Consider the following 144179-nt stretch of genomic DNA (forward strand, 5'->3'; position numbering starts at 1 on the left):
TCACAGCCGAAGGAATAAACATTCCGGAGAATATTCAAGGGCTACCGTGTCGAAGCGAAGCCGATTCCAGGTAGGCAGCAATAATTTGACCACATGGCAAAACTAACCACGGCTCCCTGCAATTCAGATTAAGACGCGACCGCAAGATAGGAAACCTGTGTTCACAAGTACAGCAATCACGAATTTCAATAATCGAGATAGAGTACATGCAACAGATTCCCCTAAAAGGGTAAGAAAAACTAAAGACGCGAAATTAAATGCGTGCAAAGTACAATGGATCCAATGTTTCAGGGTTTTAATGCGCAGCGGCAGACCACGATCCAAGAGCCAAACGGAACACTTCAGGTTGAGCTGCAACGGCCAGAGAAGAACGGCGTGGACAACAATCAACTGGCGCTGGACGACAAACCGTACGTTTCGACAGCGGTGGGCACGTGACGCGATCGGCAACCAAGTGCTTGAGGAAAGGTTTGAACGTCGTCGACAAACGTATCGGACACGCATGAGTTCGAGGATCCGCGCTAGTAAGCTGACGCCTTTGGCTGTCATGACGTCATCAAGTGTTCTACGGAGGAATTGCTGAATGAATGGCTCTGCTAGACGAGTCAGTTCCTGCTCCGTGCAGTCTGGGGTGATGTGTGAAAGCAGTAATCATTGGGGTAGGCCAAGTGCTTACCTTACCGTGAGTAGAACGATTTTTTTGTAAGATGACGATGTGTGATAATGTAGGAAAATGATAGTCAGGTTAAATGAAATGTGTAGAGCTGGATAGCGAAAGAAGTGATTTAGGATTAGAGAAAGAAAGTGAGGAGGCGGAAAAGTAGATTGGAGTACATGCTCGAAAATATATAAGCAATATGAAACGATACACAAAATGATTTTATTTGGGCTAGTTGGCTTTCCGTCGCCTCAGGAAAAAAATTCCCTATTTTACAGACTTACTTTACAAAATTTACCCTGTACAAACATGGGTAGAACCAAAGACATCATATTAATTAGATATCCAGATCTCACATTACCCGAACCATTCACTAGAAACATCCTTTTTTAGAGAGCATGGCATCCTCAGTCGAGTCCGCATCGAATATTGTGCATACAAGTTAGAGAGACAAATGTCAAATTCGTGCGCACTAAAATAGCAAAACTGCGCAGCCATACAATTGACATGATATGTTCAATGAAATGTCGTGCGATGGTCTGAATATACTCAAGTAAACACGATGTGCAGACAGCACACAGTACAAAAGCGAGTATTCAGTGAGCAAATGAATGTAACGTTCAGTTTTGTTATCCTCTGTTATCGATCACAGTCAGACGTTGACTGAGCACAAATATTTTTTTTTTGCATAAATATCTGTTTATTAATCTTATTTTTGTGTATTACATCAACATTTTACAGTACAAGTGTTTTGACCCTTTGGCCTTTCATCTTTGTTGTTCATACGATTCGTTATTAATATTAGGTGTTTTAGTTACTCTTGTTTTACATACTAATGTTTAATCATAATATTTATTTTAATTATTTATAAAATATCTACCTACTTATAAATATCCCCAACCTAATACGTACAAGTTTTGAATTATTTGTATTTCAGAGATTGAGCACCTTTCTTCAAATTTCGTGCAGTATTGTTCGAATTTTTGTTCTAGTATATCCAGGGAGGCCATCTCATGTACTTCACTAGTCCTTGTCCAAGGGGGTAGATTTAGAATCATCTTTAAGATCTTACTTTGAATGCGCTGAAGCCTAAGTTTGTGTGTTCGTGCACAGCCCCGCCAAACAGGGACTGCGTATTCAATTGTGGGGTAGATGATTTGTTTATAGACAGCCATCGGATTCTTCAGGCACAGTTTAGATGTTCTACAAATCAGCGGATACAGAGACCTAATGAGTATGCTGCATTTTTGAACGATTTTGTCAACATGTGACCTGAATATCAGATGTCTGTCGAAGGTGAGTCCTAGATAGATAACTTCATAGGACCATTGAATGACCTCATCACCGAATCGTATTCTGCATTCGTCTGATGGAACAAGTTTTGGAGATCTTGAATGTGGAAACAAGATGACCTGAGTTTTTGCTGCATTGATCACAATTTTCCAGCTTGTAAGATATGCAGCTAGAGCGAGACTCCAGACCTGTCTGTAGTTTATTCTTCAGAGCATTAATGACACGACCTTTGTAAAGAATGGCAGTTTCATCAGCAAATTGTGACAGAACACCACCACCCGGGAGAGGTGGGATGTCTGATGTAAAAATGTTGTATAGAATGGGACCTAGGATACTTCCTTGGGGTACACCAGCAGGAATAGTAAATCTTTCTGAAAGTGCATTATTCAGAGAAACCTGGAATGCTCTATCTGCAAGATAATTTTTGATAATTTTAATAAGATACATGGGAAAATTATACCGATGCAGTTTAACACGTTGACTGCCAACCTACGAGATAACTCGTATATTCCGTTCGGAAACGAATGGTCGTGGCAGTCAACGTGTTAAACACCAGGCCATCGTGCCACAGATTATCGAATGCCTTTTCAATATCCAATATTGCCATGGCAGTCGTTTTGGACACTGATTTGTTTTGCTGGATGACGTTGTTAACCCTTGTGAGTTGGTGGATGGTGGGTCTTCCTTTCCGGAACCCAAACTGTTCTTCCAGTAATATATCCTGTTCATCTGCGAAAGCAAGAATTCGCCTTTGTATTGACTTTTCAAACAGCTTGGATAGGGCAGAGAGTAAGCTGATGGGCTAATAGTTCTTGGAAAAGGAAGGATCTTTCCCCGGTTTCAAAACTGGGCTAACTTTAGCTAACTTCCACTTTGAAGGGAAGTAACCAAGCTCCCAGCACCTGTTAAAAATTTTAGCTAAGAAGACAAATGAGCGAATACTCAAATGTTTCAGCTCAATGTTGAATGTGTTGTCGAAACCGGGGGCCTTCATATTTTTGGATTTTTTCACAATAGCCATCAGCTCATTCGCAGTGACTCTACTTTCCTCAGGAACCAAGCTGTCTGATTGGTCAACCTCAGCTACGCCATCAGCAACAGCTCTTTCATGTGGACTAACAATGTTAAGTCCTAAATTGTGGACCAGGAGGGCTTTGAATGTGGGAGAATTTCTCGAAGCTTTTGCTGGAAGTTCCTGTTGCGAAGCTCACATATCCTTTCCTGGATTATCCTAGTTATGTTGTTATAAGAAGTCTTCCTATCTAGGATACCAGTTCGTTGATACTGCCTCCGGTAGATATTTCGAAGTCGGATGATTTTCTTGGTGACACTGTCAATTTGAAGAGAGGAACTCGGCATATGTTGTACTGAAACCGTCCTTTCACGAGCGACTGTGATAGCATGCTGGAAGGAAGATAGGGCTGCATCGATTTTCATCGGGGAATCAAGTGGCAAATCGATATTAATAAGTTGGTCGGCGATTTGTTGAAATTGGACCCAATCGGTGCGATAATAGTTCCTCCGAGGTTGAATAGGCACTGTTTCTGGTGAAGATCCCAACGTCAATATTACTGGAAAGTGGTCAGAAGAGAGCTCGTTGAAGACAACCGGAGAGCTGTCTATGGCGATGTTGCTGATGAATATATCCAAAATGGAATGAACTCCCGATCTGGAAAGTCGCGTTGGTTGAATTAACGGTCTTAAGGTAGAAGTAGTACCCCACCCCACTCTGAACCAGACCCAAGGGAAGATATACGACCCTGACACAACGAATTGGGACATCGAAACCTTATTGGAACTACTCCGGCCCCAAGGCGTGTGCGCTGTTAGGCGTATCACCAGCCGAAGAGACGGGATAGTCTCCAACACCCCCCTCTTGGTCCTTTCGTTTTCCGGTTCCGTTCGACCGCAGTACATATACCTCGGGTTGATTCGCACAGCGGTCGAACCATTCTATCCACTGCCCATGCTCTGCTACCAGTGTGGCAGATTCGGGCATGGCAGTAAATTCTGCCCAAATCCGAAGATTTGTATCTCCTGCAGCACTCAACACGAGGTCATCGAGGGCACACAATGCCCGAATCCGCCCAGATGTACAAACTGTGGCGGGGGCACTCCGCGCGCGACAGAGGATGCGACCGATACAAAGAAGAGGAAGCCATCGTTCGACTTAAGGTCGATAGAGGTCTCTCTTTTCCCGAAGCCCGGAAGATGTTCAAAGCCAGCACCCCCAACAAAACTTTCTCCACCCAGCTGAAAGCCCGTCTTTCAGCTGATAATGATGGAAAGGACCGGACCATAGCACTGTTGCGGGAGGAAATAAAGTCCCTCCGCACCGAACGAGCTGGAAGCAGCAACAACTCTGACATCAACACCAAGAAAGGGAACAAGGATGAACAGCAAAAAGAAATCGCACATCTGAAGTCCGCTCTCGCAAACGCCTTGCAAGAAATCGGAAGGATGAGTGAGCAAATCCGCCTCCTACCGACGGGAGAAGCTAACCAAGAGCGGACCAGAACCAGAACTAAAACCCCCTTGAAACGAGCTGGTAGCGACGGCCCCACTCCCGCAAAGGTGCAGGCCTTACCAGCTGAAAAATCTTCGAATCCGGTAGCCTCCCCCGAGCGTTCCCGAAAGGACAAATCGAATAAAACAACCAAGTGCGCGGAGAACCCAACCACCGCCAACACTGGTGGCGGCCAGGGCAAGGGTAAGAACCGGAAAACGAAGGTACAAAGCACCCCCGTAGAGAAATCCACTAAAGAACAGACCAGCAACCAACAGGCACCATCTCGATCTTCCTCCACCTCGATGTCTATCGACTCTATCTCGAGCGCTGACGCACCTGAGAAATCGCCGTTAGACATAGACATTGAAGTCTCCGATTAAACCCCTCTCTATCTAGGGACAACGCAACACCCTACCATCCTCTTCAACCCCCATTTAACCTCACCCAGCGGGCAGGCTCCCGAGAGTTCAGCGCGGGATTCTCCCGCGTTGCTCACGATTCCTGCCTACCAACCATCTCTCAATTATGAAATTCCACCACGCGTCCCTTACATCAATATACCCCATAACCATACTCAAAACAGTGATGACAACCAACCACCGGGCGACCAGTGGCCTTCCCGCGGACCTGCTCCGACAGTTTCCGGAGAAGAGAGTGCGGTCCGCTCGCCAAACGCCCAACCACAAGATCTAAACCACCTTCGAACTAACTGTAGCATAGTGGACTTTAACCGGCTCCCCGCGCCTGCCCCCCACCAGTTTCGGTGGGCTCTTGGGTCCAGGACAGGGAGTCGCCACCGTTAGCTACTAAATATTCGAATTCCAGTGCGGGCTGCTTCAGCCCCATCCCCGGATGCTCTTGGCACCAGACGGCCTGCTGTCGCAGGCACATCACAGTAACATCCAGCTCGAACGATGCGCAGATGCATCGTCCCGACTTGCTCCCACCTGGCGGGCCGCACAACACCACTCGGTCTCCCAAAACCCTTCCATGGGACCCCCACTCCACCACTCAAACGGATAAAGGCGCCAACCCACCACCCTCCCACCATTCCGGGGGACAGGCAGATGGGTTTGACATCTCATCCCTAAGCCTAAGTGTCAGTTCGTCCTCTTCTGATACCGTCAACCTGTCCACCCAGGCCACGCTAGCCATTCAGTGGAATGTAAATGGTTTGCGTCAGTCACTTGGCGATCTTCAGCATCTCGTAGCCCTTCACAACCCCGTCGTGATCGCGCTGCAGGAGACGCACGTTGCCGAACACAGGGATATTTCCCCGTGGCTCGGCCACCGCTACTCCTGGAGCGCAACCACTGGTAACAATATTTACCATACTATAGGTCTGGCAGTCAGAGACGATGTTCCGTCGCAACTCTGTCTCATTGACACCGACCTGTTAGCTGTGGCAATCACGATAAAACTCCCGATCCCCTGCACCGTGGCGTCTGTTTACATCCCGAATAAGGTTAAAGGGGTAGGCCGGAAACTGGAGGATTTCCTCCAGAAATTCCGATCCCCCTTTCTCGTTCTGGGTGACTTCAACGCTCACCACGTTTCATGGGGATCGGCGAGGAGTAATAAGCGTGGGGAAGAAATCATGCGTGCGGTCGAGAGGTGTGATGCCGCGGTGTTAAACGACGGCAGTCCAACGTTGCAGGTCAGCCATTGACCTCTCTATAGCGTCACGTTCATTGATCAACACTTGCGGTTGGTACACATGGACGGACACTGGAGGGAGTGATCATTTACCTATCTGCATCACGTTGGACCGTCGTCCACCCCGCACATCTCGCCGCCGTAGATGGATTCCCCACAGAGCGGATTGGAAAGGCTACGAGAATTCCATCGAGGACCAAATCCCTCGAGGCTGGTACCCTTCGATGGATGAACTGGAGAATATCATCGTCATAGCAGCTGAAAAAAACATTCCACGCACCAGTGGAACCCCGCCAAAGCGGGCAGCACACTGGTGGTCTCCGGAAGTGGCAGCAGTGGTAAAATCCCGTAAAAAGGCCCTTAGAGCCTTACGCAAAACTCCTATCGACCATCCGTCGAGAGATTCCAAGGCGCAAGAATTTCGTCGCCAAAGAAATCTCGCACGAGAAACCATCGCTAAGGCAAAAGCCGATAGCTGGAATAGGTTTCTCAGCGGAATCTCGGCAGACACCCCCACCAAAGAACTTTGGAGAAGGCTCAATGCTCTACGGGAAAGGCGTAGAATTAAAGGATTCGCCCTCGAAATAAACGGTCGGTATTCCTCCGATCCGACCGACATTGCCAACCACTTGGGAAAATACTTCGAGTCCCTGTCGGCAGACACGGCGCTACCAGAAGCCTTCCTCAATCTACTTCGGAAGGCTCAACGCCCCCCAGTGTCATTCCCACTCGGACAACCCGAACTATATAATAGGCCTTTTTCCGCGGAAGAGTTGAATTTCTCACTCAACTCCGCAAAATCTACGGTAAATCTACGGGCCCGGACAATATTAGCTACGATATGCTCCGGCATCTTCCGCCCGCAGGCCGTTCAGCCCTCCTGTACCTTTTTAACGAAATATGGTCTTCTGGTTCGATTCCAGTTAGCTGGAAAACTGCCCACATCGTTCCAATCCCCAAAGGTCGCACGGGCTCTTTCACAGCCCAAAACTTCCGGCCTATAAGCCTTCTCTCGTGCACGGGCAAAATCCTAGAGAGGCTAGTAAACAGACGCCTCGTCACTCTTCTCGAAGAGCGCCGTTTACTAGATCATAGGCAATTCGGCTTTCGCCAAGGGAAAGGAACGGAGCCCACTTGACGGCACTGTGCGATACCATCCACAGTTCAATCAATGAAGGGCTACACGTTGATGCGCTATGCATAGACAGCCAAAGCCTACAACACAGTCAACCGGGAAGGGGTCCTTCAACAAATGATTGACTGGGGCATCAACGGGCGAATGGGCGCCTTCCTGTTAGACTTCCTTAACCACAGGAACTTCCAAGTAAACATAGGCGGATCCCTCTCCCTACCATTCGCAGAAAAAAATGGCGTCCCCCAAGGTTCGGTACTCGCCGTAACCTTATTTCTAGTGGGGATGAACTCCGTTTTTAAATTTCTTCCCAAAAACGTGCGTATTTTCGTATACGCAGATGATATTGTTATCATCGTAACCGGCAAATCGAGGAAAATAATCCGAAGAACTACCCAACAGGCGGCGAACGCTATTCGCAAATGGGCGGATGGTGTGGGCTTCAACATCGCCCCTGAGAAATGTACTCTCTCATTTCTGTCTGGCTTCTCATCTCTATAGCGAATCTCCGGTCCGTATAGGAACTATCCAAGTTCCGTTTGTGAAATTTCCCAGAATACTCGGCGTTATCTTCGACCGAACCCTGAGTTTCACAAATCACTTCAGCCAAGTCAAAAAGGATTACGAATCCCGACTTAGGCTGATACGGACCATAAGGCGATTAACATTGCCCAATCACTGATATGGAGTCGCATTTTTTACGAGATTGAGGCAACGTCTGTGAGTCGGGACAATCTGATAAAGGTCCTTGCCCCCACTTACAACAGGTCCGTTAGGAACGCCTCCAATCTTCTCCCAAGTACCCCAGCCGCGGCAGCCTGCGTTGAATCGGGATTCCTCCCATTCCGCTGGTTTTCTGCCTGGATCATACTCCGCAGATCCCTGGGTTATTTGGAGAGAACAGCCGAAGGAGATTGCCTGCTATTACAAATAGCCAAACAGGTGCATAAAAGTTTCACAGGAAAAAACCTCCCGAAACTGGCTCTCCTACATCGAGGTTGGAAGAAACCCTGGTACCAGGAAAACCTTCCCAAACTTGAAACTTCAATGGCACAATCCACCGGAGCCAAACCCCTCCCAGCAGCTTTCCTTCCTTCAGCTAACCTTGGACAGATTTAAAGATATACCAGCTTACTACACCGACGGATCACGCACCGACGCGGGCACGGGTATCGGAGTGTGGGGCCCAAACGTCTCAATCTTTCGTAGCCTCCCCCCGCAGTGCTCCGTGTTCTCTGCGGAAGCTGCAGCGATATATGCATGCATTGAAAGGATACCCCCGGGATCCGAGGCTGTGATCTTCTCGGACTCCTTGGCGGTTATAACCGCTTTGGAGACGGGAAAATCCAGACACCCCTTTGTCCAGGCAATCGAAACATATTGTGGCGACAAAATCACAATATGCTGGGTTCATGCACATAGCGTGATCCCGGGCAACGAAGAAGCAGACCTCCTTGCGGCTACGGGCAGGAAAGCCCCAAGATTCGCCAATCTAGCTCCAGCTGCTGACATCATAACACTATTCCGAGTTAAACTCGTCGAGCACTTCACGCGACACTGGAGGGCCGCAACGGGGGTTCTGCCCAAGATCAAGGGCGATCTGGCCAAATGGTCGGACCGCAGAGAACAGCGGGCACTGTCCCGGTTGAGAACCGGCCACACGAGACTCACGCATGAACACTGCATCTCTCGACAACAGCCGAGACGCCTCACTGCGCCGTGGGCCATCCGCGGGGGAGGAGCCCCCCGGGATGTTGACCGCGGTCCCTCAACCACAACCACTTGGAAGGAACATCGGAAGGACTTCATCCACGACACACCCAGCAAACGGCCATAAAATCCTTTGGAAATAAAATCAACAATCAAATCTAATGTAATTTCACTCGATGTTAAAATATTCCTCTCCCAAATATTTTAATTTATATTAATAATAATTTATATTATTAATTTCATCCTTCTGTGGAACATTCTTGCGCGTTGATTGTTTGCGGGACGCCTGTTGTCGAATTTTTGTGAACTCAGCACGTTTGGGACACGATTTGCTAGTAGATGGATGGTCGCCATCACAGTTCACACATTTTACAGCGATGTCATCTAGTAAGCAATCGTTGGTATTGTGTGGTTCGGCACATTTCCCGCACCGACTTTTCATGTGGCAATTCCTCGCTCCATGGCCGTAGTTCAAACAGTTCGTGCACTGTGTGACATCCCGATGTACCGGTTTATACTTTTGCCATTCGATGATTATGTGAAATAACGATTTAATCGTTTTCAGTTGACTCATGGTGATGGAGCCCTTCTCCAGATGAACCAAGTAGAGTTGATCTCGATACTTTTTGTCCGTGTTATGTCGCTTCATTTTAAACACCATCATAGGCTTTAGTCCAGTCTCCGACAGTGCCTGCTTTAGTTCGGCCTCTATCATGTCGGGTAGTCCTCGAAGTACAACCTTCATAGGTTTGTTGGCGGCTATATCGTGTGTGAAGTATTCCGCTTTTGTCTGCTTCAGATAACATTCCACTCCTTTGTAGTGGTTCAAAGCCGGAACAGTAATTTTGTAACCTTCAGTACATAAACTGATTGTTGCCTGTAGTCCTTTGCTGATCAGTGTGTTGAAATCCGAGCGTAGAGTTGGTGGGAAGCCCTTCAGGTAGAAAGGCGGCATTTTTTCTTGCTTCTGAAGTTCCTCTTCGACATCAACTGGCAGATCAGCATATTGGTTTTTACTCAGCAAACGGTCGTTTACCTGTACATCACTTGGCTTCAGACGCTTAGCATCCTCTGGATCCTTTTCGGATCTATGGCGCGTTTCACCCATAGCTTGGGTAGGTAGAAAACTGCGAATAAAAGATAAAACAAAATCGAAATTAGTCGTAGTAGGTTATTCGTCTATCCACATCGAGTGTTAGATTACTAATACTGAGCACAAATGTTTCGGAGCATATATTTATAGATTCCGTTTTGTGCGATAGTTCATTCAGATCTAATCGGTCGAGAGGATGACATCATTGTTGCAAATTGTGATTGGTTAGTTAAAACATAGGCCAATTTATACCGATTATTCAATGGTATACTATTGAAATACTTGAACGAAGTTGCCTAATATGTTTAAGTTCAATGTTCCGAATCGATTAGTAGTTAAATGATGTAAATCCACCAACAATTGACTACGTTATAAGCGTTCAAAATTATGACAGAAAAAAGTTACGCAGCTAGATTTGTATTTTTTAATTGACACCGGCCAGTGTAGTGAAAAATAGAAATGCAAAAAAAATGTTTTTTTTTTTGTATTTCAAAGAGCTCTCTTTTGCGCTTCTCTAACGTATTATGTTTTTCGTTATCAAGCATTATCGTGTTTCCTACAAGTCGGAAATAAAACTGTTCACTTGGGGCAAATCGATGATCAAAACATTTATTTTCGTGACAGATAGAACGTTGTCGAAGACAATTGTTCAATCACAGGTAAAGTTTTTTTCATCATCACTTGGACTCAATCGGCGTCTATACCTACAAATCGGTATCATCAATTGTTGGAACATTGGTTTCATAAATATTTGTTAATGTAAACGGCATCATCATGATATTTTAAGAAATACCCCCCTTTGTCCCCTAGTTTTATATCGTTCTTAACAATTACTTAACGTGAGTTAAAGCCGGGTATAAACAAAGGATGTAAATAAATGAATGACTTTATGTTTTCGAAATACGTTGAAATAGATGGTGTTATCACTGAAGCGGGTGTTTCGTTGCCTAGCCATGTCCACATCGATAGAGTTCGCCTTCCTGTTCGGTTTTTCATACTAAATGTTATGAATTGCACAAACTGCAAAAAAATCGGCCACACAGCTACTTACTACAGACTCTCGTAGTAACAGACCGGCGAATACTTCTTTGGGAGCCGGACGAACCGTCAAATTCCTATGCTAGAGCATGGGAGTGTGACGGTTCGTTTGGCTCCCTAATACCCCTAACAGACATGTGATTTCCTTACAATGATTTCTGTACAACGCTGTACGCGTACAATGATGAGGTGACAGACATGTTTTGCGCACAGAATGAAAATACAGTGAAACGAAACAACTCAAAACTTAGCTTGATTTCCTTGCTCCGATGATCGATAATATAGAAACCAAAAAATTTCACGGTTTGGAGTGTATTCCCAGTAGCTGGTTTATGACTGATATAATCAATGCCTCTCTTAATTAATAAACTAGTTATGTGTGTGAGTGTTCATCGGATGACTGTTTCGCTCATATCAGATTTGTAGTTTTAAGGAACATTTATGACACATTTTTCTGGGATACAGAATTTTTTCCTTCATTGTTTAAATGTTATTAACATTAGGGAAAATTTGATGTTCTACCGTAACATTTACTGACAAAAAACGAAGGAAATATGATTGACACTAGCACTTTTTTTATGCAAAGAATCTGATTTCTACCCAAATAGGTGATGAATTGCGAAATTTTGTTTGTAAATCATGCCGACTTTGGCAAAATCCGCATAAATTTCAATTTTCACCAGCATAATCACGATAAAATTAAAACCCCTAAACTTTCAACATTGAGCCTCAAAAAAGTAAATAAATCTAAGATGTTCTTAGTATGCAACCATCAAAAACGGCATGGCACACACACATTCCAGAAAAATGCTATCAATACGAAATTTTCATAAAAAGGATTATGTTTATCATTAACCAGATTTCAAAACCTTCTTGAATTATTCATACCGAAAATAAGACTCTCTTTCTAAACAATTTAAAAACAAGTTTCCTTTCTATCCAACGGCATTCAACCTGATGATATAAGACAAAGTAATTATTAGATTTAGAATTTCCAGAAGTGAATATAGGGGATCAATGTGATAAATGGAATTCAATATAGGTCATCAATAAACAGAATGATCAATCAATTGGTTTATGTTTGCTATTGGATATTAATCCTTTATTATTACCACATGTGCATTCAAAATATGAATCATTATGTTTTTTAATCCATTTCAACAATAAATTTACTTATTTGTATTTCAAACACATTTCTTTGTTGACTGCATTTTGAAAATATGCTACAACGTTGATAAAGTATAAATGTTTTATGCTGCTTGTTAGCATTTAATCGAGATTTTGTTTTTTAAATAAAACGATGGTTGTTTATTATTTGATGCTTAAAAGAAGGAAATATTGTTTCATGAGTTCACCATTGCTCGCCAATGGCGCTGGTAACAGTAAACAGTGATGTGATTTTGTACAGTACAACGATCATTGACCGTAGTACGGAAATCACCGTTGTATCATGATGCTCGCGTGATACCACCGTGATTCAGGGTGACAGACATGTGATTTCATGGTGTACAGTGATTCCGAAATCACATGTCTGTCATAAGCATAAGAGGTATTCGCCAGTCTGTTATTATGAGAGTATGTACTACTTACTGTAGTACTAAGCCGAAATGTATTAAGTGTGAAGAGTCCTATTTAGATAATGGTTGCAGGAAATAAATTGAGAAATGTTTTTATTGTGGAGAGACTTTCCATGATCTTTCAATTTGCGCTGCATATGCAGAAATACTTAAAACTGTCATTTCTGTTCCTCCTCTGGAAACAGAAAATACTTTTTTCCAATCTAACATCAGAGGATTCTGACTCTGATGAAAATAGTGAAGGTACATCGTTTGTCATCCCTCAAGGGTCTGTTTAGAAAAAGAAGTCATTTTTCAAATTACCCAAAAAGGAACCTAAAAGTTCACCTTAAGAAAAAATCCACGAGTAAAACCAAAAAAGTCTATTCGAAAACCAAAGACTGTGCCTCCTGGTTTAGCAAATTCACAAAGCAGTAATTAGTACAAAAACCTGTTTTAATCCACCTAGTGGTGTAATGATGCCTTTCTCATATCAATCATACTATCATATATAATACAAGTGACCGAAATCGGTTTGTTTGGCCGTCTACTGACAAAAACTATGAATTGGAGAAGATTTGAGGTCGATTAGAAAATTTTTCTTTTCAGTGATGATATAAAATTTTTAACAAACTTAACATATATTTCTGGATCCGAATGAAATTCAGTAATTTCGTATGGGACCACAGAACCTTAATTTTGAACTTAAGTTTGCGAAAATCGGTCTCGCCATCTATGAGAAAAGTAAGAACATATTTTCATTTTCTTGCACATTCTACCCCATAACTCCGAAACCGGAAGTCAGATCCAAATGAAATTCAGGAATTCAGTATGGGACTTATAGAGCTTTCATTTGAATCTTCAAATCGGTTTAGACATCTCCGAAAAAAGTTGGTGCACCTATTTTCACATTTTTTGCACATTCTACCCCATAACTCCGGAACCGGAAGTCGGATCCAAATAATATTAAGGAATTTTATATGGAACCACAAGACCTTTCATTTGAATCTAAGTTTGTGAAAATCGGTTCAGCCATCTCCGTTAAAGTTAGTGCAAAAAACGTTACATACATACACACACACACACACACATTTTGCGTACTCGACGAACTGACTCGTCGGTCGTTGAAAGTCGGTTTTCACAGTGATTGCATACCCGATCAACAAATCGTGTCTAAATTATTTCTCTTTTTGATACTTGTTAGAAAATTTTGATATTCCGATTCCGGATACTAGTAAGATCTTAAATACTCCAAGGGCTAATCGAAAGAGAGAGTGATTAAAGAGAAACTGTCACTTGCTTATACGCCGTTTTGAAAAATTAACCGAGAATTTTTATTCAATATGTCGTTCAGGCACTTTTGTTACAGTTAAGTTAGTAACTTAAGGTTCATGAGGGGTTTGTGTTAAGCGTGTACGAAACACTCTGCATTAAAACAGAGACAATAGTAAATTACTCGCAATTTGCGCGGTGGACGTGTCGTTCGGGCACAGACCCGGCGGTGAGTAAATGGAAGGAGAGACCGCGTGGGACCCTTCGTCACCCGTCACCCGGAGAAATCCGTGTTCGTGTGTCGCACGTTTGCGAAACGGAACGAAGTGCTCGAGGTGGAGATTTCGGGAGGCGAATCAATTCCACGGAAGCACGACAACACGGCGGAAGAGTCACGAGTGGAGTGGTCCATCGCCCTTAGCCTGTGTGATACTTCGGGCGGAACTTCGCGAATCTCCAGGAGGAGTCCTTTATTCATTGGGGAAGACGACGGTAGTTGAAGGAGAGAGCAGACGGTCAGGCTGGAGTAAAACTACATCGCCAGTCAGTGGGATCAAATCCTCACAGAAAGGAACAATTGAACAATAAGGAAAGGTGGATTGGTGACTCCCAAGAGGTCCTCCGGCCTGCTGCGCGGCGATCTCGGAACAACTTTGGCATTGTGACGACGAACCACCGTTGATGGACTGCTTACGTGCTCCACATTTGCCGAGGCGGAGATCATCGAGGCAACCAAAAAGCAACCCGGATTGGTGACTCGCAAGAACGGCGATCTGCTGGAAAAGGTGAGTGCACGGCTTGTTTTACTTTTACCTCTCTTTTAAATGAACCGTCTTTATTATTGATTGGTGGGTTATTATCGCTTTGGGCTGAGAGACTAATGTCCTCTCTCCACGTCGACAAATGTTTTTATAACACTGGACATCTCCGAAAAAAGTTGGTGCACTTATTTTCACATTTTTTGCACATTCTACCCCATAACTCCGGAACCGGAAGTCGGATCCAAATAATATTGGGGAATTTTATATGGAACTACAAGACTAATGTCCTCTCTCCACGTCGACAAATGTTTTTATAACACTGGACATCTCCGAAAAAAGTTGGTGCACTAATTTTCACATTTTTTGCACATTCTACCCCATAACTCCGGAACCGGAAGTCGGATCCAAATAATATTAAGGAATTTTATATGGAACCACAAGACCTTTCATTTGAATCTAAGTTTGTGAAAATCGGTTCAGCCATCTCCGTTAAAGTTAGTGCAAAAAACGTTACATACATACACACACACAGCCAGTGTTATAAAAACATTTGTCGACGTGGAGAGAGGACATTAGTCTCTCAGCCCAAAGCGATAATAACCCACCAATCAATAATAAACGGTTCATTTAAAAGAGAGGTAATAACAAAGAAAAAGGCAGTGCACTCACCATTCGGGTTGTCGTCACGTTGCCAAAAATCACATCTTTCTCGGCGGTCTCGCCGTCCGTTCTGTTTCCCATGAAGTTCAGATTTGCCGCAGCAGAGAAAATTCCTCAGGCAGCTTTCCCGGTTGATCTTCGTGCGAGGTGGGAGTCGCTTCCGTCCTGTTTCTTCTTCTGGTTCTGCCTGTCGCCTCCAGCGCCAAACCACGGAATCGGTTCTCCGGATACCCTCGTGCCACCCACGATAACGTGACGATTGCACTTCCAGAGGAAACGCCGACCCCTCGCTGATTCTTCGCCACTTCGGTTTTCACCGCCTCCGCACAGGAATCCGATTCACAACGGCCCTGCCGTACTCTCCAAAATTGCTTGCTATACCGCTGCAGTGCGCTCACACAGCGACGCCAGTGTTATAACAACATCGGTCAATATAGAGAAGACATTAGTCTCTCTGCCCAAAGCGAGAATTACCCACCAATCAATAATCAACGGTTCATATAAAAGAGGCAATAGTGAGAAAAAGCGGTGCACTCACCATTTATGTTGTCGTCAGGTTGCCAAAATTCGCTGCCATCCTGGCCGTCTTGAATTCCTCCGGGGCGACGCGCGAAACCAGACCGGCTGTGAGTTGCACGTTGAACCGGTTGCTCAAACCGAAAACTGTTATGTTGCCTGCTCCCCGTATGACAATTGGATCTGGCACCAACTGCACATGAGCCTCTTCCCCTTCCTCCGAAAGAGACTCCGCCCGATGGCGAGCATTCACACCCGCACTCAAATAGTCTAAATGATACTTGACACTATCATTACAGTAACAACCTTCAATTTCATTAAAGCTCGCTAAACATTCTTTGGCACTAGTAACGCAACTGTCCTGAGCACTCTGGTGAACCCAACCGAACACATTGCCATCAACTTGTTTGTGGCTTAGCTGACCCGATTTGTGTGAAGCATTTTGCCACAAAGTTGGTCCAGGGTTAGCGTTATTGTTTCTACACTTGGCACTGTAATTAGGTGAAAGCACGTTGTCCCGTTCCTGACAGTCCGATGAATCGTAGTTGCTTACATCCTCTCGCATTTTCGGCCAGTGAAAATGGACTTGAATCTTCTGCAGCGTACTTCGAAATCCTAGATGCGCTGCGGTGGGGGTATCGTGATATCTTCGCATCAGTTCCTGTCGTTCATCAACAGGCACCACCTTATTCCATCGGTGAATTGCGTTGCCGCCTTCGTCTTTGCTCAAACAGTTTTTGTACAGCTCTCCGTTTACGAATCTGAAGTCCGGGAAGCGATTTCCTTTCTTCTGTACGCGTTCTACGAGCTGATTGAACCAGTCGTCTTTGGATTTTGATCCGGTAAAGTTGACTGATGCGACGATCCGTGAAAGCGCGTCTGGTACAACGTTTATGCTTCCTTTTCTATACTTGATTTCGAAATCGAACGCATTTAACCGTAAGAGCCAACGACTCATGAGTGTCGTGGGGTTTTTCATTGAACGCAAGTAGCTAAGTGCTGCGTGGTCGCAATAAACTGTAAATTTTATTCCTTCAATGTATCCTCGGAATTTCTCGATCGCCCGTATGACCGCTAAACATTCTCGCTCCGTGACCGAGTACTTTCGTTCCGATGACGAGAGCTTCTGCGAGAAATAGCAGATTGGATGTTCTTCTCCTTCGATCTCCTGCGTTAGCACTGCTCCGATCGCCACATCGCTTGCGTCGCAAGCTATTGCGAATGGCTTCGAATAATCCGGCATGGCCAGTACTGGAGCTGATACTAAAGCGGCTTTTAGCTTGAGAAAGGCCTCGTCTGCTTGCGCGTTCCATCGAAACTTGTTCTTCGTCTTTGTGAGTTCCGTTAATGGTACGGCTAGACGTGAAAAATCCGAAATGAAACGTCGGTACCAATTGCACAAACCTAGAAACCGTTGTACCTCTTTTCTGCTTGTTGGGATGGGAAACTTCACGACACTGCTTATTTTCTCTTCGTCGACCTTCCAACCGTTTTCGTTTAGTATGTAGCCTAGATATGGTATCTCTCGACGACAGAATTTCGATTTCTCTGATGATATTGTCAAGTTTGCCTGACACAGTCGCTTCGCCACTTCTTCCAATAACTGAATGTGTTCCTCAAACGATCTTGAGCAAATAACAATGTCGTCTAAGTAATGGAATACGTACGGCTCCATGTCCGCGAATAAATGCGTCATCAACCGCGCTAACGCTTGACTTGCTGTGCAAAGTCCGAACGGCACAACCTTGAACTGGAAATGTCCTCGAGATGGAACCGTGAACGCTGTTACTGGCCTCGATTTCTCTACTAAGGGTAACTGCCAGAATGCGTCTTTTAGATCGATCGATGAAATGTATGCACAGCCTCCTAGGTTGTTGATAATCGAGGATATTTGCGGAATCGGATATCCCTCGTTCACCATCACAGAGTTCAGATGACGTGCGTCCAAACAAACTCGATATTTTCCCGTTTTCTTTTTCACGGCTACGAGTGGGTTGTTCCATGGGGAGAAGCGCGCTTCTTCGATGACGTCTAATGATAGCATCCTGTCAATCTCGCGGTTTACCTCCTCCAGCACATATGGTGACATTGGGTAATGGCGTTGCTTGCGTGGTGGTGCGTCTCCTACTTCAATACGGTGTTCATACAGTGTTGTTCTTCCCAGTTTTCCTTCCTCTGCCAACGGAAACTTCGCAATTGTTGTTTGAAGACGTCTTTGTTGGTCTCTGCTGAGAGTTTTCATGGACTCATTCTCTTTCGCTTTCGCTTCATTTGTCTCTGCTTCAATGGTGCAACACGTTGCCTTGATTCCGAATTTGTTCCAAAAGTTCATGCCCAAAATTACGCAATCCGGTATCGTCGGAACTAACAACAATTGGATGGTTTCATTGCGACCGTTGAAAACTATGGGAACACGAATGAAATGTGAGATTTTGTGTTGCGTTCCATCCGCCGTTTTGATGCCACCTTCTACTATACCTTTGCGCAAATTCAGTTGTTCGGCGATTTCTACGTTTGCTATTGTCAACAGGGACCAATGTTTTTATAACACTGGCGCCCAACTAAAAATCCCACACGAAATTTTGATTTGTGTATTTGAGCCAAAATTTGTTAGTTTAACGTTCAAGTAAGATTTGTGATATTTTAAGATTTGGTTTGGTTCCGTGATACTTAAAATATATAAGGAAAATGGATTTCACTCATTTGAATGATGAGGAAATCAACTATGAAATGGCATTACGCCACATGGTTAATCTGGGTGCAATGACCCATAGAGTAAAAGTACAACTATTGAATTCAACCGTACATGAAGGATACCAAGAGAATACCAAGCCTTCACAGGCCTGCCGTTTGGTCAGATCGGGAGAAACTGACAGTCGATTAAACAGCTATGAGTTACACCAGCTACAAAGTTTCACGAAAACACGAGATCGGAAGAAACTACCCATTCCTGGATTGGTGTCGACGTCATGCAAGATCCAGAGCAGTCAAGATTCGTAAATCGGATCGGTTAGACAGTTGTAATAGGGGTCGTTATGACAATCCGTACAAAAGTAACGCGATTCTGGGCGCGGTAAAACTCTTGCATTGGGCTCATAACGATCGAGGGACTAAATACCCCTTTTCCTCTACGACAGTCAACCATTTGTTACAAACCAAAAAGCTATCACAAATACATTGTTTAGTTATATCTTCATTGTTAATTCAAACCTATTTAGCACTAAAATAGGTTAAGAGTTTATTGAATGTTCTGCCGTTACAATAGGACTTTCGTGTTTGGTGTATAAGGACTTACCCGGAGACTGATAGCCATAAGTTAGTTGGCGGTAATCGCGAATTAGCCAGAATTCGCTGGCGTTATTGTTTAGATTTGTGGATTTGTGTCATTTAGTTTTGTGAAGCTTGTTCCGTACAGGAACATGTTACGAGCGTTGATTGTCTTAAGCATCACGTTCATAATGCGATGTATAGTCTCCGGGGGACTTCTTTGTGGTGTTGGCTCATAAATTTCTCATGATTCGAGCTTTCGCCGATTCATGAGAAATTTTTCTGTAACGGCAATGTTGTGTTACAGTTAAGTTAGTAACTTAAGGTTCATGAGGGGTTTGTGTTAAGCGTGTACGAAACACTCTGCATTAAAACAGAGACAATAGTAAATTACTCGCTTGAAGAGCGAAACGGTACAGATGATTATTTTGAGTACACCGGCCGGACGGAGGGAAAAAATGACAAGTCAGTTTTTGAGTGAACACGCGAGCGAGAGGACGTGCAAAAAGAAGGCCGGGAAAGAGTGAAGCAAGCGACTGAAAAAACCGTGACCGCGTGTCTCGGGAGTCTCGAGTGAATGATGTCCTGTTCAGCGATCCTCATCGGTGGTTTCGATAAAATCAACGGACTTGGATGTTGACCCGTTCACAGCAAAAAATTGGGAGTGATCACCACGCCAACATCCAGAATTCCCGTGTCAAGCGTTTCCCGAGTGGTTCCGGCGTCGCTGTGTGAGCGCACTGCAGCGGTATAGCAAGCAATTTTGGAGAGTACGGCAGGGCCGTTGTGAATCGGATTCCTGTGCGGAGGCGGTGAAAACCGAAGTGGCGAAGAATCAGCGAGGGGTCGGCGTTTCCTCTGGAAGTGCAATCGTCACGTTATCGTGGGTGGCACGAGGGTATCCGGAGAACCGATTCCGTGGTTTGGCGCTGGAGGCGACAGGCAGAACCAGAAGAAGAAACAGGACGGAAGCGACTCCCACCTCGCACGAAGATCAACCGGGAAAGCTGCCTGAGGAATTTTCTCTGCTGCGGCAAATCTGAACTTCATGGGAAACAGAACGGACGGCGAGACCGCCGAGAAAGATGTGATTTTTGGCAACGTGACGACAACCCGAATGGTGAGTGCACTGCCTTTTTCTTTGTTATTACCTCTCTTTTAAATGAACCGTTTATTATTGATTGGTGGGTTATTATCGCTTTGGGCTGAGAGACTAATGTCCTCTCTCCACGTCGACAAATGTTTTTATAACACTTTGCTCAAGAAAAACGGTTCATTTTTGCCAGAAGCGTTTGAGCGAATGGCTTCAATTGCACTCTATCTGTGAAGAGAAAATAATGGTTTGGAGATAATGTGACGATTACACTCAAACTATAATGAACTGCTGCTAACTTTGCTATATAAACAGTTGCAGGTTCTTGAAGCCTAAATGAAGCCGAAACATTATTGTTGAAAATACCAAACCCAGTAGCCTCTTCAATTCGTAATTCGTCCGTGTAAAATGTTTTCTCAGAGTGAATATGCCTGAACTTACTTGTAAATATTTCTGGGATATCCATCGAGCGTAGGTGTTCCGAGATTCCACGCACTTCGCGCTGCATGGATGTGTCGAAAGATAAAGTTGAGTCAGGGACATTTAGGAGGCTGTCACGGATAGATTTCCTGTGACATATGGTTAAAATATACTGTCTTGAATCTTGTTTGAGATTGCAGCTCAACTAGCCTTTCGAAGTTATTAATAACCAGGAGATTCACATCTTATTAGCAGTCGCGATGAAAGCTCCCAAAAACGATATTTCTATGGAAAAACTCCCGCCAGAACTTCAAGACTCATTGTATGTGTCGAGTGCATGCAGCCTAAAGCAATTCGCAAACAACGATACTGAATTCGCTCAAGTTTGATAATACGAGAGCTTGCAGCGGAACGAAAGCAAACGCATCCATATTCCATCACTGAAAGTATCGTTGTCTGATACAATTTTATTAGATCTTCCGGATGAGCACCCCACCTGTTATTGTTAAATTTACTCTTTGTTGGCATTTTGTTATCAGATACCTAATGTGTCCTCCTACACGCAGAGAAAAAAATTGTAAAACTGATCAAATCAGGGTTTACAACAACGAATTATTTTGTTGATATAGTGACAAAAGAAAATCTGGGTAGATTCAACAAATATTGTTGACTGAAACTACAAACAATAATATTTATTTAAATTTGTTTGGTCTAGTTATTTTTACTAAAATATTGTTTAAAATCAAAAATGTTTTGCTGTCATTTTTATTACCAAACAATTTTTCAATAAATTCAACTATTCAATTCAGTTCGGGGAAAACAAATTGAGGATAAAATCAACTTAGACTTCTAGTGAATATTAATAAATAACTGGTTCGAGACAATCACATTATCAATAATAAATAAATCAGTTCATTTCACTGAACATTTTGTTGAATTAAATTGATGGATACGGTATTCGAAGTACATTTTTTTTTAAACAAAACACTTCATTCATTTTATTAAAGAAACAATACATTCGATGATTTATTTTAAATAAACAAAATTTAGTTGAATCAATTAATAAACTAGTTAGAATTAAAAAAATCGTTTATTTGGAATAACTATTTATTTTTTGTTCTAAACCAAAGGTTTTTTTTTTCGTTAAAGAGAAAATGGATTTCTTTAAATAAATCTCAACTTTTGTTTTAAGTTATATTTTTATTCAAAAATTAGGATGGGTATACTAGTACCTTTGGAAATACAAAAAATCCTCGATCTTAAAATAATAATTCAAATTTGATGATTTCATGGTTCACCTTTTTTCAATTTAACGGTGATTACAAATGCACGACTAAATAACAATATTATCTCGCAGACCTCGAACACACTAAATGTGACTAACCACTTAAATTATTTTCTTACTACTATGAACTACTATGAATTTGTAGACCCTCAATATTACTGTTGTCTTAAATATAAGGATTGATGTACAGTATGCAAATTAATTGGCTTTGATGAATACCGTAGATTCCGATGGAAACAGTTTACTAAGCTCCGCTGCCGGTCTTCAAGCTGCTTGTGAGTCAATTTTCCAAAGCGGTCTTTGTACTCGTCGATGACTATTTGCGTAATGTTTCTCCTGTCTGTTTTACTCAATAATTTCGTCTCTTCGTACACTTTCAGGATCCGTTGACCTCCGGCTGAATTATTCAATAAGAAAGAGGCAGTACAGTTCTCGCTTTTCATTGGACTTCGGTGGGTGCTACTAACATTCTCACTTGACTTCAAAGGTGAACTTATTGGAGGCAGGTTCTACAATGATATAAAATCATTAAATTGTTATGAAAAAAGATGTTTTCATTATCTAGTGAACTAATGATGATACCTGTGAGATTCTCCAGGAGTTTAAACCAGATATGATTCTTGTTCGATCTGCAAGGTACGGCTCGCAAACAAGGGTTTCAATTTCTTTTCTTTGTATAACTTTGAGTAATTCGATATCCATTATCTATTTGAAAAAAAAAATACAATCTAATGAACATATTTCACTTGAAAAAACACCATTTATACCAATGAATTTTTTAATGACATTTTTGCATACTCCTAATGAACGGAGTAATTTCACAATATCAAGAGATTCCCAATCGATTTCTTCATAAATATCCTCTAAAGAATCACCAGGATTGAAAGACACTTGCGCAATATAATTGATTATCCCATCAGGTGACGATTGCTTCGATGTACAATCGAAGGATGAAAATATATTTTTATTCTCCTCCGACATAACCTACATTCGCGAGATATAAGTTAGATATTTACTAGAACTAGACAATTTGCGTAGTATGGTAATAATTCTTAAATTGATTTATTCATTAAATTTGGATAGTTTCTTAACTATAGAAAACTAGGGACTGAACATGAATGTAATCATAAATCGATACTTATTAATCAATCGGGCACAGCTGTGTCAGTGATTATAAAAAAATGAAATTTATGAGATAAAAGCCAGAGAACCAGATGCTAAAATAATTATGGTTATATGTAGTATGAAATGGTGTATATTATTCCGGTTCGAGCAGGGAATTGGAATATATAATAAATTTGATTAGAATTCGTTTTCTCATGAAGAGAACGGCTAATGCTCGCATATAAATACCGTAGACAGTATAATGGCAATATGTTTCGTTGGCTAAATCGTGGAGTATCGAAAACAGTTTGGGAGAATGATAAATTGTCATACTTACGGAGTAAAACTACTGTCACAGAAATATCCAAAAATAGAACTTTAATAAAATTTGAGCGCTTTCTTTTGTTTATTACTGATCCACGGATAATGGCACTTTTTTTCTCCGCAGCAGGGATGCCAGGTCATTTTCAGAAATCTGTGAAAATCTGTCCCATTTTTAAAATCTGTGCAGAAAGTTGAAAATCTGTGAAACACAGATTAATCTGTGAACCTGGCATCCCTGCTCCGCAGTTGAACTTATCAAGGTACACGTTAAAATTATGTTGAAGCCATTCATTCGTTATTCTAACGAATGTTTGCACTGATCGAAAACAAATTAAATTTAGTTGATTAATTTAAATAACAAATTTGGTTGTTTCACATTGCAAAACACATCCTGTTAGAAACAAACAAATATTTTTTTAATGTAAAGGTGAAGCTGAGTTCAATCAACTTTATTATTATTCATTGTTTTGAATTAGGTTTTGTTTACCTGCAATAAACATTCTGATTGATCTTAACCGTATAGAATATTCGATTAATTTGCTGTTGTTGTTTATTTTTACCATAATTTTATTTTAAATTGAAACTGATATCATTGTTGTTGTTAAATACAAAAATATTTCAAAACAATCACACTGTAGTTTTAAATAAACAGTCTTTGAGTTTAAAAATCTACTAACACTTTTGTTATTTTAAACAAGCCCAATTTTTCTGCGTGTAACATGCATTTGGAATCAAACCACACCCCGAGGTATTTGAAAGTCAAAACCTGTCGGATGATTCTTCCCATCATATGAAGCTGAAGCTGCGCAGGATCATGCTTTCTTGAAAAGACGACCAGCTCTGTTTTCTCCGCAGAGAATTCGATACCCAGATGAACAGCCCAAACGGACAAGTTATCTAAGGTATCTTGGAATGGTTTTTGCAGATCAATAGCTTTGGGTCCAGTAACTGAAACCACGCCATCATCTGCCAATTGTCTTAGCGTACATGGGGTTACTAGACAGCTGTCAAAGTCATTCACGTAAAAGTTATAGAGGAGCGGACTGAGGCATGAGCCTTACGGGAGACCCATGTAGCTAATTCTGAATGTTGCTGAATCGCCATCCCGAGTAGCAAATGTAACTTACTGAACTTTCAAGATGTTTTACAATTGATTTAGATATGTTATTTATGTTAGATATGTTTAGAAATATATATTTAAATTGGTTGTGCAACTTATCACTGTTAAGTTTCATAATACTACCGAAAAAATCACTGTAGAACAACTTTAAGTGCAACAAAGGCTAAACCGAATTGATCACGTTGCTGTAAAAAATATATTTCTGCAGAGTCCGCATTGTTTTGGCTGCCTCATGAATGTTTAGATCAGTGTGCGCAGTTTTCTTCAGTTTTATAAAAACATTGATATAAAACTCAAAACTTGCAAAAAAATTGTGCAAGATGTTTGAATTGAACGTAAAACTGGCAGACATGAGATTATTATCATAAAAGTTGCAGGAATACAGCGTTATATACGCAATGAAAACAAAAATCAATCAGATAATTTGTATTCGGTTATCATCTCGCGAAAAAAAATAAGCAGATCTGACATCACTTTTCAAAGATATTGAACGAAAAGTTAGTTTCATCATAGTTACTCCCACAGTTATATATTACCGCTTGTGCAACTTGTTTTTGCAACTCCAGAACACGGACTTGCCAAAATAATACCTACAGTGCGTATCTCAAAAGTCGGGCCCTCTAAGATAAATGACTATACTGTATTATTGTTTAATTCAACTAGAAGATTAAAACTGATAAAAAACAAAACGCAGAGAATTTCTTTTCGAAATATTAACATGTTAATGTTTTCCGTTATTTAGATAATATATGCCATTACGTTGGGTGAACCATTTTCTATTCAACTCGCTGTTACAATCGATGCCATATTGGAAAATATTCAAGAAAAAATCATTTCGAGATTTTTCAGGTTTAATTACACATTAGTTTAATCAAAATCGTTTGAGAATTTTAAAGAATGTTCGAATATACATATTTTAAACACTATCCCGATCATTCTCATTAAAAATAATAATATTTTCACAGAAATTTTTGTACAATTATCAAAACACGTTAATTTAAAGGCGCTTGAAAATTTCGGGCGTACGAATACATGTTTCACCTTAAAAATGCAGTTCGTTGTCGATTTTTCATTTACAAAAACACAAAAGATTAATTCTTCAATATGTGCATTCACGCAGAAAAATTTATTTTAAATTTTATTATATTACTCTTTGAATCCAAAGAAATTTTATTTTTAATCAGCACTTATTTTGATTTTCCTTTGGTTCAAATACATTTGATATTTACTTCAAAGCAAATTATTTTTACGGGCACAGAAAAAACTAAAATAAACATTAGATTCAAATATATTGTGCTTTGAATTCAAATATATTTCATTTCCACCTGAATTCCATTTCACTTGGAATCAAATGCAATTGTTATTTGATACGAAGTAAATGAGTTTACTTTCTAAAATCAAGTTTTCGTGCGACTGTTTGTAGATTCAATGATGGATTTTTTTTAAATTCAATGAATTGTTATTTAGTAAGAATTTTTGAATAATTATTGTTAATTAAATTGTTATTTATTATTGAATGCATTTTGTGCACTCAGCTGAGTACGGCTGCGGTATTAACTCCTCTACTTCATTTCGCATAATAATTTCCAAAAGTTCTACTGTGAACCGTTATCTGGAATGAATACAAATGTATGTTCGCTTTACATACATAATTCATAACCTACCTATCCTATGATAGCACTCACTATAGTATCGCACAATTCGAACGATTTCAATAGTGCAGATAGTTAAAATTCGAAAGTTATTACTTAGTCGAACGACATTTTCCGTTCGAATGATGTAACAAAATGAAATCTTAGCAAAATGTGTGTTAAATATCACAAAATCAACTAGTACCAATGTTTGATTCAATGAAAATGTTTTAGAATCAATAATCCAGCACCATATTTGATTCAAATACATTTAATGTACTGTAACAAACATTAGAATCAAATAAACTTTTGATTTGTTTCAATAAAATTTTGAAATTTGCCACACTAAATTTGATTCGAAAAGATTTTTTTTGATTCAAATTTTTATTCAAAAATAGTTTTATTTGATTCAAACAATTGTTTGAAGTTGACTTAAAGACTCAATATATTAGAATCTAATGTGTTCTATTTTTCTGCATGTTATCATTTTTCATGTGTAGATTATTTTACAAGATCCATGTTTGTGTTGAGAGCAGTTGTATTTACAATCAAATGTGAAACTGATTTATTAGAAATTATGTTTGTTACCTCAAACGTCGTTTTATGACATCTTCTCATAAAACCTATTCCGAAAACACCCATATTGTAATGGCATTTTAGGATTATAAATAAACCGAAGGCGCCATCTTGGAGAACCACTTCAAACATTCCGAAATCTACTCATCATACTCGTTCCAAAAATACCCATCTTCTAAGGGTTCTTAAAGAATATCAATAAACCGAAAATTGCCATCTTGAATTCCCAAAAATGCCTTACTTACTCTTACTCTTTCAGTCGTAGACCATGCGGGTCTCTGCTGTACACAGGAGGCGTCTCCATTCAACTCGGTTCATGGCTGTTCGCCGCCAGTCTCGGTAGCTACGAAGGGTCTGCAGGTCGTCCTCAATTTGATCGATCCATCTTGCCCGCTGCGCGCCTCTTCTTCTTATACCGGTCGGATCATTATCGAGTATCATTTTAACCGGGTTGTTCTCCGAAATTCTAACAACATGCCCGGCCCACCGTAACCGCCCAACCTTGGCCGTTTGGACGAGGGTTGGTCCTCCCAGCAACTGGTGCAGTTCATGGTTCATTTGCCTTCTCCACGTACCGTCTTCCATCCGCACTCCGCCGAAGATGGTTCGCAACACCTTCCGTTCAAAAACACCTTGTGCGCGTTGATCCTCCGCAAGCATTGTCCAGGACTCGTGACCGTAGAGGATAACCGGTCTAATCAGCATTTTGTAGATAGTTAACTTCGTACAACGGCGAATTTTGCTCGATCGAAGCGTCCTGCGCAGTCCAAAGTAAGCACGATTTCCTGATAGTATGCGTCTCTGAATTTCTCTGCTGGTGTCATTATCGGCAGTCACCAGTGAGCCCAAGTACACGAACTCGTCGACCATTTCGATTTCATCACCACCAATCTGAACTCGTAATGGGTGGCTGACGTTATCTTCTCTCGAGCCCCTGCCCTTCATGTACTTTGTCTTTGACACATTGATGTCTAGTCCGATCCGCTTGGCCTCAGCTTTTAGTCCGATGTACGTATCTTCCATCTTCTCAAAGTTGCGTGCTATAATATCAATATCATCAGCGAAACCAAGTAACTGGACGGACTTTCTGAAAATCGTGCCACTCGTGTCTATCCTCGCTCTTCTTATCACACCCTCCAAAGCAATGTTGAATAGCAGACACGAAAGGCCATCACCTTGCCGTAGCCCTCTGCGAGTTTCGAAGAGACTCGAGTTTATCCCCGATACTCGAACAACGCACATAACTCGATCCATCGTAGCCTTGACCAATCGTATCAGTTTGTCCGGAAATCCGTAGTCGTGCATGATTTTCCATAGCTGTTCTCGATCGATTGTGTCGTAGACTGATTTCACTAGTGCATTACCACCGTGTTTTAGTAGCTCGCTTGGTAGTTAGTCAACGCCAGCGGCCTAATTATTTTTCAACCGGCTTACCACCTCCTCCACTTCTTGGAGGTCTGGGACCGGCAGTCTATCGTCCTCCGCACGCGTTCCCAAGTTCGTTACCGCGCCGCCACTTTCGTATTCCGCCACATCGCCATTGAGGTGCTCGTCGAAATACTGCCGCCACCTCTCGATCACCTCACAGTCGTTCGTGGGAAGATCCCCGTTGGTGTCCTTGCACATATCGGCCTGTGACACATGGCCTCTGCGCGAACGGTTCACCTTCTCGTAGAACTTCCTTGTGTCATTAGCACGGAACAACTGTTCCATCGCGATCTCGGTCTTCCTGCGCTTTTTTTCTACGGGATACCGAGCTTAGTCTGTTCCGCGCCTGTCTGTATCGCTCCTCGTTTGCTCTCGTCCGGTGTTGCAGCTGGCTCGCCCAAGCTGCATTCTTCTCGGCCACTAACTGTTCACATTCGTCGTCGAACCAATCGTTCCTTACGTTCGGAGCCGCCGTACCTAGTGTTGCTGATGCAGTGCTACCTATGGCAGAACGGATGTCTCTCCAGCCATCTTCAAGAGTAGCTGCACCAAGCTGCTCTTCCGTTGGTAGTGCCACTGCCAACTGCTGCGCGTAATCTTGGGCTACTCCAGCATCCCGGAGCCGCGCGACGTTCGGTTTCGACGTTGGGTAGCCACCGTCGAATGTTTTGAGCGCATGCATACAGCAACCAAGTAGTGGTCCGAATCTATATTCGCACTGTGGTAGGTGCGAACATTGTTGATGTCCGAGAAAAATTTTCCGTCGATCAAAACGTGGTCGATTTGGTTTTCGGTCTGTTGATCAGGTGATCTCCAGGTAGCTTTGTGGACATTCTTGCGGGGAAAGAAGGTGCTTCTGACTACCATTCCTCGGGAGGCCGCAAAGTTGACACACCGTTGGCCGTTGTTATTCGATGCGGCATGCAGGCTGTTCGGCCCGATTACCGGTCGGTACATTGCCGATGACAATTTTTACGTCACTGCGTGGGCAGCAGTCATAGGCTTGTTCCATCTGCACGTAGAACACTTCTTTCTCGTCATCGGGTCTCCCTTCATGTGGGCAGTGCACGTTGATGATGCTGTAATTGAAAAAACGGCCTTTAATTCTCAACTTACACATCCTAGCATTGATCGGCTGCCACCCAATCACTCGCTGACGCATCTTGCCCAGCACTATAAAGCCAGTTCCCAGCTCGTTCGTTGTGCCACAGCTTTGGTAGAAGGTAGCCGCTCGATGACCGCTTTTCCACACCTTCTGTCCCATCCAACAAAGCTCCTACAGCGCTACGACGTCGAAGCTGCGAGGATTTAGTTCGTCGTATATTATTCTGTCGCAGCCTGCGAAACCTAGCGACTTGCAATTCCATGTTCCAAGTTTCCAATCGTAGTCCTTATTTCGTCGCGCCTATTGTTCCGGGTCGTATTCTCTCCTGTATTATTCGTAATAAATGTTTTACGGGCGGCTTATCAGGCCTACGCCAACCCCCTGTCTCGCCGGAGGATCATGGTGCTTGCTCTGTTTAACGTCCCAACTAGCACTAGGACGATCCCGTTGGTGGGGTTGCCACCTTGGATTTAACTGGACGGGATGCAGCATTCCATACTCAGCCGCTGGATACCAGAACAGACGCTGTTTGAAGCCGCTCCTAACATGGAGTACAGACGCTCCGACATCCTCTAAAGAGGACCCCCTTCCCTGTCAGCATACGACCAAGGTCCCACCGGGGTTGGTTACCCGATCTTTCCTATGGTTGCTCGTACCCCAGCCGGCACCGCGGGGAGGTAGAGATAGGAGTTACTGGACAAGAGGCTAAGAACCACATTGGGGCCTGAATTGCGCATTGTCCAGTCGTTTTCTAACCAATTAACCAAAAATACCTTAAAACATCATTTTCCGGAATGTACTCTTTAAACTCGTTTCAATAATACCCATATTGTAGTAGTTACGATGGAATATAAATGAGCTGGAAATCTTTTCATTGTATGTAAAAACCTCTTTACAAAGTAGGTTCGTAAAAAAAGTTTACGTTATTTGAGATTTATTTTGTAAAAACTTATAGAAGGTAATGTTAGAGACATAACCGCGGGATTGACGTAGGACTGCTGTCGATATAGGATCGATCACTTTAAAAATTCACATTTATTTTGGTATATTGTTGTACTAATAAATTATCCGTTTCAAATAAAATCTCATTAGACCTTTGTAGATTGCTTTGGATTCTGAAAAGAGCCGAAGGTTACCATTTCTTCAACTTTCAAAATAGTTGACAATTATTTCCTCGAACAAAATTCCGAACAAATCGGTTGCCTCTCGTTTGGCGAACGGCATACAAAGTAAACCTACTACATGCTTGTGTGCCATTCCCTACAGCGCTAACATTCCGCATCTAGTCACAGACTAACAGACAGGACTCTCAAATTAAATTCTTTAATCATTCAACGGTCATTTCGAATATTCCTTTAGTTGGGACAGTACTCTCATATGTCATGATGGCGCAACGTTAGAGCAAATTCAGCAGTTAAAAGTTCTATATGGAAGCAGTTAAAAGTTCTATATGGAAGAACAGAAACCGGAACAAACGGGTCCCCAGCAAGCCGTTCTAGTTTTATTTATTCGACCAGTTCTTCTTTCAAATTTAAAATTGGTCTACGATGCCCTTCTAATTTTTGTATATTTGAAACACGAGTAAACCACTGCTGGGGCTGCCAGTTTTTCTTGCTATAAAATCCAGATTTAAATTTTGTAACTGAAATAAATTATGCATCTGGAACTAGAACACTAGTGAACATGCCCTTACCCTACCAAAAACAATCAGTCTGTCATCTAGACTGTGTTTATTTTTTAAATTTACCAACAGAATTGCCATTCATATAGAACTATCTGTAATGTACACTGAAAATCATTTCTACCTATTTTTTTTAGGAGAAATCACTCATTGTCGAGCTCTTCTATAAGCTACTCAAAATTAGGTTGAGTCTTTTCGGTTTTTTTTTGGGTCGATAAAATGTATTTTTCTGTTACTTGCACGCAAATCACCAGCAGCTGAATGATGTAATCGCGCGATTCATTTCTGGCTTTTAGAAGGTGGAATATTCTACGATATTGATATACCGTAAGCTGCATCATTTGCATTCGTTCCGCACAGCGAAAAGTGCACAACCTATCAAATTATTCTAAATTTGCACTAAACAGATGATTTGCAAAGAAAGTAACCTTCATAGTTCTCTAGATAACATTTAGAGCCATTAGAACGGCTGATTTTGATATCCATTGTTATCCACTATTCGTTTTCTTTTCCTTCAATGTAAACGACCAGAAGCTGGATGATGCAGTCACTTTTGTTTGAAACGAAACTTACACTGCGAATGCCCAACAGCAGATATGCTCACAGAAGAACTAGTTGTTGTTTTTCTCCGTAAATGCTTGAGGAACGGAACCCCATATTCGTCATTAACTGAAGCACCAGTTGAATAATGCCGGATGTAGTTACATTATCTTGACGTAGATGGAAATCTGCGCACTCGATGTGTCTCCGTCAGGGCTTCCAATTTGAAGCAACGTATATTAACAAATGAGTTTAACCCTTGTGCTATTCACACACATTCGTATGTTAGGTAGAATTCACAGCGCAACGCAAGCTGCTTCGTTCGTTCATTAGTTTAGAAGATGTGCGCCAGCTGATGAGTATTCTTCATGAGGTTAGCATTTGATGAACGGTTCTTATATTGAAGATGCCAATGAGAAAACTAGATTCATAACTTTTAGTTCCGATCAATATTAATTGAATAAACATTGCTTTTTGTAGTTCTAGGATATACATGCAGTATATACTTACAAGAAACAAATTGATCATTCTGAAAACGCGCTCAAATGCAAAATGTAAACTATACAATGTTTGAAATATTATTTAAAAGAGATCAAATTGGGTCTTGGAGTATAAACGTTATGTTCAAAAATGATTTCTGTAAACCTACACTAAAAAAACACCGTGAATGTTGCCTGTATGACCTTGGTTCGCATTTTGTAGAACGCCGTGAGGCAAAGCTCTTCATTCTCGTACAGTACTAACGAGAATGAACCCTTCATTTCATTGCATTGCCATGGATTGCTTAGTTCATGTGTTAACTGACATTAAGAGCACAGGAAGTTTACCAAGTAAGGGAACTGGTCTCCTCAGTAGCATATACTCTCACGCATCCAGTTTCTCTCTAATATAGGTCTCTCATTACGTTATGTCAAGCAAAGTTTTCACAGCGGGTGTTTTTTTTTTGTTTGAGGATTCACAATACAAGCCCTGGTCTCCGTTCATGGATTATCACAGACTGAAGCTAGCAAACGTGCAACAGGGTCTAGTTATAGATTCGGTTGATTTTCATGTTTTGTGTTTGGACCTATTTTTACACTATTTAAAAAATGTTTTCGTAATAACGTGGTATTATCAAAGAAATTAGAAAACATACTCAGGAAAAAATTATAAAGAAAACCATTCTGGAGTTATTCCGTGTTGTGTAATTTTGATGTGGAACACATCTTTATTAGGGGTGCAAATTAGAAACTCAAGAAAAACTACACGTAGAAATGTGGTCAGGTTTTAAACACTTACAGCTCAGTCTGTTTTGTATCAATTATTAATATTATTTCATCATTTGATAGGAAATATTTCTACGTATTGATTTGAATGTTCATAGCCATGTATTTTGAATTGTATATCATTGAAATGTTGATTAATAGCTAGCAGTGTCCTATATTGTCTGCAAAAAAATCTCCAGCATACCGGATTTCCCTGCCATAGTCGACGGTTTTGAAGGAGTAAGCGATGTATCAAAGAGAGAGCATCGCTCTGATTGGTCAATCGATGCAAAAGCGAAGCTGTAGGAAGCACGCGAATCTATAAATAGAAGCGAAATTAAAGCTAACATTTCAGTCATATTCCTAGCATGCTAGAGGTAGGTTGTCGCTAGACAGCAAGACAAAAACGTGCCATAAAACGATTTGAAGCTTTAAGGGCTGATGCCATTTGTTAGCGTAAAACCGTGTCGCTCGCTGTGAGTATTACACTTCTTCATGCTCTCTCGCAAATGTGTAAAATGACTCTCGATGTGGCCGGGTGGCCAAGAAAGTTTTAATATTTTCGGTTACAAGTTTGACTACATCACATAAAATCCAATAAAGCTACCGCTTGTTTGGCAGCCTTGAAGAGCCGATTTTATTTCTCTTTCATGTTTCATTACGTTACCAGGATACAAGAGCAGAAATAATGGTGCCGCCATAGAAACGTACTTACCATTACAAAAATAACATTCACTTAATTTTTATCGCGACAACATATGTTTTTATGCACTAATCGCATCTAAACTAAATTATCTAGACATTGTCAGGATAGAATTTTGATCCATGCTTTTGAAGGCGAGATATTCAATGAACAAGTTGAAAGTTGCCGTTTTCAGCTATGCAACTTCAGAAAAAAGACTTTCCCGACCGCTAAAGTCAATCATTCTGAAATTTTCACAGAATAATCTAAACTAATTTTCTAAGAGATTGTCTGTTGGGTTTTTTGATATTCGTCACCGTTTCTGAGAAAATCAGATTTGAAGCGTGAAAATAGCCCTTTAAAACGTCCTAAAACACACTAGCCTCAGCCCTTAATTGGTATATTCTGATCTTGTGTCATGCAAGCTCGGAATTCCATGTCGTTTCCCCATGAGAAATTGACAACTACCTCTGGATAAATTTTGAGTGCTTAAGGTTAATTTCTAATTTATATTAGATGAACTCGATGGATAATGAGAAATAGTTTATCGTTTCAACCGAAATCGCAGAATGGTAGAGAAACTTAACGCTGAAAAACTGCTTGCATAAAAAACTTGAACACAAGCTTGGCGAAGAGAAGCTTAATTATCGAAATCGCAAGTATGTACAAAGATATAATTGCATATATTTGGGATAATGGTGTAATTTCGTCGGTCATAAAACAAATGCAAATCAAGACAAATGATGTTCGGTGTTGGTTCGGATTGATTGAACTTTTTGATTGTAGATCATTAGAAATTTTGGTTGCCTTGTTCCACATCAACGGCTCGAACAACCCCATGGGGCTGATCCTTGTAGTTTTTTAAATGCACCAAGGTGAACATAGTAAAGAAGGACGTAGTCCTATGTCCAACAATTTTGTACGTCAACGGTAACGATAATGGTAACGTAAAAAAGTGTTGGTAAACAGAGGTTTGGATGTACTGCTGTTATAGCAACGCGAAAACTCGAAACGAATGCATCTATTTTCATCTACCGAACAGAGGCAACAGATTTCACTCCAACCAAAGGTTATCGTATTAGAGATGACTACTGAAGCTGATATGAATGAGACTACCGTTACCCTATAACAATTCATATAATGTAAATATAAGCATGAAAATGAGATCCGTCAATTGAAGAATCCAACCAACTCTTCTGCGATCGATGCGCTGCCCGAGTGGCGAGCTTTGAACTAAGCGATGGTGATAATTTTCAGATTTTGCTTGAAGATTCGAACAAAATGCAGGGTTTTTATTTTTTTTCTTATGAATCGAATACTAACATACAAAAACGTGTGAAAATTTGGTAAAAAAAATTGATCATAAATGATTCAGTAACTTTCCGTGGTATGTTTGATTGATATTTATGGAGAAATCGTAACATGAAATACCAAATGACAACACGTGAATAATCGTTTTTCTTACCCATATTTGTAAGGTTTTGCCATCTGCATTCTTTCAAACTCAAGTAAATTGAAAAATTCGTCGATAATTTTTCTAAATACATGGGATATGTCAAAACAATCACCATAACGCTATCTCGTGGTGACCACGCTGATTGGATTGTTCAATTATCTTGGACAATTTCGGATATAAAATAGGCTGCGTTTGGTAATTCACAGTTTATTGGCATTTGTTCATCTCCCTGTCAATTCCTCTGACCAAAAACTAAACGTTCAAATTAATTAAAAATAGTTACACAGTAAATGCTCAATTCGTTGACATGTTTGGAATGTATATAAAGTAGAAAAATACAAAAAATCGTTGAACATATATTTCAGCACCTTATTGTAAGTAATAGGGTCCTTCATAAAAATGAAAGTATGACTTTTCGATGCATTGGCGCACATTATTCTGATTTTTCGTAATTCGTATTGCAATTATGTAGCACATTATGTTTTCATTGTATAATGTGAATATCCTTTATTGCATACATTGATTTCCACTTAAGATATTATGTTGATAAACTGTATCTATCAAGTATAAAAGAGGTTAAAATGCGTTCTTTATTCTTGTAATGCTTCATTGTTCTTAAAAATAGGTATTTGATTTTTTCGTTTCTTGATACGCTGCTACATAATTGAATGACAGTAAAAATAAGTCATGCATTTGGCACTGTTTTGTATAAAGGAAGGAATGAAAAAAAAACTCCAAATCATTCGTTTGTGCGTATTTTTACAGTACATTACTTCAATGAGTAGATCTTGTATTGGTTATAAGTGATCGTAATTGTGGAATCATGGCAGCACAGCAATATAAAAAATTTAACGTAAATAGTACTTACAATTAAACACAAACATAACAAATTAGTAATACTTCGTCATCCCAATGCATAAAGAACCGCATCTAAACAAAAGATAATTTATAAATTATACATTACAATCAGACTTTTTTACGGTTCTTCAAGAAGATGATATAGTATAAGTAGTATAAAATCACCCTACTGCAAAACGAGTTTCTACGGCAGTCTGTTCAATTGAGTTTAAAAGATTAACACACTGCCTCTGGTGCAGTGTACCGCAAGTTGAGTGTACAATTATATATATATATATATATATATATATATATATATATATATATATATATATATATATATATATATATATATATATATATATATATATATATATATATATATATATATATATATATATATATATATATATATATATATATATATAAATCTTATCATGGCTATTAAAAAGTCTATGAATACGATTAATGTGGAGAATTGCTATCAGTACCTAATTTTGTATGTGAAGATACAGTTCGCTATATTACACATCTACAGAATCGTCTTTGAAGTAATTTGACTCGCGATGAATGCTGGTTTTCCTTGAAGATTTCTGGAGGCCTTCAACTAACGTCTCCTATAAAAAAGGTTTCATCAACATCTCACTGGTATTGGATATGTGAATATATATTTTTGTAAAGTTATGAACATTCCGATAACATGTATCTAACCTCAAACAAGGCAGTAATTTTTTTACCAGCCACGATGCGTCTTACAGGACTAATGATTTCTTTGGTTTCGTCGACTTGAAGGTGTGGTTCACTTGACTCTGATTGCTTGGTCATGCTGGTTATTTTACAATCAAAAACAGTATTGGGTACAACCGCAATGTCTTCGCAAAAACTGGAAACATCATTAGTTTTACTGCAAGCGCTACTACCTTTGCGAATCACTCGTGGCGTTGGTATGGGCTGTTTATCAAGTGAACTCCTATCCGTGTCTAGTATAGATATTTCATAAAAAATATTCAATCCGACATGCAAATCGAAATAAAGGGTAACAAAAAATCACTACATCTATCATGCACAAATAATGCTTCATTATACTCACCACCTATTTTGTTCAGACTGGCTGCCATATCTCTAACCGACTTCTTTTCCATAGCTGCCCCTATGAATAATAATTATACATTATATATGGACAAGTTATTTAAGAATAGTTTTACCTGGAGTGATACCCACAATACTCCCACCACTGATAGCACCAGGTGTAATACCGACTATCGAACCACCTGGAGTTTGACCAGATATTAACACTAAATCCATGTCATCATCTATTGCATCGGGTGTTGTCTTGGTTGATTCGTTTGAATTAAATTCATTTTTCGATTCATGCCCAAGAACTGACCATGGGCGAGGCTTTGGGGCAATTATGGGTGTTTTCATAATACCATTACCAGGTCGATGTTGTTCGGAATGTTGACTTTTCATCGACTCATTGCTGGGAGATTTTTCTTTAGTTGTGTTACTTTCAGATGTTTTACATGAGCTTGTTCGAATCTTTTCAGTTTCGTTAGTATCTTTTATCAGCGGTGATTTTCTATTAACTGAAGGTGAAACTTTTTCTAAATTGTCTATTGATCGAGATCGTAATGTCCAATTAGCACTCTTCATCAGAGGTGATGCATGATCTAGCTTGATTGGCCTTCTTTCTTCCAATATTGGAGTAGTTTCACCTGAAGTCACATTACTGAATCTACCACCATCGTCGCGACTGAGGGTGGGACTATCGACAAATGATAACGAACTGCACTCTTCTGACGTTGGAGAAACTAACGGAGTAAGTGTTGAGGGTGTTGCAGAACCTGGTCTGAAGAATGCTTCAATGCCATCACTGACCGTTGGTGCAGTAGTATCAGTTGAAATAACGGGTTTTTTAGGCGCCCGAGTTTTTGCGCGTTTGGGTCTACCTAATAAAAAAAACTTTGAAATTATTGGTCCTATCCGAAAACACATCTTAAGTCAGGATGTTTTTGAGATGATTTTTTCCACAACCCTCCCACATTTAAAATATTCACTTTTGGCGCTTAGATGTTCAGCAAATGACGAATACAATTTTTGAATAAATTACTTGAAATGACAATTTTCATACTCAAAATGATGTATTAAGTAAATTATTATTAGTGCATAAGTGGTTGTGATTTTACTAGTTTTTAGTTCTAGTTCATTAATGCATTATAACTCAATGATTATCAAATATAAACCAGCTCAGTTATCGAATTCATCAGGAAACGCCAAATAACAATTAGAAATCTTTCCCAAACGAAATTGTCCTACACACACACACACACACACATATATATATATATATATATATATATATATATATATATATATATATATATATATATATATATATATATATATATATATATATATATATATATATATATATATATATATATATAACATTGCGTCAATACAGTAGCAAAAACAATTATAAAAGATATGTCTATATTTTGAGAAAGGCAATTTCTTATTTGTTGAAACTATATTTGCTTCAATTTCATTCAAATAGTAAGCACCACTGAAGCACTATCAGAGATGTAGGCACAATATAAAGAGAAATACTTGGTACGTTTCGTCCAAAATGTACACCTTCGTTTCGGTTTTTTAACGGATTGTTATTCATAACATAATTAATATATACATTCAAGCTTAGCATTTATTTCCATTTCATAATTTTTCGAAAAAAAAATCATTTCCCAGAATATTTGTGCGATTTTTCGGGATACATTATATGCTAATTATAAATAAACTCAAATAAACTGTTTCACATATATTTTTGAGATTTCGTAACAGAACTAATCTCGGGCAATGGTTTGCCAAAAGTATAACCAATTACCTATGGTTTAAAAAATAAGATTCTCAAAAATATGTTGCTTACTTTTCCTCGGCCATTTGTGTGAACTATACATGGTAAAATAAATAAAGTGTTGAAACTTGAGAGTACTTAGCGTTTTAGTAAGGCAATTAGATATTAAATTTCTATAGTAAGAAGACGCAACTGTTATCTAATTCCAGTATTGAGAGATAGACAGTTTTGCGTATGATAGGATAAATGCGGGTGAGATGCCTCGCATTTAAAAAAAACCAATATTTCTTCAAAAATATTCACTGAATAGGAACTTAACTTATTGTTATAAAATATTGAAAGATCCTACAACATTAGAATGAGAATGATTTGCGTTAAAAAAATAAAATTTTGATATTTATAGTTGAATAAAAATGCAAATCAAGCTTTTTACATTTTTTATTTATTTTCTGAATGATCAATGTTCTTATACAAAAAGGTTATTATTTAATGTTGTGCTACAACTCAAAAGCAAAAATAATCATTGAGCAATCAAAAGACGAATTTCCATGTTCCATTCCATATCCAAGACATTTTACATGAATTAATTTTTACAGTGACAAATTACAAACTTACTCTATTTTTAGTGTTTTAGTGTTTCTGAATTTAACTGAAAATGATCAAATTGACAGTTAGATTCTTTCAGAACAATTGATTCTACTCTATTTTGATGTCTTCCACAAATGTTTACATTTTTAATTTTTTGAAAAATATCATTTAAATGTAAGTCAATTATGATACAAGGAAGAAAATATGTGACACAGTCCGCAGAACATATTTTGTTACTTTCATTGATGTATTGATGCATATTAAGGAATCAATGCATACGCAACGAAGTTCATTAATTTCGTTCATATTGTAACTTGATATAATTAATACAAGAACGAACATTGTCATAGTTTCAACACATGTAGTGGTAAGACGATTGTTGTTTTGATGCAAATAATAATTTAACTGAAACTGGTGGTCACCCGAGTCATAAATCAAATAAACATAGATTTCCGACTGTACGGTGACACTAACAGCACAGACTAACAGACAGGACACTCAAATTAGATTCTTTAACCATATAAACGGTCATTTCGAATATTCCTTTAGTTGGGACAGTACTCGCATATGTCATGATAGCGCCACGTTACCCTATCAAATACATCCTGTCTGTCATCTAGACTGTGTTTATTTTTTTCATTTACCAACCGAGTTGCCATTCATACAGAATTACCTGTAATATATTGATTTGTATACCTCCATGTGAATTTCATGCAGGATACAGATTAATTACATATTGCCAAAACTATATATAGAATTGTTCCTACTTCTCATCCTACAACGCAATACAAAATCGAACCCGTTTTGTTACAATATTTACTTGCTTCTGGTCTGCCGTCACTTAATTTCGAGTGAAAATTACCAACACAATTCAAAATATTCTAGATGAACAACGTTGAGTAAAATAAATGTTTACCTTCAAACATCACTAAAAAAGTTAAATATATTATCAACGTAATCCAATAATTTATTGTGACGATTCATTATCAAATATTATGATGAAATCAGCCAACCCTGCAAGCAGCTGATCGGTGTTGACAAACGAGGGGAAACCAACTAGTAAAAAAACTTTTACGTAACACAAGGGGTGTACCGATAGTAAATAGTTCGCGCAGTACAATATAGGTGGAACTAGTGCATCACGAAAAATGATTTTTATAAGAATTTACTCATACTGTCATGTCTGTTAGTCTGTGCTAACAGCACCTCTAGTGAGAAACGGGAGTACTTTTTTCCATTAGCTACTGTGGTTTTTTTAAATGCGCAGGCAACTTTATGCATGCATTTAAGGAGCATTTACGCACCCATTCTCCACCAGACGGTGCTTTTGCTGTCACTGCTCAACTACATTAGTATTACACTGGGAAATCTATGTTTATTTGATTTATGCCCGAGTTTAGTGAGGATTCAAAGTAAAGTCACATTAGCTTATCTTGAGTTTATCTGCGATACTACATTTTATTGCGGCTGATAATTCTATATATGTGAGTCTGTGTCGAATCTTTTGAAGCGTTTCCTGGTGGGACAACAACTTGTTCAAATTGATACTGCATAACGATTTGCATTGCATTGGATTGTTTTTGTTACACTTAGTCTGGATCCCTTCTATGAGATTCTTGGAAGCAATATTAGACCAAAATATTATGCTTTATAAGACTAAATCAATTCCTAATTATTCAATTAGGTTACACGATTATTGTTTGGTTCAAAAATAGGGTCTGAGGGATTATACTGAGAGATAGTTCATTGTGTTTAGTCACATTTAATGAAAATGAAGTATCTATGATTATCATCATAACACAACTTTATACTGAATTTATTTGCGCGCCACCGTGTTGTTCGTATGTAAATGGAGATTTCAGTATGCACACGACCCGTTGACAAATTAAAACATTCTTTAACTTTTTCGAGTCAAGTTGAATAAGGCAAATCCATCAATCAGTTCGCTTTCACATCTCATCCAAGTCAGTCGATAAAACAAAACCGCTTACGTTCGGGACAGAAGAAACCAAATACAGTATTGTGTAGTGAACAATAGAACGACCTCGAAATGAGTGAACTAAACGAACAAAAGCTACCGTCGACATGAAAGAATACAATTGTTGTTGACTTCAGGCAGTGCAAAATTCGACCTTCAATACGAGAGCTTGAAATGCAATAAGACGAATAATGTTGTTTACATCCAGTTCTATAAAGAGTTGGATGCAATTCAATTCGCAAAAGACAATAACAATGTGCTCTATGTGGAGCACGAGAACATTAAGTACAACATTCCAGTATATATGGAAGATATAGCAGTGCGTGTGCATGATCTTCCCTCAAGCGTCACCGATTAATTTATTCACAAAACTATGTCCCAATACGGAGAGATTCTCTCTATCGAAAAAGAAAAGTGGAAGATTTTTCCCCGGTATTCTAAATGGCGTACGTTTATTACGCATACACTTGAAGAAGGCTATACCTTCTTATGTGATTTTCGGTCGATATAAGAATTCCGTGCAAATCACTTGTTACCTATGACAATCAGATGGCCACAAGTCAATATTACCAAAAAGCTGTTCACTACGGTAAGCCATGTGATAAACTGGACAAGGAGACAACTACACCAAAGGACAACGGTGCTTCCTTCACACCAACCCCAAGCAACCCCAGTACACCTATGACAGCCACCAACAACAATGAAGCATCCCCTTCAACGAATCCATCATCATCCCCTATAGAACAAAGTGCACCAGCTGCAGTTAACAACATACCCTCCAACCAACCAGCAATTGCAACCAATGTACAACAAGGTGCATCTACAGCAACTTGTTACCTCCAAGTTCGGTAACACTTGATAAAATATGCACAATGTGATTAATATTTGTAAATGAATACTTTATTAAAAATAGCTCCTGAATTTAACAAATATATTATCCATATAATCTTAAATTTTTTAATAATAATGTTTTTTTATAATTCTTATTATTATTGTTCATTTATTATTACTACCATTTTCTTAAATTGAATTCCTCATTATAAATTTAGATCACCTTTGCATTAATTTTAAATTATTTTGTGAAAGATTTACTATAAATTATCTTTAATATTCAATTTTACATCCTTGTCCATATACGGTGTCAGATTTTCCCTAAACCAATGAACACAAATTTAATGTGAAACAAACACCCTGTTATATTATCCAAAATTTGAATTTAAAATTTGCTATAAAAACTTCCCGAACTCCCTGGCACCATAAAATTCCTATCATTTGGCATTACCCGCTACCAACCAAAAATGAAATGTCATTCTGCCCGTTCGACTTCTCTTTCAGGACGCCGCCGGGTATATAAACACCAGCGAATGATCATTCGCTCTCTTTTCTGGTAACAAAAGTCTAGCAATATAAAGTGGCGTTATTAATAAGCACGCATTATTCTTCCAGTAACGAAAGTGTTGACCTTCGGTCTAAAAATAAGTGATTGTGAATAACCCTGCACCGGGTGGAACCTAGTGTCCGATGAAGGTCCCCCGATATTCACCACAGGAAAAGTGTCGAGTCCGACGGATGTAATCCGCCTAGATATAGTGTGAGGTTTTGTACGTGCCAGCTAAACGGTGGTGAAACGGTAGCCATTGTTTCTTTCTACCGCGGCTACAATTCCGCCTGGTGGACATTCAAAGCATCGCAGAGTCGGCCGCTGGAGATCGTCGCTAGAAGACAACGCATCACAAACCGTAAGCGGATGCCACGTTATCCTTTTTCTTTATATTCCCAATACTAAAACTTTATAAAATGAAAGACTTAAATAAACCGTTCGTTCTCATTGTGCATATAAATTAGGTTTTTTTTTTAATGTTAAAATATTGTTTCCTTTTCGATATTCTTTTTTATTTTTTAAATAAAAACAAGGGAAGTAAGTTCGCATTTCTACCGGGTAATCGACCCGAGCCGAGCAGGTTAGAAAAAAGGTAAGAAAGTGAAGCCTAATCTAACCTAAATAAAAGAAGCAAAGTGACACGCGCGTGCTTTACAAAAGTCACAAACTAGCAACGAAAAAATGACGGAAATCGACAACAATACCATCGATGCGGCAATGGAAGACGAGACGAACCACGAACGAAGTACCCTTCAATCCTCGCAGGAGGGAAATGAAAACTGCTCTTCCCCTAAAAAAGGGTGACAACGAGATCCAACTCAAAAAAAAATATTTGAAAAATCGGTTCAATCGGCCACGTAAAGTTTGTACGCAAATAGGCCTGAATAAAAATATCTTTTAAATAAAAAATCCATCAATAAATCACCGAGAAACAAGGGCTTCAAATTAAGTTCGAAAAATTTATCACCGTTTAAGTTTTCGAATCGTTTAAGTTTTCGAATCGATTGGTAGTTAAATTATATAAATCCATCAACAAATGACTGAGTAATAAGCGTTCAAAATTATGATAGAAAAAGATTACGCGATTAGTTTTGCATTTTTTAAATTGACACCCAGCATCGTATTGTGAATTGTAAGCAAAAGCGACAATCCAGCGAGCGAACGCATTTAAAATCCACTCATCACCTCACTGGACGAGCTACTTGTTTCATTCACAGTCAAGCATCAACTAGGCAAAGAAATGTTTTGCAGCATATATTTATAGATTCATCTTCATACTACGCAGAACGATGCGGTGTTCTTATGCATAACGCGAAGCCTCCTATGCTGAACAAGAAAATGACATCACTTTGGATAACTGGGATTGGTGGATGAATGGTCGATTCTAACCATTTTTTTTTCAATAGTATGCTATTGAAATACTGAAACGACGTTGTCATACATGTTTAAGTTAAAAAGAATAAGTAAGGTATTTTTAATACCAATAAGGAAAAACATTGTTTATGTATTATACAGAATTTTCGCCTGAAAGCCTACTTTTGGCCCAAAGTTCCGAATTACATATACCGTTCGATTCAGCTCGACGAACTAAGCAAATGTCTGTGTATATGAATGTGTGTGACAAATATTGTCACTCAATTTACCCGGAAATACTAGGGGAACGTGCCACTTGAGCCATTTATTTCTGGTTCCTGATTCCCCTACAAAGTTTATTTGGATCTGAGTAACGGTTGCGAAATTATAAGGCAATATGCAAAGAAGTGAAAATAATATCATTCAATATTCTCGGTGATGGCCTATCCGATTTTGACAAACTTATATTCAAATGAGAGGTCTTGTGGTCCTAACCTAATTCACGATGATCGTTCGTGTTGTTTTTAAAACAAGCAAATTAAGACGTTTTCCTCTGTATTAGTACCATAGTCTTATGTGTATGTGATGAACCATATCCCAACACCTCACGAGATATGACGAATTTATTAGATGAAGAATGCTTCGCGAAGTATGGAATCCAACAATCATCGCAGTGACGCTATTCGAACCAATTCGAATCACTTCGAAGAGTAAAGTAAATGAACGAATTTACTTTTTTTTTACGATTTGTCTTAGACTCGTCAGTGCAGAGCAGTTCAAATTGAACTGCTTATTGCAAACTTAAACAGTTCAACTTGAACCGCTAAGCAGACGTAAAGTTAATGCTACTTGCAAAACACTTATTCATTTGGTACCGAAGTACCACGTCTTTCCTGACGTGCCGAACGAAAACGTTGTTTTCGGCATATACTGGCCGATTCAGGTATGGTCATTTAGGGATTAGCCTATGTTTGTGCTTAGGGCACATAACCGTTTTTACTTTTCTTAACGTTTCGTCTTAGACTCGTCAGTCACGATATTTTAGTTAACGTGGTGCTATTGAGGGTGAAATTTATGAGCGACCGATTGCGTTCACCGAATTCTATAGCGCATCTCGCCAAAGAAAACTTGCCAGCTGGTAAGCTTCTTGGGATAGAGATGATATGGGTCGGTGGATGCACTCAATTATTCCTAAAATATCGACAAAGGCATGGTTCAGGGGGCTGGATTTGAGTAGGGACTTCATTCGTGTGATGTCCAGACTCATGTCTAATCACTACACGTTAGATGCACATCTCCTTCAAATTGGACTTTTCGAGACTAATCATTGTGCTTGTGGCGAAGGTTACCGCGATATTGATCATGTCGTTTGGAAATGCGTGGAGTATCGTCAGATTTTCACTAAAAAATTCCTTGCGTACTCAAGGTAGACTATTCTTGCTTGACGTTACCTTCCTTACATGAAAATTCTTTATCATTTCATTAAGACCATTGGCGTTCCAATTTAATTTTGATTTTATGTTGGACTTCTTCCTCTTCCATGAGTTCAACCCATAGCCAGCTATTATATATTGAATAAAAGTGATGAAATGATACAAACAAACTTGAAATAGTTATAAGATCAAATACAAAATAAAGGATTTTTTATTTAATGGAATTTAAAATAGCAAATCGCTTGATAAAAACAGTGTTTAGATTAACTAATGAATTCCGACATACTAGTATGATATTCGAAATGTATTAGTTTTAAAGTACTATGTAATGTGTATGCTACGGCGAAGAAAAACTTATTTATATTGCCTATGAAATAAACGTAAAAAATAGGTAAATCAAGTGGAGTGATATGTGAGTGAAGTGAATTTAGAAATGGAAGTGAGAACGGTAGTAAGGGAATCTGTCGAGAGGAGAGAGCAACTGATGACAAATATGTAACGCATTAGTGTAATGAATGTGCAGAATTCGCAAAGTTTGTACATGTACTACAAATTTTGGGTGCGTTCTGAAAGCTCAACAGAAAGAAATTTGGTGGCTGGAATTCGTCCGGTTGTCGAAGCGATTGATCACGTTTCTTTATCATCATATGATAAAGTACGAAAAACTTTCTGTAATTTTACTTATATTGATGGAAAAACTCGATTTTCCTAAAAATCGTATTTATTATTATTATTAAAAGTATTAAAAGTATTTTTTGCAAAATCCATATGAAACTCAGTAAAAATACTTGAAAATCAGCAGAATATTAAAAATTCGTATAACTTGTAACCCTTACTTTTCGTAACACAGTTGGGATGGGATTAATCCAGACCCTGTCGGCTTGGAGCGAAATCAATCTTCAGTTCATCAACGCCATCACTCTGCATTACATTCAACATATCATGTCAATTGTACGGGTGCGCAGTGCGGCCATTTCTCTCCCCTACTTTTATGTACGAGATTCGATGCGGACTCGCCTGAGGGCGCCATGCAAAAAAGTATGTTGCCAATAATTTGTTCGGGAAATGTGACAGCTGGATATCTTGTTAATAGGATGTCTTTGGTTATTCTGATGAAATTCAAGAAGTTCATTTTTTATTATGCAAAATATAGGCCGAAAAAACAAAAATCATCCCGCCAATTCAAATGGAATTGATATCCATAAGGTTGAGAGTCTTAGAGTTGATTTTTTTAAAAGTTTTTTTTTCGTGTTGACAATAGCAGTGGCGTCTCGTGACAAAATTGACTAGTTGAGCAGTGCTTATGCGGTATGATAGCAGATGTAACAGTTCGTTGCAAGTGAAAACTAAAGATTGAGGAATGAAGATTCGCTTGTGGTTTTCAATACAAGGAGATAACGATATACTTTGGATGGGATTTTTTATTAAACAAATAAATCTCAGAGCTGAGCTGAGTAATTCTTTCTCTTCTTGAATCTATGCAGTAACTCATGTGCACGGAAAAGACACTAACACAGCGACTACAGATACTTGAAATTTTATGTCTGATGTATATGAGATGCGTGTAAATACACGCTATTTTAGTGCGATACGACCTGCTTTCATCGAATAAATAAAGATTCAAAAAAAAAATAATTGAATTTGGATGGGGTTGGGGACGCAGCTCATTCCTTCAATTCGACCGGTTGTGCAGTGCACGAGGTGCACATGAGGACGAGACGCCACTGGACAATAGATCTCGACGTTTCATGCAATTCTAAGACATTTAGCATCAAACAAATTTCGATTTCAGAAATTTCAGTAATGTTATGAAGATACTTTGTTCAATTGGTGTATTATTCTTTTAGATTGGGCTCTAATGCTCAGTACCAACAAGAAATATAATTACATCTTGTACTGATCCACAAAGATGGATTGTACAAAGCACTCATTAGTGATCATCATATTATATGAATGGGCTATTTTTGTAACTGCTTCGAAAATTTCGTACTTTTTATTTGAACGTTAGACATTTTCATTTTTTACTATCTGGGAAGTCGGATTCGGATAATGAGAAAATTATTTGAATTAAAGTTCGACCGCGGCTCAGTCACGGTTAGTTTGTTTGGTTATAAGCTAATAAGACCTGCATGTGCTAGAAGAATTCACTAGCTTTAAGGAATTTGTTCCATTCCCAATAACCACTGACAATAAATTCAATGTAAATATTTTTTCATTCTGAATATTGATTTTAGAGACAAAGTTCTTGTTTGAATTCCAGTTGTTTGACTACCGAAACATGGAATTATTTTTTAATCCGTTGCATTTGTGATTGGATTTTTAATCAATTTTGGTCACACGAATTTATTATAAATTATATTATTTACAGCTTTCATTGGTATTATATAAAATATCAATATTATTTACAGTTATAAATATTATATACAGTTTTCATTGATATCACTACACCGCCGGTACGATGATACTGTACTACCGGCTGTAAAAGTTTTATATACATCGCAAAGCTTACTGTTCCGATGCAAACATCTTTTCAAATAAATTCAAATCTGTTGAAATTCTTTCTTTCTTTCGGGCGCACATCTCGTAAGGTAGCTCTGATTTGTATCTACCTCAGCACCGTGTTCAACAGAAATCACACACCGGTAAAAGACATTCGTGCCTTTACCGTGATTCTGTTTTCTTCAAAACAGTTTAAAACTCTGGTTAAAGTGTGCTCGGTACCGATGGACTCGCTTGTGTTTTCAAAATCGAACTTCGGTGCTGGTTTTTTTTTCACCGCCGGGAACTGCTATAGCCGGAATGGGTAAATTTGGCCTTCAACTAACGAGACCTATCGATTGGAGCTGGTTTGCGTTCCCAGTAAATCCATTTTTCCGTGCTTTGCATCGCTGCTATATGTAACTGCTTGAAATGTTTAACAATCTTTATCCTATAATTCCGGAACCGGAAGTTATATGGATGAAATTCAGAAGTTTTGTGTAGAACTATAAGACCATTTATTTGAAATTAAGTTTGTAAAAATCGGTCACGCCATCTCTGAGAAAAGTAAGTAATTTGAAATTTTTACACTAATCACTTTGTAGTTTCGGAACCGGAAGTCGGACAAAGAAGAAAATCATAAATGTTCCAAAAGAATACAATATTTGTTGAAAAAAATTTCGGATTATAAATGAAAACGTTTTTTGAATGTTATACATTTATAAGCAATTTATTTTTGTATAATGTTAGATGGCAATGTCAGGATAAAAAAATCATTTTTTAAACCAATTCGAATAGCGTTGCAATCACTTTTCTAACTGTCCGCTGCTATTTATTTGTTTATTTGTTGTCCAATGCTCACTGCTCTTGACTTGCACCCGCATTCATAAATTTTCAAGCATTTTCAAGAAATATTCCTATAATATTCAAGAAATATTCCTGAATAAGCTCCAAATACAAATTTTTGTAGAGGACTGTGACACTCATCCATTTGATGCTGTCTGAGATGTCTGTCTGATTAGTTGTTCTTGAATGAAATAGTGCGTTCGTTAATAGGGCACTTATAAATTTGGATGAAAACGAATTGGCTTCATATATTCCACTACATTTTCACATTGGAAATTTATTTAAATTTATTTATTTCACAATATTTCTTACTCGACCTGTTTTGGCTAAAGTAACCGTCAAGTGCAAGAAGCGACGAAAGAAAATTGTTTAAGTCGCATGTAAATCTCAATCGGTCAATACGTAAAATACAGTTGATATACAGAAAAACACATTCGGTTCATTTTAAAGTTTATGCCAAACGAAAATTTTATTGCAAAAAAACTTAATATTGATACACGAATGAATATTCAAAAATTTATATTACATTAAATGGAAAATTATATCAGAAATAGGTTTCCGCTTTCAATGTTTAAGTAAATTTTGAAATTCCGTTTTGATTCATTTTCAAAAATTTCTACTGTGTAAGTTTATGAATATCGGTTCAGCCATCTCCGAGAAAAGTTTGTGCACTTATTTTCATTTTTTGCACAGTTTACCACATAATTTCGGAACCGAAAGTCGCATCTTAGCCATACCTTTCATTTGAATCTAAATGAGTGAAAATCGGTCCACCCATCTCCATACACATATAAACAGACATTTTCCGTACTCGAAAAACTGAGTGGAATGGTATATGACACTCGGTCCTCCGAGCCTTGGTTCAAAAGTTGGGTTTCACATCGGATCGATCGAGTGGTTCAGTTATAAATTTATCAATAACATATTTATTAAAGAAAATTGAAAAAACCTGTTTTGATCCACCTAGTGGTGTAATGATGCCTTGTTTCGCCGGTTTAAGTGACGGTGTACAATATTGAACACACTTTACCCTATAACTCCGGAACCGGAAGTCGGATCCGGATGAAATTCAGGAATTCCGTATGGGACCGGGAGACCTTTCATATGAATCTAAGTTTGTGGAAATCGGTCAAACCATCGCTGAGAAAAGTGAGTGAGATCTATTTTGGTATATATGACCACTATGTCCGGTACTTCCGGAACCGGATACCGGGAACCAGGATAGCCGGAATTGGTTTGTTTAGTTGCCTACTGATAATGTCTATCGATTTGTGTAGTTTTGAGACCAGTTTAGGAAATTTTTTACGTTTTTTGTTTCGCCGGTTTAAGTGACGGTGTACAATATTGAACACACTTTACCCTATAACTCCGGAACCGGAAGTCGGATCAGGATGAAATTCAGGAAGTTCGTATGGGACCGGGAGACCTTTCATTTGAATCTAAGTTTGTGGAAATCGGTCAAACCATCGCTGAGAAAAGTGAGTGAGATCCATTTTGGTATATATGACTACTATTTCCGGTACTTCCGGAACCGGATACCGGGAACCAGGATAGCCGGAATCGGTTTGTTTAGTTGCCTACTGATAATGTCTATCGATTTGTGTAGTTGTAGACCAGTTTAGGAAATTTTTTACGTGTTTTGTTTCGCCGGTTTAAGTGACGGTTACAATATTGAACACACTTTACCCTATAACTCCGGAACCGGAAGTCGGATCCGGATGAAATTCAGGAATTCCGTATGGGACCGGGAGACCTTTCATATGAATCTAAGTTTGAGAAAATCGGTCAAACCATCGCTGAGAAAAGTTAGTGAGATCTATTTTGGTATATATGACCACTATTTCCGGTACTTCTGGAACCGGATACCGGGAACCAGGATAGCCGGAATTGGTTTGTTTAGTTGCCTACTGATAATGTCTATCAATTTGTGTAGTTTTGAGACCAGTTTAGGAAATTTTTTACATTTTTTGTTTCGCCGGTTTAAGTGACGGTGTACAATATTGAACACACTTTACCCTATAACTCCGGAACCGGAAGTCGGATCCGGATGGAATTCAGGAATTCCGTATGGGACCACGAGACCTTTCATTTGAATCTAAGTTTGTCAAAATCGGTTCAGCCATCTCCGAGAAAACCTAGTGAGATTATTTGACACATACACACACACATACATACACACACACAGACATTGCTCAGCTCGACGAACTGAGTCGAATGGTATATGACACATGGCCCTCCGGGTCAATTTTCACTACTCCGTTTTTCAAGTGATTGCATAACCTTTCTATATGAGAAAGGCAAAAACACGTAAATTACGAAAACTTAAAATTTCCAAAAAACAAAAAAAAACAACATCGTTAATTTTTTGATATGTTATATAAAAATGTTTCAGCTAAATATATAAAAAAAATATAATGAATAACATATATAGTGCCCATTGGTCGCACTCGCAAACCATGAAAACCGTTAAAAAGTTATGTAATTTACCTTTTCAAACAAAAAACTTCGACTTTCCACTATTCGCATATTTTTCCAAAAACTAGAGGCATTTATTGGCAACATCTCAAAAAAATTAGCCAAATCGGCCGAGTGACTCGAAAGTAATGATTTAAAAAATAAAATTAATTTTTTTAAGTAAATCGAAAATAAATACGAGTCTAACATTTTTCGATGGAGAACGATTCTTCTAAATGTTACGACATTTTAGAGAGCGATAGAGGATATATATATATATATATATATATATATATATATATATATATATATATATATATATATATATATATATATATATATACAAAACTTACTTTTTACTAAATGTTGTAGCGTTAATGATTGACTAGGAAGCTCAGTAATTGAATCACAGCATTCATCCTCACGTTGTTCAGGCAATAGTTTCTGTCTGCTGTTGGATAAATGTCTTACGGGAGATGGAATCTCCAGTAGATCTGGAATGTGACTAAGGCTTAGGTTTTCTATGCCAAGTCCAACTACAGACTGTGGTCGAACTTTTCTTGTAACTGAACGACGTTTCGTTTGTAATTGTGGAGTTGCCTGTTATAAGAAATGTTTTTTGATTTAGTATTAAAAATCTTAAAGTGGATAAAAGCAGTACTTACAAGATTCAAATATTCCAGTTTCTGAAGATGTATGAGAGCGTACAAATGAAAAAGATGTGTAAAAAATTCATATGCTACAGATGATAGTGATCTTTACATATTCAATATACATATTTACTGATAAAAAATGAAGGAATGGAATGATGAAATGAGTGGAGATGGAATGAAACAACATTAGCTGTATACATAGAACAACTTACTGTGGGTGAATCCAAGCCCAACTTCGGAAGATCTAGTCCACGGGATTCAAAATGAACGACCTCCCCAGAACCCTAAAGTTTTGATATGCGATTATCATGGATTTTAATTCTAGGTGCATTGTACCTGACTGGACCGACTTCTCGCTATATCTGGTGTTTGAGCGTCTTCTATGAAACTATGCGGAGAATCAGTGATTTCCAATCCTCGTTTGTAACGACTTAAAGCATCCAAAACCTCATCGGTGGCGCGATCGGAAATTAGACTAGCCAGTGACTGTTCCACTTCACTACAATATTGAGTTCATTGTTGAACTATTATGTTTCTAGACTCAAACATACATACCTTATTCGATTAATTATTTCGCTGCCAGCACTATTCACCAAGCTGTTTTGTAAGAATTCTTCAGATATTACTAATCTTTCTTCACAGCCTTTCCGAAGCTCCGCTATTATAGATTGGTTACCTAGGGTTTTGGGACATTGCTCGATACCTGTTCGAAGCATGGCTTCCATTGTTTCCTGCACATTCGAGATTTACGAGATATATAATCAAATGTTATCAACTGCAGTAATATTTTACCTCAAGATATACTTTGACTGCAGTAGTTAGTTCTGTTTTCATTTTGCCTAATCGTACCTCTACTGGATGAGGATCACGCCTTACGGATTCTTGCAATCTTGGAAGAAGCTGTTTGCAGTTTTCGGCGTCTTCAAGCAACCTTATTAAATTTCCTTCCAGAGAACCTTGTCGCATGGACATAGTTTCTTGTGTTTCTGCTACAAGTTTGTCCAGAATTTGATGCGTTGATGACAATAGAAATCCATGTTGCAATCTATCGAGCCAAATTGCAGATAATATACGACGACTTATGATAGGAAGGAAATCGCTTACCTGAATCCCTGCCCATTACTACTGCGTAAACCATTACCATTGCGAAAAAGAAGCTCCTGCATTCTTCGCATAAGAGCATCCGCGCGCTCAGGATGTTGTTTTAAGCAAGGGGCTACATCAAATACAGGAAAAGGAATATTTCTCATAGAGAAATTGTTTTCTAAGGCATAAACAATATCAGCGTATCCTTGTAATGTTATATTATTACGATCCATCGAGATAGTTTTCAAACGATTGTTAATTTGCAACGCTTTTGCTAGTAATCTTGCGCCTATATCGCCCATTAAATTTCCTGTAATATCTAACACCTGTAATGTTTGATTGCTGCCTAGGGCATTTATGAAATTGTGTAGATCATTCTTCAGTTTATTTTCCGAAAGAACCAATTCTTGCAATTGAAAATCATCTTTTTGAATTAAGTTGACTAATGCATCCATAACTGTTGCAATGTGTTTCAATTTCATTCCTGTAAAACACTTGTTCATGTGTAGCATTCTGATCGAAGGGTTCTTCCCTATAGCATTAAGCACTGAAGCCATCTCAGAGTCGAGATTGTTGTCACTTATATCTAAACTTGATAATACACGAACACCGTGAATACATGACTCGAGTACATGAGCGCCTTGCGATCCAAGTGAGTTACCGCTAAGATCCAAATACAGACCAGCTGTAGATTCGTTGCACGCGAGTCCCAATAATAGATGCTTAAGTGCCTCCAGCGGCAATTTGCAATTAGCAATATTTAAATGTTTCAAACATAGACTACTTGTGAAAAACTGTTTGAAAGAGGGTGGGATTTCTTTACCCTTCTTCGTTCCAAAAAGATTGTGCGACACGTTCAAATGAAGAAGATGCGTTGAACAACCGCGAAGTAAAGCACCAAAAAGCTGTAATAAACGATTTACTCAGTCGCTCAGTTGACTAAAACTATCTAATAACGTACACTTTCCAGGGTCGTGTCCGTTCTGGAAATATCCAAATATTCTATAACATTCGGTTGGGCTAAAAAGTTATATAAATTCTACAAATACAAAATCAAAAATTTGAAGTTGATCAAAAATATAAAAAAAATTGTTTTGTGAATTATATTTCATCATGAGCATTCACATGCTGTTGAGCTTACAAATACTTACATTAACATCGTCTTTTAAATTATTTCCACTCAAGTCGAGATACGTCAATGAATTAGAAATGTTTTGATTCAACGACATAGAGTGAGTTATTTGATTTACTCCCTTCGATGTCAACCCACAGTGGGAGAGAGCTAACCTGGACACGCCTTTGGATATTTTAGCAATTGGACCTGCTAGGTGGCCAGCACCTGGAATCAATAAATAACATTTACTGAGTAAATTGCTCACTGCAAAACAAATTCTTATAAAATGATTTAAACTAGTTGCAACATCAAGCCACATTTTACAGCTAGAATTAAATTGCTATGAAATAATAGATATAAAAGAATATCAAAACATTAAATGTTATGCAAATGTGCCAATTTTCGATCACATTATTAACTGCTATAGTAATCTGTAATCCTACAAACAATGGAAATTATGTTTACAGTTAAGAAACATATTTAGAGTACACTATTCTATACTCATCATACAAATTTTGATACAAAGAACTAAGTTTTAGCCGACAAGAAAATAACACATGCACCATAACCGTTTCACAAAACTAACGATTTGAACGTTTTAAATTTGTACTCAGCAACGGAAAAGGAAACTGAAGACACTTTTCCGGGAAAACTCAATTTTTTCGACATATCTCATAAGCGGATATCAAACTACAAGATACTTTGGGTCCGCATAATGGTACGTTTACGTTTCGGATTTTATAAAAATCATTTATGTTGTATTAATCGCACTTATTATGAAATGTTGTAGAATCGACGATAAACACGGTTTTTGTTCAACTGCTAAGTATTGTACACAGATGTCACGAATTGTTGTTGCAATAAAGTATATGGTAAATATAAATTTAGCTTTAGGAAAAATTGTAACATTGTTCATTCTGCTTTGGAAACTAGTATTGATGATGTTGCCAAGGCTAAATACATAAGTAACGACCTACGTAGAAACTCCCTTTGAAATGATAAATTACTTAAAACATCACATTCTTGCGTTTACCTTATAAATCAATTGATCTTTGTTTATCACAATTAAATTCTAATATATTCACGTCACTACACTTTCGCGAAAATGTAATACCACAGATAACAGAACGAACAAAAATTTTCAAAAACCTGTGTAAATTTTAAAGTATACGTTAGAAACAAGGAGTTCGGCATTGCCACCAACTCGATTATTCGCATCGATCTTTCAAAACGTTCCACTTCGTTCCGGAACGATAACAAAGTTCTTCTGGCTCCATATTCAATGCCAACAAACAGAGCATGCTTCAGTTACTAGAAAAGAGTGAAGAAACTATTTATTTGCGTTATTTTAGATGGTTTTCGAACTTTTTACTGCTGGAAATAGTGAATGAGACGATAATTTGCCCGTAGATTTGTCTTAGTCGCGGAAACCAGCCAATTTCACGAAAAATGCGCGAGGGTGTAACTTCATTATTTACACAGGGAGCATACAAGAAAGCAAATTAAAAAAGGGTTAAACTCTTTTTATGTTGATTCATTCAGTGTATAAAGAACAAAAGTGAAAAAATTGTACACTTTTCAAAGATAAACCAACAATTCATCGACTTGATCTGAGTATATATATAATATTTTCTAAGGCTGTGAACGCGCGTAATGGTTCACAGCCTACATATGAGTTGGAACCAAAGTCGAAACATTCATCAGTGTTTTTCTTCATTTGCTGTCAATGTTAGTTTCGCCCTTATTTGAAAAACAGATCACTTGTGATTTTACCCTTTTAAAAAAACTTTCAACGGTGGTCTTTCGTTGGTGAAATACGTTGTATCGTTAGTCCAGTCAACGTCCAATTAATCGTTCAACGGAAAGCCAACACGGAACCTTCGTTTGCCGATTTTGAAACAGACCATGGAACCGAGCGCCATTTTTTTCGTTCAATAAATCTGACAGACAGTGGTCTATTGTTGAGCCATTTTCAATATGAGAAGTTGAGGTCTGGTTAAACTAGTTTTACTGGAGAATTTTGGAAGTTTTTGTCCACTTATTTTCTTAAATGAACACTACATACCTGTAGAATACTTCTACTTCATGTAGATTAACAACAAATTTTCTTTATATATAAAGATATCGTCCAATTTCCACACTATTTTTGTATGAGTAAAAACAACAACAAACCGTTCCTGCAAACTGAACGATTATTTCGTGCAGTATGCCTTGCAACAAACGCTCAACGACCAACAAATATAATATAATCGCTTGCTGAGTGGGTAACCAACCGCAAAACACCCTCTCAGCAGGCCGTTCAATTTTGTTGATTTTTGAGCGCTTGTTGAACGACATATTGCACGAAATATTCGTTTAATTTGCTGGAACGGTTTGTTGTTGTTTTTTCTCTTGCAAAAATAGTGTGAAAATTAAGTGTTACCTTTACATAGAAAGAAAATTTGTTGTTATTCTACGTGAAGTAGAAGTATTGTGCAGGTATGTATTGTTAGTTTAAACAAATAAGTGGAGAAAACTTTAGAAATTCTGCAGTAAAACTAGTCCAACGGGGCTCCAACTCCTCATGTTAAAAATGGCTCAACAATGGACCTCTGTCTGCCGGGTTTGTTGAACGAAAAAAATGGCATTCGGTTCAACGGTCTGTTTCAAAATCGGCAAACGAAGGACCCGTGTTGGCCTCCCGTTGAACGATTGATTGGACTTTCATTGGACCAATGATTCAACGTATTGGACCAATGAAGGATCACCGTTGAACGTTTTTTTCTAAGTGGGCAACAATCTACCGAGAAGTGAATGTAGCACCCAAACTATTTTCTCATGTGTAAGCGGCAACAAAATAACACATCGATCGCGGTGACATCTGCAATTATTCGCAGTATTCAGTAGAGCAAAGCTTACACACAGTTCATAACCGAGCCTATATATTTGTTTTCTGTGGTAATACTTATAATACCAACAAACTCGGATACAACGATGAAGACAACGATAAGTTGTTCGGAATAGTTGGTATCCGTATTGTAATTATTACACCTAAGTGAAAATATAGTAACGTAACAGTGGACAGTAGAATTCAAGTAACAAAGAAAGAGAAATTGGTTCTTAACAATTACCAGACACAACGATTGCATGTAGACTGCTATCAATGTTTAGAAGTATTTTTATATTATATCCGAAAGACAAAATTGCACCGATCAGAAAGCTAAGCAATGATTTATACAGTCGTGATAAATGCGTTGAAGCTGAAGTACATGTTTCACTAATTTGTTCAGTGTGACATCAATATGAAATAGAATATATGGGGACGGGTGTAGCGTGATGGGTAAGTGGATGCCTTTCACGTAACCCGCCTGGGTTCGTTTCTTAACCCCGCACAGAATACCTATCCGTTTTTTACATTTGGTGCTTGCTAAAAAGAACAAATGCATTTTACATGCTTGCTAAAAAGAACAAATCAAAATCGACTAAAACGACTATTTTGCTTGACTATTTGCTTTCATTATTATCATCAAAAAGTAGTTTTGAAAAAAGTGATAGTCTGACTTTATTTATGTTTCATACACTTCTTGCAACTCCATTATGTGTTCGCCATATTCAAGCCAACAAATTCTAGGTTTCGAAAACCAACCGATAGCTATCTGAATCAATGCAGAAATGTATGTTATAATCTTGTAATATCTATGGTACTGCTATATCATTTCACAGTAACGATTTACATATACGCTTACATGTTTATAATGGTTTCGCAACGGAAAATAAATCTGTTTTTTACTAGTAGCTAAACGCATAACTGTGATTAAAAATATGTTAGAATTAAGTAACGATATCTTTGAAATGATAGTTAGTTCAATGTTTGTGTTATAAATAAACACTTCTGTCACCACCAGTGTAACATAAGAAACATGTTCGTGTACTTGTTGCAAGATAGTTGGGTTAATTGATATCAGAACTAGTTACAAGTTGCTACTATTGAAGTCAAATAAACTTATTTTCAACTAGTAGCTACAAGCATAGTTGTGATTAAAGATATGTTTGGATTAAGTAGCGATAGCTTGCACATTATAATTAATTCAATATGATGTGGTGATTGGAAACCTCAATAAATATTGTCTATTCTCGTATCTAGTTATGTTATGAAGAAACATTGCTGTCACCTTGTTTTAACCAGTATAACATAGATAACATGTTCGTGCTCTTGTTGCAACATAGTTTGGATAAGAACTAGATGCGGATTGCTGGCGATCGGCAGTGGTCGATGAATTGAATATTGCATGAGTCTTCCAGATGGTGTTGGTAAATATCTATGCTGGCCGCATCCTTCGGTCTGTGTGGGTCCGCATGCTGGTCATCGACTGGAGCGATCTTCCGTGGGCGGTGATGATGATGTTACGGAAGAGAATGAAAAAAAAAGAAATATTGTGGAAACAGGGTAAAAATGGAATGTGGGAACAAAATGTCTGAAAACGACAGAGATCTAATTAGTTGCAATCGAGATGGTGAAGAGACAGGGAAGGGGGAACGAAAAAGTTAGTGAAAAAAAAGATAGTGTTAGTTCCAATGAAGATGATGGACAGGGACGGGGATCGAGAGAATCGGGCGGATGTTAGTGTCGAACCTGTAGGTAGAGATTATACTTTCTGAGCGAGATATAACAGATTACACTTGTATATTAATGTGTTTGTGGTAATGGTATATAAGAAGCATATATAAACTATCCCGACTCGCCAACACATCCCGATCCGGAACCTCAGGCGGTCTACCTGGGGCCATAAGGGATTCCAGTAGCTTAGACCTGGCGTCGCGATACTCTACGCACGACCACACGCCGGAGATGTGCGTTGAAAGCGTAATGATTTGACATGAGCCGCGACATAACACGAATGAAATCGCGACTCACGTTCATCCCCCTCAATCAAGGTTTGGTCGATACCCTAGGGATAATGGAATGTAGCCATCGTCCCAGTTCGCCATTGCTCCATGAAGTTTGCCAACTTTCGAGAGTTTTCTGACGATACTAAAAAATCATTGAAGTAGATTGGTCTTTCATAAATATCACCTTCTAATGCACACACCTTAGCCAATGAGTCTGCCTTTTCATTTCCCGGAATGGAGCAATGCGAAGGGACCCAGACTAATGATATTGAATAAGACCGTTCACATAAAGTTCTCAAGTGTTCCCGTATTTTCCCCAGAAAATATGGGGGATACTTTCCTGGCTTCATTACCCGTAGAGCTTCTGTTGAGCTTAAACTGTCCGTGACGTGAAGTAATGGTCTTTGGGCAAGGTTTCAATAATCTCGAGGGTGTACTGAATAGCAGCCAATTCTGCGACGTAAACTGAAGCCGGATCACTGAGTTTGTACGAAGCGGTGATGTTCTGATTGAAGATGCCAAAGCCTGTGGACATGTTCGATCCGTCAGTGTAAAACACCTTTTCACAGTTGACTGTTCTAAATTTATTATAAAAGATATTAGGGGCCGCTCGAGGTCGTACGTGATCCGGAATTCCGCGAAACTCTTCTATCATGAATATGTCGAAAAACACAGTAGAAACAGAAGTATCCAAGAAGTGCTCAAGTGGTTGGAAAGAAACGAAGAAGGATTAATATTCTGATCCATGTAATCAAAATACAAGGACATAAAACGGGTCTGAGTATTGAGATCGACAAGCCTTTCGAAGTTTTCAATTACCATCGGATTCAAAATATCGCATCGGATAAGCAATCGATATGAGAGATCCCAGAATCGATATTTCAATGGTAAGACGCCCGCGATCACTTCGAGACTCATCGTATGAGTCGAATGCATGCAACCTAAGGCAGTACGCAAACAACGATACTGAATACTTTCCAGTTTAATGAAATGGGTGTTCGCGGCGGATCGGAAGCAGAAGCATCCATATTCCATTACGGACAATATCGTCGTTTGGTACAGCCTGATCAGGTCTCCTGGGTGGGCACCACACGAAGTTCCGGTTATTGTACGGAAAAAATTGATTCTCTGTTGGCATTTTTATTTCAGATACAAGTTGCCGAGGGTATCTTGCAAATGGTCCTTGGAGATCGGCAGCTTTGGGTCCCTTAATAGACACAACGCTGTCGTCGGCAAGTTGTCTTAGCGTGCAAGATGTGTTGATACATTCATCAATCAGGCTACGCGCATAATCGATTGTTCCGGAACAGAGTTAGGGCATATTTTTTTTTAGAGAAATCCAATATCCAGCGGTTAGGATATTCCTCGCTTTCGTTCGTGGTGTTTTTGTTACGCATTCGTCGGGCTGTGTTCCAAAAGTGCTCATTGATGTTTCTCTCGATAATCCGTCTATGAATCGACGCCAATAACCGCTTTTCTTCGCTTTTCATTTTAGCGTCTAATGCCGCGTAGTTTCTAAAATTATCAGGTGTCCCGTTTTTCCTAAATTCGATAAATTATGAAGCTCTCTCCGCGTTCAATTCTGAGCACTCTTGGACCCGCCACGGATTGGGAGAACGTTTCGTCTGATCTCGAGTCGCGGTGTCGAGAATCAAGCCAGCCAAAAACGGGTACTCTTCCTCCGGAGGAAGTTCTTGTGTTGTTTCTAGTTTTTCAGATATCGGATTTGCGTAGCATTTTCGATCAATGTTTCGTGTGAGGTAATACGAAACATTGATTGTTTCCGATGGTCTTAATTCGTAGGCGATTGGAATCACGATAGGTAGATGATCGCTACCGTGGGGATCCACGTGCAGTCCAACCGTAGCGGTCGAGTAAAGGGATAAGTCCAGCGCACTTGGTCTTACTGGTGGTGAAGGAATTCGATGCCCAACCGAGGCTCTTGAGGGAATGTAGATGGAAGCAATGCAAAGGTCCTTGCATTTGATTGTAACATGACATGCGACAATTTCAATACCTGGTATCGAAGGGAGGCTAATGCGATAGAAAGAATAGCACTCCTCCATAGGGATCATCTCGATCCAGACAAATAATGTTAAAATCGTGGAAGTTTAAGGGTATTTCAGAAGTTAGCCAAGTTTCGCACAATGCAAATGCGTCACATTCCAGATTATTTACTAGAAATTTGAAAGGATCTATTCTTGGGATGATGCTTCTACGATTCCACTGAATATCAGTGATTGTAAAGGTGACCACGGTGGGTGACTTAGCCATCGAAAGATACCATCGCTGAAAGAAGGGTCCATTTTGCAGTCAACTGCTCCAAGAATGTTTTACCTGTAGGAATAAAAGCCATTATCAGGCTTTTATTAGGTTCAGAAATATTTTGAAAATAGACATGATCCAGTCCACAATATCATAGAATTTAACAAACTCAGTATCTGGTAAATTTTCTGACTGATCTTTAGGGACTTTCAGGGGTTTGGAAGTCCCAGGAAGTGATGGAAATTCTTGCTCGGAATTTAATTTTCTAAGGCCTGGAGCTTTTTTCTCCGGTTTTTTGCCATCACTACCAATTGTAATTTTTTGAGACCCATCAGAGGACACCTTCGAACCCTTACTAGGGAGCTTTTGAGAAGATTTATTCCTTCTCTTTCTGTATGATGAGCTAAGAGGGACAGCCGAAGATGTACATTCGATGGGCTCATCAGCAGCGCTCTCGTCAGTTGACAAACAAGCGTATAGGTTTACTAGAGGCGTAGCACTCCTCAACATTTCAACAAAAGAACGCTTTGAATGTTGCTTAAGTGAACGCCTCAGCTTATCCTTGCCCAATTTGTATGCGGGGCATACCGAGACATAAGGCGGTCCCTCCTTACAGTAGAAACACTTTTCAATGTCTCCGCCGCAGGAGTTATCCACATGACTTCCTCCACATTTGATACAACGGGATTTATTGCAACATTGAGATGCTGTATGTCCCAATTGTTTGCAGTTCATGACCCGCGGCACAAAAAGGCGAACAAGTAAATGAACTCGGAAGATGTAATTAGGCAAAGCCGAGCCAGCGAAAGTCACCCGATACGAGTCTGATGGGATAAAGACTGTCCCAGAAAGTATGGACGTACTTTGATTTCGCTGTAAATAATTCACAAGTGTTAGATATTCAAATTTTATTCGATATACTGATAATATTAGACTACAACACCTTCTTGCAGAGGGGGACGGGTATAGCGTGATGGGTATGATGGGCCCCACCTGGGTTCGATTCCCAACCCCGTACATAGGGTCAGAAGGTTTTTCTGGCCCGAAGAGGTGAATGACCTCAAGGTTAAAACCTCTATAATCGAAACAAAAAAAAAAGAAACCTTCTTGCAAACGTTCCTCATTAAATTCCGTACAGACTTCTTGGTGACAGTTTTGACACTTTTTCCAATATTTTTCGAACTGTTGAATGGTTTCGGCTGCCGAGACATGTTTCCTAAGATGTGTCTTCGTTAATGCCCAAAATTCCTCAATAGGTCGAAGTTGTGTGCAATTTGGTGGATTCATGTCTTTTGGGACGAAAGTGACATTTTTGGTAGTATACCATTTCACCGTTGATTTCGAGTAGTGGCAAGAAGCAAGATCTGGCCAGAAGACAACAGGATCCTTGTGACTTCGAATGATGGGTAGAAGTCGTTTTTGTAAACATTCCTTGATGTATATTTCGCTGTTCATTGAACCAGTGGTGATGAAGGGTTTCGAAATCTTACCGCAGCTACAAATTGCTTGCCATGCCATAGCTTCTTACCAAATTTTTCGACTTCAATCGATGTCTCGGACTGGTTTAACACTTGCCCTTCTAGCACCGTATAATATTGTGGTCCCGGCAAGGATTTGTAATCGAGTTTCACGCATGTTTCGTCGTCCATGATTATGCAGTTCAAATTTCCAGCAAGAATCGTATTGTACAGCTTCTGAACCCTCGGCCTGATCGATGCTTCTTGTTTCGGACTACGTTTAGGTTGTTTCTGCTTCTTATAGATTCGAAGATTCAAACGTTCTTTAGCACGAAGAACATTTGACTTCGAAGTGCCCACTTTTTTTGCCACAATCCGAACTGAAACCTACTTCTTTTGCTCGAACTCCTTCAGTATACGTTTATCCAACTGAGAGTTAGCATGACCTTTTTTTTCGACCCGTTTTCGGTTTATCCTCAAAGTGTTATCCTCACCGAACTTTCTGATTGCATTTCGCACGGCTTTTTCACTTACTCCTTCCATTTTTGCTATCTTTCTCAGTGACAGTCCGCGTTCTGTGCACCATTTGTACACAATTTTTCGACGTAATTCTGCTGAAAGTCCACGCATTTCGAAACAAACTAATGAAAACGAATAAACAACTGCACAAGTGGTTAGAGGAGACAACAGGACGCAGCCATAAAAATTGACAGATTCTGAACCATTGTGAATTGGCAGCGGGGTTTGGTTGCATCCATACTTTCTGGGACAGTCTTTATAGGACTTAGTCCCATCCTCAGCGGTCGATACTGAGAGTAATTGCTTGCAATTGTATCTTAACATTCTTGAGTAGGGGTTTTTTAAAAGCACCTGCCCCATGCTCAAGAACGTATTGGAACAGTATTGCTATTTTTATTTTGAATGAAACGCAAAATTTTTGAAATAATTACAAAATATCTGATTGCCGAAAAATTCGAAGAGCTAAGGGAAAATTATTGTTTATCTGCCGGAATATAACGCGACTGTATGTAAGCTCAGTATAACTATGAAACAACTAAGCGAATCGCCAAGTTTGACACATGTGCCGAAGGTGTGAATCGATACTTTTTGACGAGCATAAATACTTTCTACACTACTCAGAGGTAGTAATAATGGTAATCATGGCGGAGAGCTGTAGTAAGTTTACTAAGAAAAGGGGAAGTCAATGTAAAATTTATTCGACGAGAAACAATATTTCTTAACTAATACAGATATTCCTTTCACACCAAAGGAGTTTATAAGGGTATTTTAAGGCAGAGGGAGCGTAGCAAGTATCCCGAACATGCGAAGTGTAAAGAAAATTGATCGGAATCGTAATCACTAGCGAAGATGATCGCTTGTGACCTTTTCCAATAAAGATCACACCAGATCTAATCATTTTAAGATCAGTTGATAAGTGATCTTTGAATCACATTGTTCAAAATCAATACTGATCTTCCGTCACACAAAATCGGTAGTGATTTTGAGCAACTATTATCAGTAATTCCTGTAAGTTGAAATTACTATGGACGATTCGATCAGCTTTGAGCATTGTGGAAGAAAATATGAGCAAGATCAGACAATAGTAATCATACAGGAACTTGTAACTAAGGATAACGCGTGTCAATAAGACTTTTAAAATTGTGGAAAATTGCCAATTTTGTATCTTTGGGAAGCTAATTGATTAGGAATTTTATGGGAGCATGTAGATCAATGATTTTTGTCAATTGATATAAGCATGTAGGTGCTCAAATTGGGGACAATTGTCAATTTGTAACTTTCAGGAATGCTCCTTTAACAGTCTATCACTAGAGTTGGGAAAAAAACTACAAGGATCGACCCTATGGGGTTGTTCGAGCCATTGATGTGGAACAAGGCTACCAAAATTTCTAATGATCTACAATCAACCAGTTCAATCAAACGTCACCCTTTTTAATCCGCAATTGCACGAGTCTGTTTAGATTGATCTTGATTAGGAATCAACACCAAACATTGTTTGTTTTATAGCCGACGAAATTATACCAATATCCCAAATGTATGCAATTATATCTTAGTACATACTTGCGGTACGGATTTCAATATTTAAGCTTCTCTTCGCCAAGCTTGTGTTAAAGTTTTGTATGCAAGCAGTTATTTTTATAGCGTTGAGTTTCTTTACCATTCTGCGATTTCGGTTGAAGCGATAAACTTTTTATCATTATCAATCGAGTTCATCTTATATTAATTAGAAATAATCTTAAGCACATAACATGGAATTTCATCCGAACATCCATGACACAAGATCAGAGCATATAAATTAAAGCTTCAAATCTTTTTGTCGTGCTGTCTAGCAACAACCTACCTCTAGCATGCAACGCGTAGGACTGAAACATTAGCTATAATTTCGCTTCTATTTACAGATTCGCGTGCTTCCAACAGCTTCGCTTTTGCTTCGATTGACCAATCAGAACGATGCTTTCCCTTTGATATATCGCTTACTCATTCAAAACCGTCGTCTATGGCAGGGAAATCTTGTATGCCGGAGATTTTTAGCAGACAAAAAAGAGCACTGCTCGCTACTAATCAAAATTTCAATAATTTATTATTGAAAATACGTGGCTTGATACATTCAAATCGAATATTAGAAATATTTCCAATCGAATGATGAAATAATATTAATAATTGATACAAAATAGACTGAGCTGTAAGTGTTTAAAACCTGACCACATTGCTACGTGTATTTATCCTTGAGTTTCTGATTTGCACCTCTATATAGAAAATAAAGATGTGTTGCACATCAAAATTGGTTTGTTCACGGCACGGTTAACGAAGTTTCAACACATGTTTTCGTTAGTTCCAAACCGTGTTTGATTTCGCAACCTGTTGTTGAGTTCGCAATAAAATGAACACTAGATGAAGGGAATGCTAGACTTTGAATGTTGGAAATAATCAGTTTGGATCGTAATCACATTGATAATGTAAATTTAACAGTTTTCACTGTGCAATAGCAATACACAATGCAACATTAGTAAAAAACATACGACAAAAGATCTTGTTTTATTTCCTGCTGGTTGATGCTGATGATAATGTTCATGCACTATTTAGATTAAACCCAATAAAACCCCATTTTTACATGAATTTGATTTATAGAAGTAACAGGAGCGCAGCGTTCGAATGGTGCGTAGCAAAATCCTGCATTACTGTTACTTCTGTGTATGATATTCAAGTTGAATAGGGTAATATTATTCAGCTGCATAGCATGCTTTGTGATTGGGCATGTTTTTCTTATCAATTTAATTATTATTCATAGCAGCATGTATATTTATATTATTAGCTGTTTTCATTGATGATATTACTCCACCACGACGATATTGGTATTTCAAATACACCACGAAGCATAGAACTGTGTGACGATACGACACTATTGAAACAATCAATCACCATTGTACAATCATAAAAATAAAAAAGCAACATGAAATTTTATAGATCGTTCAGTAATCCAAACGCTCTTTTCTGAGGTTTGTTAAAATAATACACTGATGTCTCGGTAAAGCGCAGCTTGTAGTCGAAGTTCAGAATGATAATTCGATGAACTAGTCTGTAAATAACAATATACTGGGATCAGCAAATGCGTTTGTCGAGATTTCGAAAAGTGTGTTATCTTCTACTGAAATTCAGCGGAGCACTTATCAACTAATGTCATTTGTCGCTTTTCGCATCGTCGCCGCTTCACGTCGCCAGTTCAAGAGCTTGGAAAATATACAAATTGTTTGAAAGAAAAACTTCTGTGAAACTCATCGGTGCCATGCAAGGATGGCTTTTATCGTATCAAAGAACGCTCACTGGCAACTCTTCACACGATTGAATCAGTGCCATCAAAGAGAGACGGATATCATCGCAACAACAAAAACACGGCATGACTCATTTAACATAGAATAGTACGCTGCTGTGGGGATCCTCTCTGAAGCAACAAACTGTCGCTTATTCTCGTTTCGTGATCCGATTCAATACAGGCAGTTGATAATTGCGATAGAATCATTTTACTATTCCGCTTATTCTAACTATGTGCATATAACCTTTGTATAAGTTGTGTCTATGAAAATGTCTGTGAATGCTCCACACAAGGGTTTTGGAATATTACAACCTAGTATGAGAATCATCAAGTTGAATCATCGATTCGATTTTCTGCGATAATTGTCAACTTGCGATTCTCTTTTGGGAAATTCCACTCAGCAACGATCATTATCAGACTGTAAATTTTTTAAGGGCCGTGAAATACTCAGAGTATGAAGTGGAGCGAAGAAATGTAGAAAAATTCTTTCGCGGTTCATGCATTGAGCGACTCGAGTTCTTGTAGCATCTTCTACCGGATTGAAAATGTTGTATACAATATAGATAGCAATATAACAGCTTCTGTCAAATTTTCGGCAATCACCAACACTGGCCATGTAACCCTTTTCACTCCTTTAATACAGTGTCTACCTGATGGACTCGTAATGAAAGGACAGACGTTAACAATAAAACATTTGTTTTATTACTATAGATGATGGCACCATACGCACATAACACGTTTTCCTTCTTAATTTGAAATGAATAATTAAAAAAAAAGTTTTAAGCGAATGTTCAGATAAAGTGACTCAGATTCCATCTCTGAAGTCATACACTCAGTAGGGGAGTAAGACTTCATTTTATTTGGCACACTGTACGTAAAGATATATGTCTGTTGATGTATGCATTCGTACATTGATTATTAAATATGAATAATATCAGAAATCAATCATAAAGTACACAACTATTATTTCACAATAAGCTTCTAGTAGATATTAATGTGACTGTTTTAAATGCATTTCTTCATTAAGAAGAATATAAACACTTTAGAAAGTATGTTTCAATCAACATGAGAACCATTGCATTTAATCCTACCCGAAATAAACGTAAACAATGATAACAAAAATTTCACATTTGTATTAATATATGCAAACCTCTTTGTAAATGCCTCACGAGGGCAGAAAAATAAGTTGCGCCTATAATACAAAAATATCGAATATCATTTTGGCACACAATAAAATCGTTTAACAACGTAGGATCTCAACTCACCTTTGTCCTCTATAACATTATGACTCAGATCAATTGAACGTAGAGCCGGATTTGAATTTGATATCACAGCAACAGCAAGTTTATGAATAAAATCGTATCTACGAGAGCAATACTTTAATAACTCTTTTGTCTGTTCTGATATATGCTATTAAAATTCTTACCTCAAACCAAGGGCTTCGAGATGCAATTCTTCCAGCCACATTGAGCGCTTTAAAACATGCAAAATTCTTTCAAATGTCTCTGTAGAAAGACGCGTATTGGTAATTTTCAGTCCACGGAAGAAAGTGTTATATTCCAAAGCCGAAATGATTGCCATTAGATCCTTTTGCTCAAGATGATCAAAATCTCGTAAATTAAGTACACGGTTATCATGCGATAAATAAATAGTATCAATATCCCAAGCGACCTCTTCTCTATATTGTACTGCATGAAAGTCACACATGCATGCATACTGCATGCTGAATCCGCCGCATGGGCCCACATTGCGCGGATCGGATGGACGTAGTTCATCAGAAAATATTGTTGCTCGTTCAGTTGGGTTCACATCAATCTAAAATAAAAAATGTAACGAATCATAATAGGTAATATAATTGCATACGCGTAACAACCTTACTTTTCGTATAATATATTTCAGTGGTACTGTGGGAAATATTTGTTTTACAGCAGAGGACAAATCAGTCAATATTACATCTGCATTCTGAAAATATTTAACCCATTCAATTTCCGATATGCATTTGTTGCTAATCTTATCGCACTTACAGAGCTAAAATTTCCAGCATCTCCAATAGTTGAAAATGTATAGGTTTTGTCATTGGTCGTAATTGAAAAATGGGTAGGTTTTTTACTCTCAATCGACTGTATATCAAGATAATGAAAATGACAATCAATCTGAAATAAAATATGTGTCTATAAACATTTCCTGTAAGTTTGTTCAAGATTCAGGATTGAAATGTGGCTCATTGTTTACTTACTCTAGTAGGTACTTTTGCTGTCAACAGGTAGACACGAACTGGAGTAAACACCTATAAATTGAAGCGATCGATTTTAACACATATCATGAATACTAATTAGCAAATTCTTACCAATACTCTATTTTCAGTTTTATCACTTTTCGTTTCCAATTTTACCATGTACTTCACCAAAATTTTGGTGTGTCGTCCTAGCAGAATTTTTACACTATCTGAAAAAATAAGCATATAATTGTAGCAAAAATAAATAAACGAACGTATACCAGTAATGTTTTTATTGTTTCCAAGATGCATCAGTATCAAAACTTGAGATAAATATTTTCCTGCGTATTCAAGACTGAATCCAGCCCGATCACTTTTTCCGCGTAACATTTTTATCCTGAATGCAGTTTATATAAAGCCAAAGTTCGTATAAAGCACTTATTGTAGTGTGGATTTTTAAAGCAGCCAGCAATAGTATCAAATGTTATCAGCAGAAGCGAGCTGATAAGGTGTACAAGTAAACAGACACTTGATATACAGGTAGTATCGAAATCGACTGTATGACGCTTATAATGATATCATTTCTGTCTTCTGAGAAAGTTGCAAATTACGATTTCGGTTATTTCGTATTATGTGCCCAAGAAAATACGAAATCGAGCTTCTCAGAGATATCCGATTTAATGTTTTTAAGTTATAGGTTGATAACTACATAAATTGTTTGAATAATTTTCTCACACGAATGATACATTTGGCTGCTCGGCCATCCATCTAAGTTGACCATCAATGTCAACTTCCCTCTCTGAGCAGCCTAGATAGCCGTGTAGTGTCGGTAGTGGTTTCCCAACTGGCTAAGAATAACACTACGGTCCACCTGTACCGTTGGTATAAGTCCACCAAACAGGTAAGCCGTGTGGCATCAGGCGGAATTGTTTTTTATCAAGAATTGATCCACTGGTTTCCTGTTCCATGTTGTAAATGGCCACAAAAATAGGAACTCCTAGGTCAAGGTGTATTTCCGTGCCGATGACTGAATGACTGCAGGAGGTTAAATAATGCAGTCGTGAATGGAATATCTTGGGGTTTTCCCTTACTGTGTTAAGCGAAGCTCTGGCACAGTGGACGACTTCTTCCTTCGCAACTCGTGGGATTTAAATGATTAAAACATTTAAAAAATCCTTACGTGAAATGCCTCGAGCATGCATACTTGCAAATAGTGCTCTCGATGTTTCTTTCATATCGGAGCTCACAACTCGGGATATTTGTGCTGTCACAGTTGGTATGACTATTGATGGCATAGACAGGAAATATGCCTATTGTTCGGCATATTTACCGCATAACCAACCTTCGCCAAGCGATGACTTCAAAAAGGTTGTATCATACTGCTGCACGAGTGATTTACCGCTTGTAATCGGCAGTGACATAAATGCTCACCATATCATTTGGGGCAGCACAGATATAAACTGAACTTGCTAGACTAAGGAAACTATGCAGAAGAGCTTGGAACCACCGACGCAGAGATGGGTCGGGGGAATACGTGTCGGGTCGAAGGGCTTACAAAAATGCTCTTCGGTCGTCTGAGCGAAGTGGTTGGAAAAGCCTCTGCACAAATGTCTCTAGTCTCAACGAGGCTAGCAGATTAAATAAATTACTTTCGAAGTCTAAGAACTTTAATGTCAGTTTCTTGAGAACTTCAGATGGTGAACACTTGTCTGATGAAGGTGATGTACTTCACTATCTTTTTAACACTCACTTTCCAGGATGTATGGATCCATCACCGACAGCTCTTGCCGAGACTTTTTCAGGTAGTTACGATTCTTGGGCCCTTGCTCGAAGCGTTGTGACGATTGAATCGGTCAAATGGACAGTTGAGAGTTTTGCTCCGTACAAGTCTCCTGGAAAGGATGGAGTTTTCCCAGTGCTACTGCAGAAAGGGTATGAACATTTCAAACATGTTTTGAAGAAAATACGATGTCCAGCCAGCGACTGGCACCATTAAATAAGGTGACAAGCGATTATAAATACACTCTCCTACTCAATGCTTGATCGAAGAAATAGGTATAAAGCGAGAAGACTAGTGTTTGATGGACAGAGAAGATGTTTGGATATAAGGTATCGGTCGGGTGACGGCCAGGATGTAGACCGTGTTCGATGTACGCGCTATTGTGTCTGTTTGGCGTTTTAGAGTGACTAAAACAAGATTCAGAGTGGCGAAATGGTAGCGCGTATGCACGGAATGCATAAGAACGCAGGTTCGAGTCCTGTCTCTGAGCGTATCTTTTTCCAAAAGTTCATCTTTTCTGTTAGTTTTTCATTCATTTGGCTTCTCTAATATATGTTTCCGCTCAGTCATTGCGGCTTTACATCAAACAACTAAAATTTAATAAATCGTTAGGAAATAATTGTCAAATTTATTCCCAAAGGCGGTCGCGACACTTACGAGGAAGCGAAGAGTTTCAAGCCTATCAGTCTTAGCTCATTTCTTCTTAAAACAGTGGAACGCATGATCGATCACTATATCAGGAATGTTAGTCTGGGCATGCATCCGCTACATGGAATGCAACATGATTACCAGCGTGGAAAGTCCACTACAACCCTGTTACATGATGTTGTGTACAACATTGAAAAAGCTTTCTCACAATAGCAATCTTGCTTGGGAGTTTTCCTAGATATTGAAGGTGCCTTTGATAACGTGTCTTTCAATTCAATTCTGGAAGCAGCCCGTGGTCATGGTATACCTTCAAGTATCACAAATTGGATACACGCAATGCTTAGTAATCGACTTCTTTGTTCATCGCTTCGGCAAGCAGAGATTAAAAAGCTAAGTGTCTGTGGGTGTCCTCAAGGTGGTGTACTATCCCCACTTTTATGGAACCTAGTCGCTGATGGTTTGTTAAGGAAACTTAATAACCTTGGATTTCCGACTTATGGTTTTGCCGACGATTATCATATATTGATAAGCATTAACACTCTCTTTGATTTAATGCAGCAAGCCCTGCGATCTGTTGAATGGTGCTTTTCACTCATCGTAGGATAATCACAGGAGCTCGTCCGTTACAGTTCTTCGGTTCAGAGGTCACTGGTCGATCAAGTTAAATACGTCGGAGTTATTCTTGATTCAAAACTGAATTGGTCTGCTCACATTGACTTCAGGATTAAACGAGCTTGCATGGCTTTCGGCCAATGCAGACGAGCTTTTGGAAAATCATGGGGACTCAAACCCAGATACATTCATTGGATCTACACAACTATTGTTAGACCAATTTTAGCATATGGATGTCTTGTATGGTGGCAGAAAGGAGAAGTCGCGACAGTTAAGTCAAAGCTAAATCATCCAAAGGATGGTCCAAATGACGATGACAGGATCATTTACGAAAACTCCTACTGCAGCTCTAGAGGCGCTACTGTGCATTAAACCACTACATGTGTTCCTAAAACAAGAAGCAACTCTCACATGCAGTTTTCCTTTCAAAACATCCAATGTGAGCTATCCTCTTTATGAGGAATGGTTGTCTGGTTGTCTGGAACGACAACTTGATAAACACATAGTTTGTTATACGGACGGTTCTCTGTTGAATGGTCGTGCTGGTGCTGGTGTCTACTGTCGTAAAATGAGGCTGGAGCAGTCTCATTCACTTGGTCGATACTGTACTGTGTTCCAAGCAGAAATCTACGCGATTCTGTGTGGAGTACAATCGGCACTTCAGCAGAGGATCTTATTTTTGTTCCGACAGTCAGGCAGCCTTAAAAACACTCAGTTCGAATGACTCACGGTCGAATCTAGTGATCGCATGTCCAACTCAAATTGAAGACCTCAGCATTTCAAATGCTGTTTACTTCTTATGGGTACCCGGCCATTCTGGTATTACTGAAAATGAATGGGCTGATGAGTTGGCTAGAGCTGGTGCAACGAATTATTTCGTTGGTCCTGAACCAGCTTTACCACTTTCAACTAGTTGGATAAAGCACAAGATTCGTTCTTGGGCTACATCCAAACATGCCAGCTACTGGCGCAGCTTGCAAACTTGCGCTCAGACAAAACAATTTCTACCAGATTTAAATCTGAAAATGTCAAAGTGTCTACTGAATTTCTCCAAGCATCATTGCAGTATACTGGTCAGAGCTCTGACTGGACATTGCAAATTCAATTATCACATGGCTACTATTCAACGTGCTGAGTATTATTCGTGTGATTTGTGTGAATGCGATTATGGTACTTCATATCATCTGATATGTAACTGTCCCGCATTGACGCAACTACGTATCCGAGTTTTTGGTTCTCCATACATGGTTGAGTCTGTGTATGCGGAGCTAAAATTAAAGGATATTTTCTTGTTTCTCACCCAAGTGGTAAGGAGCTGTAGTCAGAAGGGTTCATCGTTCTTCCTGGAGTGAATGAATCCTTTTTGTATTCACCTTAAATAGGGTTTAGCAGATTGTTTGGCATCCTTTAGGGGGTACCGAATTTACTTCTGCTCTTACATACTGCGAATCGTTCTGCATTCTTCCGGGAGTGCAGAATGGTGTCGCTTTTGTAAGATCTCTAAATCCTCTCGGAGGTTGGAGGTTTTATTAACAGCAGACTGTTCGGGACCTCGTAGAGGTTCAGAATTTACTTCTGCTTCCACTAAATGTGATCCCCAGCAGATTGTTCAGCATCCCTTAGGGGTGCAGAATTTACTTCTGCTTTTATGTGTTTTTGTGTCGTCAATTTTTCCCATCCTCCTAATCCAACCCTTACCATTTCCTTTCAATCCTTCCCTCTTATATATAGGGAAAATGATGCTAAAAACAAATTGATGGCAAGGCACAAATCTCCAAATATCAAAGGGAACGTGCCATTTGAGCCAATTTGTTCTGATTCCTGATACACGAATGATACCAACAGTACAAACAAATGAAAAGAACAGATTGATCAAAACCAACGACGCCAATCAATACGTAACTGGCAAATAAAATTCATGCATGGACCAAACAATTGATAGATTATAGTCTACCGAACATTGCGAGGTAGCGAATAAGACTCTTCCTTTACAAAATTTACTCACGCATTGAAACTGAGCCTAGATACCCCTGATATCATCTTTTGGTATTGTTTCAGAAGTGTGCTACCTTGATCGTATGATAAAGTATCTCGATGAACACTAGAAAAGGTCCCAAGTGCAAATGACAGTTTCTTTTTGTTTGCTTACTCTTTCAATTATTACGGTATATTCCTGTATTTTCCAAGTTTCTTAACTACAGTTCGAAAATCGATAGGTTTAGTCGTTATTCTAGGTAAAAAGTTAGAGAGAGAGGGATTACCGATAAAACCGTAGTAATCGAAAGAGAAAGTAAACAAAGAGAAACTCTCATTTGCACTTAGGACCTTTTTTCGTGTTTGTCTTTATATACTCAAATAGTCCGTCAAGACGGATCTATCCTACTATGACATGATACTCCCTAGCGACGGATGCTCCGTCGTAGCCGACAGTTTCCCAGTTCTCACATTTGGGTTATCTGACCATGTTCCGCTGTGAGTAACTATTTGGTAACTCCTGACACGTTGGTCGTGGACATGTGCGCTGGGATCATCATTTGCTACAGCAGCCAGCCGTTGAGAAAAGCTCCAATTTCGTTTTTAGTATAACCTCGATTTGAGATGCCCCTGTAGACACTGGAACCTATTTATCTACGCACCGGTACATTATCTGGACAACTAGGGCAGAGGTATAACCTTGGAGTTTCAGCGGGTGCTCCGTTCTCCACGCCTGTCGTAACACTGTGCGGTTCCCTTGACGAGAAGACTGATGGGCATCAAGACCGTGATTACGCATGCTTATGTCGAGCAATTTCACCACCGTCATCTGCTCCTCGTTCGTCATCCTCTCCAACTAACGATGTTACCGGCCAGGGGGGTAATGCAAGAACAGAGCTGTTCAGGAGTTGCTGGGCGCCTTTAGTTACCCCAGAGGTTGGAGTTGGCACTTAGGTAAAGACTGTCGAAGCAGGCTCATTTATTTACAATCAATAGACACAATTTAGACCTAATGATAATTCCTAATAATATTCAGAAAATTTGTACGTAGTCTGCCTCGTGATACATTAAAATCATACCCAGATGAAACACAGTTGAACGATCTATGTAAACCAAAAACAGAACCGTTGGAACCTTAGTTGGTACGTCGTATAAGAAGCATTGCTGAGGAGAGCTCTGTGTCCCACATTAATATTAACTTCAATGAGCAAAACGGGACAGTCAATCCCACCGTTGAATATGTCTGCTATTATCAAAGCGCGTGATAATCCCCGTCGCACTTGTAATGTGCCGAGACCGAGCTTTCACAAATAGGTAGCTGATGAGGATCGGTCCACGGTAATCGGCGAAGATCGAAGCGATCAAATCTGCGTTGTATCCCCTCGACTCTATGAGAACTGTTCAGGTTGCAGTGGTTCCAAACTCCCGAGCAATATTCGAGAATTGATTGAACAAGCGAGCAGTAAAGTGATTTTAGACAGTGTACATCGGTGAAGTGCTATTGTGATGCTTCAATGTACCTTGTTCATTGAGAGGGACGCCAAGATCCTTAACGCTAGTCGATCTTCCAATCAAGGATCCACCCAGAAAGTGTTCGACATGGAGTAGCACTTTTTTCCTCGTGAACGTTATGGCCGAGCACTTGTCGAGATTCACAATCATACGATTAACTTTAGACCACTTTGCGAAGATTAACAATTGCCGCTGGAGAAAGGCTGCGTCTTCTAAATTGCGGATGATGTGGTAGATCTTGACATCATAAGCAAAGGATAATCGAGGACTTTCCAAAGCAAAATTGACATCGTTGAAGTACAGTAAAAATATGAATGGTCCGAGATGACTTACCTGTGGTATTCCGGATGATGCGAGGAGCTCTTCGAAAGTGTGATCGTAAATTTTAACTGCTAAACAACGATTCCTGAGCTATGTAGCCAACGAATAATGTTCGAACTGAATCCAAGTCTGTCCAATTTAGCAATCGCGATGACGTGGTTGATTAAATCGAAAGCGGAGGAAATAGATAACGTCCGTTTTAAACCGTTAGACATTGCATCAGTCACATAAGACAAAACGGATAGTAAATTTGTGGTTTTAGAGCGATTAATCATGAAACGGTGTTTACTATCGACGATATATTGCTTGCAATGATTAAAAATTGGTGTCAGTATAACCTTTGGCGGAGCGTTGAGGGAAATAATACCGCGGTAGTTCCTTACATTCCTTTATCGCTATTCTTCTGGAACACACAGCTTTCCATAAATTCAGGAAAACTTCTGTAACGAATGACATTCGAAGTAATTTGCAGAGAAGAGCGATTGCTCCACGCGAGCTTTTTTTTTTAAATAGATACCGGTATTCCGTTAGGGTTGAGAGAAGTTGACGTCTTCTTTTCTACAATTGCCGTCCGTATTGAGTCTTCGTCAATATTAATGCAGTTCAATGAGTTATTAGATAAAGGAACGTTAGGTGCTGCGGCTGCTATTTACTGCTGAGTCAAAATTTCATTTAAAAAAACCCTAGAGAACTTTTCCTCAAACATATGGCAGATTTACTGTATGCACACACCATCACGATCTCCAAGTTTCATTGACGAGGGTAACCCGAATTCTTTCCTCTGCTCATTCGCATGTTTCCAAAAATACCTTGGATTTGATTTCAGTTTCTGTTGCACGTTGTTCAAGTAGTTGGCATGCCAGCGCTTAACGATTTTCTTGTATAGCTGATTTATCTGCACGTAATGATTACCCAGGGAAAATCCTCCATGTTTAGAGTATCTCTTTAGAGCGGATCTTTTGGTCGATTTCAAATGTCTCGCTTTGGCGGTCTGCCATGGTTGATGCCGGGTCTGCCGACTCGATCAATTCGGTATAAAGTAGTCGATTGCGTAACTCATTACATTAGAGAACGTCTGCATAGCAGCATTGACATCATCGTTGTCTACAACTTCATCCCAGTTGATTTGCGTCAAGAAGTTCATGTTAGTGTAGTCGGTTCTATTAAAATTATAGCATGTCCGTTGGAATGCAGGCGATTCGAATCGAGCACAATGGAGGATGATAAAGAACAGAATTTACCAGAGGGAACGGTGAACCACTACTCTTTGGTGCAACATCTTGTCCAGTGTTGGTGATTGCCGAAAATTTCACAGAAGCTGCTATATTGCTATCTATATTGTATACAACATTTTCAATCCGGTAGAAGATGCTACAAGAACTCGAGTCTCTCAATGCATGAACCGCGAGAGAATTTTTCTACATTCCTTCGCTCCACTTCATACTCTGAGTATTTCTCGGCCCTTAAAAAAAATTGCAGTCTGATAATGATCGCCGCTGTGTGGAATTTACCAAGAGAGAATCGCAAGTTGACAATTATCGCAGAAAATCGAATCGATGATTCGACTGGATGATTCTCATACTAGGTTGCAATATTTCAAAACCCTTGTGTGGAGTATTCACATACATTTTCATAGACACAACTTATACAAAGATTATATGCACATAGTTAGAATAAGCGGCAATAGTAAAATGATTCTATCGCAATTATTAACTGCCTGTATAGAATCGGATCGCGAAACGAGAATAAGCAACCGTTTGTTGCTTCAGAGAGGATCCCCACAGCAGCGTGCTAACCTCTGATTCTCAGAAATGTCATCGAGAGAAATTCGCTCTCGCACTGGTGTCGATTCTATGTTAAATGAGCCATGCCGGGTTTTTTGTTGTTGCGATGATTTCCAACTCTCTTTGATGGCACTGATTCAATCGGTGAAGAGTTGCCAGCGAACGTTCTTTGATACGATAAAAGCCATCCTTGATCTTGTCTACTTGAAAAGCAAAGATCCAACATCCGATTATTTTCATTAACGACAGGATCCAATTGTTGAAGAAGGTTGAGGTTGTAGCCGTCGAACATAGTTGAAATGGTGAACGTATCAGGAGCTTCCATGGTGCGAACAACGGTGCATTCCAGTATCTGATCCAGAACGAGTAGATGAGAGACCAGCACTTGGAAACGACGGAACATGTATATAATTGCCGAGATGTGACATTTGGAAGACTCTTTCACCACACCCACGTATACCTGGAGGACGCTTGTTGCAATGGTTCGACTGTGACGAGGGTTTCGAGAGCTTCCAAAATATCAACTTCAGTGCTTCCCGGTGTAGTTTCATTGAGCATTCATAACGTTTTCCGGGGCGATGTTCTCATCAAAAGGAACGGGCCGAGTGTTGCTTTGTCCACATTCGTAATGGCCATTCATCGGAAGTTGGGGGAGAAATATTGATTGGAGGATACCAGATGGTTTGTTTTCTGTTGTCCTCGAACTCACGAAACAAAACACCTTGAGGCCAGGTGTCGGGATAAAGAGCCACTTTCAGAAATTTAGGCTGTATCCCAACTTTGAAAGAAACAAAGTTCAAGCTATTGACGTCACCTGTTTTCACTACAGCTATCCACTGATTCCCGGCAACCTTCCAAGTTTTACTTAGCTCAAAACTATCTTTCCGATGACACTTTGCATCCATCGGGTTTGCAGGACAGCGGTAACGAAACAGGCACTTTGTGCGAGAGACGAGATATTTGCTGGCATGTTTGCCTTTCTCATATAGAAAGGTTATGCAATCACTTGAAAAACCGACTAGTGAAAATTGGCCCGGAGGTCCAAGTGTCATATACCGTTCGACTCAGTTCATCAAGCTGAGCAATGTCTGTGTGTGTATGTATGTGTGTGTATGTGTCAAATAATCTCACTAGGTTTTCTCGGAGATGGCTGAACCGATTTTGACAAACTAGGATTCAAATGAAAGGTCTTCCGGTCCCATACGGAATTCCTGAATTTCATCCGGATCCGACTTTCGGTTCCGGAATTATACGGTAAAGTGTGTTCAATATTGTACACCGTCACTTAAAATATTTTCGGATGCAACAAACATGTTATGCATAAACTATCTCTTGGTTTCTTTCAAAAATCGAAGAGAAAAATTTAGAATAGAATACCACAATATTATATGTACATGAGAAAGGCATCATTACACCACTAGGTGGATTAAAACAGGTTTTATTTTTGCGATAGTTGATTCAACTAATTTCTTTTTGATTCAACCAATATTGTTTTCGATTTGCATATATTCAAGTAGTTGAAAAATTAGTTGATTTGAATGCTGTCAAATGCCGGAGACAGCTGAAGGCAAAACAATAATCGCAATGCACGATCAACAATTTATTTAGTTGAAATCTGTTCGCGTCGCTTCAAAATGTCAATGAAAACAACATCGATGGTTAAAGCGTTTGAGAAAATTGTGTTTATTCGATTTGAAGAAATTTATGATTCCATAACAAGTGTTTATCGAACTGAGGTGTTGTGATAAAGTTTACCTTGTTTAAGATTAAAATAAGTTGGTGACAAATTGGAAAACGTTTACTGATTTGGTGTTACAAAAATCAAACAACTCACAAACATTTGTACTCCTGTTCAGAGATATTGAAATTAAAAAGATTGCTAATAACGAAATGTCCTCAATCAAATGTATATGCGTTCGTCTATACTTAATCGTTTTCGTTAAATCCATGTTAATGAATGATCATCATCACGATCTCCAAGTTTCATTGACGAGGGTAACCCGAATTCTTTCCTCTGCTCATTCGCATGTTTCCAAAAATACCTTGGATTTGATTTCAGTTTCTGTTGCACGTTGTTCAAGTAGTTGGCATGCCAGCGCTTAACGATTTTCTTGTATAGCTGATTTATCTGCACGTAATGATTACCCAGGGAAAATCCTCCATGTTTAGAGTATCTCTTTAGAGCGGATCTTTTGGTCGATTTCAAATGTCTCGCTTTGGCGGTCTGCCATGGTTGATGCCGGGTCTGCCGACTCGATCAATTCGGTATAAAGTAGTCGATTGCGTAACTCATTACATTAGAGAACGTCTGCATAGCAGCATTGACATCATCGTTGTCTACAACTTCATCCCAGTTGATTTGCGTCAAGAAGTTCATGTTAGTGTAGTCGGTTCTATTAAAATTATAGCATGTCCGTTGGAATGCAGGCGATTCGAATCGAGCACAATGGAGGATGATAAAGAACAGAATTTACCAGAGGAAACGGTGAACCACTACTCTTTGGTGCAACATCTTGTCCAGTGTTGGTGATTGCCGAAAATTTCACAGAAGCTGCTATATTGCTATCTATATTGTATACAACATTTTCAATCCGGTAGAAGATGCTACAAGAACTCGAGTCTCTCAATGCATGAACCGCGAGAGAATTTTTCTACATTCCTTCGCTCCACTTCATACTCTGAGTATTTCTCGGCCCTTAAAAAAAATTGCAGTCTGATAATGATCGCCGCTGTGTGGAATTTACCAAGAGAGAATCGCAAGTTGACAATTATCGCAGAAAATCGAATCGATGATTCGACTGGATGATTCTCATACTAGGTTGCAATATTTCAAAACCCTTGTGTGGAGTATTCACATACATTTTCATAGACACAACTTATACAAAGATTATATGCACATAGTTAGAATAAGCGGCAATAGTAAAATGATTCTATCGCAATTATTAACTGCCTGTATAGAATCGGATCGCGAAACGAGAATAAGCAACCGTTTGTTGCTTCAGAGAGGATCCCCACAGCAGCGTGCTAACCTTTGATTCTCAGAAATGTCATCGAGAGAAATTCGCTCTCGCACTGGTGTCGATTCTATGTTAAATGAGCCATGCCGGGTTTTTTGTTGTTGCGATGATTTCCAACTCTCTTTGATGGCACTGATTCAATCGGTGAAGAGTTGCCAGCGAACGTTCTTTGATACGATAAAAGCCATCCTTGATCTTGTCTACTTGAAAAGCAAAGATCCAACATCCGATTATTTTCATTAACGACAGGATCCAATTGTTGAAGAAGGTTGAGGTTGTAGCCGTCGAACATAGTTGAAATGGTGAACGTATCAGGAGCTTCCATGGTGCGAACAACGGTGCATTCCAGTATCTGATCCAGAACGAGTAGATGAGAGACCAGCACTTGGAAACGACGGAACATGTATATAATTGCCGAGATGTGACATTTGGAAGACTCTTTCACCACACCCACGTATACCTGGAGGACGCTTGTTGCAATGGTTCGACTGTGACGAGGGTTTCGAGAGCTTCCAAAATATCAACTTCAGTGCTTCCCGGTGTAGTTTCATTGAGCATTCATAACGTTTTCCGGGGCGATGTTCTCATCAAAAGGAACGGGCCGAGTGTTGCTTTGTCCACATTCGTAATGGCCATTCATCGGAAGTTGGGGGAGAAATATTGATTGGAGGATACCAGATGGTTTGTTTTCTGTTGTCCTCGAACTCACGAAACAAAACACCTTGAGGCCAGGTGTCGGGATAAAGAGCCACTTTCAGAAATTTAGGCTGTATCCCAACTTTGAAAGAAACAAAGTTCAAGCTATTGACGTCACCTATTTTCACTACAGCTATCCACTGATTCCCGGCAACCTTCCAAGTTTTACTTAGCTCAAAACTATCTTTCCGATGACACTTTGCATCCATCGGGTTTGCAGGACAGCGGTAACGAAACAGGCACTTTGTGCGAGAGACGAGATATTTGCTGGCATGTTTGCCTTTCTCATATAGAAAGGTAATGCAATCACTTGAAAAACCGACTAGTGAAAATTGGCCCGGAGGTCCAAGTGTCATATACCGTTCGACTCAGTTCATCAAGCTGAGCAATGTCTGTGTGTGTATGTATGTGTGTGTATGTGTCAAATAATCTCACTAGGTTTTCTCGGAGATGGCTGAACCGATTTTGACAAACTAGGATTCAAATGAAAGGTCTTCCGGTCCCATACGGAATTCCTGAATTTCATCCGGATCCGACTTTCGGTTCCGGAATTATACGGTAAAGTGTGTTCAATATTGTACACCGTCACTTAAAATATTTTCGGATGCAACAAACATGTTATGCATGAACTATCTCTTGGTTTCTTTCAAAAATCGAAGAGAAAAATTTAGAATAGAATACCACAATATTATATGTATGTTGTTTCGGCGCAAACAGAGCAGAAGATATTTCCAAATTTTTAATATTTATTCGATGGTTGAAATGAAAAGGTATTAAAAATTTCCTGAAACATACTAATTTGTACATAATTCATTGAAGGGATTACATTCGTCTCACGTTTAGTTTTCTCCTGTCCGTTCACTTGTCTTCAGTGGAATAACACACTATCCGAGATAGAGAACCTAACTGGTTTACCGCCGATATATATAAATTTTTCAATGCAGTTTCAATACGGTTGAAACGTTTTGCCTAACTAATTATATTGAGGTTAATTCAGTGCAAATGTGTAATATGTAAAATATAATCAATCATACCAATTTATCAATACTTGAACGGCACCTAACTTGAGCCTATCTCAAATTCTTAACGTGCTTATAATTCCTGAGTTTTGATAACTATAACCAATAAATTTAATAATTAATACTGCCTGCCAACGAACCTCACCATCACAACTCACTTTTATCATATCCTGTTCATAAGAATGACACTTCTGATCACTTCCTTCGAATCATGTGAAAGATCCATAGGTTTTAGAGTGGAGGTTGTCTCAGTACGGTGCGTCGACCGAAGGTGCGTTAACACTCCTCCCCCGTATGCCGTTTGCATCAATTCGGCTTACCTATAATTCGCACCTAACGTCTAAAACAGCTATCTTAACTGCTGGTCGTTCATAAATACCACGCGCGGTCTGAACTGCCGCTGAGCGGATTTCTCCATCTTTGCTTTTATTTACAGCAATCACGCGCCCTTTGGGCCAGCAGTTTCGTGGCATGCTTTGGTCTACAATTACCACGATATCTCCTATGGATATTGGCTTAACGTCCTTAAACCATTTTGTTCTTCTAGAAATGTCTGGCAAGTAGTCCCGAATCCAACGCTTCCAAAATAAGTTTGCTTCTATTTGAGAAATACGCCAACATTGTTTTAAAGCTGAGAACCTGTCGTCCATTTGTGTCGCAGGTTTAAACCCGCTAGATGATCCCAAAAGGAAATGATTCGGAGTAAGAACCGGTGCTTCTGGGTCGTCTAAAGGTACGTGTGTAAGAGGTCTGGAATTTACCACGTTTTCAATTTCAATCAGAAGATTACAAAGGACCTCGTCTGTTAGATTACGCTCTGGCTTAATACGTTCAAGGTTCATTTTAACTGTTTGTACCAATCGTTCCCACGATCCGCCCATGTGCGGTGAAGCGGGTGGAATGAAACACCATTCTGTTTGGGGACTAACAATTTCTCTCATTACTTTATCTTGGTCCAAGTTCTCAAGCATAGCCTTTAGCTCCTTGCTAGCTGCTTGAAAATTAGTGCCGCGGTCACTGAAGATTTGAATTGGTACTCCTCGTCTTGCCATAAAATTTCTTAACGCCATCACACACGAATCGGCGTTTAAGGAATGTGCTATTTCTAAGTGTATCGCTCTTACTGTTAAACATGTTATAAGTACTCCCCAGCGCTTTTCCTTCCGTCGTCCTACAACAACATGTATTGGACCGAAGAAGTCTACTCCAACGAATGAAAAGGGTTTTGCGTAGGCTGCTAATCGAGCTGGGGGTAGGTCAGCCATCGGAGGGGCCGTCGGAATTGCATCGTGAATTTTGCATAGCTGGCATTGATTTCTTACTCTCCGATACACTACTCTTAGTTTAGGGATGTAAAATCGTTGCCGTACTTCGTTGACAACGGTTTCGTGATTTCTATGATGATAGCGTTCATGATAATCTTGAACAATTAGAATAGTGATATGATGAAATTTTGGCAGAATGATAGGATTTCTCGCATCTGTAGTTGTGTATGCGCACAGTGTAGTTCTACCACGGCGCCTAATTAGGCCTTGTTCGTCTAGATAAGGGTTTTCACGATAAATTACACTTGAGTTTTTAATAACATGCTTATCAGTTTTCTCTTTAGATAGTATGCTTTTTTCAACGGCGAACACGTCTTGCTGCACTAGCTTCAATAAATAAACTTCTGCTTGATTCAGCTCGCTCTTATTTAGAGGACCAGTTGCACGTAAGATTTTATTTTTGCATCGCATATTACTTATGAATCTCCACACCGTCGCTGTAACTCGAAGAAGATGCTTCCATCTGGAGAATTTTTTAACTTCAATAGCCGGTTGGATTTCGGTTGTATGAAAATAAATGTTCGAACGAAGCTCCTCATCTGTGGGTCGGATGTTTGGTGTTTCTGAAGGCCAATACTCCGGTACCTCCCAAAGAAATCTTGGAGCCGAAAACCACCGGCTGCTACCGTCCATGCTAGGCCTGTTTTGCCACTTTGTTGCCTCATCGGCTACATTTTCTTTAGAAGGAACCCATCGCCAGTTTTCTATGCTAGTGGTTTCGAGAACTTCGCTTACACGAAACGCGACGAACTGGGTATATCGTCTGTGATCCGACCGGATCCAGTATAACACATCCTTTGAATCAGTCCAAAATATGTGTTCGTCTATTTTCAACGAGAGTGCCTTGGTGATGGAATTTGATAACCTCGATCCAATTACTGCTGCTTGCAGCTCTAGTCGTGGTATTGAGGTGTACTTTAACGGCGCAACACGAGATTTGGCTCCAACTATCGAGCACTCAATATTATCCTGGGTTTGAAATCGGAGATAAACTACGCAAGCGTATCCGGTCTCACTAGCGTCCACAAAGGTGTGAAGTTGAACGGTGTTTCCCAGGTTTATGGAGGTTACGAAACGATAACAGCGTGGAATTCGAAGATTCTGTACATTTGGAAGTACCGTAATCCATTGTTCCCACCTCTGATGAAACTTCTCAGGTATCACATCGTCCCATCCAATAGCCGAGCGCCAAATTTCTTGGAGAAGCACCTTTAGCAAGATCAGAATATTTGATATAAGACCCAACGGGTCGAAAATAGACATTAGCATACGTAGAACCTCTCTCTTCGTTGGTTTTCGTTTTCCTAGTAGCAACTCGTCGTTTTGTTTACTCGAAAGTTTATAAGTAAATGTATCTGTGGTTGTGCACCACCACATGCCCAAGACTTTCTCAGTTGCCATTTCATTTCCGACGTTGAGACTTTTTTCCTTTTTAATGAGTCCATGCAGGGACTCCAAAACCGTAGGAGAATTGGATAGCCAGTTATGCATTTCAAATCCCGCCTGAGCATGCACGTGTCGAACATCATGTGCTAACTGAATAGCTTCCTCTACTGTTTCTACGCTCGCCAGCATATCGTCTACATAATGCTCAAAAATTATCGCATTCGCGGCTCTGGGAAACGTTCCTACATATTGCTTCGCGTTGTAATTTTTAACGTATTGTGCGCAACTCGGGGAACAGCTTGCGCCAAACGTCATAACCTGCATCACAAATACGCTGGGGTATACGTCGTTCGGTTTCTCCCGCCATAAAAATCTCTGACAATTCTGATCCTCTTTGGCGATAAGAACCTGGTGGAACATTTCACGGATGTCACCACAAATAGCTATACGATTTTCTCGGAACTTATACAAGACGGAGTTGAGAGATACTAATTGGTCTGGGCCTTTCAAAAGCAGCGAGTTTAAGGAAACACCATGTGATTTTGCTGCTGCATCCCACACTATTCTGACTTTCCCTGGTTTATTATGGTTAAAGACCGGAAATATCGGTAAATACCATAACCGACATGGTGTTTGTTGTAGCTCTTGTTTCGTGAGTTTTCGTATATAACCCTTCTGAAGGTAATCATTTATTTGTGCCCGCATTGTTTTCGCAAGATCGGGCTGCTTTCGCAACTTTGATTCTAGGCAGCGGAAACGTTCCATTGCCTGAGGTTTGTTATATGGTAAGCGTATATTGTCGTATTTCCATAAGAGGCGAGTCTCATAGTGACCATTTTGTGTCTTTTTGATACAGTCAAGAATTGATTGTGCTCGCTCGTTCTCTCTAGATACTATTATACGACCAGGAACGAATATACCGAGGTTCTCTAAAGAGAAATAATCTCGAAGAGCTTGATTTAATCCGCTATTGTCAGACTCACTGCTGCAGTCATGAACTCCAATGAAGCTCTCACATGAATAGTCGAGCCTCCATGTATAATCCAACCAAGACGTGTTTTGGTAGCGATTGGCTCGTGGAACTTTCCTTCTCTGCCTTTTATGACAAACCCAAGGTTAGCGTTGTCAATGCCGATGAGAATTTTGGGTTGTACATTGCTATAAGAAGCCGCTGGGATGCCTTTTAGGTGGCTGTATCGTTCAGTCAATTCTTCCACTTGAAGTGATTGATAGAATAACGAAAGATCCGAAACTGTTCGCACATCTTGCAGACGGAATCGTTTGTGATAATCTTCAATTCCCGATATCTCTAGGTTAAGTTTTTTTGATTCCTCTTCAAGCCTGCATTTATCACCCGTCCATTTTAGAAGCAAAGGTTCCGAGTTGCCTTCTAGGTTTAGTTCATTAGCTAGATCTGCATCCATCAACGTAATTTTTGAACCATCATCTAAAAATGCATAAGTTTTCACTTCTCTTCCTCGACCATATAATATAATGGGAACTACACGAAACAGAGTCTTTGGTGAATAATTATGATGTGCATTACAATCATGAACTATAGGTTTTTGTGATATGTTTAATGAACTATCGACCGGTGCACGATCGCTAGAGTTCATTGCGTCATGCTTATCGTCATGTAGAAACTCATGATGTTTGAACAAACATCCGTTTTTACCACAAATTTTCTGTGATTTACAAAATCCGCTATGCTTCTTCAAGCATCTTCGACACAGGCCAAACTGTTTGATTACAGCCCATCTAGAGTTACAACTTAGTTCACCAAAACGCTCACATCTTTCGACCGATGAACAATTTCCTTTACATATTAGACAATTTTTTACCAGTTTTGTTTGATGAACATGGATTGTTTGACCTTCAATAGGCTTTCCAATCTCCTCGAGATGCGTGTTGAAATAGACAGTGGCTCTTTTGTTTTCTTTTGATCGCTTCATTTCGTCAATACTGAGAGGTGTAATTGGCGAGATGGTTTCTGCTAAATCATATAGCCATGCAGCAAAACTAATTAAGTTGACATTAGAAAGCGTTCGGCGGTGTTTTGCCCAGTCTAGCTTGATAGAAGGGGGGAGCTTTTCAACTAATTCGTGAAGGAGAGCTATATTATATGAATATTCCTGTAGTTGACATGCCTCTGCAGTGGCACACAAATTTTGTACAGCTAGAGCATAATCAATCAAACTATCTAATTTATCCGCCCTCGGAGGCGGTGCGGCATGAATCTTTGCAATTATGTTATGAATGATACCCTCCGGATTTCCATACAGCATTTTCAAAGTCGATATAATTCCAGGCACGTTCGATGGATGCATTAGCCTACATTTTACAGCATCATAGGCCTTGCCTTTGAGACATTTTTGCAAACGAATTAGATTTTCTTCCAGCGTGTAACCACACATACTAGTCGTTGTGTTAAAAGTCGAGAAAAAGAGAGGCCACTCTTCAAGAGAACCACAGAAATTAGGAAGGTCTCGAGAAACGGCTTGACGGGCTGCTACCTGGCTCCGGGATAGATTTATGCAATCTTCTTCATCGTCTCGGCGAGCACGTGGCCCGTGGTGTTGTCTAGGTGTGGAACCTAGCATCGGAAGGAAATCTCGCGCAGTTTGTTGATTACCTGTAGATTCAGCATATTTTCGTTGCTGTAATGAAGGGTTGATTGGTGCTTCAAATTTATTATGTGTGGATACTTGGAGAGCTCTCTGCTGTAAATTTGAATACGGTGGAGGATGACATGTTTTTTGGTTTTGTCTTTCTAAGTCTTGCATAGATAGCCACTCTTCTACTTTGCTCATGTGTTCCTCTTCTTTCATGCTTTCAAGGGATGATACCTCGCTATCTCCTTCCATCTCCAGTAGCAGTTCGAACCGTTTGCGATGATATTCACGTTTTCTAGCTTCTTCTTGCTCGTCGAGCTCGCGATCCTTGTCCAGCTTCTGCAGTTCTAGCTGTAAACGTCTGTGTCTTGATGTTTGCCCTGAGCTTGCCCTGCTAGATTGCTTTGTCTTGTTAGATTGCATTTCAGTACTTCCTAGATCATTGTCTTGTGTAGCCGATGTTGCCGATATATTATTTTTTTGGCGAACAAACTGTGTTGCCTCATGCGATACGGCAGTAGTTATTAGACGATCGGCGCCAACTGGAGGAGTTAATGTAAACATACTTGGCGCTATTAAAGAAGCATTCATGGGAACTTTCGTAATATGTGAAAAGCCGGATGCTCCTGCAGGGCCGGTGCTGACTTGAGAAGTTAGTGGAAACATGGTTGGTGCTACCACAGAAGCATTCATAGGTACCCGCGTTGTATACGAAACATGAGTATTTGATTGTCCTACAATTTTCGATGAACATGAAGTGTATAAAGGATGTATTGATGGTGAGTAAATCGAGCTTGATGCCACATTAGCGAAATATGTACTGCTCGAAGTTGTTAGTGCTAGCTCATCAATAGCAGTTGAGAGTGTTTTAAATGTTACTGATGTGCTTGGAAGCTGAAATTGCTTACGATTCGGTCCTTCTCTCTTATCATATGGGTTAGTTGTGCAGTATTGGCACAACCAATCGTAGTTTTCAATATCTTGTGTAACTCCAACGCACTCAAAATGGAACCATTCGTCACATGTGTCGCACTGCACCATGCGACTATTATCATCTCTGTTACAAACTCTGCAGCTGTTGTTCCCGCCTTTGGGAGAGTTCATGTCGGATGGTTTCCTTGACATAACCTGTCGCGCTGTTTATAAACGAAATTTTTAATGTTGTTTCGGCGCAAACAGAGCAGAAGATATTTCCAAATTTTTAATATTTATTCGATGGTTGAAATGAAAAGGTATTAAAAATTTCCTGAAACATACTAATTTGTACATAATTCATTGAAGGGATTACATTCGTCTCACGTTTAGTTTTCTCCTGTCCGTTCACTTGTCTTCAGTGGAATAACACACTATCCGAGATAGAGAACCTAACTGGTTTACCGCCGATATATATAAATTTTTCAATGCAGTTTCAATACGGTTGAAACGTTTTGCCTAACTAATTATATTGAGGTTAATTCAGTGCAAATGTGTAATATGTAAAATATAATCAATCATACCAATTTATCAATACTTGAACGGCACCTAACTTGAGCCTATCTCAAATTCTTAACGTGCTTATAATTCCTGAGTTTTGATAACTATAACCAATAAATTTAATAATTAATACTGCCTGCCAACGAACCTCACCATCACAACTCACTTTTATCATATCCTGTTCATAAGAATGACACTTCTGATCACTTCCTTCGAATCATGTGAAAGATCCATAGGTTTTAGAGTGGAGGTTGTCTCAGTACGGTGCGTCGACCGAAGGTGCGTTAACAATGTACATGAGAAAGGCATCATTACACCACTAGGTGGATTAAAACAGGTTTTATTTTTGCGATAGTTGATTCAACTAATTTCTTTTTGATTCAACCAATATTGTTTTCGATTTGCATATATTCAAGTAGTTGAAAAATTAGTTGATTTGAATGCTGTCAAATGCCGGAGACAGCTGAAGGCAAAACAATAATCGCAATGCACGATCAACAATTTATTTAGTTGAAATCTGTTCGCGTCGCTTCAAAATGTCAATGAAAACAACATCGATGGTTAAAGCGTTTGAGAAAATTGTGTTTATTCGATTTGAAGAAATTTATGATTCCATAACAAGTGTTTATCGAACTGAGGTGTTGTGATAAAGTTTACCTTGTTTAAGATTAAAATAAGTTGGTGACAAATTGGAAAACGTTTACTGATTTGGTGTTACAAAAATCAAACAACTCACAAACATTTGTACTCCTGTTCAGAGATATTGAAATTAAAAAGATTGCTAATAACGAAATGTCCTCAATCAAATGTATATGCGTTCGTCTATACTTAATCGTTTTCGTTAAATCCATGTTAATGAATGATCATCATCACGATCTCCAAGTTTCATTGACGAGGGTAACCCGAATTCTTTCCTCTGCTCATTCGCATGTTTCCAAAAATACCTTGGATTTGATTTCAGTTTCTGTTGCACGTTGTTCAAGTAGTTGGCATGCCAGCGCTTAACGATTTTCTTGTATAGCTGATTTATCTGCACGTAATGATTACCCAGGGAAAATCCTCCATGTTTAGAGTATCTCTTTAGAGCGGATCTTTTGGTCGATTTCAAATGTCTCGCTTTGGCGGTCTGCCATGGTTGATGCCGGGTCTGCCGACTCGATCAATTCGGTATAAAGTAGTCGATTGCGTAACTCATTACATTAGAGAACGTCTGCATAGCAGCATTGACATCATCGTTGTCTACAACTTCATCCCAGTTGATTTGCGTCAAGAAGTTCATGTTAGTGTAGTCGGTTCTATTAAAATTATAGCATGTCCGTTGGAATGCAGGCGATTCGAATCGAGCACAATGGAGGATGATAAAGAACAGAATTTACCAGAGGGAACGGTGAACCACTACTCTTTGGTGCAACATCTTGTCCAGTGTTGGTGATTGCCGAAAATTTCACAGAAGCTGCTATATTGCTATCTATATTGTATACAACATTTTCAATCCGGTAGAAGATGCTACAAGAACTCGAGTCTCTCAATGCATGAACCGCGAGAGAATTTTTCTACATTCCTTCGCTCCACTTCATACTCTGAGTATTTCTCGGCCCTTAAAAAAAATTGCAGTCTGATAATGATCGCCGCTGTGTGGAATTTACCAAGAGAGAATCGCAAGTTGACAATTATCGCAGAAAATCGAATCGATGATTCGACTGGATGATTCTCATACTAGGTTGCAATATTTCAAAACCCTTGTGTGGAGTATTCACATACATTTTCATAGACACAACTTATACAAAGATTATATGCACATAGTTAGAATAAGCGGCAATAGTAAAATGATTCTATCGCAATTATTAACTGCCTGTATAGAATCGGATCGCGAAACGAGAATAAGCAACAGTTTGTTGCTTCAGAGAGGATCCCCACAGCAGCGTGCTAACCTTTGATTCTCAGAAATGTCATCGAGAGAAATTCGCTCTCGCACTGGTGTCGATTCTATGTTAAATGAGCCATGCCGGGTTTTTTGTTGTTGCGATGATTTCCAACTCTCTTTGATGGCACTGATTCAATCGGTGAAGAGTTGCCAGCGAACGTTCTTTGATACGATAAAAGCCATCCTTGATCTTGTCTACTTGAAAAGCAAAGATCCAACATCCGATTATTTTCATTAACGACAGGATCCAATTGTTGAAGAAGGTTGAGGTTGTAGCCGTCGAACATAGTTGAAATGGTGAACGTATCAGGAGCTTCCATGGTGCGAACAACGGTGCATTCCAGTATCTGATCCAGAACGAGTAGATGAGAGACCAGCACTTGGAAACGACGGAACATGTATATAATTGCCGAGATGTGACATTTGGAAGACTCTTTCACCACACCCACGTATACCTGGAGGACGCTTGTTGCAATGGTTCGACTGTGACGAGGGTTTCGAGAGCTTCCAAAATATCAACTTCAGTGCTTCCCGGTGTAGTTTCATTGAGCATTCATAACGTTTTCCGGGGCGATGTTCTCATCAAAAGGAACGGGCCGAGTGTTGCTTTGTCCACATTCGTAATGGCCATTCATCGGAAGTTGGGGGAGAAATATTGATTGGAGGATACCAGATGGTTTGTTTTCTGTTGTCCTCGAACTCACGAAACAAAACACCTTGAGGCCAGGTGTCGGGATAAAGAGCCACTTTCAGAAATTTAGGCTGTATCCCAACTTTGAAAGAAACAAAGTTCAAGCTATTGACGTCACCTATTTTCACTACAGCTATCCACTGATTCCCGGCAACCTTCCAAGTTTTACTTAGCTCAAAACTATCTTTCCGATGACACTTTGCATCCATCGGGTTTGCAGGACAGCGGTAACGAAACAGGCACTTTGTGCGAGAGACGAGATATTTGCTGGCATGTTTGCCTTTCTCATATAGAAAGGTAATGCAATCACTTGAAAAACCGACTAGTGAAAATTGGCCCGGAGGTCCAAGTGTCATATACCGTTCGACTCAGTTCATCAAGCTGAGCAATGTCTGTGTGTGTATGTATGTGTGTGTATGTGTCAAATAATCTCACTAGGTTTTCTCGGAGATGGCTGAACCGATTTTGACAAACTAGGATTCAAATGAAAGGTCTTCCGGTCCCATACGGAATTCCTGAATTTCATCCGGATCCGACTTTCGGTTCCGGAATTATACGGTAAAGTGTGTTCAATATTGTACACCGTCACTTAAAATATTTTCGGATGCAACAAACATGTTATGCATAAACTATCTCTTGGTTTCTTTCAAAAATCGAAGAGAAAAATTTAGAATAGAATACCACAATATTATATGTACATGAGAAAGGCATCATTACACCACTAGGTGGATTAAAACAGGTTTTATTTTTGCGATAGTTGATTCAACTAATTTCTTTTTGATTCAACCAATATTGTTTTCGATTTGCATATATTCAAGTAGTTGAAAAATTAGTTGATTTGAATGCTGTCAAATGCCGGAGACAGCTGAAGGCAAAACAATAATCGCAATGCACGATCAACAATTTATTTAGTTGAAATCTGTTCGCGTCGCTTCAAAATGTCAATGAAAACAACATCGATGGTTAAAGCGTTTGAGAAAATTGTGTTTATTCGATTTGAAGAAATTTATGATTCCATAACAAGTGTTTATCGAACTGAGGTGTTGTGATAAAGTTTACCTTGTTTAAGATTAAAATAAGTTGGTGACAAATTGGAAAACGTTTACTGATTTGGTGTTACAAAAATCAAACAACTCACAAACATTTGTACTCCTGTTCAGAGATATTGAAATTAAAAAGATTGCTAATAACGAAATGTCCTCAATCAAATGTATATGCGTTCGTCTATACTTAATCGTTTTCGTTGAATCCATGTTAATGAATGATCATCTCGTAATCTTTCAGGGATGCGCAGATGGTCGGGTATAGCAATTCTTATACCCGAACCCGACCCGTACCAGAGTGATCAGCAAAAAAATTCACCCGTACCCGATAAGAAATTTAAAAAATTACCCGTACCCGATCAATAATGAAAAAAATTACCCGTGCCCGATAAAAAAATAAAAAAATTTACCCGTACCCGATTAAAAATTACCTGTACCCGTACCCGACCCGAATGAGTAGTAAAAATTTTACCAAAATTTAGGATGGAAAAAATAAAGTGTTTTAGATAGCGAGCCGTATCAGGCTCTAGTTGGTAAGTAAAATACATTAAAATGCTTGTTTACATTTAAACATATAAACACACTGTGAAGCATTAAGAGATTTCCAATGTCTTTGGTACTTTATACTCATTAACAAATATCAACAAAAGGGGGTAATATCTACTCAAATTTTTCGAGAAGCATATTTACCCAAAATTTCGTAATACCCGTTGTATTCAATTTTGGGTAGGTATGGTTTTTACAGCCATTGAACTTCTGTGTCACCTCCGGTGAAACCCTCAACGAGTGAACACGGTGAAAAATCACGCATTGAGATTTTCACTTGTAGTACAGTGGAAAGAAACGAAAATTAACTGGCAATATAGCCCAACTTGCTGTGCCATCTATCGGTGTCATTTCAAGTGAGGTGACACCATCCAAAAGTGAAGAATAAAAAGAACTTCTATGCAGCTTTTCTGAAATAAATGTTCATGTTTTTATGATTAGAATCCTAATGATTTATATGAAAATTTTGAAAATCTTCAACCAATATTTAAAATAACAGTTTTCTGGTATCTGAATGTGATATGAGTACTACACTACATTTTATATATGAATCAAATAATTTTTACTGGATTGTGCATTAAACAGCTTTAAAATGGCAGTCCATTAAAACCTACGTGAAAAGTAGGGTCTGACCGTAACATCTTATACCATTTTCGTTTATTGATCAGAGAAGCTCGAAAGCTGACTTAGAGTTGCCCAAACAAAGTTTGATATGTTTGTTTTAGCAACCTGAGGTCGCTCTAGATCGGACTCCAATCGCGTAGTATCGCTCTGAAAGTTTTCTCGGGTCGCACCACGCATCCATGCAAGTTTGTTTATTTTTTCTTTTTTTCATGAAGTGTTTGTTCAGGGCGCGTACCACGTGTTCGTTTCACTCGGAGTCAGAGTCGCCCGCGTGAAGGTTCAAAAACGAAAACGGTATTAGAGCTAAGGCAGTGTGTCTTATTAAATATGATATAAAAAAGTAGGGTGGAAAATATTCACATAACTTTTCACCTAACTGTGATTGATCGTTTTTTGTCGTGAATACGACTTACTTTACTATGGGGCGCCTTTTCAAAAATAGCCATATGGAAGAATGGGCAGAACTTAATCGTGAATATCTCGACTTGTATTAAAGGCATCAACATACTTCTTTCACTATTTCATCAAAAATATGATCAGGAATTCAGGATAATATTTTGAACAGTGTGAGATAACCACAAACAACTTAAAAATTAAGTTTTCTGAAAATTTTAAAACAACGCGGAAAACTTTTTACTTTTGCTTGGGTTTTTCTCGCAAGGACGACGATTTTGAGGTAGTCCGTCACATATCTTCAACTGAACGTTATAAAAGGGGAACCGTGGTCAGTGCTGTCAACTGTTTTTTTTCCAAAAATCTGTATTTGGCGGAAAAATTTGTACAATATCTTTCTCGAATAATCAAACATCGATTTAGTGCGGAAACTGATTTTGCGACCAAAAACAAAGGTCGCTCGACCATGTTTACCCCTCTGGAATCCAAAACAAAAACTGAACATCGGTATTTATCTGTATGAAAATTGAAATATCGGTATTTTGAGAGAGCATATCTGTATTCCTGTATCGAGTCCAAAAATCGGAATAAATACCGAGAAATCGGAATAGTTGGCAGCGCTGCCTACAGCGCACTTTCTACGTGGTTAAAAACCTCAAACGCTCAGGTCGTAGTTCTCTAAAGTGGAAGTTAGCTAAAGTTATCCCAGTTTTGAAACCGGGGAAAGATCCTTCCTTTTCCAAGAGCTATCGGCCCATCAGCTTACTTTCTGCCCTATCCAAGCTGTTTGAAAAGTCAATACAAATGCGAATTCTTGCTTTCGCAGATGAACACGATATATTACTGGAAGAACAGTTTGGGTTCCGGAAAGGAAGATCCACCATCCACCAACTCACAAGGGTTAACAACGTCATCCAGCAAAACAAATCAGTGTCCAAAACGACTGCCATGGCAATATTGGATATTGAAAAGGCATTCGATAATGTGTGGCACGATGGCCTGGTGTTTAAACTGCATCGGTATAATTTTCCCATGTATCTTATTAAAATTATCAAAAATTATCTTGCAGATAGAGCATTCCAGGTTTCTCTGAATAATGCACTTTCAGAAAGATTTACTATTCCTGCTGGTGTACCCCAGGGAAGTATCCTAGGTCCCATTCTATACAACATTTTTACATCAGACTTCCCACCTCTTCCGGGTGGTGGTGTTCTGTCACAATTTGCTGATGATACTGCCATTCTTTACAAAGGTCGTGTCATTAATGCTCTGAAGAATAAACTACAGACAGATCTGGACGCTCTAACTGAATATTTTACAAGATGGAAAATTGTGATCAATGCAGCAAAAACTCAGGTCATCTTGTTTCCACATTCAAGATCTCCAAAACTTGTTCCATCAGACGAATGCCGAATACGATTCGGTGATGAAGTCATCCAATGGTCCGACGAAGTTATCTATCTAGGACTCACCTTTGACAGACATATGATATTCAGGTCACATGTTGACAAAATCGTTCAAAAATGCAGCATACTCATTGGGTCTCTGTATCCGCTGATTTGTAGAACATCTAAACTGTGCCTGAAGAATCAGATGGCTGTCTATAAATAAATCATCTACCCCGCAATTGAATACGCAGTCCCTGTTTGGCGGGGCTGTGCACGAACACACAAACTTAGGCTTCAGCGCATTCAAAGTAAGATCTTAAAGATGATTCTAAATCTACCCCCTTGGACAAGGACTAGTGAAGTACATGAGATGGCCTCACTGGATATACTAGAACAAAAATTCGAACAATACTGCACGAAATTTGAAGAGAGGTGCTCAATCTCTGAAATACAAATAATTCAAAATTTGTACGTATTAGGTTAAGGATAGTTATAAGTAGGTAGATATTTTATTAATAATTAAAATAAATATTATGATTAAACATTAGTATGTAAAACAAGAGTAACTAAAACACCTAATATTAATAACGAATCGTATGAACAACAAAGATGAAAGGCCAAAGGGTCAAAACACTTGTACTGTAAAATGTTGATGTAATACACAAAAATAAGATTAATAAACAGATATTTATGAAAATGATGATGAGGTCGTAGTTCTCATTTGCCTTCCGGTCGTCAAGGCGAGAAGACGCATTGAACCAGTTTTGCATCATTTGGCACTGCGAGCGGATGTGTCGGTTTGTACGCAAAGCTAGTTTCAATTCAAGCAAGAACGATTGCATCTGCTGCTGGTGCTTTGCATTGGAGAGAAAGTAAACAAAAAATGAAAAGTGGACAACATCATAAATAAAATATATAAAATCAGCCGTTCTAATGGCTCTAAATGTTATCTAAAGAACTATTACGATTACTTCTTTGCAAATCGAAGGTAAAAATCATCAGTTTAGTGAAAATCCAAAATAATTTGATTTGCTCCGTGCACTTTTCGCTGTGCGAAAATCGTTCGAGAAAAATGTTCCGAACTGTGCTAAATATCGTAGATAATTCCACAATTTGGTCCTTCTGAAAGGCAGAAATGAATCCTATACAGCATCTCGATAGTTTCTTTCAATGAAATATGCAAATCCGAAATGAGATAATCGACGTCAAGAATCGTTTAAAATTTTAGTAGTGGAAAGGGGAAAAGTTTCGCAACTCACACAATCGATCAACTATCAATTCGAATTCGAAAGTGTGAAGAAATCGTGTCAATTTTATTCGTATTTACGACATCCAGTTATGTCTCTGACATTACACACCCGTACGTTTTTTTTAAATGAAGAAAAGAAATTCCTAGGCGAGAATGTCAAACCCCCTTGAATGAAATAGTTTATTTTTCAGAAGAACGGTTTTGCAATAAAAAATTCTCGTCAACGTGTTAATATATTTATGTGAAGTACAAATGGTCGGGTATTCGATCAGAAAAAAAATTACCCGTACCCGAGCGAGCAGCAAAAATTTTTAACCCGTACCCGACCCGTACCAAACTGAAAATAAAAATTTTTACCCGTACCCGACCAAAAACCTGTCGAGTACGGGTACGGGTCGGGTTTCGGGTAAAATACCCGAGACCCGACCATCTCTAATTAACATATAGTTGATAACAGTTAAGAATACATTTATTAATAACCTGGGCTGGAAAAGCAAGATTAAAAAATCTTTCAATCGAGATCACTGCCAAAGAAGATCACTTGTGATTTTTACCAATAAATATCACTACAGATCTGATCTCAAATGATTCAGGAACCAGTTACTTAAGATTGCGAAAAGATGAAGCAATGGTTTTTCTAAAAAGTAGTAGAAACCATGAAGCATAAAAAGCCGCCAAAACAGTAGTGTCAACACTGTTATCAGTAGTGTCGACACGGAAGTTTGAAGGTAATTAGGCGATGACATCGAACACCATTAGTATGATGGTTTCTACATGAGTGAGAATGAGTAAGATTCTTTAGCCTTAATTGTCTCGTTATGAAGAAGTCTTCAGGAAAACTTCCTATCTAAGGAATTGATCACCGACATATAGGTTGAACCATAATAGCAATAGAGAAAAAAGGTGAACTGAGGAGATAAACATTTCGTAAGAAGCAACAAAAGAAAATTTTTGGAAATACCCAACTTAGATAAACTAAAAATATCCAAAGGGAGAATTTAGTTAGTTCGCGGCTAGCAGTCTACGGTAAATCTAGTTTTAATACTTACGTCTAGATTAGTCGATAGGTTAAAATACTCACTGTTTCCTTGTAAGCATTTTCCTATTTTTGTTTTCTCCTTCTTCAAAATAGCTTGTTTTCCATATTTAAATTTTTTTTCCTCCAGGTTCATTTCGAAAATGTTCAATTTTCTTCAGCAAATTTTCCATATTTTGTTTCAACTTCTTCCAGTAAAATATATTTGTTCCATAACAGATCCATTTTATAAATCATTTTCCAGTTCAGATGTTCGATTCATCCCACATAGCTATCACTTGAAATTAAAATCAAACAAAAAACCGTCGTCCCTGGAAATAAAATTCTTATCAACAACCGATAAAACGATACATTTTAAAATACTTCCCTTGAATTGTTTGTTGTTGTATGTTAATGGTTAGAGGATCGTAGCTTCATATCCGCCACTGTCTAGTTGAATTGATTGAATCAAGTTCAAAAGAATTGTATTGAAATCGAATAAACCTCTCGGCAACGCACCAGAGTTGTTAGGTCGTTTTTCCAAAAATCTGTACACAACGTTTTTATCAGAAAATGGTGAATGGAGTTAATTTCAATCAGCAAAAAGGCCCCACAGCTACAATTCGTTATTCCTAGACAAGCCAAAACCGAAAATCAGTATTTATTTGTGAATATTCGGTATTTTCGGATATTATTGTAGAGAGTCGAGGTCACAAATAGGAAAAACACCGATGAATCGGTAGACCTGGCAACATTCCGCTGGTCAAATACCATTTCTGTATAAAATGTTCAAAACGACGAATGTAACCATGAGAAAGGTAAACACCTTCTCTTTCGATTATTACGGTACTCCTAGGAATCCTTCTCTCCAATTATGTACCGATAAAAATAACTAAAGCGATCATCTTTTAATCTGCACTGAAGAAATTACCGAAAAAAGCAGGAATATTTCGCAATAATCGTAAGAGAAAGTAAACAAAGAAAATCTCTAATTGTTACATTCGTCGTTTTGAACATTTTATAAAGATTTTTTGTTGTGACAATTTCTAGTTTTTGTTCGTTTCTAAAGTTTTTTTTTCCGTCGAGAATATTTTATTTGAAATATTGCAAAATAACATAACTCACTCAAACATCCCTCGATCACACTTACATCACAGTTTGTCATTGCGACGCTTTTATCCATATATACTCTATCACGTTGTCAACTTTAGAAACGAACAATAACTAGAAATTGTCGAAACAAAAAATTGTATTTGACCAGCGAAACGTTGCCAGATCTACCGATTTATCGGTGTTTATTCCGATTTATAACCTTTATACAACAATATCGATACGCTTTCCGAAAATACCGATTATCCACAATTGATACAAATAAATACTGATTTTCGGTTTTGGCTTGTTTAGGAATAGCAAATTGTGGTTGTGGGGTCTTTTTCTGATTAAAATTAACCGTGTTCATCATTTTCTGATACAAATGTTGTGAACAGATTTTTGGAAAAACGACCTGGCAACTCTGGTGGGTTGCCGAGAGGTTAATTCGATGTTAATATAATTATTTTTTTTTCTTTTGTGGTGTCACTATAAGGACGGCTAAGACCACTCACGGTCCATCTTGTCAGGATACATTTCTTTAGGACGATTACATCAATTCAAGGGAAGTATTTTATAATGTATTGTTTTATCGGTTGTTGATAAGAATTTTGTTTCCAGGGACGACGGTTTTTTATTTGTATTGTCAGGTGATAGATATGTACGAAGAATCGAGAATCTGAACTGGAAAATGATTGATAAAATGGGTCTGTTTTGGGAAAAAAAAATTTTACTGGAAGAAGTTGAAACAAAATATGGAAAATTTGCTGAAGAAAATTGAATATTATTGAAATGAAACTGGAGCAAAAATAATTTTAAATATAGAAAACGAGCTATTTTGAAGAGGGAGAAAACAAAAATAGGAAAATATTTACAAGGAAACAGAGTATTTATCCTATCGACTAATCTAGACGTAAGTACTAAACTAGATTTACCGTGGGATGTTAACAGCAAACTAACACCAGTATTCATATGTTTGTTTATCTAAGTTGGATATTTCCATAAATTTTCTTTTGTTGCTTCTTACGAAGTGTTTATCTCATCAGTTGTTCACCATTTTTCTCTATTGCTATGTGAGGTTGGACCTCCATGTCGGTGATCAATTGCTGAAATAGCATGTTTTCCTGGAGAATTCATCATAACGAGACAAGTCAGGCTAAAGAATCGTAGTCATTCTCACTCTAATAGAAACCATCATACGAATAGTGTACGATGTCATCGTCTAAATACCTTCAAACTTTCGTGTTGACATTACTGATAATAGGTCATTGTTTTGTCTCATTCATATGCTTCATGGTTTCTACTACTTTTTAGAAAAATCACCGCACTGCTTCATCTTCTCGCAATCTTAGGTGACTGGTTCATGACTCATTTGAGAATCCTTTTTCGAATTGTGTTAAGTTTTGAAGTTGTCTCTCACGGTACATAGCTTGAAAAATATGTTCTAACAAACGAACTTGAAAGGTATTTGCAAAAGGCAAAATATGTGACTGTGTAACAATGTGTTGCTATATGTGCATATTTAAATATCTTAACTAATGTAAAAATACGGTAAAATCATAGTGAAAAGGGCTTTTTATTAAGAATTTGTGCGCAATTGATATGATTGTAAAAAATAATGATTTTACGCGGAACATGTCAATATAAAATACTGTTTATATTGGAACAATGATATTTATTTCATATATCTCAACAAATCATGAAATTTTTTCAAATAGATCATGACGTATATCAGTAAGAATTTTTTGATTATTATCACAAATCAATAACATTGTTCTAGTTGATTCAACTAATTGCAATATCAAAAACAACTAAAACCGATTTATTTTTCAACTAACAGAATTTTGTTTCAATAACAACGCCAGTTATTTCAACTAAAATATTTGTTGAATTTGAAAGGTATGTGTCCTCACTAATTGACAGCATTTTTTTTTCAACCAATTAAATTAGTTGTTTCAACCATCGTTTCTGCTAATCGAAAAACAAAAATGACAGTTTGTTTAAAACAACAATCGATTAGTTGTACCAAATTTTAACCAATCGAATTCAGAAAATCAACTAATATTCTAGTTGAAATGGGATCGCGGGTGGTTCCGTGCATATCCGTACAACTCCATATCACTCTCAGTCAAATGGCCAGGCTGAACGTTTTGTAGACACCTTGAAACGATCATTACGCAAACTCGTAGAGGGGCAAGAAGTACCACTAGTCGAAGCGCTATAGACTTTTCTATGAGTTTACCTTTCCACACCCAATGCCTCACTTGCTGGTAAATTACCATCAGAGGCAATGCAACAGTTTAACAGCACTCGAGATTTTCGTAATTTGAGGTTGACGACTGAATCCACAATCTATGCTAAGCTGTATCAAAATTCGGATAAATGGATATGGGTTCCCAGAACTGTTCTTGAAGCCATTGAAGAAGTTAACTTTAATGTTCTTCTAGATCAACAGTCAGGTCGCCGTGAGCTTATTCGATTGCACATTTATTTATTTATTTATTGTAAAATCAACACACACGATGTGGTCCTAATGATTAATTCTTATACTATGTAAGAATTTGGCCCTTGTTTTATGCCGTGAAAGATTGAAGTCGAACTCAGATGATACTCGATTGAACGACCGTTGCAAGCCGATAATCGCACCGTTTATCCCATAGTTAGTGCGGCGTAAAGGAAGTCGAAGTAAAGTGTTGTTGCGGAGAGCTCGTGGACGAACATTGACGTTGACTTCACGGAGCAAAGTGGGGCAGTCGATCCTATCGTTCAAAACAGCTGCTATCATTAAAGCACGCGATAGCTCCCGTCTTACTTGCAGTGTGTCTAGACCGATCAGCAATCCGCGACTTTCATAGCTCGGTAGTTGATGAGGATTGGTCCAGGGTAAACGGCGAAGAGTAGAGCGAAAGAGTGAACAGTATAGGGATTTCAAGCAATAAACATCCGTAAAATGCTTAGCCATTCTCATCACGAATCCAAGGCAGCGAGAAGCTTTAGCCACAATGTAGTTGGTGTGTTGCTTGAATATTAACTGCTCGTCAAGAAAAACGCCGAGGTCCTTGATGCACGTCGATCTACCAATCATGAATCGCTCAATAAAGTATTCGAATTTCAAAGACACTTTTTTTTCTCGTAAACGTAATGATCGAGCATTTTTTCTGGATTGAGGGTCATGTGATTCAATTTGCACCAATCCGAAAAGATTGCCATTTGTCGCTGAAGAAACGTCGCATCCTCTGAGTTGCGAATAACACGGTAGATCTTGAGGTCATCTGCAAAAGATATGCGCGGTCCTTCCAGAGAAAAATTAACGTCGTAAATGTAAAGCAAGAAGATCAAAGGGCCGAGATGGCTCCCCTGCGGGATTCCAGATGTTGCAACAAATTCTTCCGAGGTACAATCGTCAATTTTAACCACAAGATGACGATTCCTGAGATATGATTGTATAAATCGAAGGACGTTTGTACCAAAACCAAGTCGATCCAGTTTTGCTATTGTGATGTCATGGTTAATTTTATCGAAGGCGAAGGAAAGATCGGTATAGATTACGTCCGTCTGAAAACCATTTGACATGGCGTTGGTCACGTAAGATGTAAACGATAATAGATTGGTGGTTGTTAACGCTTAGACATAAACCCATGTTGGTAATCATCGATATACTGCTTGCAATGATTGAAAATTGGAGTCAGTATTACTATTTCGAACAGCCTGGGGATAATGCTTATACAAGTTATACCACGGAAACATGAATGAAGCTTTCCATAAATTGGGGAATACTCCCGTAGCTAGTAACACATTAAATGAACGGTAAGGGGGGGGGGGGTGTCAATAAACCCGGTTAAACATTTCTTTAAGATGACTGCTGGTATGGCATCTGGGCCTGCAGAGGTGGAAGCCTTCATACCAACGATTGCCGTTTGTTTCGATGCTTCGTCTATATTGATCAAGTGCAAAGCATAATTAGATACAGGAACATTATTCGCGGCGCGTTCTATTTCCTGCGGAGATAGAATATCGCAAGAAAAAAGACTTGCGAACCTTTCCGAGAACAGCTGGCAAATTGCTTGAGTAGACGAACCAATACGATCTCCGAATTGCATTTGTGATGGCAAACCAAATTCTTTCCTTTGCTTATTATCATGCTTCCAGAAAGCACTTAGATTTCATTCGTTGGTAGTCTCCAGAATTGTTAAGCGCGCCACGCCGATCAGCGAGCCCCATAATTCTTTCAGTGTATGCTCGACACAAACAGAAACGTCAAATGGAAATGAAGCTCATCCGTCATCACCATCATTTCATTTCCTCGATCAAGATAGTGAAGTTCGGTTATACATTTATACATTTATATATTCTTCAATTATTACAGTAAGGTCATTTATATAGTCTGAAATAAATACTTTATACATTGAATTTGTATTGAAATAGGAAATAGGTGTGAACACGACGAGGTATATTTAGCAATCACCGTTCACAAAATCCATTAGCAATAGGTGAGAAACAAACTCGTGTTAATTTGAGGTTAATCACAAGTGCCGCTCATTTTAGATCTGTTCACGCTGTTCTTGTTCTGAGCACTAATGTTAGCTAAGTTACGTTATTAAAGAAATCACCAAAAGTAAGTTATTTAAAACTATATCTAAAACTCGATCCTATCTAAAACTTCATTTATACAATTAGGAATTTGTAACTGCGATTTGGCTGGATTCATCTAAATATAGTTAACAGAATCGGAACGATTTCTTTGCGACTTAAGCTATTTGATAACAGTTGTACATTATTTAAATAACGTGCATGGCAACGCTTCGCGATTTTTTTTTGTATATCTGATTTATCTTCACATAACGATTTCGCAAAACATATCCACCATGTTTGGAGTATTGTTTCAGAGCAGCTCTTTTGGTAGTTTTCAAGTGTCTTAATTCAACAGTTTGACACTGAGGATGCCGAGAATTTTATCTGGACCGTTTTGGTACGAAGTAATCAATCGCATACATCAAAACATTAGAAAAGGTCTGAACAGCTGCGTTGACATCATCGTTGTCAAGAATTTCATCCCAGTCGATGTTCGATAAGAAATCAGTCATGTTAGTATAGTCGGATATTTTAAAATTATAGCTGATGATGGCAGATGCGTCACGGTTGCTGGACAAACGTTTAGTCTCGAGAATAATATGCAGCGGAGGATGATGTCGAACAGATTTGACAAGAGGAAATGTTGCAGCACTGATCCTGGGTGCGACGTCAGATTTTCTGGAAAAGCAGAGGTCGAGCATTCGGCCATTCTCATTGACGACATTATTTAACTCTCGTAACAAATTAAGGTTGTACCCGTCGAGCAGAGTGGTAATCCCAATATGGAATGTTGATAATATGGGGTCAGCAAACGAAAGTCCATCGGAAGTGGTACACTAATGTAAGCCAGGAAAGTTGAAATTTCGTCAATGGGCAGCGCTTGAGCAGACGAAATTTCGTTCAACGACTCAATGTGTGCATTAATAAGCTGTAAGTCACGACAACGGTCCGGAGGATGATAAATAGCACAAACGAAAAGAGAGAAATCAAATAGATTTATGCGCACCCATACCTGCTCGACACAAAATCCTGGTGTGTTTTCAACCAGCTGTGCCGATAATCGTCAATACAGGTGCTTATGCCGCCCACATTTTAATAGTAGATGTGCAAATTGGATGTTTGATTGCCGTTTATTGTGGTTTGGATGACTTCTCACACGCACCCCGCACAGGATCGGGACGACTGGTGAACGCAGGCTGCGGAAGCTCTACTGTGGGGGACATATCAGGAGCTTCCAGAATGCGAATTTTGGTGTGTCCCGTGGTGGCATCAATCAGTGCGTTGTGCTCAGCGCTAGAGCAAGACGGCTGTTGAATGAATTTAGGATGCTGACATCTGGAAGTGCGAAGTGACTAGAAGGCGACGATACAAAACAATACTTGCCTTGAGAAGGCGTTTGGAAGACTCTCGTAGCACACCCACACACAGGACCGGGACGGCTGGAGAACGCTGGCGGCAGTGGCTCGACTGTGATGGGGGATACGAGAATTTCCATAGCACCAAATTTAGCGCGTCCCAGCATTCTCACATCATCACATGATCATAAGTCGGGTGTATTCAATAAAGCCTGCGACGAAGTACCAGGAGACGATTCTGGAATGGTAGGCACATCCGGTGTTGGTGGTGAAACATCGATCGGTGGGCGCGAAATATTTTTGTCGTGATTGTCCTCAAACTCGCAGAAAAAATACCTGGAGGCCACGTATCGGGATCGAGTGCAGCGTCGCGATATTGGGGTAGTACCCCGACTTTGAAGAAAATGAAATTCTATTGACGTCGATTCCTTTTTTTACCAATGGGACAACTTTAATCTCGTCTTTGCACTGAAGACCGTCTCTTGTTAGTTGTTCGATCATTTGCTTGGTGACGCTGGGATGAAACCGAGACAAATAAATACATATCAGAGAGGAAGACGTTAAAACTGTAAAAATGCTGCAATTTTCAACTTTTTTTTGCCCGCAAATCAATGAATAAGTTGATTCTGATCCTTCTTCGTGACGACGCTTTGCAGCAGGACAAGAAGCGCCGTTGAAACTTTGCGAGTAAGGCGCGATATTTGCTGACTGTTTTTCGTGATTTCGGCTTTCAGCTCAGCACAGATCGATTCCAGTTTTTCGGAGACAGCTGAAATTGCGCATCCTAGTGATGAGATCGTTTCCCGAAAACGAACTAGCTTCATTAATTTACAGCATTCATCGCACATCTAAAGCAAATTAGGACTACCGGCTAGTACTTTCAAGAAAGGCTTATTAAATTTGCCACAACATGATGGCAAAACCCTGAGCAAGTAATAAAATCCTCGTCAAGTTTAACGGTCTTCGCACAACGATCGCATGCATCAGCCATAGCACTCGAATCTGAGCCAGCCGACATTGAAAACTGGCGGTGAAACTGCTCAATAACACTTTCTAAGCACTGCACTCCAAAACTAGATCAAAAAACGACAAGTCCGTGTATCGATTATGAGCAAAAAGCTAAAACAGAACGATCAATAACACTCTAAAGAGACGAAAATAATTGAGCTATCTGCACAACAATGGCGGTAGTTTGTTTACGTTTGTAATAATAACAATCAACTAGCTTCGGCCTAGATGCGACAATGTTATCAAATCGTCAGCAGTGTCAACTCCGTTTGATATTCTCGTGAACTTCGACTTACGGAGACAAACTTCAGTTCAACAATCTGCGAATGAACTGGGTTTAGCAATTGATAACCAATATCACAATGATAGTACAAACAGTGACGAGTTCCACAATGCCAGTTCAACCACATCCAACCAACCAACAACGCAGCCACTTACTCAGAAGTCCTTCAGACCTACCACAGTATCTCGGATTTCCAAACGCCTAGAAGATTGTGTCGTTGGTTAGGAATAAATGGGCAGATGTTATTACACTATAGCGACCGCCCTGAACGGTTATACGGGTGTACCGAAGTGGCAGTACGCTTTTCTTTGGTTCTCATAATTAATAAACGAATTACTGTCACAATCAAGTAAACAAGGCTTAGCTATTATTTCTCATTCTGAAGAGGAAAGTAGTGTTTTTATTTTCGGAAACACAACAGGAACAGTATACTGGACGTGGAAATGAATTCTGGAACCGAACCTAAATTCTGGATCAGGATTCTGCTAATTTCTAGAATTGGATCCAGGAAATGAGTTATGGATCTGAACCTTTTTTCCTTTTTTGAAATTCCATAAGAAAGTCATCTTAGGCTTGAAACTTCGGAACATATTTCAACGATATAAATTTCTCACTGGACAGCCAACTCTGATAACCTCAAGGTCTAACAAATTATCTGTATTTTTGTCTACGTGGTGCGCAATCAACTATTGAATACTCGATTACTATTTTTACGCAAAGTCACCTATACAACATTAGACGATTTACACAATGTATTTCCTAGAATAGAGTTCAAGTAATAAATGCAATTAACTTGCCGTTGATGAATAAAAGTATATATCTCAATTGCTCATTACTTAAAAAAGTACGTTAAAATACAATATTGTTAATACTATTACCCTCTATTCTGTACTTTAATGAAATCGGAATATTTTGATCGAATGTGAAAATTTGCATTCTGTAATCGATCGAATTATGATTTTGTATTGAAAATTGAAACTCGGTCTAGATAGAATTTGAACGAAATACAGAATCTTTCGTAAACTGAAAAAATGGACCTTTAAGCAAGGGTCGTTTGCATTGTTACACGATTATGCTTGATAGATGTACTAATTATATTAAACCAGTCAGCCGGGTCACTAAACACTGGCTCAAGCAGTTACTCTAAATATTTTTGTTAATTGGTTATCATTAATATTTCAAAACAGTGAATCAGAACCAACAAATCTCTAGACGGAAGATGAACCGAAGTAGTGAGACAGTATATGCACTCCTATTATGTCGATTCCATTGTTTTGATTGTAAAAAAAAACCTGATGTGAAAATGCGAATTTATATCACTCACCGTTCAAATCTTTTGTTAATTGAGACCTGGTTGACATCGCTGTAATTTCTGCTAATATATATTTGAAAGAATTATAATGTTATGCACATAGATAAGTTGGTTGCACAGAATGGAATACATTAATTAAGAAAACAGCAGAAATTTAAAATTTTTGGTAATATACTAATGTTTCTGAATATTCAGTCTGACAGCCATTTTACTTTTTCAAACGTCAAACGAAAATATGGGCAGCGTTGCCAGTTCAATTTTCCAAAAACCTTTATTCGGCGCAAAGTTCTATCTGTACCATATCGGTATCAGAATTCTCGTCACCATTAGTTCACGGAAATGTCACCAAAGCTCCTCATTTTGGTGGAACAAAAAAAAGGTCTAATTGCCAACCGTTTCTTCTGTCTATCCATGCTATCAACGAAAATCGGTATCTGTACGATCCGTGAATTATCGGTATTTTGGGAGTACATATCTGTATTGCGGTATAGAGGTCAAATATCTGTAAAAATACCGATAAATCGGTATACCTGGCAACGTTGAATATGGGATACACGCAGAGAAAAAAATTGTAAAAATAATTTATTTCGAGTTTCACACAACGAATTTTTTGTTGAAATACATTAAGAAAAATATTACAGTAACCGCAACCTGTTCCTCATAGTCATTTCAACTATGCACTCAAATAATAGTAACGACCATGATATCAGATTATTTATCATCTGTATTGTAATAAGCACTAGAATAAAAAATCTACTACTTGACTATACTATTTGTCTTTATGACTTTTCTGGCGTGGTAATTCTGACAATCATTAAAATAAGGACGAAAAAGTCCCAATGACAATTACAAGTAAGGTGAAATTGAGCTTTCGGTCACCATAAAGTTGAGAAGTGATATAGTTATGACTACCATGTGAGTAAGTTCTTCTTCAGAATATAATAATGTTACCATGAATAAACATATAGTTGGATAGAGATTGTCAAGTTTGAAAGCACTATACATATTGTTCATATCAACATAATTTATTTAGAAAGAACATCGTCGTATAGTGTTTTTCAATCGACTATGTATTTTCTTAGTGCGACTATACAAATTGTCAATTAAAGCGTCTAACACTTGAATATCTCTAGCGGATATGGAAGCTTCTTCAGAAATAATATTCGAAAAATTTGCTGAGTTTTCCGTTAAGTTTCTGTGTAAATACTTCTATTAGTAATTTTTATATAACGTTTTTTACACTTTTATAGGAACAGTATTATTCCCCAAAAAATTGTCTACAAGCGTTCAAAAACCAAGCTCTTGCGCTAACTAGTGAAGATAATTTTATCATCATAGAAAAGTAGAAGGTAACGAATATTCAAAATCAAAATCAATTGCCAGAAATCGGCTCGTTTCATTGCTGGAAAAAATGGCTCAGAATCAGAAATACTATAAATAAATTTTTAAAATTTTATAGATAATCTTACATTTATAATGTTAAATCAGTGAAAAATGTATTAGAAAAATAAAGCAGGTTTCAATGTATTCTTGTTATTTTTGCACCGAAATTTCAATAAATATAACTTTTGAACATTCTTGCATGTTCGAATGATCTTCACCATTGTCAAATTAACCATAATTCCGTGTTTCGAAAGAACCAGATGTGAAATGTCAAAAGTACCATGGCACTAGTTAAAACAATAAATACAATGTAAATATAAGATGCTTTCACGGTTATGCTAAACATTCCAATTATAGTAGTTATTCATACGATATACAGTTCAATTTTACTATTCTAGAGCCAAAACCATTCATAGTAAAAGTAATCTTGCATATTGTTACCAGTATCTGATTTTATTGTGTGCTGAAAACCACTATACTCGTATGGTTAAACTAACCTCCCATATGGTCGCTGTTACTATCTTATTTTTCTGAGTGTAGTGACAATAAAAATCTGGTTTGATATAGCAATTATTTATTCCAGAAACTACAAAACATGATAATTATTTTTTTTTCAGCAGATTAGTTTGTTTCAAGCAACATTTTGATAAAAATAACAAATAGTTGACTTGAACGTTTCTGTCAATTTCTTGACAAACAATTTCACAGTAAATTCAATTTGAAAAATTAGTTTTAAATTAACGAGTCTTTGATGAAGTTAATGATTGTAGCGCTTTAAATTCACAATTCTTTCAGTTGAATTAAATTTCCTTGAATTTAGTTATATCAACTAGCGCTTTTTATTTTTGAAATCATTCATTTTTGTTTGTTTTTTTAAATAAAATAATTTCATATTTACAAGGGTAATTTTGGATACTACTTTTATTTTATTTTATATTCGTTTTAAAATTTTTTTGCATATTTTCAATTGAATTTTTTTAAACATCTAAGACGAACAATTTACTCCCATGCCACAATCAAATCCAGTTTTTTATGTTTATAGCATTCAACGCTTCGATGCTCCATCAATTTTCAATAAATTCGGTAGAAATGGAGATCCTGCATCAAGTATTGTTTATAAAAAAATGTTATTTTATGTTAAAAATATTCTTGAATATCAATACATACGCATACAATACTCAGTTGTATCGTTATACTCTTAGATCTTAGATAAATTGTATCTTTTTTTTCTTGACATAAAGATATACAAGAATCAAGTCAACGTGAACATTTCGATAATATCAAACTTTGGTTGACACATAATAAATAGTTTGTTTATTTCAACAAAAAACTCAGCATGAACAAATATATTTTTCATTTTGTTAGACCAAAATTTTGACTCAAATCCAACAGAGATCGTTGTTGATGTTGAAGGGTGAAATGGGTCAAAACAATCATATTCTAGCCCAAGGGGCAAATCACTCTAAACTTTGTCTGAACTCAAACAAGTCTTACCGGGAGTAAAAAAGTTTAGCAGGGATCTCGCTGGATTATAATGGGATTAGAGAAGTTTAGCCGAGATCTGGAAAAGCATTATTTTGACATAAGAAGCTGTGAACGTGGGAGCAGAGATGCCAGATATTTTTCATAGAAAATCTGTATTGTTTTGAATAAAAAATCTGTATTTATCTGTATTCAGAAAGGAAAATTCGAAAATAAAATGATGTTTGAAGATGTTATTCCATTAGATTATTATTATAGAATGGCAGATGCAAAGAGCATTCCTTTATATCGTAAGTCCTTGCCGCACGGACATGAACATTCAACGACGAAATTTAATTGTTTTTGTTATCAACCACAATTGAATTGCAAATCCATATACTTTTTTCGTTTGAAAAAGATGACTTGGAATTCAAACATGGAATTCAAACGCCCATTACGCAACGTCAAGTCAGGTCATACAACTTTTCAGTCTGACAATAAAGTTTCATGACGCTGCACGAAAAAAATTTCATTTGAATATGGGTAATCAAACACGCTCAGACGGAAAAGTCTCATTATTTCTTTCTTACATTTTGTGGTATCTGTATAAATCTGTATTTAATTTGAGAAATTTGTATAAAATCTGTACTCTGTATTAAATCTGTAAGCGCATGTAAAAATTTGTATAATACAGATAAATCTGTATAAATGGCATCTCTGCGTGGGAGCTCGAGTGACAGATACACTTCAAACAAGATTAGGCAAAACTAGGTTGGATTAATTTTAAATTACCCAAATTTATCTAGACTAGTTGGGATTAAAAGAGATTAGAGAAAATTGTTTTGGAATGACATGAGTTTATTAGTATGAGATTGTCTAGAGTTTAGAGTGATTTGCCCCTTGTTCTAGCCTGAAATAAACATAAATCAAGTTCAAAAATCTACTAACTGTTTTGTTATTTTAAGCTTACTCCATTTCTCTGCGTGATAAAATATATTGGCCGAACAGTACACGATGAAGACAAATTGTTTATTTTATAAGTATATTTTGAACATATTCACAAATCCTACACTAAGAAAAATATTGTAGTTACAACGTATCCTGTTTGTCATCGTTATTTCAACTATACGCTTAAATAGTAACATCGGCGAGATAATTCACCATCTGTATCGTATAAACGACGACACAACCTGCCACTCGTCTATTAAAACTGTATCACAAATTTAAATACCCCTGAGTAACTCTTAATGTAAAAATAAAATCGTTCGAAATATATATGTAACTGGCCACCAAGACTAAACAACTGTTGTTTTCGATTATTGTACGATTCAGACGGTTCGCATTCTTTCGTCACCGTCACCGGAACGTCAGCTTCCGTCAAAATTAGTTTAATACTTTCTTTACCGGAACGTTCACATGCTCCGTCCATCAAGACGTTACGTGTGAATGGCTCCATAAGAATGCATGTACACTGAAAATAATTTGCACGCTAGCAACATGTGCAAAGCATTTGATCTATCACTGCTTGTAGAACACATGAAATTCATGAAAATATACACTTAACTCATAAAATGAGTGTAAAAACTGTTGATATGTAGTGGAAATCATGCTACGTTTATATGGAATGCACTTAAAAACAATCAGATATATTGTTACCTTTAGATTTTATATGCATTTCATGTGAATGTCACATTGTTTTTCACATAGATTTCAATTGAAACAGAGTTGACCGATTCAAGTGTTTTGCACGTACATTTGTGCTGTAGTCATTCCCACTAGAAAATGAAGTGTTTAACACATGTAGTTCGATTCAATAGCAAAGCACATCATATCCAAAAGAAAAACACATCAAAGCTGAGTGAAAAATAATCTAATCTCGCATCTTAGTGAAATTGCACATGAAATCTTGAAACAAATCGCTTTGGTTATGTATTGATATGAAAAAGCATATGAAATTGAAGTGGTGTTAACATATGAATCGATCGTGCAAATTTTTATCAGTGTAATTAATGTTGACGGTGTTGACTGTGACGGAAGGAGCCGGATCGACTGAATCGTACCAGACCCTGTCAGCTTGGAGCGAAATCAATCTTCAGTTTAGCAACGCCATCGCACGGTGTCACATTCAACTTATCATGTCAAATATATGGGTGCGCAGTGCTGCTATTTTGGCGCGCACGAGTTTGACATTTCTCTCCCCTACTTCTGTGTACGAGATTCGATGCGGACTCGCTTGAGGGCGCCATGCTCGCAAAAAATGTTGTTGCCAATAATTTGTTCGAGAAATGTGAGAGCTGGATATCTTGTTAATATGATGTCTTTGATCGTACATAACAGTTACCTTCACCGAGGCTACTGGTTTCGGTAATAAAAACAAGTAAATTTCGTCTAAATTTGGTGAATACAATTTGTGAGAAAAAAACACGGTTTTATCTGTATGTCAACCGATAAAATGAGAAGATTGTGTAAATATCGATCTGCTCATAATTTTTATTGTAATGTGGAATTTTTTTAATACATACATTCACAACGAGCCTGTATTTTGATCGAATTAGCAATTTTCATCTAGTCTTTCGATCGAGTTCGAGTTTTTCATATAAAAATAACACCTCATCGAAATATATGAATTGAACCTCACATTCGATTGATTCAATATCTTATCTCGTCTTAATGTTTATCATTAATCTCTTCCATCCAATATTGTTTAAATGTAATACCATGTTATCAAGAGTAAAGTTCAGTCTCATATGAAAAATCGGTATTATGCGGATATCTATTTCGAACTGATATGATTTAAAGCTTATTTTTCTAAAAAAAATACGAAAAGCACATAATTTGAATTACCTTAAAATCCGAGATTTTATCAGAAGTTGCTTAGGAAGTTTTAAAAAGAAATTATACGTTTGAATAATGTTGATGTTTGATGCTTTTAACTACGGGTAATTGAAGTACTTGATTCTGTTTTCTTCTTTTAGAACAGTATGCATATCCACCATACAATAGACCTCTTTTCGTGAGGAAACTTGGATCGTGGCTTGGAAATCTGAGATATGTTCTAGTGTTAAATTGTCGGTCAGTGCTAAAAAATTTGGGTAGCACATATTATCAATCCAATGGATGTAAGGCTTGTCCCCAAAAGGTCCGTTAATGGAATATCACTGACGCATTAGTCTTCGATAGAATCGAAACTGCTAATTTGTAGAGGTATCCGGCTGAATGACGATCCCTACCGAATTTGAACCATCTTCCGCAATCCAGGAAACAGTCAGTTGAATTTGAATGATTTACGTTAAAAAAGAAAATTGAACAGTTCGTGTGGGGCTCTTTCTTTTTAAAAAATAAAGTTTAACTTCTGAGCTGCTACTACCATTTATTATTAACAATTTTTGCTTATATACTACGAGTTAGAACAGACTTACGTTTAATGTTAGTTCTTAATTTATTCCGCGCTTGCGCATAAGCCTGAATTTCGTGTTTCTTACCTTCCTAGGCTTGTGCGCATGCGTGGTTATGCTATAAGGAAGAGAGAGAACACAGGCATTCAACGACCCCTTATTTCCTTCTTTTCCTTACGTTGCCCAGCTTGCGATCCCAACTATGACAAGTTAAATCCAGCTGTTTCTCCTCCCTTCAAGGAGGTCATTCACTTGTCTCGAGGCATGTGTTTTATGCTATTCCTTCCTTCTTCGAGGAGGTCATAGCCCTGCCCGAGATAAGTGCTTACATTATTTTATTTTAGCCCTTTAAACATCGGTCGTTGCTCTTATTTCTAACGGATTTTATGATTCGATGTCGTAACCCGGGAGCTCGACGATGCGGGAGATTTCATTTCTCGCTAGCTTAAATTTAGAATCCTAGTATGGGACTTAAATCTAGGCACGCTGGTGAAACTGTCAGCCACAGTTCGTCTCGTTACTTGTTTATGTTATTTATGTTTATATGAACTTTTGAAGCCCCTTGGTAACAAGTTCGTAGCTAGGACAGGACCTGACAATTGTTAATCCACTTTTAGGACCAATTTCGGACCAGCTCGTGATTGGTTGAAATTGACATAAGCAAGTACAAGTTTTTTTTTTATATAATAAAATTTTTATTGGGCTCATTTGCGTTAGCTTAACGTGGCCGATTATCTTGTTAGGTTAGGTTAGGTGGATAAGAGTGGAAGCCGTATTATGGGGCGACCTGCTCCCCTAAAGTTAGTAAAGGAGTGTCAGGAGGGTGGGACCTATACTGTATTGATTTTGAACATATTTTGATATTACAAATCATTCATTAATAGCTTGCATCTTCTTAACACACTTTTCATTTCCGAGTTCTTGACGTTCTCCAGATTGTAACGAGGAAGAGACTATACTAGACTCGGATGCTTTGTTGGTGTACTTTGATGTCGGTGTGTCATTTATGGATGGTTTCCAGCAATTCAGTGTTCAGTGTTTAGTTCGTTTGGGGTAGGACCACTGTAGAAGAAAGAAAGAGAAAGAGAGGGCACTAGATTTGCACGTTTATAGCTTTGAGGAAGTTATAGAGGTAGGTCATGTAAAGGAGATCTCGGGTTGCCAAAACGTCACGGACTGGAACATAAGGTGGTCTACCTCGGGCCCGAAGGGAATCAATTAGCTGGAGTCTGACGTCGCAATACTCGGAGCACACCCAAACAACATGCTCGATGTCATGATAACCGTCTCCGCAAACGCAAAGATTACTCTCACTAAGGCCAACACGATGAAGATGCGCTTTGAGCAAAGAGTGGTTGGACATAAGTCTTGACATTGTGCGAATAAAGTCCCGGTTCACGTCCAACCCTCGAAACCAAGCTTTCGTCGATACCTGCGGTATAATGGAATGTAACCACCGTCCTAGATATCCATCATTCCAGGAGGTTTGCCAGCTGACGAGAACGTCTGAAAAATTCATTGAAGCAGATTGGTCTTTCATAGGTTTCACCTTGTAATGCGCCCACCTTGGCCAGTGAGTCCGCCATCTCATTGCCCCTTACGGAACAATGTGATGGGACCCAAACCAAGGTAATCCGATATGATTTTTCAGATAAAGCACTCAGTTGTTCCCGTATTTTCCCCAGGAAATACGGCGAGTACTTTCCAGGCTTCACTGAGCGAAGAGCCTCGATAGAGCTGAGACTGTCCGATACAATGAAGTAGTGGTCTGTGGGCAAAGTTTCAATGATCTCAAGGGTATACTGAATTGCAGCTAGTTCTGCGACGTAAACTGAAGCCGGATCACTGAGTTTATAGGAGGCGGTGAAATTTTCATTAAAAATACCGAAGCTCAAGTACAAGTTGTTGAAATCAATATTACTGCAGGGTGGTAGAAAAAGTGTTGTCAGTATCGTCGGTAACAATGTAGCTTGATATTGGATATTTTATTTTTCGGGACATCTTTTCAAAATTATCAATTTCAATTGGATTTAAGTTCAATTTGTTTTTAAGTCCTGTCAATGCGGAAAGTATACGAGTACATTTAACAATCACTGGATGATACAAAGAGAAAGCCTGAAATCACGAAGTGTGATATGGACGAGAATATTGATTATGTTGGTTGAGAATAGCACCGAATCTTTGGATACTTCTGTATGTTATTATTTTTCTCAAATAGAATATGTTGAATACTTTAGTTAATAAAGCTGCAAAAATTTATTACCCAAAATTGAGTGTTTTAGAAAAATTTTATTAAGCTGAGTTTCATTGATTCAAGGCTTCAGTCTTTTTCAAGGCTACCTGAATCACTAACAGTTTTTTTTAAAGACTAACAATTAGTCAGCCTTTCTCAAGGCTATACAAAGAGTGATATTAGAGTGACTACAAAGAGTGATATTAGAGTGACTAAGTGATACAAAGAGTGATATTAGTGTGACTAAGAAATTGATCAGTCTTTATTAAGACTACCACAAAATCAGTCTTTATCAAGACTTTTCCAAACTAGGAGTGTGGCTGACAGTTTCACCAGCGTGCCTAGATTTAAGTCCCATACTAGGATTCTAAATTTAAGCTAGCGAGAAATGAAATCTCCCGCATCGTCGAGCTCCCGGGTTACGACATCGAATCATAAAATCCGTTAGAAATAAGAGCAACGACCGATGTCGTCGTTTAAAGGGCTAAAATAAAATAATGTAAGCACTTATCTCGAGCAGGGCTATGACCTCCTCGAAGAAGGAAGGAATAGCATAAAACACATGCCTCGAGACAAGTGAATGACCTCCTTGAAGGGAGCCCAAGTAACATTTTTAATATTATTAAATACTTGTAACTGTCTTCATTGCTACATAATAAATCTTGCAATAAAACTTTAAACTCCACGAAAACCTACTGAAAACCTCTATAAGAGCATGTTCCTGCAAAGTGGACCATTCTTCATGAGGTTTATAAATCAAAATGAAGAATCAGCATAAACCTGCTTTAAAACTCCAAATTCAAGAAAATTTTGAAACCAGCTTTACGATCAACATTAAATTTCTTTGGAAGGAATGAATTCCGCTATGAATAAACTGTCGTTTTGATGATATTTTTCTTGACTATGTGCGTCATGTCTACTTTGAATGCAATCAGTAAGAATATATTATATTTTAATTACGAGTTTGAGACCTTTTCCGAACGTAAAAACTTTATGCGCTTTTATTTTTATCGTGAATGTAAGGATAAAAATAAGAATTATAACTAATCGCCTTGAAATAAATGCGGTTTTTGCGAAAGTCTCCATGATTTATGAAAATTATTTTTTGTGATTCATCGTCATTTTTGTATAAAACTATTCTGTGGCGATAAAACTTGTGCATACGATCTGAAAATGAATCATGAAAGTCCAACATATTTTCTCGTTTTTGCATTTCGAAGTTTATTTGATGTCAATAAATGCTACGGTATCAGAACATCATAATGGCGGCCATGAAATTCCTTTTAATGCAAATTACACTTAACCTAAGAAGCAATAAATCAAATAGCCTACAACTAATGTGTCATAAATGTACTTTAGAACCCTCAAATTTACTCTGAGTGAAATTGTCATAGAATGAACACGCACACAAAACTAGATTTATGAAAGAATTTAACTGGCAATAATGTTTTAAAGAAAATGTTTGAAAGCAATATTAAGAGTGTTTGCATGGTTTTATTCTAGTGCAAATTGTTTTATTTTTATTTTATTTTTAGTGCAGGTAAAGGGTTTTATAGAAGCTTTGAAAACTATGATATTACTGGTTAAAAGAGACACTTATTATAGTTAGCATAAAACAGGTAGTGATTGAAAAATCAATTACAAAACTCCTATAAATTATAATCAAAACCATAAGGCATTCGAATTGTTACTTGGGAGGAGAAACAGCTGGATTTAATTTGTCATAGTTGGGATCGCAAGCTGGGCAACGTAAGGAAAAGAAGGAAATAAGGGGTCGTTGAATGCCTGTGTTCTCTCTCTCTCTCTTCCTTATAGCATAACCACGCATGCGAACAAGCCTAGGAAGGTAAGAAACACGAAATTCAGGCTTATGCGCAAGCGCGGAATAAATTAAGAACTAACATTAAACGTAAGTCTTTTCTAACTTATAGTATATAAGAAAAAATTGTGATCAATAAATGGTAGTAGCAGTAAAAATCTTAAATCGTAAAGAAAGAACGAGACCCACATTGTTTGGTGGCTCCAGAGAGGAAAAGTCAAAAAGAGTTGACCTAAAAAAGTGCTACCCAGGTCTTCTAAGACCTGAAAAGTGAAGAACTATTGTGGCGCTAGTTAGGCGCAAAAGTGAAGCAGCCTAAGTAAGGCACGCTAAAGTTCTTCGAACTATTGTGGCGCTAGTTAAGCGCAAAAGTGAAGCAGCCTAAGTAAGGCACGCTAAAGTTCTTCGAACTATTGTGGCGCTAGTTAAGCGCAAAAAGTGAAGCGCAGCCTAAGTAAGGCACGCTAAAGTTCTTCGAACTATTGTGGCGCTAGTTAAACGCCAAAAGTGAAGCGCAGCCTAAGTAAGGCACGCTAAAGTTCTTCGAACTATTGTGGCGCTAGTTAAGTTCAAAAGGTGAAGCGTAGCCTAAGTAAGGCACGCTAAAGTTCTTCGAACTATTGTGACGCTAGTTAAGCGCAAAAAGTGAAGCGCAGCCTAAGTAAGGCACGCTAAAGTTCTTCGAACTATTTTGGCGCTAGTTGAACGCCAAAAGTGAAGCGCAGCCTAAGTTAGGCACGCTAAAAGAAAGACTATTGTGGTGGTAAAGCAAAGACGGAAGACCAGGAGTGGCAGCGCAGCGGGAAAACGGAAGCCATCGCACAGGAAACTCCGACTACTAGATCATCTTAATTGTCAAAAGAAAACAAGGTAAGAGAGAGAACATGGCGTCGGGAGGGATTAAATACAAACAGAATAAAAAGGGACATTGCCAGCTGTGCGATAACCCCGACTCAGCAGACAATATGGTCTGTTGTGACGACTGCGACAGATGGTTTCATATCGTCTGTGTGCGGTTGGATCATATTCCAACTAAGGCTGAGTTTTGGGCTTGCCCAAAATGTACGATAATAAAGGCGCAAATAAAAGCGCTTGAAAGTGAGGTCGCTAATTTAAGACGATCATCAGAAGAATCGAGCAAGGGTCTCCTGAGACAGTCAGAAGAGATGTTTCGATGTCAGAAAGAGTTTTTTGCCGATCTGGCAAATAACATGAAAGACGCATCATCATCCAAGCCAGGTGTGTCCAAGGGCGGTTCCGAAGACGCGACCGCAAAAATGGTAAGGATGTTTGCAAGGCAATCTCTGATGGAGTTGCCCTATTTCGATGGATCATTTAAAGTTTGGTCCAAATTCGAGAACACGTTTAAGGAGACAACAAAAGAAGGCGAGTTTTCTAACTTAGAAAATTTGACTCGTCTCCAAAAGCATCTTAAGGGTGATGCATTAAAAATTGTGGAACCTCTATTGCTAGATAGCAAAAATGTTCCAAAGATAATGGCTACCTTAAAGGAAAACTTTGGTAACCAACAGAAAATATATAAACTTTTCAGAAACGAAGTAAAGGAACTGAAGAATCCTAGAATGGAAGTTCCAAAAAGTGTCATAGAGTTTGTAACGACGATTGATAATCTCGTTACAAACATAAAGATAACGAACTCTTTAGGATATATGCAAGATCAAGCCCTGATAGATGAAATCTTAGACAAATTGCCATTTAATCTAAGACAAGACTGGGCTCGAAGGGAAATTGATCGTAAGGATATTGCATCAGAAGCACATCCTTATGAAATTCCGACACTAGAGGATCTTCTCCAATGGTTGAGGCCTCAACAAAGAATTGCACAGGAACTAACAGAGTCGAAATTGAGAACTGATAAACAAATGAAACCTAAAGATAAGGTTTATACGCATCAAAGTTTCGATACTAACAAAAGAAAGGTATCTTGCCTGTAATAAACAACACAAAACAACAGAATGCCCTACGTTCTTGAAGTCAAATGTAGAAGAAAGAAAAGCCATACTCATAAAGCATAAAGCATAAAGCATGCTTCAATTGCTGCAATTATGCCAATCATCGATTGAAAACGTGCCTTTTTAAGAAAAGGTGTGAGGTAAAGGGATGTACAGGTAAACATCATACACTGATACATCAAAATTCAGAGAACTCAACCCTGGTCTTTGAGAAAAGAGAGAAGGAGGCCGAAAAGGTTCATTATCATGAGGAGAAGGGAAAGGTTCTGTATCAGATTATACCAGTAACATTGAAAAATAATGATAGACAGGTTGACGTACTAGCGTTTCTAGACCCAGGTTCGCCAACAACATTAATTTTAGAGGAAGTTGCCAGACAGCTTGGAATAAGCAGAAAACAGAAACCGTTAACGTTGTAACGTTCGATGGGTCGAAGCTGAGGGCAATTTGGTGGATTGATATTTTTCTCAACGAAATTTATACCCTTTTCCGCAAGCCAATTGAAAGTGGTTTTGGAATAGTGAGCCGACGCCAAATCCGGCCAAAACAGTGGAGGTCTACTACGCTTTTTATGTGAAGGCAGCAATCTCTTCTGGAGACACTCAGATCGATAGATTTCTGCATTTATAATTTCGGTGGTGTAAAAAATGGTTGACTTCAAACCACAGGAACATATTGCTTGCCATACCAGTACCTTTCGACCGAATTTCTCCACATGAATCGACCTGTACGTATCGCTCACATCCTCCCCAACGACGACAGTAAAGTATTGTGGACCTGGAAGGGTTTTTGAGTCCTTCTTTACATAAGTCTCATCGTCCATTAAAACGCATGCATCCGGACACTGCAAAAGACGCGAATAAAATTTCCGTGCCCTTGTTGCTGGTCGCTTCTTCTGTTCCACACTTTGTTTCGAGATTTTCTGCTTCTTGTTGATCTTCAGATGATTTCGCCTCTTGAAACGCTTGTCATTCCGACACTAGTTCCTGCTTTTTTGCCAAACCACGTATTGACATTGATTTTTTCTTCATGGTTAGAGATATCACTTTCTGGTCTAGTTTCGGGTTGGAAGAACCGGGTTTTCTGCCTTCTCCTGGTAACTCATCCAAAGAATAGTGCTCCCCAAAATTATTAATGATGGTTTTAACACTGGCATGATGAATTCCAAGCCACTTCGCCAATTATCGCATAGTAATACCCTTCTCACTTAGCAATGTGTCCAGAACCTTAATTTTCACTTTCTCTTCAATACGCGACATTTTGAAAACGCAGAATTTCAACCGCACAAACAAGTAAACAAGCGAAAGCTGACAGCCAAATGCACAGCATGCTGTGATCTGAGCATAAAAACCAACACAAATACATGCGTACAACACAAATGTATGTGGATAGCTTATTTTCGATACACTCCTTAAGGTCCAGAATCCTGCTTCCCGGATCAGAATTTTGGTTCAGATTAAAAAAATTCTTCAGGAATTCAGATCAGAGTCTGGTGTAAGAATTCATGTCCAAAAGTACAGGTCCATGTTCAGAAGTTCAGTCTAGAACCCAGGTCCAAAAGTCAGGCCCAGAATTCGGATCCCGATTAACGCTCAGGAATCCAGGTCCATGGTCTAAAACTAGGTCCAAAATTCAAGTGAAGAGTTAAGGTTCAGGATCTAGTTTCAGGTTCCAAAATTCTGTCAGGAGTTTAGGTATTGAATCCCAATCCGGGACTCTGGTCCAGAACCAAAGTCCAAGTCCAGGTTGGGAATTATTTTCCAGAATCCAGGTTCAGGTAAGAACTAGATCTAGAATTTTTGTCCAAAATCTGGGTCCAAGAATTCATATCCATAGGTCAAGAGTTGAGGTCCAGCATCTCGTTCCAGAATCCAGGTCCAGAATCGAAGTCCCGAATTTAGGCTCAGAATTCAGAGATCTCAAACTCATATTCAGAGGTTAGGTTAAGTTACTCCATCCAGGTTCTGAATCCAAGCAGAGAATACTGGTTCAGGGTCAGAATACAGAAGGTCAGAATCTCTATCCAGAATGCAGGTATAGAACTCCGATCCAGGATTAAAGTCCTTAATCAAGCTACAAAATTTAAACCTAGAATGCAAACCCAGAGTTCTATTCCTGAATCCATGTTCAGATTCGGAATCCAACGTCAGGATCAAGTTCCATGTGCACGATTATGGTGCATGTCAAATTATCACAGTAAAAAATCTTGTTTAGAATCCTGAATCCAGATTCCTACTCCAGATTTAGACTCAAAATCTACGTCAGTAGTTCAAGTCAAGAAATTAGGGTTAAGATCTAGAATGCGGATCCATGCTCAGAATCCAAGTGCAGATTTCTGCTTCGGGTTCAGAATTTTTCTGTCAGAGTTCTGGTTCAAAAACCATGTCCAGATTCAGTACACCGAAACCTCCATTTACGAACTAGACGGGGGTTCGTAAATGGAGGTAGTTCGTAAAAAAAGTTTACGTTATTTGGAATTTGGTTCGTAAAAAAAGTTTTGTGTAATGAATGTGGAAACCCGCAATCACATGGCCATTTTCAAAACGGATGTGATAAGTGGGTGCAAGAAAATGATGTTTGGGGTCGGTTGAAAATCCGGTTTATCAATATTCCTTAAAACCCTTACAATGTGGGTATTTTCGAACCGGAATTGATGAGTAGTTGACGGAAAACGATGTTTGAAGTGGTTTGGAAATCCAAGATAGCGACTTCCGGTTTATCAATATTTCTTAAAAACCCTTACAATGTGGGTATTTTCGGGGAAAAAGATTGATTAGTAGATGACGGAAAACGATGTTTGAATTGGTAAGTTGGCGACAAATGGCGAAGAGCAAGTAGACAAAGGTAGCGAGGAAATATCAGTTCGAATTAAGGGCTACAAGGGGAAGACGTATCTGTTAGAAAAGGTACGAACATTAAAGGAAATGTCTCTGCCTACGCAATCCATTCGGAAGAAGCAACTGGTAAAAAGTTATCCTTACCTCTCAGATGTTGAATTTAGTGATTACGGAAACGAGAAACCAAAACTTCTGATAGGATTACCGCATTCTAATATCATGCGTGCTATCGATACTCGTTCAGGAAGATTTAATGAGCCGATAGCTCAGAAAACTAAAATTGGATGGGTAATATACGGGACACAAATGGACGATCGAAAACAAAAAAAACTTCTTAATGATGATTAATAATGACGAGACTTCCGAAGCAAAATCCATGAAGGAAATGATGCGTAGTTATTTCTCGACTGAAGAATTTGGAGTTATGGTACCGAGTAAGCCTCTCATGTCTAAACAAGACGAAAGAGCTTTACAAATTATGAAAGACACGATTAATTATACAAATGGTCAATTGCAATCTTCCGGCCGAGCGGTGGCAGAAGAGGAATAACGAAGAAGGATGTTTCTTTCAGTTCTATACGGAGTAACACTCTCCAATTCGGTTTCTCTTTTATGTCATTGTATTGATTCATCTATTCACAACACTTCATGGTAAACTCGTCGGATATATGTCTCCACATTTACTTGTTTACATTAATAAAAGAAGGTATTCTTCAACACGTACTTTTGTTGTCATATATTATCAACACTACCCTAACACGAACAATGGTTGTGTCTAACTATTTTTCTTTTGCATGTGAATATCAAACCTGCACATGAAACTATTAAATCTTCACTCATTACAGCAATCTTTCACTCAATTCTTTAGTTGCCTTCCGAAATCTATTATATCCCATTATAAACAATATTTCTTACTTGATTTTGATGTCACTTGATACTCAAGTCTCACAATGCACACATGTTCCTATAGCTACTGTATTATACTCCGAACTGAACTAAACTAGCTACTAACTTGTCTACGGGCCGACGCCCGAGACTAGCGGATATTTTCCGCGCACTCTGAGACTGAACTGCCTGCTAATTTGTCTACGGGCCGATGCCCGAGACTAACGGCTATTTACCGCGCACTCGTTAAACTGAACTGGACTAACTGCTAATTTGTCTACGGGCCGACGCCCAAGACTAACGGATATTTTCCGCGCACTCGTTGAAATTGAACTGCCTGCTAATTTGTCTACGGGCCGACGCCCGAGACCAACGGCTATTTACCGCGCACTTTTTGAAACTTAACTGACCGATAACTCTTCCCAACTATGGGTTTTTAAGCTCCTAGCATTTTCTTTCGGGTGAAGCCCGAAGATTTTAGTACAAGCCGAGCTTGTGATTTCAAGTAGGAAGTTCATCCGATTTTCTCCCGAAGTTCTACCGACAGCCGGAACCACTGTCGCTAGGCCAGAGGCAGTGTCCGTAAAAAAATATAACTTTGTTTTTACAACATTGCTGCGCTGACTAATGCCCGGAACTGTCTATGGTTTTATAACAATAGCTTTTTTTTGTTTTACAACATTGCTACGCTTATTAATGCCCGGAACTGTCTATGATTTTATAACAAAATTTCTTAAACATCGTGGCGCTGACTAATGCTCAAAAATGTGCATGCTTCAATAACAAATTTTATACTTGAGATACTAGATGAGGCTAAGGAAACTGTGGGAAATGTAATAAAGATTCACGCCCACGGACATTTTAATATAAGGAATTTTGTAACAAATTCCAAAGATTTAGAAAACTCATTGTCTGAGGACAAAATTATGCATAAGGAAGAAATCGTGCTAGGCGATGACGAGCAATCTTATGAGAAGGTTTTAGAAGTCTATTGGAACGTCGTCGATGACACCATAAGATATCGAGTAAAGATGTCAGACTTACCTGAATGGCCTACTAAGAGACAATTACTATCCGCCAGCATGAGCGTTTATGACCCATTAGGTTTGATATCTAATGTAACAATTAAAAGCCGAATATTGATCCAGGACTTATGGAAATTAGGGATCGGCTGGGACGATAAAATCCCCGAACCAATGTATATGGAATGGAGCAAATGGGAAAAGCGAATTGACAGTCTAAAAGGAATCAAATTTCCAAGATGTTATTCATATCTCTCAGAAGGAGTAAAAAGAGAGATACAAATGTTTGTTGACGCTTCTGATAGAGCATTTGCAGCGGTTGTTTATATGCGAACAACATTTGATGACCGAGTCGACGTAACCATAATAGCTGCGAAGGCCAGAGTCGCGCCAACTAAACTCTTATCCATTCCCAGACTGGAACTACAGGCCGCGGTCTTAGGAACTAGGTTAACTGAAACCGTTTTAAAGAGTCTGCGACTTAAGGTAGAAAAGGTAATATATTGGACAGACTCGACGGTAGTCTTGTCATGGATTCAATCTGATCCCAGAGAATTCAAGCAGTTTGTCGGCCTAAGAATCAGCGAGATTCTAGAATGCACATCGATAACGCAATGGAGATGGGTAAACTCGAAGAATAATCCAGCCGATGAAGCTACAAAATCAACAGAAAGGGAATCCATATGGAAGAATGGTCTAACATTTTTGAAAGAAGATGAAAAATTGTGGCCTCTTAGACCGATCAAGTTGAATACCAAGGAAGATATAAAAGTAGTGAACTTAGTCAAGGAAACTAATTTCACGAAATTTGAATTTATAAACATCGATTGGTGTTCGAACTGGAAACGTGCTAAACGAGCCGTAGGAAAAATCCTAATTTATGTCGACATATTGAGATCAAAAATTAAAAATGAATCTTACGAACGGATCGTTACAAAAGAAGTTTTAGATCGAGCAGAATACATTATACTACGAAAGGCACAGTGGGAAGCGTATCCGGATGAAATGAGAAAATTACACTCGGACTTTCCGATAGATAAATCAAGTAAAATAATAAACTTAACGCCATTCTTAGATACAGATGGATTAATGAAGTCGAAAAGCAGGATCGAAAATGCAACTATGCTTCCGTACGGTACTAGATATCCTATTATATTACCGAAGAAGCATCATGCAACTTATTTGATATTATAATTTTATCACGAGAAATTTTTTCACAAAAAAATGGTCGCAGCAATTGCTGCAATTAGACAAAGGTACTGGGTAGTTGACATTCGAGCCTCGATGAAAAGGACAAAAGGTGCATGTCAAAGGTGCAGGAACGAAAGAGCTCGACCTAATCTACCCAGAATGGCATCATTACCAATATGTCGACTGAATGCGAACGTAAAACCGTTTACCTTCACCGGTGTTGATTACTTCGGTCCAATGACAGTTTCGATTGGAAGAAGAACGGAAAAAAGATGGGGTGCGTTGTTTACTTGTTTATCAACACGTGCTGTTCATATTGAAGTAGCGAATAACTTAAGCACTGACGCCTTTTTTGTGTGTCTTAAGAATGTAATACACAGAAGAGGAAAAATTTCACAACTTTACAGCGATAATGGTACCAATTTCATAGGTGCAAATAACGAATTAAAAAAGATTCAAGAAAGGCTGGCAGGTGATGGAATAGAATGGTTTTTCAACCCGCCATCCGCTCCGCATTTTGGCGGAGTATGGGAAAGAATGATAAAAGAAGTTAAAAGTATAATGCCTTCACTTCAAACAACTATGCCTGAAGATATATTACGAAGTGTGTTAATAGAAATTGAGTTTATCATCAACAGCCGGCCGTTAACGCATATTCCTATCGAATCAGAAGATGATGAAGCGTTGACGCCAAATCATTTTTTATTTGGATGCTCAGGGGAGGCCGAACCAAATTTAAACGACGTCTCAAAGGCAGAAGCTACTTGACAGCAATGGAAAAGAGTGCAGCAAATTACGAAAGAATATTGGTGCCGATGGGTAAGAGAATATTTACCAAACCTCGCTAGGCGACCAAAATGGCAACAGTCATCGACCTCTCTAAAGCTAGGAGACATAGTAATTTTTCCGGAAGAAGAGAGAAAGGGAAAATGGATAAAGGGTCTCGTGGTTGAAGTACGACGCGCTAAAGACGGTATAATTAGGTCCGCCGTCATAAAAACACAAAAAGGAACAGTAGTAAAACCTACAGTTAAATTATCGGTGCTAGACGTAAAGCCTAGTGAACCAAAAATAAGTACCGACACTCAAGATGAAGTGGAGGTCTCACAAATGGAAGGAAACAACCAACAGAAAATTGCCATCGAGTCTAGTAACAAAAGACCAACCCGAAGACAGAATACAAAATTGAAAAATATTTGTTTGGCAGCCTTGGCTTTGATGATGATAATATGTCAAGCATTTGGAACCATTGCTCCTGGATTGATTGCATACGATTGTGCGAATCCGGAGATAAATATAACTACATATTCGTTGCTGGACGTAGCACCACGTTTTCCACCGACAAATAATTTAACGACAATAGAAGTTCCAATACAAGTTTTACAAAAAAATGCAAAAGGATCTGCTCATGCGTATCAATGTAAAGTCATCTTGAAAAGATCTATACGACATTGTGGGATGCATTCTCACACGTCGGACTATCAATATGGCTATTCTCATTCGGTTAAGGAATTCACGAATGAAGAGTGCAGAATAACTCACTTATTGAATTCAGTACGTTTGACCCAAGAGACTAGAATTAACGAGGTCAAGAGAAACGGAACGACTCATGGAGAAGTACTAATAATCGGTCATGTACAAGGAAGCTCGTGTAAGGGTGGAATTTACCGAACACCATTTTACACCTGGGTAGACGCATTGGTTTACTATGAGTATGCAATTTCATTGTACGACTATACAAGTTCTGTGGATTATGAAAATGATCAGATAACACTACGCAACGGAATAGTTTGTACGTACTCCCAAGGGAAATGTTTAGACGGAGAACAAGGATATATGACATGTGATATAAACGGCGATAAACGTTGCGAAGACGATGAATTCGAAGTAATTTATCAAGGAATGGTAAATAAAACTGTGGATGCTGGTAAGAAAAGAAACACGCAAGCCGTGTATAGCGCTATTTCAGACTCACATGTATTTTCCGTGAGAACCAGAGATCCAACTCGTATATGTGGATACAATGGTTACAAAACCGATCATCCGAGAATATTGATCCTAGAAGAAACAGAATTCAAATCGCCATTCAAAAGACGTCCGAATGGAAAAAATTATGACTTGTTTACTTACTTTAACTCAAAAATTACGCTAGTAGAGAGCTACATTGGGCAAAAGTTTGAGGAAATCTATAATACAATTATGACAGAAATGTGCAAGGTTGACAAGACGATAATGGAGACAAAACTGACTCTAGCTCGGCTTAATCCAACGGAGTTCGTTTCAGGGATAGTGAAGCGATCTGGATACACAGCTGTTGTAGCAGGAGAGGTTTTACACATTCTGGAATGCAAACCTGTCTATGTCACGCATAGAACAGCGGAGCGATGTTATCAGGAAATCCCAGTAAAGTATAACGGGACTGAAATGTATTTAGCTCCAGTTTCAAGAATCCTTCAAATGAGGGGAACCGAAATAGATTGTACACCAATCCTTCCTGCGAAGTATATGTTTGGCGGAAGATGGTATACTACAGATGGTCGTTTGAGAGAAACGACGTCGCCAAATAAATTAACTACGAACATAATCACGACGTGGACGTATACGCCGCTACCAAGCCTAATGCAAAGCGGAGTTTATGATGCCGATAGCATTGAAAAGATGCGTAATATGATTTATGATCAAGGAGAAAAAAGAATCGCTTCAAATGTACTTCATAAAATTTTAGCGAGTCAACAACCAAACCTACAAGGGTATAATTTTGACGCCTTAGTATCGGAAAGAGTGATAGAGAACGCTCTGAATAGATATTGGGAAAAATTAATATCTTGGACGACATGGCTGGGAAATTTAACTTCTACATTCTTAGGAATTTACATGATAGGGAGAATATTGAAGTTTGTGGTAGACACAATAATGCATGGGCGTATATTGTACGATATTTATGGATTAGGGTGGCAGTTAATTGCTTCATTTTGGGATTCACTGACTACTTTCTTGTATCATAGAAACTCGTTGCGAAGGTCTCAACAAGAGGCAGATAGGAACGAAATAAATAACTCAGGCGAATATGAAAGTGTTCAAATAGAGGAAAGAAGAACTGCACCATTATATCCTACATTAACGAGAAACAATTAATATCAGCCACGGTTATTTTGTAAATCGATGTGGTGGATTTACGGGGGTTGGAAATGTGGCTGACAGTTTCACCAGCGTGCCTAGATTTAAGTCCCATACTAGGATTCTAAATTTAAGCTAGCGAGAAATGAAATCTCCCGCATCGTCGAGCTCCCGGGTTACGACATCGAATCATAAAATCCGTTAGAAATAAGAGCAACGACCGATGTCGTCGTTTGAAGGGCTACAATAAAATAATGTAAGCACTTATCTCGGGCAGGGCTATGACCTTCTCGAAGAAGGAAGGAATAGCATAAAACACATGCCTCGAGACAAGTGAATGACCTCCTTGAAGGGAGGAGAAACAGCTGGATTTAACTTGTCATAGTTGGGATCGCAAGCTGGGCAACGTAAGGAAAAGAAGGAAATAAGGGGTCGTTGAATGCCTGTGTTCTCTCTCTCTCTCTTCCTTATAGCATAACCACGCATGCGCACAAGCCTAGGAAGGTAAGAAACACGAAATTCAGGCTTATGCGCAAGCGCGGAATAAATTAAGAACTAACATTAAACGTAAGTCTTTTCTAACTTATAGTATATAAGAAAAAATTGTGATCAATAAATGGTAGTAGCAGTACAAAAGTAAAACTCTTAAATCGTAAAGAAAGAACGAGCCCCACAAGGAGTCTAATCGAAGACTAATTTAGCCTAGTTAATATAATTTAAAATTTCTTTCATTTCAAAAATGCCTGCGTCCAAACGGAAAGGCAACAAGCCTAAGGCTAAAAAGAATTCAATACGGAATAAATCACAATCCATTATTCAAAATTTTTCTAATAACATTCACGATCTTATAGAATCTGAATGTAAAAATAAAAGGCAACGGACGGATTCCCTTCCATTGATGCTATGCCGTCTAATAATATTTACGAGATTCTTCCTGAATCCGATTATAGCGACATAGAAGAAAATTCTTTAAAATTTTCCAAAATGGACGCTTGTCGTTCTGGGAAGAAACAACAATCTATTCCACCAGTGACGGTGATGATTTCCGACTTCAAAGCATTCCGTACTGAGCTTTCTACTTTTCTCCCAGAAATAAAAGTCTCATTTCAAATCGGACGAAGAGGAGAATGTCGAGTCTTGTTTGATGGATTGGAAGATTACGAACGTCTTATTCGATATTTGTCTGAGAAGCTTCATAAATTTTATTCATACGATATAAAATCAGACAGACCCTTCAAGGCTGTCTTGAAAGGCTTATCAAATGATCAAAGTACTGGTGAAATTAAAAATGAACTAAAAGAATTGCTTGGTTTTGCCCCTTCCCAAGTAATACCTATGAAAAAAAAAGAGCGAATGGTACTTCTAAACCACGCTCTGGAATTTCCCATGAACTTTACCTAATACACTTCAATCGAAGTGATCTAAACAATTTGAAAACTTTAGAAAAAGTACGTTTCATTTCCCACATTAAAGTTCATTGGGAACATTATAAACGGCATAATCGTATTGCAAACTTAACGCAATGTCGTCGTTGCCAAGGCTTCGGCCATGGAACCAAAAATTGTCATATGGATATACGGTGTTAGAATTGTGGTAAACCGCATTCGAAAGACGTTTGTCCAATGAATGAAACCACTGATAAATTTTCATGTCAAATTGCAATGGAAATCATAAATCCAATTATTTGAAATGTCCTGTCAGGAAAAAAATTTTTAACGCTCGTTCGCTTAGACAACAAGTCAAATCAACGACCTTAAATTTACAGAACATACCTGAATATCAAAAAAACCGTTACAAATGCCAGGCCTAATACTTCTAAGGCACTTATTTCTTCGAATTTAAAACAAAAAACAGGTACGCCTGCCAATTCGTCTTCTAACGAAAACAATTTATTGACAGATAGATCGACCTCGTCATCATCTTCTTTTAATGTCACTTATGCTAGTATAACAGATAGAAGTCTACCACTTAATTCTTCTAATGTAAATAATCAAAACACAGGACCGCCTTGTAGTTCATCTTCTAACGAAAACAATTTATTAATATGTAGATCGGCCATATCATCTTCTTCTAATGGCAGTCTACCTACAAATATTGCTTCAATGCCATTCGCTTCTTTAAATGAAGATGATTTAGGCGATATAACTGAAAATAAAATGATCTACCTACAAGATCAACTTTTTCAAATGATCATCCGAATGAATTCGACTTCATCACTTATTGAAGCATTTCAAATCGGATAGCAATTTGCAAAAAATATTATAATGAATTTAAAATTTAACAGTGATGTTAAATAATTATTTGAATATTTTAAATTGGAATGCTCGATCTTTGAAATCGAGTGAAGATTAATTTTATAATTTTCTCAAAGTTCACAAAATTCATATTGCCATTGTGACAGAAACTTTTCTTAAACCAAATGTCAAATTGAAAAGTAATCCACATTATGTGGTTCATTGATTTGACAGGTTTACTGGAATTGGTGGTGGAGTTGCCATTTTTGTCCAACGGCAAATTAAACATCGAATTTTACCTTCTTTCAATACTAAAGTTATTGAAAGCTTGGGAATCGAAGTTGAAACCATTCAAGGAATTTATTTCATCGCTGGAGCATATTTGCCATTCTACTGCACCGGCGAACAATTAAATTTCTTTAAAGGCGATTTGCAAAAACTCACAAGATATCGACCGAAATTTTTCGTAATAGGGGACTTAAATGCTAAGCATGTCCAGTGGAATTGTAGGCAAAATAACAGTAATGGTAAAATACTTCATAATCAACTCTCAGCTGGTTACTTCACAGTTCTTCATCCCAGTAATCCGACTTGGTTATCTTCCGTGAAAAATCCGTCTACAATTGATCTGGTTCTAACAGATCAAAGTCACATTTGTAGTGAACCGATTACACATGCGGACTTTGACTCAGATCATCTTCCTGTAACATTCAGACTTTCCAAAGAAGCTATAATTAATCCAATTAGTACTATATTCAAACATCATAGAGCTAATTGGTTGGATTACAGATCTCACATTGAAAATCATGTGGATCATGAAACTATTTTAGAAAATTCTGCGGACATCGACACAGCAATTGATAATTTGAATCATTATATTATCGAAGCTAGAAATCTTTCAGTTCCCAAAGCTCAAACTAAATTAAATTCTCCTATCATCGATGATAATCTTCAACTGCTCATTCGGTTGAAGAATGTTCGTCGACGACAATATCAACGTTCTCGTGATCCTGCTATGAAAAACATAGTTAAGGATTTACAAAAAGAAATTAAACATACGTTTACTCTTTTGCGAAATGAAAATTTCGGTAAAGAAATTGAACAATTTAAACCCTATTCTAAACCTTCCTGGAAACTTTTTAAGGTTCTTAAGAAACCTCAGAAACCAATTCCTGCTCTCAAGGAAGGAAATCAAATACTTCTTACAAATGTCAAAAAAGCTCAAAAACTTGCTCAGCAGTTCGAGAGTGTACACAATTTTAATTTGAACGTTGTGAGTCCTATTGAAAATGAAGTCTCACTGAAATATGATCATATTTCAACCCAAGTGTTATCACAAAATGACACTATTGAGATGAATTTTGATAAAATTAAATCAATTATTAGGAAACTTAAAAACATGAAGGCTCCTGGTAATGATGAAATTTTTAATATTCTTATTAAAAATCTTCCCGATGTTGCCTTGAGACTCCTGCTAAAAATTTTTTTTCATTAGCTTACTTCCCAAAAAATGGAAAAACGCTAAAGTAATTCCTATCCTCAAACCTGATAAAAACCCAGCAGAAACATCAAGTTATCGACCAATTAGCTTACTTTCTTCTATCAGTAAACTTTTTCAAAAAATTATCTTGTTCAGAATGATGTCTCATATAAATGAGAATTCATTTTTTTTATCAGAGCAGTTTGGATTTCGTCAAGAACATTAACTACTCATCAACTTGTAAGAGTAACGAACATGATAAAAGCAAATAAATCTTCTGGGTTATCCACTGGAGTTGCTCTTCTAGACATAGAAAAAGCATTCGACAGTGTTTGGCACAAAGGTTTAATAGCAAAAATGTCTGATTTCCAGTTTCCTATATATTTGATAAAAATGATTCAAAATTATTTAACTGATCGTACTCTTCAGGTTAGCTATCAGAATTGTAAATCTGAATTGCTACCCGTACGAGCAGGTGTTCCACAGGGTTCGAGCGTAGCTCCAATCTTGTATAATATTTTCACTTCTGATCTTCCAAATCTACCCGTTGGTTGTCAGAAATCGCTATTCTGTGACGACACAAGTCTGTTAGCCACAGGTAGAAATCTAAGAGTGATCTGCAGTCGCCTACAAAGAAGTTTAAATATTTTCAGTGATTATCTGTCAAAATGGAAAATTAAACCAAATGCAGCAAAAACGCAATTAAATATCTTTCCTCATAAGCCAAGAGCTTCTTTTCTTAAACCAAACAATAATCACATTCTCAAATTGAATGGCTTGGAATTGACATGGTATGATCAAGCTAAATACTTGAATATAAATAGGTTTAACGTATTATGTCATAACTAAACAGCAATTCTGGCAGCACTGGAGCTGTCAAAGGCACGAGCACTATCACTCTTGCCAACTCAACAATAACGAGATGATTTCCGCTACAACAGTGAAAGTATCACTAAGAAAATAAAAGCTAGTGTACGCGTTTGTATTCATTACGATTCCCGTTCCTGTCGGTCCGCATCCGATTCTTGGTAGTGTTACACCCGATTTCATAACAGTTTGGCGACGAGAAGTACGGAACTGCGCGAAAGTTCGAAAAGTGTGTTTCTGCTGTGTTCTACGTTGCGTTCGGCAAATTGCACCATTTTTGCTAACATGGTGGACCAACCAGGTGATGGACCTGCCGCTGGCGTTACTGTGGTACCGGTTACGTTTTCATTTGAGCCGTTCAATGCTGCCACATCGAAATTTGATCGATGGGTGGAGCGGCTGCAAGTTTCTTTTCGGATTTATCACGTTCAAGATGCCGATAAGCGCGATTACCTTCTTCATCATATGGGCGGCGCTACCTATGACGTGCTATGTAACAAACTGAAGAACGCCGAACCGGACACAAAAAGTTTTGATGAGATTGTGGCTCTGCTGAAGGATCATTTCCACCCCGATCCTTTGGAAATTCTGGAAAATTTCAAGTTTTCAAGCCGCAAGCAGCTGGAGCACGAGTCTTTGAGTGAGTACCTAATGGATTTGGAGAAACTTGCTCAAACGTGCAATTTCGAAGATCACTTGGACAAAGCCATACGGAAACCAGTTCGTATTTGGCATCCGGAATCGTGTGATACAGTCGCGGTTGCTGGAAGTTGGAAATTTGACCCTGGATAGGGCAAAGGAAATCGGATTTGGGATGGAAAAGTCACACCGTGGCACCGATGAGATGCACGGATCCCGATCAAAGAACGAGGTGCAACAAATCGAGCACGGATCCAAGAAAATGAAAAAGAAGAAGTCTTTCCAGTTGGCGGGTCAATCGAGTGCAGGCCAGAATTCAAGCAAATCTAATGGTTCGAAAAAACAATGTTTCCGTTGTGGATGTTCGGATCACTTTGCGGACAAGTGCAAACACAAGACGACCGTCTGCAATTTCTGCAAAAAGAAGGGACACTTGGAGAAAGTGTGCCAGTCCAAGGCCAAGGAAAAGGGGACGAATGAAGCACACCACTTGGAGGAACACTGCGTTGTCAAGGTCGTGTTTCAGATGAACGCTGTTCGAGGTCATGCTGATAAGTTTTTGTTGGATGTGATGATTAATCACAGAACGCTGAAATTCGAGGTTGACACCGGATCGCCCGTATCCCTGATTAACCTACGTGACAAACGACTTTATTTCAATGACTTGAAAATTATCCCCACTACTTTACGGCTAATAAGTTACTGCGGTAATGATATCGGTGTACTTGGTAAAATGATGGTAAACATTGTTGCCAATGGTGAAGAACTCACACTGCCTTTGCACGTCGCGGAATCGAGCAGGCACCCCCTGCTGGGTCGCGACTGGTTGCTCGCATTGAATGTAGATTTCAATCGCGTATTCAGACCCGGTACACATTCGGTTTCTTACTGTTACGGTAGGGACCAATACATAGCCAGTACGTTGAATGATTTACTTAAAAAGTTCTCACATGTTTTCGATAAACGCGTTGGAAAAATTAAGGGGATTCAAGCTTCGCTGACCGTTCGAAAGGATACCAAGCCGATGTACGTGAAGGCTAGATCAGTTCCATTTGAATTGCGTGGTGCGGCCGAGAAAGAGATCGACCAGTTCGTAAGTGATGGTATCTGGGAAAAGGTGGATCACTCTGTATGGGCCACTCCTGTCGTTCCGGTGAAAAAGACGGGCGGTAGGGTACGATTGTGCGGTGACTATAAAATCACATTAAATCCGTTCTTGCAAATTGACGATCATCCTCTTCCTACCGTGGAAGAAGTTTTCGCAACCGTTGAGAGGGGAGAGACCTTTTCAAAGCTGGATCTATCCCAGGCCTATTTGTAACTAGAAGTCTGCCCGAAGGATAGAGATTTACTTACTCTAAGCACTCATCGTGGTCTTTTCCGTCCCACGAGACTAATGTACGGTGTCGCTTCCGCTCCGGATATATTTCAGTGTCTTATGGAGCAGATTCTCCAAGACATACCCGGTGTAACTGTCTTTATCGACGATAATCGTGTCACTGGCCCTGACAGTAAGACACACTTGCTTAGACTTGAAGAGGTGTTCAAACGGTTGGATAGGTACAATTCGCACGTAAATAGAGAGAAGTGTGACTTCTTCTCAGATCGAATCGAGTATTGCGGTTATATGGTTGATAAAGAAGGAATTCACAAGTTGCGTGATAAAGTGGAAGAAATTCAGAACATGCCGGTTCCCAAAAACAAGGACCAGGTTCGATCCTTTGTTGGACTGATAACGTACTATGGTCGATTTTTCCCTAATCTTAGTACAATTCTGTATCCACTCAATAAACTTCTGAAAGAGGACGTCCCATTTGTTTGGAGTAAGGAGTGTGAGAAGTCTTTTGCGTTCGTTAAGAAGGAAATGCAGTCTGATAGGGTTTTAGTCCACTATGACCCCACAGTTCCACTGGTGTTAGCCACCGATGCTTCGCCCTACGGTGTAGGGGCGGTCCTCAGTCATCAGTATCCTGATGGGACTGAGCGACCATTGCAGTACGCTTCGCAGACTCTTACTCGAACACAGCAAAGGTATTCGCAGATCGATAAAGAAGCTTACTCGATCATTTTCGGTATTCGGAATTTCTACCAATACTTGTACGGTCGTCGATTCACCCTTGTGACTGATAATAAGCCCATCAGTCAAATTTTCTCAGAATCCAAGGGACTCCCAACTATGTCCGCAATGCGAATGCAGCACTATGCGGAATTTCTGCTAGCTTTCGATTACAAGATCCGCCACCGTCGGTCATCGGACCATTTCAACGCTGATGCAATGTCTCGCTTACCCTTACCCCGAACCGATTTTAAATCGGAGATTGAGGAACCCGATGCTGTCGAGGTGAATACAATACAAACGCTTCCGCTTACAGTTGACGAACTAGGTGCAGCTACTTTTTCGGATGACAGTGTTAATGAGTTAGTACGTGCTCTAAGATCGGGAAAAAGAGTCGACGGTAAATTCTGTTTCGGCGTGGATCAGGAGCAACTTAGCTTACAGAAAGATTGTCTTTTGCGTGGTAGTCGAGTGTATATACCACCTTCGCTGCGAATGAAGGTTCTTCGTGAACTTCATTCGACGCACTTCGGTATTTCAAGAATTAAGTCACTTGCTCGTAGCTACTGTTGGTGGGTAAATATCGATGGAGACATCGAGAACCTTGTCCGACCTGTCAAGCTACCAAGGCTAATTCGCCAAAAGTTTCGTTCCACTGTTTTGATACACCGAGTTAACCGTTTCAAAGGGTTCATGCGGACTATGCTGGTCCATTCCTGGGATTTAATTACCTGATTTTGGTTGATGCGTTCTCAAAATGGCTTGCTGTTTTCGTGGCCAAGAACATGACTACAGATACAACAATTCGTATGTGCAGAGTTTTTTAGTACTTATTGTCTTCCATCGGTTTTCATGAGTGACAATGGGCCTCAGTTTGTTTCGGCAGATTTTAAAAAGTTCCTAACACTGAACGGTGTTGTGATGTGATGTGATGTGAAGTGAAGCCACCATCAGTTCAAGGACTTGCCAGTGGATGCGGGTAGACTAACAGTAGCCCCGATATGACTCATCCATTCACCTTCTTACTATAGCTGTTACCGAAAAGCGAACAAAAAGGGTTGGGCGGATACGTAAGTAGAGTCACTTACTCGTATTCCGCGGGAATAAAAGATGCTCTTCCAACCATAATATCCAGTGCATGGATGAAGCATATCGCTATACATGCTTGAACCCGCCTGATGGTTTGTTTGAGAAGGGCGCGTCAGACTCATGTCAAACCTTCAGAAGGAAACAAGTTTCCTTCAAGTGACTTGGGCTGGCTATCCACAATCCACAATTCGTCCGATGCCCTGATGCTCCCTCCTCTTTACGCCCCCGTGCAAAATGTTTTATATTTATAAATAAAATGAAACATAGTGTAATGAAATTAATATAACATAAAATGATATAATAGATTACCAAATAATATAATATAACATAATATAATATAATATATTTTAATTAATTATAATATAATACAATGTCATACAATATAATATAATATATTACAAAACATGATATAAAATAACAGTTAATGTAGAGTGTCAGTTATGCTCTTCTATCTTCGCAATACTGCAGGAAGTAGAATATTTCTCTTCTAATAACAATAATATTATTATTATTGATGACAAATTAATAATAATAACAATAAATATAATTATGAAAATAACAATAAAAAACAATATAATATAGTACAATGAATTATATAATAAATAATAGAATAAATAAAATGATATGTTGCGATATGCTAGGATATTATATTACTTGAATTTATATGTCATTTCTCATCCTCTCATTCTGCCATCAACACATTCCATAGACCATTTGTCACCACAGACACACGTGTAGGCATGAAACAGGAACCAGTGAGAACCAAGCTCACCTTGTGACGACCTTGATATTTAGTTGAAAGTTACTTTAAAAATGATAACTTATAAGGAAAACAAATTTATATTTTGCGCAGAGGTACGTAGTACTACTCATAATAAACCCTATAATATAATATAATATAATAAAATATAATATAATATAATACAATATAATATGATATAATGCAATGCAGTATAATACCATACAACATGTTATATAATAACATAAAATAGTGTAAGACGATAATATATGAAATAATATGCTATGATACAATATAACAGTTGATGTCGTAATGTAAGTTACGCTCTTCTAATAATAATAATAATAATAATAATAATAATAATAATAATAATAATAATAATAATAATAATAATAATAATAATAATAATAATAATAATAATAATAATAATAATAATAATAAAAATAATAATAATAATAATAATAATAATAATAATAATAATAATAATAATAATAATAATAATAATAATAATAATAATAATAATAATAATAATAATAATAATAATAATAATAATAATAATAATAATAATAATAATAATAATAATAATAATAATAATAATAATAATAATAATAATAATAATAATAATAATAATAATAATAATAATAATAATAATAATAATAATAATAAAAATAATAATAATAATAATAATAATAATGATAATAATAATAATAATAATAATAATAATAATAATAATAATAATAATAATAATAATAATAATAATAATAATAATAATAATAATAATAATAATAATAATAATAATAATAATAATAATAATAATAATAATAATAATAATAATAATAATAATAATAATAATAATAATAATAATAATAATAATAATAATAATAATAATAATAATAATAATAATATTAATAATAATAATAATAATAATAATAATAATAATAATAATAATAATAATAATAATAATAATAATATTAATAATAATAATAATAATAATAATAATAATAATAATAATAATAATAATAATAATAATAATAATTAAAATAATAATAATAATACATGATGTAATAAACAACAGAATTATGTGTTGTAATATACTATGATAAACACTGCATTTTAGGATGGACTTCAACCTACAAGCCATTTCGCATCCTCTCATTCTGCTACTAACGCAGAAGGCGATAGCACCCAGTCGACGCCGTTCTATTGACCAAATGTCATCATAGACGCTCGGGGAGGCATGAGATAGGGACTTGTGAGGACTTAGTTATCTCACCATTTGACAACCGTTCCTAACACTGAACGGTGTTGTACATAAACTCAGTGCACCATACCACCCTGCCACAAATGGACAGGCTGAGCGTTTCATACAGACGAGGAAAGTTAAGCTCAAATCTTTGGATTGCAATCGCTCTGAGGTACAAAGTGAGATTTGCAACATTCTCGTGGCGTATCGTAAAATGATTCACCCTTCCACTGGATACTCCCCGGCGATGCTAGTGTTCGGTCATCAGATCCGCTCACGGCTCGATCTCATGGTCCCTTCGAAGGACCCGAACAGAAGCGAAGTTCAGTCTAAAGTTAGAGAATTAACTGTGGGAGCCAAGATTTCGGCTCGCGAATACGTTCACGAAAACAAGTGGGAATTCGGGACTATCAAAGAGCGACTTGGTAAGCTTCATTATTTGGTACAGCTTAGTGGACGGGTCTGGAAACGTCATATTGATAAACTGCGTGCTGTAGGTGAAGGCATACTGAGTTCTTCTACAAGCAACTTTTTCGCGTGGCGAAGAGAGGGGTTGTCAAGTTTTTCAAGACAATGCTACCGCTGTAACTTCTAACATGCCTCCGACTACGACACCGGAAGAAAACATTCATACTTCCGATGACTTGACACGTTTTCCTAAACCAACAACCCCTGCTCCTTCGACGGGCATTCCAAATCAACTTCGACTGGAATGGTAAAATCTGGGGAATCATCGGATTCAGCGTGCTTGCCTGCGAACCAAGATTTGCGTCGGTCCCAGCGGACGATCAAGCCTCCGCAAAGGCTCAACCTGTAGTGCACGAGAAAGGAACTTCTTTTGCGGGAAAGAGCTGTCATAACTAAACAGCAATTCTGGCAGCACTGGAGCTGTCAAAGGCACGAGCACTATCACTCTGGCCAGAGATGCCAGGTCTGCAGATTTGTCTATACCTATACCCCCAGAGTGCTGCAGACATTTTTTATTGTGCTGACTTTTGCAGACTTTTGAAATTCTCGCAGACTTTTACAGAGTTTTGAAGTTTTCGAAGACTTTCGTCTATATTTGCAGACTTTTGAAATTTCTGCGACCTTTTTTTTTTTTTGCTCGTAAAGTCAGTTTTGCGTGTCATACTTTATAGAGAAATTGCTGCCAGCAAGACACTCTTGCTGACTGCAGATTTTTTTCAGATTTACAGACCCTGTATGCAGATATTTGAAATTTTTACCTGACATCTCTGCTCTTGGCAACTCAACAATAACAAGATGATTTCCGCTACGACAGTGAAAGTATCACTCTATGTAAACCATGAGAATAAACTAGATGTAAGAAAATAAAAGCTAGTATACGCGTTTGTATTCATTACGATTCCCGTTCCTGTCGGTCCGCATCCGATTCTTGGTAGTGTTCCGCCCGATTTCACAACATATGACAAAAAACTCACTTTCAAGGATCACATTGAAGGAATTCAGACAAAGTGTAATAAATATATTAAATGTTTATATCCTCTTATAAACAGAAATTCTAAGCTCTGTCTAAAAAACAAATTGTTTATATATAAACAAATTTTCAGACCAGCCATGCTTCACGCAGTACCAATTTGGTCAAGTTGTTGTTCCACCAGGAAGGAAACGATTCAAAGGATTCAGAATACAATTCTGAAAATGATTTTGAAGCGTCCTCCTTGGTTTAGTACAAATGAGTTACACAGACTCACAAATATAGAACCATTAGACGACGACACGACCTGCCACTCGTCTATCAAAACTGTATCGTAAATTTAACTACCCCTCAGTAACTGGAAATGTCAAATCGAAAACGCTAGTGAATTTTTTTAAACTGGCAGCACAAGTTTATATATTTATTGATTTTGAATAACAGTCACCATAACCTTGGTTACTGCATATCGAAGGCAAGATGAATGTAAACAAAATAAATTTCAGATCGGTTATTATATTACGGAACATTTTAATGGATTTACCTGACTCGAGCGGAATATAAAAATTGAGGAGTATGAGTTATGTCTTTTATAAAGCCAAATTCAAAATTCAGGTCTTGACTTGGAACCGTTGTGTGAGAAGGAAGACATGGAAATGACCGACAACGAGCTGAGCGAAGCTAGTGCTCTGCGGTACCTGCATAACGTACGGTAAAATGATTTCTTCGTGGAATTCCACTAGTAATCCTCGAATAGTGGCCAACAAAGTGAAATACTGTTTCCACTGCTGCGCAATCAACCGACACAAAAAAATTTTGACACCGGCATATTACACCGAATCCTACTGCCCAGAAAAGCTAGCAGTTGAAGTGTACGGATGAATCGCTGGAAGCAGATCATTGTCCTCGTTCGTTGGTTTCATCCATAGTTTCGATTAACTTCCGAAAATCGAGTCCATTTAAATGCATTTCTGCTTAATTTGGACAAAGTTTAACACTAATAGAACTATTCCACCGCTTTCAAAACATGTTTATTTGTTTTGGGGTTCCTTGGTAACTAGTCCATAGCAACTTAAACAGTGTTGCTCGAGAAGATTATTTTTATCATTTACAGGGGGTCGCTAGATTTGTGGTAACTGACGGTGAATCGTTAGCGAACAGTTTTAATGCTGATTTTTCTTCGGAGTGCCTGGTCGTGTCGTCGCATTAAATGTAATGTCACATATAGTGGTTTTCAGCTGGACATAGAATGCGACGGAATCGTCGCAGGATTGCGAAATAATGAGCGTCAGAACCACTGATGCCAGGTTTGCAGATTGGTATGTAAATTTGCAATTTTGTTTGTTAGCAGACTTTGTAATTAAGTCGACTTTTTTGCAGATTTTCGAAATTTTTATAAACAATGGTCCATTTTAATGACTTTTGCTATTACTGTAGGGTTTTCGTTTGATTTTTTTGTCATACTTCTAAATATTGAGGTCGCATAGGACCATTTCTAATACGCAGACGCCTAAAATTTTACCTGGCATCGCTGCCAGAAAATTGGACAGTTGTTTTAACCCCTTCGCTGTCTGTTGTATTGAAATTAACTAGAATTAGAGCTAAAAGAGAAATTAATCGGCTGTTGCATTGAGGCCAATTGCATTTTCAACTGGTGAAATTCCTTAGCGACAATTGTTATTTCATTGTTCATCGAAAGCATCAACAAATGTATATCTGTCAAAGACGACCACCTTTTTAGAGTAGACAAATAGCACAATCGATTAAAGCATGAGCTTTTGAAAACCAAGGCGTCGATTAATACAAAATATAAATTAAAAGGGAACATACTAAGCACAAAATAATCATTATGTACGATTCAGACGATCCGTCTTCTTTTGTCACAGTCAATCTCCGTCACCGGCACCGTCAACATTAATTACATGCATTCTTATGGAGTCATTCACACGTAACGTCACCGTCACGCAGAGATGTCTATCTCCTCTGTGTGACGAAGAGCAAGCAAAATTTCTCCCCTCGCACTGACAACTTCAACGAGAGCTCTTTTCTTTCACATTTATATACCACTGTTGTGTAAGTGTGCACGCATCAAGAGTGCGTTTGTTTATTTCCTTTTACCTCTTCCACTGAATCGCACCAAAGTGCTAGAGCATTAGCTAATAAATTCTCTGAGGTGGATGCAGATACTTTCACAGAGGTGCACACGCCGGTGAGCACTCTGCTGTATGGTTTTCGTAGATGAAGCGTGGACACGCAAAATCAGCAAAATAAAACAATTTATCGTAAAATTTTCGGTTTTCCTTGCAAATTTTTCATAGCAATGCCAGATCTACTCTCTATTAAGGTAGCGCTTCGCCGTGGTCACGGGAGTTCGCTGCCTATCCCGGGGTTTCACGCACTTTACCCAAAATTGTGAGAAAACGGGAAAGAAAACGGAAATTCCAAGAACATACGATTCTAGATAATTAATTTTTCTATCGATTCGTATATAAATTGTGCCTGATAAACGTTTTTATCGAAAGATTTCGTGCGAGTTATAAAAATAAATGAGTTTTTCCTTATTCTTTCGCACGCACACAATGTCAACGTATGCATTGGCGTGTGCAAAATGCCACATGCGGTAGACGCTAACAACATTTCTTTTGTTTTCGTTTTCCGTTCTCTCTGCGTAAACGTTGAATATAGATGAGTAGAAAATGTAAGTAAGTGTAACTACTTTGTAAAATAATTACTATTCATGTTTCAATAGAACGAGAAATCAGTAATGATTTTCATCGTTACTAGCTTTGACGCTTTGTTGAAAACGTAGCACATCCCTACATATGCGAGTTGTTTATAGCGAGAAAAGGAAAAAATAAAACAAAATGTTTAACAAAACTCGCACGAAATTTCGCGAAAGAAAAGCTTTCTAACTGATATTTTTCACCAAATGCATAGTAAAATCATTTACCTACAATTGTATGTTTTTGATTTTTCGTGAATCGGGTTAGTATTGGAGAAATTTGCAATTTAGGGTGAAATTTCGGCGACAAAGCAAGAGGAAGCAGTGAGTTGTCTCGCTTCGACCTGACCACGGCGAAGCGCTACCTTAATTGAAGTTCACAGAAGTGTTCGCTCACAATCACGCGCCAGTGGTCACTTGGGTGTATTTAGACGAGAGCGCGTGTGAGCGATTCATGCGAAGAGAATGTGTTTCACTCGCGCCAGCTGCTTTAACCACAAGCACACACTCAAATGCTGTCTATTCGACACTGAGAAGAAGTGCGCTTTCCTCTTTGTGCGGTGCTTCGTTTTTTTCATCCTCGGTGGGGCAGAAATCTGACTCTAGCGTTTATCACTGTGGTGAAATGCCATCTCTGCCGTCACGGAACGTCTTGACGGACGGAACGTGTGAACGTTCCGGTAAAGAAAGTATTTAACTAATTTTGACGGAAGCTGCCGTTCCGGTGACGGTGACGGAAGGATGCGGATCGTCAGAATCGTACATTGTGTCAAATAAATAGCACACGCTTAAAAAATCCGTGCAAGTTGTAGCCGTAATCTGCCACATACGCATTATCAATATGAATTAATTATGACTGAAGTTTTCTTAATAACAAATAAAAAATTAGTTGTTGTAACGGTCAATTTAAAAAATATTTTTTTCTGGCTTGTGGTCTCGAAGGGGTTGAATCGATGCGAATGTTAGTAGGTAGGTTAGTTAGTAGGTTGGTATATAAGTTCCTTTTCCCCATTACACAATACAAGTAGGTTTAGAATTTTCCCTACACAAAAATCTCAGAATTGCGGAAGCAAATGATGTCCTCATGGTAACAACCAAATCAGATTTAAACTCATATTCCAATAAATAGTTATTTTAAAAAAAGGTGAATTGTTAACTGACTATAACTTGAAAATACTATTTGTACCTATGACTTTTCTGGTATGGTT

At 38.5% G+C, this 144179-nt stretch overlaps 2 protein-coding genes and 2 long non-coding RNA genes across 12 annotated transcripts in view; 2 read left to right on the forward strand and 2 right to left on the reverse strand.

The window, feature by feature from the left end:
* Positions 1–401, forward strand: part of LOC131437230 (uncharacterized) — a 525-nt gene extending 124 nt beyond the window's left edge. The window contains exons 1-3 of the long non-coding RNA XR_009230736.1: positions 1–70; positions 128–229; positions 292–401. The exon at positions 1–70 is cut by the window's left edge and continues 124 nt beyond it. This is a non-coding gene — a long non-coding RNA (uncharacterized LOC131437230). The remainder of the gene's footprint in view (positions 71–127; positions 230–291) is intronic.
* A 21430-nt stretch (positions 402–21831) lies between these two features.
* On the reverse strand, positions 21832–23509 carry LOC131435742 (uncharacterized). 2 transcript variants are annotated; one of them, XR_009230537.1, is made up of 4 exons: positions 23361–23509; positions 22687–22903; positions 22502–22624; positions 21832–22428 (listed from the first exon to the last, which is right to left on the reverse strand). It is a non-coding gene; the product is annotated as an uncharacterized LOC131435742 (long non-coding RNA). The 2 variants fall into 2 exon arrangements; XR_009230538.1 differs by lacking the exon at positions 22687–22903 and having other exon boundaries at positions 21833–22428; positions 23361–23507.
* Positions 23510–36065: 12556 nt separating this feature from the next.
* On the reverse strand, positions 36066–107357 carry LOC131439453 (F-actin-uncapping protein LRRC16A). Of its 8 annotated transcripts, none has more exons than XM_058610463.1 (21): positions 107164–107357; positions 68633–68730; positions 68522–68572; positions 68310–68438; positions 68164–68247; positions 67712–68100; positions 67551–67648; positions 67436–67477; positions 53903–54090; positions 53713–53790; positions 52770–53656; positions 52458–52710; positions 52221–52396; positions 52002–52164; positions 51878–51949; positions 51678–51698; positions 51366–51612; positions 36853–37596; positions 36738–36797; positions 36359–36627; positions 36066–36264 (listed from the first exon to the last, which is right to left on the reverse strand). In XM_058610463.1, the coding sequence occupies exons 1-21, from the start codon at positions 107198–107200 to the stop codon at positions 36172–36174; spliced, it is 4179 nt and encodes a 1392-aa protein (XP_058466446.1). In that variant the 5' UTR covers positions 107201–107357; the 3' UTR covers positions 36066–36171. The 8 variants fall into 8 exon arrangements, with proteins under 8 accessions (XP_058466446.1, XP_058466442.1, XP_058466447.1 ...); XM_058610459.1 differs by lacking the exon at positions 107164–107357 and adding an exon at positions 68782–68927; XM_058610464.1 differs by lacking the exon at positions 67436–67477.
* Positions 107358–133333: 25976 nt separating this feature from the next.
* LOC131434057 (uncharacterized) lies at positions 133334–133840 on the forward strand. The gene has a single exon (XM_058600707.1). It carries the CDS (start codon positions 133334–133336, stop codon positions 133838–133840), a length of 507 nt encoding a protein of 168 aa, XP_058456690.1.
* The last annotated feature ends 10339 nt before the right edge of the window (positions 133841–144179 follow it).

This window comes from Malaya genurostris, chromosome 3 (genome assembly GCF_030247185.1).
Source record: "Malaya genurostris strain Urasoe2022 chromosome 3, Malgen_1.1, whole genome shotgun sequence".
Lineage (NCBI taxonomy): Eukaryota > Metazoa > Arthropoda > Insecta > Diptera > Culicidae > Malaya > Malaya genurostris.

Excerpts from the sequence above, each read along its gene's own strand:
- LOC131439453 (XM_058610459.1), bottom strand. The coding sequence starts at position 68,890 with ATGTTACGCGGAAAAAGTGATCGGGCTGGATTCAGTCTTGAATACGCA. Across the intron at positions 67,478-67,550 it reads TAATGTTATAGAGGACAAAG|GCGCAACTTATTTTTCTGCC; the intron begins GTGAGTTGAGAT and ends TTTGTATTATAG. Across the intron at positions 53,791-53,902 it reads ATTTAAAAGACGATGTTAAT|AATTTATATAACTTTTTAGC; the intron begins GTAAGTATTTGT and ends TTGTATTTGTAG.
- LOC131434057 (XM_058600707.1), top strand. The coding sequence starts at position 133,334 with ATGGTGGACCAACCAGGTGATGGACCTGCCGCTGGCGTTACTGTGGTA.